This window comes from Tachysurus fulvidraco, chromosome 23 (genome assembly GCF_022655615.1).
Source record: "Tachysurus fulvidraco isolate hzauxx_2018 chromosome 23, HZAU_PFXX_2.0, whole genome shotgun sequence".
In the NCBI taxonomy this organism is placed as follows: domain Eukaryota; kingdom Metazoa; phylum Chordata; class Actinopteri; order Siluriformes; family Bagridae; genus Tachysurus; species Tachysurus fulvidraco.
In genome coordinates this window covers 11,881,799-11,999,892 of record NC_062540.1, presented here as the reverse complement: position 1 = coordinate 11,999,892, position 118,094 = coordinate 11,881,799, and the positions used below count along the sequence as shown (strand labels likewise).

Below are 118,094 nucleotides of genomic sequence, written 5' to 3'. Positions count from 1 at the left end.
TTTTTTAGATATCTCTGTTGAACCATGCAATGCTAAGATCTTACTCTTCAATAGCAAGATGTAATCATTAAACAGAAAAAATAAACACCTTTTGGAACCTTGGGTGTAAAATAAGTCAACTTACACACCAAAAGGCTTCTCACCTGTACTATTCCTCCAGTTTTATGTAAAGATTTAAGGGCAGTCAAAATGTGCTAAAAACACAGGTATGGCAAAACTGTTGCAAAAAAATGTCTACAAAGACACTCACTGATTACAGTATATGATACCAAAGAAACAGCCATTGACCTTGCATTTTGAATTGATCATTGGAGACATGCATCACACACACACACACACACACACATACACCAACACACAAAAAGCTACATATAGAATTTTGTACTTTGGAGTAGTTTATCCACCCAAGAAGAATGATTTAAGGCTAGTTAAAATCAGTTTCAGGCGAATATCCAGAATCTGCAAGCGTGTCTTCTTGGGAAGAAATTTGTATGGAGCTGTCTTACACTTTGTAACATGCTATTTAGTATTCACTCATTCACAAATTCCATTTAGGTTTAATTATTACACTCAGCATTTTAGAGGTTCCAGCAATAATATATTGAGCACATTGATATGAATCACATTTTTTCTCATTAAACAAGTGATAATAAACAAGGAAAAAAGCACAGAAGATGGTGTACTGAATATATATTACATAAAATATTACTTTGCAGTAAGTATCTTTATTGCATATGATGTCAGGGTAGCAGAAGGCAGACTGAATTTGTCAAGTGTTATGTGTCCCGTGTTATGTCAAATACAAGCACACAACACAAAACATTCATCTTTATTTCCATTAATATTTGTTTAATTGTTCCAGCAAGCGCATTCAAACATCTGTACAAGTAACAAATTAATTGCTTTACGTGTCTCTTGGAGACAAATTAGTGCCCTTACCTTTAATTATAGTGCTCAGATTGTTAAACCCTTAATACTTAAAAAGCAATAGAATATCAACACAGTGCATAGACTTTTTTTGTAACTTTAAATTAAAGATCAAGGTCAAAACTACAAAAACACCACTTCAGTGCAACAACAAAAAACCTATCAGAACAGAACCATTTTCATACTGTGCATGTGACTATGTGTGTCAAATGTAGTATTGTGTTCATGACAGTGAATTATTAAAATAATTATTTAAAGCTGATGATTTTTTGATGTCATTAAATCTCATCATGAATTCAGTAAGGCAAATACAAACATTTGGCAAAAAATAACTATTTTGCAAGAATAAAACTAACATTTAGACACATTAAAGTCTAAAAGTCTCTGCCTTTATCGAAACACTGCAGCTGCTTGGGGCTTGGATCTGATACCCTGTATAATTAAACTAAGGCCTTCAGCATTCAATATTACAGTTACAAGTTGCACTAATTCTTATGTAAAGCCCTCTTTTGTGGTTGGAAATGTGCGTTTTTCTTTAGTGGTTCGTGGTGCCAGATACTCAGGTTGAAGTCTTTGTGAGCACATAGGCTGTGACAACAACTGTTACTGCGGCGATGGGTATCCACCTGATCCATCGTTCCTGAAACAGCAGACACATAACATGCCAGTCAGCATTATCTCTTCTGTCAGAGAGCATTAACCCACAGGAAGCATTCCACACACAGAAATGGGAAAGAGACACAGAGCCAAACACAAATAAGCAGACTGAAAGCGAGCATGTTAGGAACCATAACAGTAGCAGCCTACAAGTAAAGACAGAGAACTTTGTTACCATGAAAAGGAGATAATGACTCATGTCTGTTAATTCATATGCAGACCTGGATTAATAAAAACAAAACACATTTTTACAACAAACTGTCAAATGTGTGCTGGACAGAGGTGTTAAGTTTGCACAGGCTGAGCATGGGGGACCCAAAAGCGAATAAAGAAGAAGCGAGGGGACGGACTGTGTACCTTTCTACCACAATGGGCCGAAGCACCAATACAGCAAAGCCAGGACAAGGCCGATGACTACGGCTAGGATGGACGGCAATAAAGACAGCTAAAGGAGGCAAGGGACATTACAAAAATCAACTGGATGTGCTGTGGAGTTTCAATGGAAAAAGAGAGAGAGCTACTCCCTAAGACAAAAGACATTAAGAATCATGGAATCAAGTGAAATTAAAATAGAAGCTTGCATGATAATTACACGACGTCATAGAATCAGTGATTTTTGGTGCATGCTGCAACACGGTCTCACCTCTTCAACTGTCCCTATTGTCAGACACCTGTACTGACATAGAAGAAGATTGTGAAACTCACTAGGTTGCTTTTCTCCTGCAGAGACTTCAGGTTAGCTTGGCACTGCTGCAGTTCCAGGCTGAGAGACTCCTTCTCCTGCTCAATCTGCTCACACCTCGTTTTCAGGCCTGACAACTCTGCTTGTGTCTCTTCATACTGGAAGGAAAAAAAAAAAAAAACACACACACAAAAGCAATTAAAAAATAAAATATAGCTGCAAGCGATGATGGCGGGCCCTCGCACGTTTTTTTAATCGCTATACAGTGCCTCCCAGAAAACAATGCACAGTGGGCAAGTGCATCAAGTGGGTAAATATCAGTAAATATCAATGAGATCTACATGCGTACCAACTCTCGTACATGTGCGTACATATTTGCCCGATCTGTGCCCAAATGTTTGTTTTTGCATTACAGAGCCTAGTGTTGCACGACTCTGATGTGTGTGCCAGATTTCAAGAGTTTTCGAGCATGTTAAGGGACCCCAATTGGCCAATGTGGGCAAATAAATAAATAAATAAACCGAGCAAAAACAATAGGGCTTTGCACCATTCAGTGCTCGGGCCCTAATTAGAGGGTGAATATTAAAAGAGTACATACTAAAAGAGAAAAAAATAAACTGGCTAACATCAACTGAAAAACTTTCCAGATACTTTGTGCTCATTAATAGCACTGCATAATGTGTGTTAAGAAAACGTAAAAGAAGCATCACTATGCCTTGTATTCAACCTAGCAATCCTTCCTGTATTAAAAACCCTGTGTCTTGACACTTTGGCAGAACATTTGTGCATATATGTTAAACAAAAACAACACAAAAAGACCTACCTCACCAAGTGGAGAACATCATAGCCATTTAATAACAGGATGCTGAACTAATATACGTCAGCGGTTTCAGTAAAAATGACCATAATGCTTTCTGTGTACGTGTAAAAGGATCTCTGATTTATAGAGGAGTGCTGTTTTCACCTCCTTCTGCAGCTCTTTGGTCCTGGCTTTGCTCTGCTCCAGCTGGACGTGAAGCTGGCTGCTGTTTTTCTGGTGCTCCTCCTGTGAGGCACTCAGGCATTTCTCTAGGTCAGCCCGTGTCTTCTTCAGAGCCACTGCTGTGCTGCTCAGATCTGTATTCTGCTTCTTACAGCTGCAGGAAGCAAAAAAAAAAACATCACACACCGATTTTATGCACTGAGCTACCTTTCTGAAAGACCAACACAAAGTGTACTTTTAGAATAGTAGGGTTTACTGCTAATGGTGTGATATGGACCTGTCTAGCTCTTTTTCCAGTTGCTGCAGTTTCTTTAGAAGCTGGTCCTTGTCAGAGCGCAGGGATGTACATTCACTCTGCAGACTGCTCTTCTCCTTCTGCTGCTGCACAGCCAATTGCTCCCGCTCTGACCTGAGAGACGCACACTCCCTCTGCAGGCTCTCACAGTCCCGCTTCAGCTTTTCCAGTTCACTGGCTGCATCACATACACATTAGCAAAAAAGTCAGGTAAACAACCCAGACACTCAGAATAATAGGGGGAAACACACTTCGTGCATCTATCCAATTACATATCCAGTCCAGTCATAGGGAGAAAATCGAAATAATCACTCATTAGTATTACATAAAAATTAACATTTGAAGCTTACTAAAATAAATATTTAGGACACACGGGGCTGAACCCAAAATCCAGGCACACACCCCTGCAGTTTGATAGCCATAACTGTTGATGTAATGAGCAAGACACAGCTAGTGCACTAAAAATGCAATTGGCTAGTGTTCAATTTGAGATGACATTCCAACCAAAATTCAAGTACAAGACAGTAAAGTACATGGGTCAAAAGATGTGACTCACTCGGAATGACTAACATAGGTGGAAATCCTTGATAAGCAGGTGATTTTATAACTTGTATAAATTGTGTGACTGCAACTGAATTGTCAGATACATATTTGCACCCTCAGTCTGAATATCTTCTGCCCACACAAAGAGCTTATATTTTATTAGAACATTTTAAAAAGAGTATATTTTTAGCTGATAAGCTATTTTACTCCAGATGATTAATGGCCATAGTTTTTGTGCATCCCTAATTATCATTGCACATACCTTACACCTCTCTGATTTCAAATACTCATGTGACGAAAAAAAAATATATCACACAAAACCTTCCATATAATAAGTATTATTTTCCCAGGGAGGTGTTATGGGTGTAACACAAACACACACACTCTGCCTGCTATAAAAGTTTCTGAAACTTTAGGCTTCATGATTTATAATACAAGTATTTTTAAGTTTATCTTTTTTAAAACAATCTTCTCAGTTTAGATTGTTTAACAGTTACAATAACCTCTGACAACCAAACTTATGGTGCAATGCTAATAATGGTAATTAATGAAAAATAAATAATAAGGTTAAGCCAAACTTGTGTGTATAATGTGAGTGAGTGAGGTACCTTGCTGTTTAGCAACCTTGTCTCTTTGCTGGTTCTGTTGCTGGTGGTTTGCCTGCAGGCTGTCAATCTCACGCTCATACTTATTTGCAGACACCTGCCATTTCTCCAGTTCACCGGTCAGTGTTGCCAGGTTGCTCTTTAGAGCACTGACCTCATGCTCCCTCTCAGCTGCAGCCTTCTCCATGCTTCGGCGAAATACCTGCATTTCCTCTTGAGCTACATGTGCGTCCTGTCGCATACTCAGAATAGTACTGTCCTTCTGGTCCCTAAGATTTTCCATCTCATCCTGCAACTTCTGAAGCTGAGCTTTAGACACAGTAGAAATCCAAATAACATACATTCTTGCATGCGCACACACATAGGACAATCTGCCAGAGGAGATCTATAATATGCTATATATAAACAGAGTCACTCCTCCTCACACTTACTCTGAAGAATCTTCATCTGCTTTGCAGATTCCTCTGTTTGATGCTTGCTGGCTCGCTTTTCCTCCTCTAGAAGTCCTGCAATGGGTTGCATACCATTAGGGACACATTAGGGCTTTACCAGGTTATCGTCATTCTAAACCCTGCCTTTAAGCCCAGGAAAAGGAACGTTTCACAAATGTAATTTTGAAGTGGCTTTAACGTTAGAATGTTTCATCAAGATGCTTAACAAGAGACACGCAATAATACATGAAAGTATCACTGAAAGAAACCATGCATGTCATTTACCTTGCAGCTCCACACACTTCTGCTTGCCAGCATTGGCCTGATCATGTGCCTCCTTCAACTCCTGATTAAGGTGCTGGATCACCTTCTCTGACTCGCTAGCTTCCATAGAGCTCCGAGTCAGCTCATCTGTACAGATATTTACATCAGAACAATGACTTTTTTTCTCAAATAATGCAATTACTGTATATCCGAGTATTATTTCAATGTGCTAGCAAAAGGACAAGAAGAAAGCACCCTGACCTTAATCAAATCTGGCTATCAAATAACTTATCTTGATACATAACCTGGCATTTCCGTCCTCCTGAGTTCACACTCAAACTGGCCACAGGTTAAATTTAGATCAGAATGAAGTGCAAGATAATTTCCCCTGAGGTGGGTAAATGAGCCTATTCCATGAATTAATAAGTTAACTGAAAATAGATTTACCCTAAAAAAAACTAAAGTCATCATTTTATTTCTAAACTAGGGCCCTTGTCTCTATTAAGGATAGTTTGCTGAGTGGATTACTAATAAGTACACAGGAACTTTACATACTTAACATTACTGTAATCAGCATATCTACTTTGTTATATAAACATTTTAAGCTTGTCTTCAAAAATAAGCTATGTTTTTACCTAACGTAGGAATTCTCCTCAAACTGGGTTGCACAGAATCAGGCCATCCTATTGAGAGCTTTAAAAAGAAATGACCTCATCTTGCACACTCCAGACCTTGCACCATAAATGGTGATTTTAGGAAGATATCATCGCAATCAGTGACAGGAATTCAGAAAAACAAGGCTACGAGTATCCTGCATGAGTCAGCTGTAATAGCTCTGCAAACACGACCTCCACACAATGCAGGGAGCGTGATCGAGCGAGGACATTAAGGATTCATGAATTCCTGGGTTGTAGGACTCTCAGTCCTCGCTCATCGGTGCCACTCTGGATCAGGCACATAAGCTATCTGCGGAGTGAGGACACAGAGGAACACTCTGGCCTATATTAGCTTTGAAACTGAAAATATCGTTGCTTAAGTTGCATGCCCAGCATTGTATTCAGTACAATTCATCTCACTACACTAAATGTCAGCATTAAATACATAAACAGCAATGTTTACGATGTACTCCAAGACACTTTCAAGAAATATGCAGTCAAACTTTCATTTTTAAACAACTTAGTGTATTTAGTAAGTAAAATAAAGATGTGTGTGTGTGTGTGTGAGTGTGTGTAAGAGAGAGAGAGAGAGAGAGAGAGAGTGAGTGTGTGTGTGTGTGTGTGTTGTAGCTGCTTGAGGTACCTTTAATTAGCGAAACTTTATTCAGCGGATCCTTCAGTTGCTGACCCTCCATTTTTTCCTCCTTGGACTACGAAGGAAGAAAAACACCATGCAAACTAATTAAAAACTACTGTTAATTAAAACGTAAACATAGTGGCGTCCTTCTTTTTTTTTTTTTTTTTTAAATATTTATTTATTTATTTATTTATTTATTTATTAAGATTGAGCCGAAGCAATTACATTAACAAACTTTAAAGAACCAGTTAAACTCAAAAGTGGAACATGTATAGACCCCTGATGCACAACATTGCTTTAGAAAATGATAGAATACGACAGTCTATGCTTTAATCTAAAAAAATAATATAAAATAAAATTAAGAATTCTTACATTTCTGTCAACCGATAACGAGTGTGAAAAATACCTGATGTTCCACTGCCGATAAACGTCGAAGGCGAAGCTGAGGTTCTCACTCCTGAGCTCTTACAAGCTTCCCCACATTTGCTTTTCTGATGGAGACGCTAGACGATTCCATTTCTGAGGAGAAGGGGGAACAGCAAACATAATACATTGTGATTATAAAGTAAAGCTTATGTTCTAAAGACACTGGCAGAACGAATATTCAGAAGCGTAGAAGTTAAACTACGGAACACTATGAGGATCAATATCTTTCGTATAATGTGAAAGTTTGGGTTTAGTCACGCACTCGTGTTCTACCCTGGAACTGCGTATTCTGCGGTCCCTTGTGACCCACATGGTCACACATCCGAGCCGAGGCATCCGACGCAGGTTGCAGCTGCACTCTAACACACTCAGCTTCATTGTTTCCCGGCGCTTAATTGATGCCCTCGAGTAGGCTACATCATACAAGAGGGTCACTTGTGTGCTTGTGCCCTTTGACCCTCTTATGTCATGGGCATCATCCCCACCAGATGACAGACTTAACACATTAAAAGTGCCAGCTGTATGTTGTTGATATGTTTTTAAATATGAATGCTATCCTGTAGGTTGTCTCGATTTTGTACATTTTTATTTAGATATTTAGACTATTCATTTAGTTGGTTCAAATGACGTAGGGCAAAAATTGCTTTTAAATACCTTTATGGATTTTGCCATTGGTCACAGCTGTGGCCTGGAATAAAACTTATTTTCAGGCTTACAATTACCCAAAATGTATATACTCACAAAGAATATTTGGGATGAAGCATGTTAATATCTATAGTGCCCAAGACTCACCATCAACAAGAACATCCTCAATAAAAGAACATGCCTTTTAAAGGAGACCACTCAAACCATCCCAAGGTGTGAGCAATATTAAAAGCGGTAATGTAATTATGGTTGCTTAGTGGTTAGCATGTTTGCCTTGCATCTCTAGGGATGAGGATTCGTTTCCTGCCTCCACCCTGTGCATTTAATGCTTGCATGTACCTTTAGTGCTAGAGGGTTTCCTCCTGTAGTCAGAAGACATGGGATGTCGGCTGATTTGCATCTCTAACTTAGTGTGTAAATCGGCGCATAGAAATTTAAGTGTTGTTCTTTTCAGCCCTCGAAAAATGATTTCCCAAGGCATTTTATTTACATTTCATTTACATGACAATTCTAAATGTTTCAGATCTTGTAGAACTGTGTGTGACAGTCGAGAATATCCAGAGTCATATTATAAATCATATGCTGAGGCCCTCTTTCTGCCAATTATTGTCCATCTGTATTAAATAGTGAAAGAGACATTACTTATGACCTTATGTGGCCATGGATGAGGAACAAAGAACGCTATACACTGAAGACCACTGGCCTGGAATGACTTTGTCCTTTTATCATTAATATGTACTTGAAAGGGATGAGTCATTTGTCCATAAATCTTCCTAAATGAGCTGGCTAACTGTGTGAGACTGAGATGAAGTCAGAATACTGTTAAAGAAGAGCAAAAACACAGATGATTCAACTGCTATGTAGCCCCTGTCTGTACTGTCAACACTTTTTTATCTGACTATGTATATCTTAGAGCTTCATCTTGGCACCTTTTAGTCAAAATGGTCCTGCAAACAACACAGAAAATCTTTGCTGCAACAAAAACCATCCTCATCAATCTTCTAAACAGAGATGCCATAATTACTGATACCCAAATGATGTCTAACCATTTCCAGTTAAATTACATCAGTGGATAAAATGACAACATAATCCTGTCTGTAATAGCAAAAAAAAATCTAAATATATATAACAGATAAGCCATTTTCACAATTTTGTTGATTCTATTGCAAAGACATCAACAATGTACAAATGCAATGTAATTGTATTTACTGCTCTGTCTGCCTACTGTAATCTCACTATTTTATTTTTACAATGGCCATCACTTAATCTGTAAATAAAATCTGATTAGTTTAATATTTATATTTACTTAAACTGCGTTTGAAAACATATTTGGAAAACACAGGGCACCAGACTGGAGGAAACCCATGATACACTAGAAATATAAATGTATAGTTTGTTTCTATCGGTACAATATTAATGACCAAGACAGGTTGAATAGTAATAATAATAAAAAAGTAGTAAAATAGCTTGGAAGAAATACTGGGTGTGTGGTCAGTGACCAGGATGGCCCTGTGTTTACCATATTAACAGCAGCAGGTTTTTTATTTATTTTGGCGACAGACAGACACGTTTCTGGTACTGAGCCGACAGGTAAACTGTCCCAGTGAGGGGTTAGCTATACTTCTGCTGGGAGGTGAGAGGGGAGAACAGATGGCAGAAAGGACAGAGAGGAAAAACACAGGCAGGAGGATGGGGTTGCATTCACTCGACTCCAGTATTAGGAACTCTGAACCAGATGACTGCATCCAGTGAGCTGATGTGATCTGCAAATTTAACCACTGATGCAGCCATTGCTGTGCCACATTTCTGACTACCTGGTTATTACTTTGAATAACTGTAGGATGCACTACACCGATATAAACAAATATTGAAAGACTGAAAGTTGATTCACACACCATTTTCATATGATCATTGTTTATTTTTCAAACTACATTGACTGGAAACCTTAATGTGTATGTAGGTTTCCATTTGGGGAAAAAAAAGAACAAGTTGCACATGAGTGTCAGAGCCGCCCTGAAAAGTTTAATCATTAGCTGTTTTCATGCTGTGGGTTATTGCAATAATGAGTTACTGATGTTACTTGTACATATTTAAAGGCTTACTGAATATGATACTGAGGGTATACACCTACATGAGTTATCATACAGCATTCGTTCCCTATAGTTACACAGCGTTCGCTGTAAATTAATGTACATATTATTAGACCTAATACATTCCACCTAGTATCCAGGAAAGAGTTTAAATAGGCCTAATACATAAGCTCATATAAAAATTTGTTGCATTGACATTTTCTTTATGATTTCGAAAATAAAACATGATTTTGATGCATGTTTGGTATAGGTTTTGTAACTGAAGACTGTTAAATACTAAAGTCAGTAGCCATGATTTATACTACACTATACTACTACATCATTAAATGCATATTTTGAGTTTGAGGACGGAATTAAATTTATTGTACATGTGGTGTTTGGTTTACTTAAAAAACTACATTAAAGTTTGTAATTTATAGTTTGTTCTTCTTTCTTTTATATTTTTCATAGTCACATTTTTTACTGTCAGTGATTTGTCAAGGCTGACAAATTTGTGCCAAACTTTGTGGCAGTCGTAAAATGTTTTTTTCCCCCGTTGTTATTCACATCAGTAACTTCAAATGTTTGCTGACCATAGGGTCACAGGCACACTTTGTCACGTATTCATTCATTTCTCTTTCTTCCTCTTCACTCAAAAATCTCTTGAATATTCATACTGTAGATTTCTGCACTAATTGTTCTGGGTGCTCTAAAATCTACCCATTTTTGATCCATTTTAATACTCCATTGTTATAGGCTTCCCAGTCTTGGTCATGGAGAAGCATGATATGCCCAGATTTTGCGTCCAGCAGGGATTAAACACACTATTCAGCATATTATCTCAATTCTTGACTCTCAAAACTTAACAACAACCAAACAAGTTTATTTCCAGGGCAGGACAAAGACTGAGAGCACAGTGCATTGATCCCAAATCAGAAGAGGCAAGATTAAGAAGAGGTCCTGTCTGTTTTTTTGCAGAGTTGTAACTGGTCCTTTGCAGAGTTGCAACTGGTCCATAGGTGTCGCCCTGGTGGCTACAATGCCCTTAAACACTGTTCTTGTCAGGGAGCTCAGCCTCAGGCATACGTGGGAAGTAGACAGTGGTCTTGTGCTCTTCATATCGGTCAATGTGCTTGAGGTGGACTACCATGTGCAGGGCATAGGCCAACACCAGCAGCAGAATCAGAGATGTGATGAGTCCCATCAGGATGGCTGGGGTAAAGAAGGTTGCGCAGTCACTGGCCGAGGCAAATTTGTTGGATTGCACATTGAAGGCTTGGATCTGAGGATGTGAAATGAATAAGAATATCAGTAGTACCATGTGGTAAAAGAATAGGAGCTTGTAGGTAATGCTGTCTCTGTCTAAAACATTCAGTTTTGTCTGTCAGAGGTTAATTAGTCTCATCATTTCACTTTACAGAGACATGTTAATATTTCCATGAGTTATATGCAGTTAAACTTGCCGAACAGTACTGCATCTTTTAAAGGTAACTTCCTTCAATTTTAGAAATTAGAATACAAATGCTTTGATTTTGACATCAAGAAGCATTAGTAAGCAATGTGTGCACCTACTTGGAAGTCTGTAAAAGTGATGTGCCAGTTCGCAGAGCTATCTGTGTGGGAACTGGGCACCAGTAAGGTGTCATATTTCTGTAGGCTGCTGACATGCTGGCAGTGGTATGAGTAGGTAGCGGGAGCGTAGACCTCAGTGGCATTGAAAGTAGCCTCATGGGTCCAGTTGTAGTGGATATGAACACTGTCCAAAGTGAACCAGTTCTGGCCTACTGACTCATAAAATGTGTTGGACATTTGGAGCCTGTGGTAGAGTTATAAGATCACAAGTGGTCTTGTAACAGTGGTCATTCTGTGAGATTCTATGTTTAGCTTTATCAGTTGGGATGATAAGGTGTGAAGAAAAAAAGAACACTCACCTAATGACAAGTGCTTTAATGTCCTCCACATCTCCCAGGCGAAGAGAAAGGCTGTTGACAGATAACACATATGACTCCATAACCATCATATAAATCTTTTGAATCAGTGTTGAGAATGTTAAACATTAATTATACTTTCTGATAAGTGTATCTATCTATAACAACAAAGCTGAAAAATTTGGTTTTCTAGTGACATACGTAGCTTTTTCTTTGGTGCATACAGAGCCTTTGGTGTCTACAGAGGCATTGGGTCCAAATACCCTTTCTGTTAAGTCCAGAAAAGTGTTGTTTCTGTAGCGAATAGCCAGCCTCTTGGCCTTGAACAGGATGCATATCTTGCCATTATAAGCTACACTCAGAGGAGAGTATGGCCCCGAGCTAGTAGACTGAAGTAACTTCCTTTTAGTTCTGGGCTGAGTGTGCAAATGCCATCCATAGGGCTGTTGGAAGGAAAGAACAGGTTGCTACTATTTAAACATTAAACACAGAGTGCAGAATAGAACATTGAAACACACTTCTTCTAAGTTATTAATCTTGTCACTGTTTTGCATGAATGTCTTTCAGGTTATTTTAGATGGACTTAGACATTAATAATATTCTTGTTGCCCAAGGTCACACAGTCAATGTGAAAATGTAATACCTGCAACATTTTTCGGAGTGGGTTTTCAGCTGCAGGCGAGAAAGTTTCCTCATGTGAAGCACTTGAACTTTCAATGCCTACTCCATCTGCATCACAAAATGTGGACACAGGACAAAGAGGGACAGAATGACAGTGATGTCATACGGCCTCATTTAAAGTGAGAGACTCTAAACTGCAATATATGCTGTACACATATATGTTGAAAAAAACCTGCAATATACTGTATATACTGTACATTTATGTGTACATTATACAAGAGCACTAAAAAGGAAAACTGGACAGTTGAAGATTGGACAAACGTCATCTGGTCTTTTTCTGAGATTCACCTGCATCATATTTTTGCTGTTAACAAATTCTCCTTTATAGATTTTAATTATGATGATACAGCAATAAAACACTTATAGCACAATATTTTATACAATTAAAAATATTGTGTAAAAATCATGCCATGTGTTTGTTAATTTGTCACTAACCTGGTCTGATTCTGATGCTTTGAAATGGTGGGACCTCCAAGCTTAGAAAAAAAGGAAAGGAAAGAAAGGCATAATAAAACAAAGGCTCTCATTTTACTTGTAAGTAAAACCTTAAGAGGTAACATGACAATCCTGAATGCAATTTCAGTGACAGAAATCCAATTGATCCACTAACACAGATCCAACCATTTCACTAACAAATCTGTTGTCTTGATTAGACATAGATCTCTAATAAAGTTTTAAATAAAGGGAATCTTTTCTTCTTTTACTATCTACAAAATTTAATCCTGATGATTTTTCAACACAATTTGAACTTGATTGCATTCTGATCTTCACATCAATTGCAATATTGACATTTACATCTTTTCAAACTCATACCAGATTTAGCTCTAATCATCTCCACAACACTGTCCAACATTAATCCAAACTTAATTTGAAACACTGATACTTTTTGACCATTCCTAAAGCACTGCAACCTGCAGGATTATCCTGAGATGAACAATATACACTTCCAATCATGATAATGAGCTTGGTGAAGGATCTTAAACCTTATTAAGACTCTTCTGTATTTGCTCTCCTCCACATAGGTCAGGCCAGGATTTAGTCAGGTACTGGGTGACCTGAGTTTGGAAGTGTTAAATGACAATTTGGTGAAAATAAACATGTATGACACACCTAATCTCTTAAGTGTTGAATTGACAACAGCATAACATCTTGACTCAGTAAACCTAGAACTGAACTGAATGCAGGCTTTCTATGTGTAATTGCATGTACTGTAATGAATGCATTCTTTAAAAGTTCTTTAACTAGTGCTGTAAAGAAAAACACAGAATGCACCTAGTTATAGAACATCTTTCAAAATTCTATATAAATAGATTTTTAGAACCCTGGTTGCATTTGTGTTGTCTGTGGTATGTATAAGGAGGCTCTTGCCTTACCTCTAAAGCTAGTTTACCAAGGGCTAATTGCTGAACTGGACATTTATGTAATGAAAAGCAATGTTCCCAACATGTCTCCACCTTCATGTTCTCAAAGTGTCAATCTGTTCTCTCTCTCTCTCTCTCTCTCTCTCTCTCTCTCTCTCTCTCTCTCTCTCTCTCTCTCTCTCTCTCTCTCTCTCTCTCTCTCTTTCTGTCTGTGTGTGAGTCCAAGGATGTAGAAAAGCCCAACACCATGTTATCTAAGAATAGATTACTTCATTAGACAGGATTATGATTAAAGATTTCTGTTGCTGCCATTCTGGTGCATTTTGACATTGTTGGTTTAGCCAAAAAACACTGAACCAGTTGTAGTCCAAGTTAGATTGCTGACCAAATAAATCACAGATGTATTGATTACAGGGCCATGTGACAATATTCTGTCCCTAAACATGTACTGTATGGTGTGGTTAAACAAGATAAGTTTTAAAGACATGTTTTATGCTGTTTTGTTTTGTACATTTCAAGGTGAAAGGTGAGATGTGAGGATTTTAAGATACTGGTGGAAGTCAGTAGATTGGATTTAAATGTTTCCTCCAAAAACTTAAATAATTTATTTTTTGTTCATCTGAAGGAACCCTTAAAGTTCTATGTTTAAGTCTACGTTCTATCCTTAAAAGCATTGACTACCCAAAGAAGAGTGTTATAGGTGTATGTAAGTTAAACATATGGATACAGCAAGGACTGTAAGATAGTAACATAGCAATATCTTAAAATATACTGTTCTACAGATTTAATGTCAGGACATGTGGTAGGCACGGTGCCATATTTCTCTCGATATCAGATGGTAATTCTTTCAGTCACATCACTAAGAGTCTTAAGGCAGGAGCTCAGTCACATCAAAACACCACCTCTATCCTTATCCCCCAAGGCCATATGCTCTCTCAAAAATAACATCAACTGTCATACAATGCGTAGAAACAGAAATAGAAACTGCATGAGTTTGCTCATATTTACCTGGAACTTACTGTACAGTCATTAATGGAGCTAAGATGAATTGGAGCATTAATGCAGCTAAAATGAAGTTCATATCTATAAGTTCATGAGTCCATTGTTTTTTTTTTTGCCCCTATTTTAAAGGGACTATCCTGAGAAATTTGGCAAGGTACATATGCTGTAGACTGAAAGAAATTCCAGGTAAAGTAAAGGAATGCTAGCCAAACATGTAAACAACACTGCAGTAAGTCTAGGGAGTGTTCACAGCTTTCTGGGGTGGTTCACTCTGAGCTTCTTCTTTCCTAGCACACAATAGAGTAGCATCTGTAAACTGATTCCTTCTGACAAAACACTGGGTTTGAGAGGTCCACCTCATGTCCATTGTCATAGCCATGTTTAAATAAATTGCAGTGACAAATAGATGAAGAAAACTGCACCACAATAAGCACATCCTTCGTAGAGTTTTTTGTTGTTACGCAGATATAAAGCATGAGCTCAGCCTAACCAAGTAGTGCTGCTTCAACAATATTTTCCTATTACATCCCTGGTCCCTGGTGTGCACTGGCCACAGTGGAGGACTACACAGCATCACTCCCTCTCCTTCTCCCTCTCCACCCTCCTCCTCATGCTGTAGTTGAAAGAACTCCCCTTACCTCCTGTCCAGGATTGCAGGCACTTGATCAAAGGGCCATGCTGGCTGCATGCACACAAAGAGCCACAGCAAGAGAAGCATGGAGAGCCTGTGTTCAGCCATTTAGACAAGTGGAGGAGAGCACCAGAGACGAGATCTGCTTCATAATCTGCCCTGATGGCATAGCCCTGAACCTGAGCTCACTGACGGGCAGACCCAGCAGCCAATGAGTCGGCAGAGGGAAGATAATCGTGCGTCACAGCCTTCATTCTTCCAGCTTTCTATCTCTCTCTTGCTTGCGCATGCCTGCATGCTCCTCTGCACCCCTCCCCTTTCTTCTCTCTCTCTCTCTCTCTCTCTCTCTCTCTCTCTCTCTCTCTCTCTCTCTCTCTCTCTCTCTCTCTCTCTCTCTCTCTCTTTCTCAAGCTGCTGCCAAGTATGAAGCACATGTTTTCCCTAATTTAAACAGTCTCCATAAGAATACAGTTTGATCATCTAAGCACATTTAAAATATGCAATAGATTGCTATTTGTTGAGGAAATTTACAGGGCATTTGTCAAAATAATGTATAGTAGCAATGTATAGTATAAGAACCCGACCAATATTTTCATTCTCTTGCTTAGTTGTACACACACTTGAATGTATCCTGAGAAAATATTTACTTATATGTCCATCAAAACTCATGGCAACAGAATGAATAGATTAAGCTACATTTATTATAAATACATAAAATAATAAATGTAATTAAGGTCAGGTAAATGCCTATTATTTATTTATCTATTTATCTATCTATTTATTTATTTATTTTTACAGTTTATCCAAATCAGTGACTGCCAATCACTTATAAACTATATGTTGCATATATAATTAGATTTTTGTAAAGAACTCTGGATTAAAACTAAATAGATCAGTCTTTTTTCCCCACATGTTTTGTCTAATAATAAATACCTGCAAAAATGTTGTAAATGGTTACAATGGTTTTTAAATTGTAATTAAAATTGTAAACACCCAGAATTATGACAGTTATTATATTCATTGTTGAATTCCTATAGTTATTAGTAATTCAAATAGTTAATTGAATAGAATAAACAATAGAGAATTAAACAACCATAGATTTAAACAAACCCCCAATAATGTAAAAACAAATTAACCTATACAAATACTATCAGCTTATTATAATGTGTTTGAATAGGGGGAAAGTTAAGGAATAATAAATCCATAGTAATGAGTTTAATATATAAATAGTTTGCTGATGTATGATTTTAAATTAATGCTGATTTTGAATGCATTTTTATTATAAATAGTTTGTGGTAAAAAGGTTTGAGAGCCACAAACATTAAAATACACTTTTAAGCACCACAGACTCAGTTTTGAATCAGATTCAGAATCAAATCAAGACTAATATTAGTTTCATCACTTTTTTAGGTATAAAATAATTAATATTGAATAAAAACATGTAAAGCATTTTGTGTCTTAATTAATTGGATTGGTTTATGTAGCGCTGTATGGTTTAATGCCATTTCTTCATAAAGGAATGTTTCCCCCTTGTGGCTATTCTGAAATAATGTTTAAATAGTTTAATGAATTTCAAATACAATTTAAACAATATTTTAGAATAGCCACAAGGGGGAGACATTCCTTTATGAAGAAATGGCATTAAACCATCCAAACCATACGTCATTCCCGCATGACGCTTCCGCTTGTTCCCATGGCAACATTCGGCTCTGCCTCCAAACTTCAGCCAGTTCGGAACTAAAACGCTGGCTGTCAACAGGTAATAAGATTTTTTTATTGCATAACTCAAAGAAAAATTTAAAGTGCTCGTTTGTCTAAAAGATCTGTGCACTTTCAAGCTAATTAGTATTCGAGAAATGTTTACACAAGCTGAATCGTTTAAAGAAAGCTATCTGAGATGCTACGTGTTTGTCATTGACAAGTTAATTGTCTTCCCTTGTCGTGTTTTAGTTTTATTTATTCTAAATAAATTGTATCATAAAAATGTAAACAAAAATATTTAAGGGTTATATGACTGTGATCTGTGACTGTGAACGATTTTTGTAAATTCCTTATTTTCATTTACGCTAAGATCGACATGAAAACAGTCATTTATAAATAATTGTTTATGTAGCAAAGGGGGAACAAGTCAGTAATACTCTCTATGATTTTTGAATGGGATATGTAATGGTCAGATGTCCTCGTACTTTTGATCACATAAACTTCTGTAATACGGCACGTTGTAGCCTAGTGGTTAAGGTGTTGTGCTGGCACAACAATCAGAAGGTTGTGAGTTCGAATCCCAGGTTCAGCAGGCTGCCACTGATGTGCCCCTGAGCACGACCCTCAATTGCTCAGCTGTATAAAATTGAGATAATGTAAGTTGCTCTGGATAAGGGTTTCTGCCAAATGTTGGAAATGTAATCACTAGATTGGTAATTCTCTTTGTTAGTAGAAAATTTGTTGTGTGTTAGTCACACCAAATTTTGATGTTGGCTTGACGAAGCAAGTATTCGCAAAGACTGGTGCTTTTTGTATAGATAGGGATTCTACTTAATATTATACAATAGAAAGTAGTAATAGTAAATTCTTAATGTTGAATAATATATATATATTTATTGACTGTGTGCCAATACTTTTGGACTCATTGGATTGATAGACAGGGTGGAGTGGCTAGTTACATCTACTGAGAGTCTCTTTTACATCTACAGTGACTAGGAGAGCAAGAGAGAAGCAGTGCCTGGGCTCTGGGCACGCTGCGTGTGAGAGAACTTAGAGGGATTTTAAGAATTTCAAATTCAAGACTTTTGGAGTTTTGGGAATATTTGATCACCCGCTACAGGAAAACCGAAAGGCCCATTGGTACACCAAATTAAAACTTCATCCACAGTTAGATCCTAAAGAAGCTGGCTGAGATTGGGATAAGTAGCTCAAAAGCTTGCTGAGTTATAAACCTCCAAATTTTTGAATGGGATTCTATGGGGAAAAAAGGACAATTTGTGATTCCGTACCAGGAATTCCAGAATCACTTAGTAATAACAATAAACATCAGACCAGAATCTACGACATATCTGATTTTGGTGCATGTGGCTTGAAAGCTTTGGGAGAAGTTACTCTTGATAAATTTAATTAAATTATAATAATAAGCTTATAGAGCAATACAGTATGTTGGCTCTTACAGTACAAGCCAACAATATGATAGAGGAGGTGGTAGTGTTTGTATTAGAACCAGAATGAGCCTTATTGAAACAAAGCTTGCACAAATAAGGAATCAGCTGTGCATTGGAGAATTTCTTAATATTAACATTATCATTTATTTCAGGAGAAGTTTGAAATGGCGGAAGCATCTAAGGATTGCTTAGTGGATGGGGTGAGAAAGTCTCACCTCATTCCTCCCATCCTAAGCCCTCCAGAAAGGGAAAACACACAGCTTTCTGAGGACAGACTGGAAGTAAGGAGAAAACTCCTTCGCTACGACAGGCTAAAACAACAGCAATATGAAATTCATCAAATTATGTGAGTGTTCTTTCTTCAAAAAGGAAGGGGGGCTGCACGTGACATCACTCGACGTCATCACAATACTCACAAGGAAGTTCCCCTCATTGTTATGAGTGTTTTGATATGTCAATGAAAGTTTTTTAATTTTGCATATATTGGGGGCAGGGCTGCAGGAAAACCAAAAGGCCAGTCAGTACACCAATTTAAAACTAGCGTATCACACAAAAGAAGCTGGCCGAGTTTGGTGTAGATAAAAGCTTGCCAAGTTATAAACGTCTAAAGTTTATGATGGGTGTCTATGCTAAAAAGGCCACTTTGAGACCCTTTACCGTGAGTACTGGTACTCGGACCACTTAGAAAATAGCAACAAACTTTAGAACAGAGCCTACGACATATCCGATTTTGGTGCATGTGGCTCGAAAGCCCTAGGAGGAGTTAGTTACTATTAAGCCTTCTCATTGACCTCAACTGATCCACTCTGCCGGAGCTGTGTATGATCTTTTCTTATAATAAAATAATATTTTTGTTTGAACTGATGAGAGGTTAGTTCCAGGATGGACAAAGTTAAACAGAAGCCTGAAATAAAATAAAAATATTATAGTCATATCCAGTGGATGGCAATGTTGCAAAGGAAATTTTTGAGGGTATGTTTATTAGAATTATATAATTGTTCTAGTTCTAGAATCATTAGACGTTCTTAAATTAAAAGGAATGTCATTACTTTTACTTCTGTCAATTACCTGATTTGTGAACTGTATCAAAAAATAAGTGCCAGGCAATGAGTAAAAAAGCATGTGTGGCATGGATATAATCATCTACACTATTGTAAACACTAATGTTACAGTAGATAGTTCAGTCTTAGTTATTCTAATTCTCTGTGGTTTACTTCTTTTCAGAGTTGCGAGAGCGGCAAAAGCATACAAAAAGGCCAAGGAAACAACCCCAGTGCACGCTCCTTGGAGTGAACCTGAGTTTCCCCCAACAGTATTAAATTTTTTAATACATTCACATTATACCGTCTTACAGTCATGGCCAAAAGTGTTGGCACCCCTGAAAATGAAATATTTCTCACAGAAAAGTATTGCAATTACACATGTTTTGCTATACACATGTTTATTTCCTTTGTGTGTATTGAAAAAAAAAAAAAAACAGAGGAAAAAGCAAATTTGACAATTTCACACAAAACTCCAAAAATGGGCCGGACAAATTATTGGCAACCTTTACTTAATATTTGGTTGCACACCCTTTGGAAAAAATAACTGAAAACAATTGCTTCCTATAACCATCAATAAGCTTCTTACACCTCTCACCCAGAATTTTGGACCACTCTTACTTTGCAAACTGTCCCAGGTCTCTCATATTGGAAGGGCGCCTTTTCCCAACAGCAATTTTAAGATCTCTCTACTGGTGTTCAATGGGATTTAGATCTGGACTCATTGCTGGCCACTTTAGAATTCTCCAGCGCTTTGTTGCCATCCATTTCTTGGGTGCGTTTTGAAGTATGTTTGGGGTCATTGTCATACCATTGATCTCGCTTTGTGGCACTGAACCCAGCTTTCTGACACTGGGACCTACATTGTGACTCAAAATCCTTCGGTAATCTTCAGATTTAATGATGCCCTGCACACAGTCAAGGCACCTAGTGCCAGAGGCACCAAAACAACCCCAAAACATCTTTGAACCTCCAGCATATTTTACTGTAGGTACTGTGTTTTTGTTTTTAGGCCTCATTCCGTTTTCGGTAAACAGTAGAATGATGTGCTTTACCAAAAAGCTCTATCTTGGTCTTATCTGTCCACAAGACTTTTTCCCAGAAGTGTCTTGCTTTTTTATGTCTCTGTCAGCAGTGGGGCCCTCCTGGGTCTCCTGCCATAGCGTTTAATTTCATTCAAATGTTGACAGCTAGCTCGCACTGACACTGATGCACCCTGAGCCGGCAGGACAGCTTGAATTTCTTTGGAACTTGTTTGGGGCTGCTTATCCACCATCCGGACTATCCTGGGTTGCAACCTTTCATCAATTTTTCTCTTCCGTCCATGTCCAGGGAGATTAGCTACAGTTGCAAACTTCTTGATCATTTTGCACATTGTGGACAAAGGAACATCAAGATCTCTGGAGATGGACTTGTAACCTTGAGATTGTTGATATTTTTCCACAATTTTGGTTCTCAAGTTCCTGAGACAGTTCTCTTCTCCTCTTTCTGTTTTACATGCTTAGTGTGGTACACAAAGACACACAATGCAAAGTCAACTTCTTTCCTTTTTATCTGCTTTCAGGTGTGAATTTTATATTGGCCACACCTGTAACTTGCCCCAGGTGAGATTAAAGGTGCATCACATGCTTGAAACAAACTTATTTATCCACAATTTTGATAGGGTACTGATAATATTGTCCGGCCCATTTTTGGAGTTTTGTGTGAAAGCTTTTTGCAAAGTTTTTTGTGTTGTTTCAATACACACAAAGGAAATAAACATGTGTATAGCAGCAAATCCTGTGTAATTGCAATAGTTTTCTGTGAGAAATACTTCATTTTCTGGAAAAGTTTCAGGGGTGGCAACATTTTTGGACATGACTGTATATCATATATATATATATATATATATATATATATATATATATATATATATATATATATATATATATATATATATATATATTCCTTGATTTTTATTGCTAATACAAAACATTTTTCACAGATGATGAGTGAAGCAAGGAAACAACGTGTATGTACCATTTTTTCTGTTTAATACAGTACACCTTAGATTTTTGGCTAAGATTTTTACAATTATTCTCTCACCCTGGCAACATCTATCCATGCTACATGTCTGCAGATGAATTACATGTTCCTAAAGCAATGTGTCAAAAGTAGACCGACTGTACCAATTCAGCAGCAGTGGTTGGACAACATTGTAAGCCTTATACCACCTAAGCTCCAGCTGGGACCAGGCAGAGTGGAGCTGTTGGAGGAACTGTGCAAGGAGATCAGCGAGAATTACCATAAAACAATGCTCCATTTCACAGGTGAGCCTTAAAAAATTTCAGTCTATCATTTACATTTATTTTGTGGTATTATGGTCATTAGCCCTGTCAATTGAATGGAGTTTAATCTAAATCTCTAATAAGTATAAAACAAAGAGACCTACAAATAATGTTATCTGGACAATAATGTGTTCTTTTCACTGTAGGACTTGAATAGCTAGAATATTTGAATAACACATTTGAATAATTATCCTTATATTTAATTTGATAAAACAAATATGTACTGAAAGTGTCCATTTTTAAAATACAGAATTGTGTTTGTTGATGTTGTATATTTTAATTTTGTTAATAATACCTTTTCTTTAGTTGATAATGTTCTACGGAGGCCACAAATGGACATTGAAGAAAAGCCACCTGCACCCAAGTGAGTGCTGTGGAGACTAATAATGCATCCTTTTAAGCCCAAACAGAGGCATTCTCAGATTTGCATCAATGACTATAAATTGTTTTTTTTAGGATTCTTGATTTCAGCACGCCATGGCATAAAGACTTTATAAGGAATCGAAAGAAGATCAAAGAGAATTTGCACATCTTACAGCCAGTAATGAAAGTCCTTTTGGAGATCTGTTACATAACATTTTCTCAGCTGCTCCTGTTTGATATCTCAGACTGCAGGTACTGCTTTTTCAGAGTGCAGCTCACTTTTTAAATGTTACTATAATTACTGCTTTATACTTGTCACAGTTGCACTGAAGCCTATAAATATATATTAGGCCAACATAGTAGGCCATAGAAGTTTTTATTATTTTAAATTTGTTTTTTTGCTTTAATACCTGAGGTTTTTCTCCTTGTCCCATGGTTTGTCTTGATACTGAAGTAGAATGGAATCACTATTGCCTCTTTGGGAACTATAAATGCTTGTGTGTTGAGAAATTTAACAAGGCAACACTTTTCTATGAGACATTTGACCAGTCTGCTGATCATTTTTTGTAATTTTTTGTGTTATGTCAAAACTAGTATTAAACAGTTTAAACTCTTTAAACATTTTATCAGGATTTACTGGAGAATTCTACTGGTCAGTTTCCTTACATTTGAACTGTATTTGTGATATAAAGGTCTACAGGGCCTGTGGACTGTGAGAACCTAAAGAACAAAGCGTCTGTTGAGTGTGAAAAAAACGAGGAGAAGCTCATGAACACCTGGTTCCCAACGGTTATTCACTTGCTCACCTTTAATAAAACAGTGCAAACAATCAGATTAGAGAAGATGGATGCCTTTTATAACTGTGTATCATCACTTCTCTCCAATCAGGTATGTCTAGGAAGCCATCAATAATGTTGCTGATTACTCAGTACTGATGAGCTTTGGATGAGATATACTGTAACAGTGTAAGGTATTCTCTATTTGTAGCTGAAGGCTTTGATTGAGAGAAATGTGAAGGCATTTGTCAGTCTATTTGAACCCTTCAACAAACAGAAGCTTCCCCTCTTCAAGATGGATCTGACCTTTGATGATGAGAAGATGGACTTATATCCCAGCTTTCAGGATCTCGAAGAGGCTGTGTTAGACATTCTCAATTCAATTCTCAATACATTGCAGGTATGAAAAGGTTATGATTTAATTATATTCACCCCACCTTGCATAGTTTCAACAATGTATTTTCAATGGTGTGGTTAGTTTTTTTTTTATTTTGCATTGTTTACTGAAAATAAATGTTCATTATTTTTCTACATAATCCCCATTTTGTTCAGAGTAAGTGTTCTAGTGCTTAATGAATGTCCAGATTCCTGTAGAAAAAGTTTAATTTAATTCTAGTGCATCATGCTTTATTTTGGTATTTATTTGACTCATCTTCAGATGTATAATATCAAGAAAAAATATATTAGTTGAGCAAATTTACAAATGGACAAATAGGGCATGGAATTTTTTCAAAAGAAATGTTTCTATTTTGCTATTGAAGAGCCATGTAAGAATGGTTGTATTTAACAGATATTACCATTCCACAGAAAGTCCAGACTATTCAGTCATGGCTAGATGAGGCCAATACTTCAGTGGTTGATGCTAAACTGGCAGACCATATTGTCACATGGGCACAGACTACGCTGAGGAACTCAATCCGTGAAAACCTAAAGGAACCAGCGAAACACTTTCAGTATTATTGTGAGCTTCTCAATTTTTTTCTTAATAGTCCAGACTTAAAAACCTACACATTAGCAGAGTGGTTCATTACGACCTGCCCGTTGATTTAGTTTAACTTGTTTTTTTTTTAGTTGACAACTACGATTGGCTAGTCAATGGGAATGCACAGAATCTGGTAGAGACATTTATGGAGGAGGAGCACAGTATAGATGAGTATTCTGAGGTAAAATGAAACATTTAACATAGCTTCAGTTACAGCATGTTATTCTCTTATGTTGTATATCTGACTGTAACGATTTATCTCAGAAAGTGGAGCGGTTCCGTGCTTTGTCCAAAGAGATCTCCAGCCTCCCCTCAGTGGCTCATTTTGACATGATCCGCTTGGACTGTGAGGAACTCAAACAAGGGCTGGCAAACAAAGCACAGTCTTTTGCTCAGATCCTTCTGGCACAACTGATTAGCACACACCATGAGCAATGCCTTCAGTAAGAATTTCTTTGTATTTTCTAATCAGTATTAAATAGTTCAGTTTTTATATTCAGTTTATGTGAAAGTCTTCAATATCGATTTTTTTGTATTGATTTTTTAAGAATCTGTAAAGAGTTTGAGACCATTAGGGACAAGGCTTTAAAAAAACCAGAGACAACAAAAGACATGACAGAGCTGGTCGATTATATTGATCATGTCAAAACCAAGGGAATAGAAGAGCTCAACATGAAGATAATGGTGAGCTTTTAACATTTATTTTTTATCTACACAGTGGACATCTTCAAAAATAAGATGAGGAATAACCAATATTTTTTCTAGGAAGCACTTGAGAGATTAAATTACCTACTGGATGTACACATCTTTGATGCACAAGATTTGGAGCTTCATTCAACAGTACTGCTGTGGCCACGAAATATTAATCCAGTTTTTGAGCAAAGTGCTGAGGTAATGTTTGTCCATTAGTGATGATTCAAAATTGGCCACGGATATCTAAATTTATTGCGAGTTGAATGTATTTAAGCTGTATGATTATATAACCCTTAGGTTTTGGAAAATGCCAGGGAGAAAGGACAACAGGAGCTTCTGGTTAGAAAGGAGAAGCTGATGCTGGAGCTGGAGAAACTTGGTCGAAGGACTCTGGAGTTTGCAGAATGCTCAGTACTGGAAATGATGCAAGATGTAAAAAAAAAAACCCACAACAGCCCATTATCCCAAACAAATATCTCATACAAAACACATTATTACATAAATTATTATTAGAGCTAATTTCTCTGTTTTTTCTCTGTTCTTTTTGTTCAGTACTTGAAAGATGTCAGAACAGAGCAGAAGAGGCTTGAAGAAATCGAGGAGTCAATTGTCTTCATCAACGAAGAGGAAGCTCTGTACAACTTTGACCTAACTGATTATCCAGAGGTTGCTATGATCAAGGAGAACATTGAGCCATATCAGAAGCTGTTTGGGCTTGTACTAAAATGGCAACGCACTGAGAAAAGGTTTGGGTGATCATCAGTGTATGGTTTGCATTCTTAATGTTCTTAATTATGAAGATTCAGTTCTGTGTATAAGTTTCTTATAATCTTTTGAGTTTTAGGCTGTTATGAGATGAATTGCCTTGTCAAATTTATTGCAGACATATGAACATTTTTTCTTCTATCTCTAATCATGTTTAGATGGATGGATGGTTCGTTCTTAGATTTGAATGGAGAAAGCATGGAGGTGGAGGCTGATGAGTTTTACAGAGAAATCTACAAAAGCCTAAAGTTTTTCCAGCAGAAACAGAAGAAGGCTGAGCAAGAGAGAGAACAATTGGCTCTAGAAAAGAAGCCTGGAGAAGAAGATGAAGACAAACAGGGAAGTCCTACTGTTGCAATCTGCAGCAGAGTTATAGAGCAACTGAAAGAATTCAAGGTACAACAAAAGTAACCAATTCTGTGGTGTAATTGTTCTATATATTGTAATTGTTATCCTCTTTGGTTGATCCTGCTTCATTCTTGTCTTAAACAATTGTCCCTCCTCTTTAAAGATATAATTTTTCTAGCATGGCATGTGTTGGCACTCTTAAAATGTTTGATTATTTTCTGTATACAGGAGCACATCCCAACAGTTTCAATACTGTGTAATCCTGGAATTAGGGTTCGACATTGGGAACAGATGTCACAGATTGTGAACTATGATATGATGCCCAACTCAGGCACCACACTACGTAAAGTCCTTAAACAGAACTTCACGCCTTACTTGGAAAAGTTTGAGACCATAAGTGCAGCTGCCAGCAAAGTGAGATACTTATTTCATTGGGAGTTCATAATCTGGCATTGTCATATAAAATGTTTCACGATTATAACGTCATTCCTCTCTATTGCAAGTGTATTTTCAATATGTTATATTATTTAAAAGAATCTATTTAAAGTACTGATCTCTCTTAGCTTATATAAATGATTGATAAATGTTTTTTTGGTATGTACAGGAATTCTCTCTGGAGAAGGCCATGCAGTCTATGGTAGAGGCATGGGATGTCATATCATTCCATCATCATGCATATAGGGAGACTGATGTGTCTATCCTTTCTTCAGTGGATGAAATTCAGACCATGCTGGATGACCAGATAGTGAAAACTCAGACCATGAGGGGTTCCCCTTTTATCAAGCCTTTTGAGGCTGAGATCAAGGTCATTTGACTCTGCCAGTAGTCTGCAGTCTTTTGCATTGTCTATATCTGGATCCTTTGCACTATAAATAGAAATTATCGATCTCCATTGTTGCTTAGGCCTGGGAGGAAACTTTGCTCCATATCCAGGACACCATAGAAGAGTGGTTGAAGGTACAGGTCCAGTGGCTGTACTTGGAGCCCATCTTCAGCTCACAGGACATCATGCAGCAGATGCCTGAGGAGGGACGTCTATTTCAAATAGTGGACAGAAACTGGAAGGAAGTAATGAGACACTGTGTGAAAGACCCAAGGGTAAGGATAACATATTGGTATCATCCCAAAATATTTTACTTTGACGTTTTATCTCCAGTAAATTTTAGTATTGCTCACTTATTTCTTAAGCTCCTGTGAACTTGTGTGTTGCAGGTTTTACAAGCAACTTCACTATCTGGCTTACTTGAGAAGCTTCAGGACTCAAATAACCTTTTAGACAAAATTATGAAGGGACTGAATGATTACCTTGAGAAGAAAAGACTATTCTTTCCACGGTAGCAGGCTTGTTATGTGATGCTGACTTTAATTTTCAGCAAAAAAATAAAAATAAAAAATGTAAATAATTTTTAAATTCTACTTCTGTCCAACAGTTTTTTCTTCCTGTCAAATGATGAAATGCTGGAGATCCTCTCTGAAACCAAAGACCCTCTGCGTGTACAGCCTCACCTGAAGAAATGCTTTGAAGGCATTGCCAAGCTGGATTTCCTGCCCAACTTGGACATTCAAGCCATGTACAGTAGTGAGGGTGAGCGTGTGGGCCTTGTTCAGCTGATCTCCACTTCAGAGGCACGAGGAGCAGTAGAGAAGTGGCTCGTGCAGGTGGAGGATGTGATGGTGCAGAGTGTGAGGGACATAATTAACCGTGCCAGACTGGTGAGATTTTGAAATGTAGTACAAATGTATTCTGTTATAACTCTCAAACTTATTCTGTTATCACTCTCTTATTCAAGCACTTTCAAAAGACAGTCTCTCTATAGTTTTCTCTTTCTTGGAGGTTGTGATGGCACTGTGACTGACATCAGGTCTCCTCTGAAAGTATTAGAACTCAAGGCAGAGTCTTATTGTTTTTGTGTTATACACAATAAATTCATTTAGGTACAAGAGAAGACAGAATGTCAGCTTTCATTTACTGATATTTACACCTGTGTGTTAAACAATGAGCACCTTTTGTGGCAGACTAACCAATCTTTTTGTTTAGTATTTAAGTGTTAAGTAAATAATACTTAATATTGGCTTTAATATTCCTTGCTTGTGTTCTGGAAAATCTCTTTAATCAAAAATACTTTCAAAGACTTTATGGAATCACTACAGTTGTTCTAAAGACCACCTATATATATATATATATCTATATATCTATATATCTATATATATATATATATATATATATATATATATATATATATATATATATATATATATATATATATATATATATATATAGATAGATAGATAGATAGATAGATAGATAGATAGATAGATAGATAGATAGATAAGCTACTGTTTCCTCATGAAGTAGCTCTTCTATCTTCTACATCTGCAAGTATTTTTGTGATATTTCTTAAGGGACTGTTAAGTTTTAACTTTTCATATATATTTCTACATACATATATATTTAAGCTACATTCCTTAACCAATTTAAATTGCATCACAGGCTTACCCAAAGTCCAAGAGGAGTCAGTGGGTTTGTGATTGGCCAGGCCAGGTGGTGCTCTGTACCTCTCAAATATACTGGACCCTAGAAGTACAAGAATCTATCAGGAGTGGAGCTAATGTAAGGAAAGGCTCAATGTGTCACTCACTGTAGTTACTACAAAATTATTAGTTTTTAAGAAAACTTGTTTAAATAGTGTTTTTTGTTTTTGATGGCAGGGCCTCAAGAACTACTATGATCAGCTGCAGGGACAGTTGAATGACATTGTGGGGCTGGTTAGAGGAAAGCTCCCCAAACAGACACGTACTACCCTAGGAGCACTGGTCACTTTAGATGTGCATGCCCGTGATGTTGTAATGGAAATGATCCAAACAGGTCCTTTATATTAATTTAATTTATATTAATTAATTTAAGTTGATTCTCATAGGTACTGTAGTGTACATTGTGCTGTTAAAAATGCTCTATGGTTTTTGTTTGTGACAGTGTACACTGACATTACACTTTAAACTGTACACTGACATTACTTCTGATGATTCTTATGTATTATATTTGTTTCTGTCAGGTGTTTCTTGTGACACAGATTTCCAGTGGTTAGCACAGTTGCGTTACTACTGGATGAATGAGAACGTCCGTGTCCAAATAATAAACTGTGATGTCAAGTATGCTTATGAGTATTTAGGAAATTCCCCTCGTTTGGTCATTACACCTTTAACAGATCGATGCTACCGAACTTTGGTAATTCCGAACACCAAAACCAACCACTCTTTGCAATCATCTAGTTATTTTATTAAATTATTATAAAAGCAACTGACAAACCTGTGAAATCGGCATTTGATTTATGTGGGTTTCATGTCTCCATTGCAGATCGGTGCATTTTACCTGAATTTAGGTGGTGCTCCTGAAGGCCCTGCCGGTACAGGAAAGACAGAGACCACCAAAGACTTGGCCAAAGCCCTTGCTGTACAGTGTGTAGTGTTCAACTGCTCTGATGGACTTGACTACCTAGCCATGGGGAAGGTAAGTAGAGCTGCTCTCAGGTTGAATGGTGGATCTAAACATGTTGGTATTACTTTTACACTGACTAGTGTTTTATCTACTTTTAATTGTCTCACTGGTTCCTTTACTTTTCACAGTTCTTTAAGGGACTGGCATCCTCAGGTGCATGGGCATGCTTTGATGAGTTTAACCGCATTGAGCTAGAGGTACTTAGTGTGGTGGCACAGCAGATCTTGTGCATTCAGCAAGCCATTGAGAAAAACGTGGAGTTTTTTGATTTTGAGGGTACAGAACTTCGCCTCAATCCCAACTGCTTTGTAGCCATCACCATGAACCCTGGATATGCAGGAAGATCAGAGCTTCCTGATAATCTTAAAGTAAGTACTCAGCTGGCTTAGTTTTTGTGTGACTGCTTAATTGATTTTTGCTGTATTACTATATTCTGTGCACTATTCTGGATAAATGCTATTTCTCTTGTGTTTTCTAGGTTTTGTTTCGAACAGTGGCAATGATGGTACCCAACTATGCTCTTATTGCAGAGATCTCCCTGTATTCTTATGGTTTCTTAAATGCCAAACCACTTTCAGTGAAGATAGTAATGACCTACAGGTTGTGCTCTGAGCAGTTATCCTCTCAGTTTCACTATGATTATGGAATGAGAGCTGTTAAAGCAGTACTTGTGGCAGCAGGAAACCTAAAACTCAAATTTCCAGATGAAAATGAAGATATTCTTGTAAGGGAAAAGAAGTATAATCTTTCTTAGTATATTTAATACATTATACTGTGCTATTTGGTTTCAAGACTCACATTCTCAAACATGCTATTTTTACTGGTTAGCTTCTACGGTCCATCAAGGATGTGAATGAGCCCAAGTTTCTCGCCCATGATATCCCGCTATTTAATGGAATTACCAATGATCTCTTCCCTGGAGTCTCTCTGCCCATAGCTGATTATCAGGTGAGTACTTCCTAGATCCTATGATGTTTGTTTAGATTTAGATAATATTATTCTTGTTTTTATTTGTAACAATCCTTTCTGTTTCATTAGCTCCTCCTCGGTTGTGCTCATGAATGCTGTTTAAAACACAATGTCCAGCCTGTGAAAATTTTCCTGGATAAAATTATCCAGACTTATGAGATGATGATTGTACGCCATGGGTAGGTGCACTGTACAGTTTTATCAAATGCTTTAACAACTTTAAGACTGTAAAGAAGGGTGAAAACAAATAAAGATAGAATACTCACTGACAATGTACATTGACAATATTCTGCTTTTTTAGGTTCATGCTTGTTGGTGAACCTTTTTCTGGTAAAACCAAAGTGCTACATGTTTTAGCTGACACCCTCACACTTATGAATGAGAGGGGCTACAATGAAGAGGAGAAAGTCCAATATATCACAATCAACCCTAAATCCATTACAATGGGCCAGCTTTTTGGTCAGTTTGACCCAGTGTCACATGAGGTGGGTAATCTGGCTAATCAGTATGCCAAATGGGTTAATTTCTTGGATGTTTCTTGTAGAAATGTACTTTATTTTTCAGTGGACTGATGGAATTGTGGCAAATGCATTTCGGGACTTTGCCTCAGCTGAGACTCCAGACAGGAAGTGGGTGGTGTTTGATGGACCAATTGACACACTATGGATTGAGAGCATGAACACTGTGCTGGATGACAACAAAAAGGCAAGCCTTTGATCTAGAATTAATTTTATATTATGTATAAATATTGTATTGCAATTGGTTTTATTGTATAGAAAACCTTCATGTATTATCAAATCTGTTGTATAGTAAACAGTATCATCAGGTAACAAATTGATATCTCTTGTGCAGCTGTGCCTCATGAGTGGAGAAATTATCCAGATGTCCAATCAAATGAGTTTGATTTTCGAGGCGATGGACCTATCACAGGCCTCAGTAAGATAATTGGAATACTAATCTCTTGACTGTGATTGGAACTGTATTGTCTCATATACTACATGAAAATAAATCTTAGTTGTAAAAGTTCATTAACAAGATTTGTTGAAGATTTGCTGACCAGTATACTGTTACACAAGTTAGAGCAGTATTGACCTTCTGTTCCAGCCAGCCACAGTGAGTCGTTGTGGAATGATCTACATGGAGCCGTCTCAGCTGGGATGGCTTCCTTTGGTGTTATCTTGGTTGAAAAATCTACCCCAGCCTCTTCAGACTGAGGAAAATACCACACTCCTGCTGGAGCTGTTTAATTGGCTGATCCCCCCAACACAGAGGATATTAAAAAAAAACTGCAAGGTATGTGAATTATTACTGACCTGCACTGACTTGAAGTTTGAAGATTAATTTAAGAGTTGGAGTTAAGAGAAGAGTTTCACTATAGAATCATCATATTAAAAAAAAAAAATTTTAAATTATTGCTCAGCCCAGGCCATATGTTTCTGTTATAGGAGGTTGTCTCTAACAGTAACAGCAATACAGTTGTGTCTCTTACACGACTCTTTGAAATGCTTCTTACGAAACCTGTAAATGGAGAAACTGGAAACAAGAATATTCGTACGTGGATCATGGTAAGTATTAATTTGTATATCTTCTGAGAAATACAGAATTGTAAAATAGTGCCACAACACCCACTACCACAGTTGAACTTTTACACAATTGCACCATTTGAACTACATGTGTATGTATATATGATGTGTCCACATTTGCATGCATCACTGTACCATATTCAGTAATTCAGTTACTACCTTTATTTTTGATATATTTTTGATAGATTTATTTCTTCTTTAAATTATATCTACTTTATGTCTTATTTTTATTCCTTACTTTATTTTATTATTGAAAAAAGCATTTCACTACATGTTGTATGTGATAAATAAAAGTTAGAATTTAGATTAGATTTGAATATGTGAAAAAAAAATGTTTATTTGAATTTGATTATAAAAATAAGATAGCAATTTATCACCTGCTTCAATTTGTTCAATATTTTTTGTTTAAACCTTGTTTCTGAAACCATCTGAAATTTGATTAGTATTTTATCAGACATTAGTGTTTTGTCTTTATATGACTTCATGCATAATGATTTGTTTAATGCATTTTGCTCCATGTAAACTGTTTACATAGGCTGCCTTTGCCTTTTCTTTGGTGTGGTCTGTTGGTGGAGGCATTGATGGTGACAGTCGTGAAACATTTGATACGTTTCTGAGGGAAATCCTACTGGGAAAATCAGACAAGCACCCCATCCCTGCTGCTGTCTCAAATTGGGAATGTCCTTTTGATGAAAAAGGTCTTGTTTATGACTATTATTATGAGGTTTGTATTATCTTTAATGTGTCTATAATATTATCCAGAGACAGCTCAGTGGCTTTTGAAAAGGTGCATCACCCTGACTCATGCCATTTTATTGTTCCAATTTCTAGTTCAAAGGGAAAGGCCACTGGATTCACTGGAATGAATCAATAAAGAATGTCAAAATAGGGGACAAGAACACCAAAGTGCAGGACATCATTGTCCCTACAATCGACACAGTGCGCTACACCTACCTAATGGACCTCTGCATTAATTATGGAATGTAAGTTGGTGGTTCTGTTATTATAAATTTGTAAGTATTTTATTAATAAACACAAACTTTTTTACATTTCTTTGATAACCTGTTGTAGGCCTCTTCTGTTTGTTGGTCCCACTGGCACTGGAAAGTCTGTTTATGTGAAGGAGAAACTGATGAACAATCTAGACAAGGACCGTTACCTTCCATTCTTTATTAACTTTTCAGCTCGCACTACTGCTAACCAGACTCAGGTAACTGTCAGGATCAACTTCTCTAAGGAGAGTCTTATCAGTTCTCCAGCCATGTTGGTTGCCATGTCGAAAAAAATGGAGCACTATTTTGTCATCTCCTTTCTAGAACATAATTATGTCCAGGCTGGATAAGAGAAGAAAGGGTGTTTTTGGACCTCCAATGGGAAAGAAATGCATAATTTTTGTGGATGATATGAACATGCCAGCAATGGAAGTGTTTGGTGCACAGCCTCCTATTGAACTCCTTCGACAGTATTTTGACCATGGGAACTGGTATGTTTTAGATAAGAAATGATCTATTTAGGTCTATCTATTCTTTTCTAAAAGAAAGGTTTAATGTAATAAAAGTGTGTTTATCTTTCAGGTATGACCTAAAAGACACCTCAAATATCACTTTGGTTGATCTGCAACTGATTGCAGCTATGGGTCCTCCTGGTGGTGGGAGGAATGCGGTGACGACTCGTTTTCTGCGTCACTTTATCATTTGTAGTATCAATGCATTCAGTGATGAAACCATGTCACGAATTTTCTCTAATGTGGTTAACTTTTACTTCCGTAACCATGCATTCCCACCTGAATGCTTCACCATAGGCAACCAGATAGTGTCTGCTACCTTGGAGGTAAACCATACAGCCATACAGTCATTGAGTACATTGCAGTCTTAGTCTAAAGTGCAAATAGGCCAATTTAGTTTATATAACATTGTAAGACTCTGTGTTTTGTTTCTGTCATATGAACAGGTTTATAAAAAAGCAATGCAAAACCTACTTCCCACACCTGCTAAATCTCATTACACGTTCAACTTGAGAGATTTCTCACGTGTAATACAGGGCTGCCTGCTGCTAAGGAAGGAATCGCTGCAGAGCAAGCATACCTTAATTCGCCTGTTTGTTCATGAGGTGTTCAGAGTCTTCTACGATCGCCTGGTAGATGACCAGGACCAAGCCTGGCTCTACAAACTAATGAATGTCATTGTAAAGGAACACTTTAAGGAAAACTTTGATACAGTCTTTGAGCACCTTAAATCTAAAAAAAAATCTGTAAGTACCAAATAGGTAATTTGGGAGCAGGCTATCATAATTAATATCGTAATTGTTAACTGGGAGCATGTTGTAAATGTTAAACCTATACTCTAGCTGTGTGAGGAGGACATGAGGAGCTTGTTATTTGGAGACTACATGACACCTGATGTGGATCCCGATGAGAGACTATACGCTGAGGTTTCCAACATACAGAGCTTCAGTGAAGTGGTGGATTCCTGGCTGGCAGAGTATAACCAAACACACAAGACCCGTATGAACTTGGTCATTTTTCGGTAACTACTATTTAAATATTTATGAAAATATTTACACTAAACATGTAGGATTTTCCTGTTGGCAGTGATGCAGGTCATATTTTCATTTTTCTGAACTGATCATGGAATCACTTGAAGTGATCATGGAATTAGTTAGATAGCATTCTTTTTAGTAAAAAAACATAAAAATACTGTAGTGCTTTTAGACTAATATCTGTCCATGGCATCAGTATATTACTATTACGTAGTAAAAACAAAGGTTTGTACATATTTTCCGGACTGATTATAGAACTGAAAACTCACTACTAAAGACTTTCTTTTATTGGATGACAAAGACAGTTAAATCCTAAAATACACAAATGTATGACTCATATTTAAATCTACAACCATCTGTCTTAAAATGAGAGAGACAAGAGTGTCTTACCTGTGTACCTGAGGTATTCTTATGTAGTTATATTCAAATTTTAATTCTGATGCAAAACATTAATAATGTAAGCCATTGGGCTTCCAATGTGTCAATTTTAAGTAAACAGGTTTTCTATTCTTCTTACTCACAGGGTATCACAGTCATGCATAGCCTAATACACTAATAAATATATAGGTGATATGTTACATTGTTGAGGATTAAAGAACTGTATTGTGTGTGGCAGCTATGTCCTAGAACACCTGTCAAGGATCAGCCGTGTGCTGAAGCAGCCTGGAGGAAATGCTCTGCTGGTGGGAGTTGGTGGAAGTGGTCGTCAGTCCATCACAAAGTTGGCTGCCTTCATAGCAGGAATGACTCTGTTCCAGCCTGAGATTTCCAAGAACTATGGCATGAATGAGTGGAGAGATGACCTTAAGGTAATATTTGATTTCTGACAAGTAAGACATCCATGTATAGCAATGAAAATATTTGGTGCACTTTTCAGAAAGATGATTTTGTCCCCTTTTCAGCTTTTGATGAAAAATGCAGGTGTGAAAGGCCAGAAGACTGTATTCCTCCTTACAGATGCTCAGATAAAAGAGGAGGCCTTTTTAGAAGATGTGGACAGTGTGTTAAACACCGGCGAGGTCCCAAACATATTTGCTGTGGATGAGAAGCAAGAGATTATGGAGGTGTTTTATAAGAATATTAAGTAGTGAAATTCCATGACTGTAATGGAAGATTTATATTTTTGAATAACTGGGATATTAAGTTATGTAATGGACTCCTGCCCTCTTTTGTGTGTATCTTAGGCAGTGCGGCCGATAGCCCAGGGTGGTAATAAGAATTTAGAGTTTAGCCCTCTGGCTCTGTTTGCCTACTTTGTAAACCGCTGCAGAGAGAACTTGCACATAGTGGTGGCATTCAGCCCTATTGGAGATGCATTTAGAAACCGCCTGAGGCAGTTCCCATCGCTTATTAACTGCTGTACAATCAATTGGTTCCAGGTAAGTAAATCTGGATGAAATAGTAAATAAATAAATAAATAAATAAATAAATAAAATGTAGCTGTAAAGGTAGTAAATGGCACTGATGAACAGTTTTGATACTGTATATTGTAATTTGGCAGTTTCTTGTGCTACTTTTGATGTGCAAGTCTGTTCCTTATAGCCATGGCCAGAAGAAGCATTGGAGCGAGTTGCCAACAAGCTGTTAGAGACTGTAGAAATGAGTGACCACGAAAGGCTAGAAGTTATGTTAATCTGCAAGACTTTCCATACTTCTGCTACTGATCTGTCCAAAACGTATGCAAAACCTAATATCATATTTAACTAGGTCATCATTCTTTAGCTGAATCTAGTACTACATGTGTTTAATCAATTTATGATATTTCAAGGTTTCTATCTGAGCTTGGGCGCCATAATTATGTGACACCCACTTCCTACTTGGAGCTGATAGCTGCATTTAGGATGCTCCTTACTCAGAAAAGGGACTCAGTAATGAACGCAAAGAAGAGGTATACTAATGGGCTGGACAAACTGGCTTTTGCTGAATCCCAGGTATTTCTGACTAATCTTTTAAAGATTTAATCATTATTTTTAACACATTTTATTTACTGTATTATTTATATGACTTTGCTATAAACAAAATTAATGCCAATTTGCATTTAATTAGGTGGGTGAAATGAAGAAGGAGCTTGTAGATCTTCAGCCCAAACTGGAACAGGCCAAGATTGAAAACAACAATATAATGAAGGTGAAAATAGTAGATGGGTCAAGATGTTTTCTGTTTTTAAGAGGATACTTTATTTGCTAAATGTGCTTACATGTTAAAATGTTGCTGGGTCACAGATTATAGAGGTAGAGTCAGTAGAAGTGGAGGCTAAGAGTAAAGTTGTGCGTGTGGATGAGGAGGCAGCTACTCAAAAAGCAAGTGAAGCACAGGCTTTGAAGAATGAGTGTGAGAGTGACCTTGCTGAGGCTATCCCTGCTCTGGAGGCTGCTCTTTCTGCTCTTGATACTCTGAAGGTATCAGAGACAGTCACAAGACCCCCAATACACTATCAATTTTAAAACACAATTCAAAATTTAGAAAATCATAAAGATTGTTCTTATATAACGGTTAACCTTATTTTTTTAGCCCTCTGACATCAGCATTGTAAAAGCTATGAAAAACCCTCCATCTGGAGTGAAGCTTGTAATGGCAGCAGTGTGTGTAATGAAGGAAATCAAGCCTGACAAAATTAATGACCCTGCAGGGAAAAAAAAGGTAAACAAATTGATTCAGCAAGGTCAACTGGTAACCATTTCTTTTACTTTGCTAACAATGTTTCTTGAATCCTTATCTATAGATAGAAGACTTCTGGGGCCCCAGCAAGAAATTACTAGGTGACATGAATTTCCTCAGGGACCTGAGGGAATATGACAAAGACAACATTCCTGTGAGCATATATTAATTTTAGGATAAAGACCTTTTTATACCATGATTGTCATTCTTTGGTGATTATAATATCACTTTGTGACAGGTACCAGTCATGCACAAAATTCGTAGTGAATATATGACAAACCCTGACTTTGACCCCACCAAAGTGGTCAAGGCTTCCTCTGCAGCTGAGGGTCTGTGCAAATGGATCACTGCCATGGAGGTATATGACAGAGTGGCAAAGGTGTGTATTAGTGAATCACGTCATTTATTACATAATTTTTCACTGCACTCTTTCATCATTCATTTGACCAAACTGATGCATGTATCCATCTTTGGTTTTTAGTATTTGCTTTTAATCTGTTAAACCGCTCTTACATGTTGACTCATTCATTAATTTTTTCATTCATTTATTTAATTTCCTAACCAGGTAAGATTTATTGTCTTTTGGAGTAAGATGCTTAATCCCAGAGTAAACTAAGTAATGTTTTTATTTTAGGTTGTGGCTCCTAAGAAAGCTAATCTGGCATTGGCCGAGCAGTCACTGGCTGATACTATGGCCCTGCTGAATCAAAAGAGAGGAGAACTGAAAGAAGTCGAGGACCGATTGGCTGCCCTGCAGAAGACATTTGAGGAGAAGACTCAGGAGAAGGCTCAGCTAGAATACCAGGTGGACCTTTGTGCCCGTAAGCTGGAGAGAGCTGAAAAGCTCATTGGGGGCTTAGGAGGAGAAAAGACTAGGTCAGGATAATACTTAAGAAAATATTTTTTTCTTTGAAGTCACTTCATTCTGAACTTGCCATTTTATTTCAAATAACAATCTGAATATTATCTGATGTTATTTAGGTGGTCTAAAGCTGCAGATGAGCTTCAGAACACATATGATAATTTAACAGGGGATGTGCTGATATCTGCTGGTGTAATTGCTTACCTTGGAGCCTTCACTGCTGGCTTCCGCCAGGATTGCTCTACAAACTGGACTAATCTCTGTAAGGTACTGTATCCACTGACAATATTCAGATCAGTGCTATGTGGTAACTAGCGGCATCAGGTGAATAACACAAAAAAGTCAACTAAATATCTGTCCAATTTTATTTCATACAGTTTTCTCATTTTATATTAATATGTATGTTCCTAGCATAATTAGGAACAGAAAAGTAGTAGTAATATGCATTACTATCCAATCAGATAATACTGGTTCTAAAAGTTTGATTGGGAAGTTTGTGTAAAATAGCTGCAGTAATGTATATGGTCCTATTCAGTCCAAGAAGATCCCATCCTCAGAGGACTTCTCTCTAAGTAAAATCCTTGGTGACCCTATCAAGATCAGGGCCTGGAACATATCTGGACTACCCACTGATACTTTCTCCATTGACAATGCAGTCATAGTGAGCAACTCCAGAAGATGGTACTTTGTACTCATACGATTTCAAACACATAGCAAAACATTTATTATTTAATGATTTCTTTCAAGGATCTGATCCTGATGGTTTGGACTGAGTAAGTATTAAAATATCTTTGCAGGCCTTTGATGATTGACCCCCAGGGTCAGGCCAACAAATGGGTTAAAAACTCTGAGAAAGAGAACAATCTCAACGTGATCAAACTCACTGATGCAGACTATATGAGGACCATGGAGAACTGTATCCAGTTTGGAACTCCACTGCTGTTAGAGAATGTGGGAGAAGAACTGGACCCCTCTTTAGAGCCCTTACTGCTCAAACAGATATTTAAACAAGGTACAGGGTGGAAATGTAACCAATTTACTTATTACGATTTAAATCAAACCAAGATTTGCAGTTTAAGAAAATCAGTGTCAAGAAAATCAGTGTCAAGAAAATTATCATTTTATTATCATATACATTGTGTTTTCATTAGATCATTACGTCACTTCAAGAAGTTTTTTATGTTCAGTATAGGGTTAAATGCTAATGACTGAACATGGTTATGTAATCTATTGTCTAAATGTAGGAGGTGTGGACTGCATTAGGCTGGGGGAGAGCGTGATTGAGTACTCCAGTGAATTCCGCTTTTATATCACTACTAAGCTTAGAAACCCTCATTATCTCCCTGAACTGGCAACGAAAGTGTCCCTGCTCAACTTCATGATAACTCCAGAGGGCCTGGAGGACCAGCTTTTGGGGATCGTAGTGGCTAAAGAGAGGTGATGAAACACACAATATGTGTATGAGGTTGTATGAATAACCTTTACTTTTCTGCATTACATACATACTTGTGGCAATACAGAGCACACAGCTGATTAATAACTATTATTATTTTTCAAGGGATAATGTGAGAAGTGTAGTTATTCAATGTTAAAATGATTATTTTAAGAAGTCAAGCCTTGTATGCTATCACAACTCTTCTTCTCTATATTCTTGTTTATTATTGTGCCTACTTTTGTATGAAACATTTGTTTCATAGGCCAGAGCTGGAAGAGGAGAGGAATGCTCTTATTCTTCAATCCGCTGCCAATAAGAAGCAGCTGAAGGAGACTGAGGACAAAATCCTGGAGACATTACAGTCCTCCGAGGGGAATATTTTGGAGGACGAGAGTGCTATTCAGATCCTAGACTCTGCTAAGATAATGTCAAATGAGATCTTCAAGAAACAGCAGGTATGGTGCTAAGAAACAGCGCTTTCAAACACAATGCAGTGTTGTGACAGTGACTGATTTCATTTTTGTGAACTTTCAGATTGCAGAGAAGACTGAAATTAAAATAGCAGAGTCTAGGGAAGGCTACAGATCCATTGCCAAGCATTCATCCATCCTGTTTTTCAGCATTGCAGACCTGGCCAATATTGACCCCATGTATCAGTACTCACTTAGTTGGTTTATCAACCTCTATATAAACTCCATACAGGATAGGTACGCAGATATATGTGGATAATATATGCAGATATATGCTGTGTCTCAGAGTTTAAGTATCTTTTTGCTCTTTGTATGGCTCATGTTAATTAACCTGCATTGCATGTTTTAGTAACAAGTCAAAGATTCTAGAGAAGAGACTGAGAAATCTTACTGACCACTTTACCTACAACCTATACTGCAACGTGTGTCGCTCTCTTTTTGAGAAGGACAAACTGCTCTTCTCCTTCCTCCTTTGCTGTAATCTGCTCTTGTAAGTTAGAGCAAGACACAACTTTAAATATATATTTTTTGTCAATGTTATTAGAATATTTAGACAACAAATCTTTTATACTGGACTTTTGACTGTCTCTCTGTCTCAACAGGGCTAAAAAAGAGATTATATACTCGGAGTTCATGTTCCTGCTAACAGGTGGAGTCGGTCTGCAGAATGATGTGCCCAATCCTGATCCCAGCTGGCTCCAAGAGAAGAGCTGGGATGAGATTTGTCGAGCCAGTGAACTGCCTGGCCTGCAGGGTCTCAGGTATGTATCTCTTTGTCTTTGTAGGCTTAACTTGCTTTAAGAATATCTAATGAATCCTAGAAGGTTTGTTGCTACTTTCATCGGTTTGTACATGTCTCTGCCTCCTATACAGGGAGAGTGTAATAAACGCACCTGAGAGTTTCCTGCCTATTTATGATAGTAAAGAGCCTTATAACACTTCGTTACCAAGCCCATGGTGTGACAAACTTAATGACTTTCAGAAAATTATCATCTACCGCTGCCTCAGGCCAGATAAGGTAAGTTGTCATTTTCATTTTCGCATACTTTATTTTTACTTAATTTTTATTGAATTAACATTTTTAATCAAATATCGCTCAATAACTCTATTTTTTCTCTCTTATAATAACAGATTGAGCCAGCCCTTGCTAATTATGTGACTGACAAACTGGGCAAAAAGTTTGTTGAACCACCTCCATTTGATCTAAGTAAGAGTTACAATGATTCTAATTCTACGATTCCACTGGTGTTTGTGCTCTCTCCTGGAGCAGACCCTATGGCTAGTAAGTGTTGTTTATTTCTGTAAGCACTATTGTCCTTGTCATAATGAAGAAGATGCAATCGTATGCACCCCTTAGTGACTGTTGAAGCATTTTTTTCATAGGTTTACTGAAGTTTGCAAATGACAAGGACATGGGTGGTACGAAGTTCAAGTCAATTTCCCTTGGACAGGGTCAGGGTCCTATAGCTGTAAATATGATTCAATCAGCCATGAATGAAGGTACATGGGTGTGCCTACAGAACTGCCACTTGGCTGTTTCTTGGATGACCACTCTTGAGAAGATCTGTGAAGACTTCAGCCCAGACACATGCCATCCAGACTTCCGTCTCTGGCTCACTAGCTACCCTTCTCCAATGGTGTTTATACATTTCATTCTTGTGTTAAAAATTATACAGTATCTCACAGAAGTGAGTACACCTCTCACATTTTTATAAATATTTTATTACATCTTTTAATGTAACAGTGACTTTTTCAGAGTGTATAGCTTGTATAAATTTGCTGTCCCCTCAAAATAACTCAACACACAGCCATCAATGTCTAAACTGCTGGCCACAAAAGTGAGAACACCTCTAAGTGAAAATGTCCATATTGAGCCCATTTAGCCATTTTCTCTCCCTGGTGTCATGTGACTTGTTAGTGTTACAAGGTCTCAGGTGTGAATGGGATAGGCTATAAGAACCCTGAAACTGAACTGCAGAACGGTGGCCAGGACCATACATTGGTTTAACAGGACAGGTTCCACTCAGAACAGGGAAATAGACATATGAATGCTGCTAAAGGTTGAAAGGGTGGGGGGTCAGCCTGTCAGTGTTCAGACCATAAGCCGCACACCGCATCAAGTATCATGGTCTGGGGCTGCATGAGTGCTGCCAGCACTGTGGAGCTACAGTTCACTGAGGGAACCATGAATGCCAGCTGTATGTGACATACTGAAGCAGAGCATGATCCCCTTCCTTTGGAGACTGGGCCACAGGGCAGTATTCCAACATGACAATGACCCGAAACACACCTCCAATATGACCACTGCCTTGCTAAAGAAGCAAAGGAGGGCAAAGGTGATGGACTGGCCAAGCATCTCTCCAGACCTAAACCCAAATGAACATCTGTCGGGCATCCTCAAACTTAAGGTGGAGGAGTGCAAGATCTCTAATATCCACCAGCTCCATGATGTTATCATGGAGGAGTGGAAGAGGATTCCAGTGGCAACCTGTGATCCTCTGGTGAACTCCATGCTCAAGAGTGTTAAGGCAGTGCTGGAAATTAATGGTGGCCACACAAAATATTGACGCTTTGGGCCCAATTTGGACATTTTCACTTAGGGGTATACTCACTTTTGTGTCCAGTGGTTTAGACATTAATGGCTGTGTGTTATTTTGAGGGGACAGCAAATTTACACTGTTATACAATGTTGTTCAGTCACTATATTACATTGTAGTAAAGTGTTATTTCTTCAGTGTTGTCACATGAAAAGATATAATAAAATATTTACAAAAATCTGAGGGGTGTACTCACTTCTGTGAGATACTGTACATTTTCAGATGATACTGCCATGCATTGCAGTTGCTCTAATATCTGTTAGTATATTAGTTAGGTATTCTCTTAATAAATTAAAACCTGGCCTATTTGCTATGACAGTTCCCAGTGACCATCCTGCAGAATGGGGTAAAGATGACAAATGAGCCACCCACAGGCCTTAGGCTGAATCTGCTACAGTCCTACCAATCAGACCCTATCTCAGACCCGGTGTTCTTCTCAGGATGTCCAAAGAAAGAATTTGTGAGTTTAGACTCTCAGTGACTATTAAGATTGTCATGTTGAATACATAGATGTGACAATAAACCCCCCTTTTATTTTTATAGGTTTGGGAAAAGCTTTTGTATGGGGTTTGCTTCTTCCATGCCCTTGTCCAGGAAAGGAAGAAATTTGGACCACTGGGTTGGAACATTCCATACGGATTTAATGAATCAGATCTTCGTATTAGCATCAGGCAGTTGCAGGTAAACACTTTATGATGTATATACTGTAGCTGTAAATAATAGAGATTGCACCAACATTTGTTCTTGATCCAGTATCCATTTTTTTTAGCTCTTTGTGAATGAGTATGAGGAGGTTCCTTTTGATGCTATCACATATCTGACTGGAGAATGTAACTATGGTGGTCGGGTAACAGATGACTGGGACCGCCGCCTACTCCTGACCATTTTGGCTGACTTCTACAATAAGGACATCATCAAGAACCAACGCTACAGCTTCTCTCCTAGCGGAAAATACTACGCACCTCCAAAGTGTATTCATAGTGAATATGTGGAGTTTATCAGGGTGAAGATAATTAGGAATAACAACATATACACAGATCAACCAATTCATACATCATTTTTTTCTAAACCGCAACAGATATGTTAAGTTAAAGGATTTTGTATATTTGCAGAATCTGCCAATTACCCAGTATCCAGAGGTGTTTGGTATGCATGAGAATGTAGACATCTCTAAAGACCTGCAGCAAACCAAACTCCTGTTTGACTCCCTGATCCTGACTCAGGGAGGTGGTTCAAAGGGAGGAGGAAGTTCTGGGGGTGACAACAACCTGCTGGATATTGCCAGTGACATCCTGTCTAAAGTACCTACCTACTATCACCTATACTATGGAATAGTAATACTGTGTACTATGTAAAACAGAGCATTTTATTTAAATATTTTGCTATTTATATATTTAGCTTCCAGAAAACTTTAACATCGAGGCCGCCCTTTCCAAATTCCCAGTGCAGTACGAAGAGAGCATGAACACAGTGCTTGTTCAGGAAATGGAACGATATAATAAGTAAGTGCTCAAATGTTGTCTTCAAATGTGTAATTTTAATTGTAATCTAAATGTTTACAAGTTTGTTTTTGATTTTGACTATTTTGTAAATCATGTTAATTATATTGTACATCCCTTTTTTCCTCAGCTTGTGCAAAACAATTATTGTGAGCCTGCAGAACTTGCTCAAGGCCATTAAGGGGCTCGTTGTAATGGATGCCGAGCTGGAGGCTATAGCAAGCAGCCTGCTTGTAGGAAAAGTGCCAGAGAAATGGGCAAAGCGCTCCTATCCCAGCCTGAAGCCCCTGGGCAGCTACGTCACAGACTTACTTGCTAGGCTTAAATTTCTGCAGGTTAGTGCATATGTATTTTCAGAAAATGTTCATGAAACTAATTTATACAACTAATTCAACTAATATACTCATGTGATACAAATTGCCGAGCTTGTCTGTCAAAATATTTTCATAATGTATTGACTGATTTACTGTCTCTAATGATTGGATTGATATGCATTTTTTAGGACTGGTATGAAACAACCAAGCCAAATGTTTTCTGGCTTTCTGGTTTCTTCTTTACTCAAGCTTTCCTGACAGGAGCCATGCAGAACTATGCCAGAAAATATTCTATCCCCATTGACCTACTTGTTTTCGATTATGAGGTATCTACTGCAAGATAGCTCATACACGTTTATACTCTGTCATCAAAAAGTTTTGGATGACATTTTACAAAGCATTTTAGTTTATTTTGATCTTCCCCTGACTGTTTTATGCAGGTTATGCCATTTGATACCTCAGACACCTGCCCTGAAGATGGAGTTTACACTCATGGCCTTTTCCTCGATGGAGCCCGATGGGACAGAAAAAGGTTGGTTTATTTGAGAACAAATTATACATCAAACATATATTTTACTTTTAAATGAAATATATTTTGAGGCTTATCTTCTTCACATGCAGTGGTGTCTTAGCTGAACAGTACCCCAAAATCCTGTTTGACTCAATGCCCATTATATGGATAAAGCCAAGTGAGTGAACACCAGAATGTTCTAACAAGAATATAGCTGATACAGGTGATGTTACAGTATTTTGATATGACAGCTCATAAATTTATTTATTGTCTTCTAATTTTCATATTCTAGCGGATAAGAGAGATATGGTGCATCAAGAGAACATTTATGTGTGTCCTCTCTATAAAACGAGTGAGCGTAAGGGAACTTTGTCCACCACAGGCCACTCTACTAACTTTGTCATCTCCATGACGCTGCTCACAATCCTGCGCCCACAGCACTGGATTAAGAGAGGGGTGGCTATGCTCTGCCAGCTTGACAATTAATGACATACATTTTGAACTGACTATGCAGTTACTGATTTAATAAAAAAATAAACATCATTAACTTTTTGTAATAATTGTATTAAATGATTTCCTGAATGCAGTAATCAGATCTTTGTTCTCGACTGATTTTTTGTTCTTAAAATATTAATTTATAATAAAATGTATATTAAAGATTAAAGTGCCACATCAAGCAAAACTACATCCTTTGTTTGGCAAACTACATATACAGTAGTACACATAGAACATAGTATGCAAATGTTTACTGGCTTTCTGGTTGCCAGCCTTGATATCTTATACCTCGGCTGGATGGCCAAGCTGAGGGTCGGGTGTGATCCATGTCAGAGAGGGGTTGGCTGGACTAGTCCCATGATTTTATATTTTTAACTGTGTCAGGATATAAATAGCTGTGTGTGCAGCGAGCCTGAAACACTCTGAGGTTATAAGTGCAACACATAACAGCAGTGTCCATTGCCGAAAGGTAAAGGAAACATTTGCATCTGAATCTGTATATGTAAAAACATTATTCTTCCAGGAAGGTTTTCAGAGATCAGTGGAGTACTGCATGAGCATGGAGTGTTGCATGTTTATAAGCTACTACAGTTCAAAATTCAAAAGCCAGTAACCAACATTTCTTCCTGAGTTGAAGATAAACAGGTTCTACTTTACAGAGGAACTTAGAGCTTTTGCTTGTTTGCCAGTAATTCTTATACCGCATATACTGTATTTGAGTTAATTGTATAAAGCTTGTTGCATGACCCCTAATGATTATTACAGCTATTATTACACAATACCACACTTATGAATTGTTTTGCTATGATCTAATTACTATGACTACTGTAGCTGTACAGACAATACTTGTAGTGAAACCGAACCTAACCATATCCCATTTATAACAAACAACAGTTTATGACGCACACCTTGCCACTTCTTGAGGTTCCAATAAGTTCCATTTGGCTTTTGTGGTTTCATTGAATTAAGTGTGTAATATGGAAGGCCTTTATGGTGAAGAAGAGTGGGATGAAGATGAAGCAATGCAATACATGATTGAGCAGAGTCTGTTGGAATATGGCAAGTGCAAAGATAAAACTAACAGGTAAGACTCCACATAACATCCTCCAAGACATAATCTACTTGCATACTTGAGTAAAGAAATATAATCACTTGTGGTTTTTAATAGTGATCCTAAATTAGAATACATTGACCATGAAGAAATCTTTACAGCCATATGTGCAGGTAAGGTCTGATTTACTTGTGTTGGGCTTCATGCACCATTTCTTTTTGCAATGTTGTGAGTAAGAGCTTGTGTAAGTCATGTTTTGTGGAACTGCTGATTTTCTTTATATTAATGTGTGTATACTGTATTGCATATAAGCAATTACCTGTAGGCATGGGCATGACAGTGCTGACTTAGCTTTCATAACGGACACAAAGCTCACAGAGTGGAAAGCACTAAATGACTAGTAAGACGCTTGACTCTCTCTATGAGAATAAAATGCCACATTATTTTGCAGCATGACCAACAGAGTCATAGCACCAGAAATGGCCAAAATATTGAGAGGGATAAAAAAGCATCATGGATATTGTCTTGTAAAAGCAGAAGGCTATGTTTAGATCTGTGAAGCACAAGTTAGATCTGTGAAGCATAATTTAACCTTGACAACCCAAAATGTATACTAAAATGCAGTAAATATTTTGCATATTATATGATTTGAATCTGAAGAAGGTTTACCTTAATTAGCTTTCTTATGCATATATATACACACACTCAGGAGCATGAGAAGGATAATAGCATTTTTCGAAATATAGAGGTTTTTCAGGATTTGTGTAATTGCTTGTACAAACAAATTACAACTGTTTTTTTCCAGCTTGATGATTCTGTGTGATAGTATTGTTACTAGTTCATTAGCACTGATAATACTGATACTGTAAATAATCTAGACTATATGTCCTCCTATGTACTTTTCATGCATATGATCACAGGAAATGAAGATGCCTTGCAGATGCTTGTGCAGCACAAGGCAGCAATGTCCATGGCAGACAACAGGGGATGGCTACCTCTGCATCAAGCAGCAGTCCAGCAAAAAAGGACAATTCTGGAAATCACTTTTTCAGGTCTGTGTGTTTTTGTCCAGAAGCCTCCATTTACAGGACCAAAATGTCTAAAGCTGTTAATTGAATAATTTAATTAAATAATTGCATTATCAGTATCTTCCAAGGGGGCAAGTGAGTCCCGTACACTGAAAGGAGAGACTCCTCTGTTTCTTGCCGTTGTGAATGGTCTCAGAGAGAATGCTACTTTCTTGCTCCAGAATGGCTGCAGCCCTGACTGTCAGAATGAGGATGAGGACACCGCATTAGTTGGGGGTGTGCCATAACTATTCTCTTTAGTAGTAAAGACACTGGAAGCTATTGTATTTAGGTTGGCTATATAGTTTAAAGCAACTTTGTTTTCAGTAGCAGTTCCAGGACATTTGAGTCAAGTTTTTATGTACAGCATAAAAGCATAATCTAGTAATAGTTTAAGATAAATAGCTTTCCAATTGAGTATCAGCAAATGTGCTTTATTATTGAGATGATGTGGGTCATATAAATCAGCATGTGTTTTGTGTCTCTGAACAGCCATAAAGAACAATCATTACGATTTGGCCTCTCTTCTTCTGCGTTACAATGCTACAGTGGACCAAAAAGGCAACCTTCAGAGAACTGCTCTGCATGAAGCATCCCTGTTAGGCCTAGAGGACTGTGTGTACCAGCTTCTTCAGGCTGGTGCTGACCCTGATGCCTATGATGCCACAGAACATACACCTTTAGCACTCGCAATACAGGCTGGGCATTTGAATGTTGTGGAAATCCTACTACAAAAAGGTCATTTAAATTGTGTTTTGAAATATAGTTGTTTAAGGGGTAATTCCTGTCATTTCAGTTAATATTGAATTACATCATATGACACCAGAAGGTCCTTGAGCATAAACAATGGGTATTTCCTCCTTTTTTTTCTGTTGTGGAAGTAATGTGACAACCAATTAAGCAGCTGAGAAGTTGTGTGAGAGAGAAATGAATCATCTCTGAGTGCTCAACTGAGGCATGTAACACAACTGTTTAGCTCAGAGTTTGAAAACATGCCATGCTTAATGTGCTGTGTTGAAATTTTTTTCTATCCCATGGTGATCAGTGGTGTTTATATGCACACTAATTGGGCACAAATTAGTAAAGTATTCATGTACTTTGCAGCATTGTTTATATTGGCTTATTTTGTATGTGAATGATAAGTGAAGGCTCCTCTGTGATACCTGAATTTTTCCTTTTTTTCCCACTCTCATTCTTAGGGGCCAGCATATGGCCAAAGCTTCACCCTGTAGAGTCTGTATCAGTGCTGTTTGAAGCTGCAGCATCTGGAAACCCTGATATAATCGCAGTGCTCTTGGAGTACGGAGCTGACCCCAACACTCCCACACACACAGGCCATCTGCCCATTCATCGTGCTGCTTATCGTGGCCATCTGCTGTGAGTGAAAAATGGTCTCTTATATGATTCAATTCAATTCAATTCAATTCAAGTTTATTTGTATAGCGCTTTTTACAATAGACATTGTCTCAAAGCAGCTTTACAGAACATAAACATAGAGCAGAAGGTAAACATAATTAATGATAAAGGAAATAACGAATAATAAAAGATAAGAATTAACAGAATAAAAATTCTAGATTATTATTAGATGTATATAGTTCACAGTGTGTATGTATTTATTCCCCTATGAGCAAGTCTGAGATGACTCAGGCAGCAGTGGCAAGGAAAAACTCCCTTAAATTGGTAAAGGAAGAAACCTTGAGAGGAACCGGACTCAAGGGGGAACCCATCCTCATATGGGTGACACTGGGGGTGTGATTGTAATATACAGTCAAACAAATGTTGTATTGGTGTGAGGTTCAAGGACTTCTGATCTTCTGAGCACCACAGAGTCTAACTGGAGATGTCTCAGGATTCTTAGAGTCGGCCTCGGCTCAGTGGATGTCCAAAGGCTTCGTCCCACAAAGGACGATGGGAGCTGGTACAGTGTCTAGATGCCTCGGGATGGGTACAAAGAGAAAAGCAGTGGAAAGGGATCAACATATCTGCCGTTCATAAAAATGTGCTGGTCTGATGTACTGGTGCATGATATTATGGGATGTATTATGTGTACGCCTGACTGAAGAGATGAGTTTTTAATCTACATTTAAACTGGGAAAGTGTGTCTGAGCCCCGAACACTATCAGGAAGAGCATATGAATGCTCATAATTGTCCTGACCCATAGTGTAGCCTTCTTACAGTTAATAGGTAATAAGAACAAGAATTTAAACAATTTAAATATCATGAATGGTCATATAATATTCCAATATCATTCCCTATTACAGTACATGCACCTATCCACTCTGAAGGTACACTATGTGTACAGACACTTTACCAACCTTTCCCAATAATGTGCTTATTGAACATCCCATTACAGATTTAGTCCTGATAATTACCTCCACTCTTCAGGCTTTCTATTCATTGTGCTCCTTTGTGTATTCCACTTGAGTTCTTATATAACACCCTTACCTAATCATGGCTTTATTGAGCTCGCTTTGTGCACAGGGTCAAAGTCGTGCTGGAACATGATTGGGCCTCTTAATTCCAGTAAAGAAAAATTTAAATGGCATACAAAAATCAGAGACATTCTAGACAACTGTATGCTTCTTACTTTGTGGCAACAGCTTGAGAAAGTCTCAAATTTGGGTGTGATGGTCAGGTGTTTACATACTTTTGGCTATATAGTGTATTAATAAATGTCTGTTTAAGATGCTTTGCTCTCGATCCTCTCCCATCATTACAGAGCATTAGAACAGCTGGTCCCAGTGACTAAAAAAGAGGCTATTAAAGAGAGTGGTATGAGCCCACTACATTCAGCTGCTGCAGGTGGACATGCTCAATGCCTTGAGCTTCTCTTGAACTCTGGGTTTGACCCCAACTTTATGCTCCATCCACGAGTGCGGAGGAACTACGAGGATGAGCGCAGATCAGCACTTTATTTTGCTGTGTCAAACAGTGACGTGCAGTCAGCAAGGTTGCTACTGAAGGCTGGTGCTATGCCAAACCAGGACCCTGTCAACTGTCTGCAAGTAGCCATGCGCCTGGGCAACTATGAACTGATCAACACTCTGCTGCGCTATGGAGCAAATGTGAACTACTACTCACGTGTAAATACAACACACTTTCCCTCTGCCCTGCAATATGCTCTGAAGGATGAGGTGATGCTCCGGATGCTGCTAAACCATGGCTATGATGTACAGCGCTGTTTTGACTGTCCATATGGCCAGGGATCTCACGTCCCTGTCGGCTACGAGGGCTGGAGTGTTTCTGTGATACGAGATGTAGTGGTAAGACACCAGTTTTTAGATTGATGTCAAATTCAGTGCCTTTTCTTCTGAATTTAACTATGAAGTATAGGGACAGAGTGGTCTTAAAGTGTGGGGGAAAGGGAGGAGGGTTGGGACACACTAACTACCCATTCTCTAAAACGATAGCATATTTGATGGATTTTGATGGGCAAAGAATTTGATCACTTATGGTAGTAGGGTGTGCTTTCTGGTCTTTTTTTTTTTTTTTTTTTGGAGATGCTCTAAACCCAATAATCTAGCTGTTACAATTTAGACTTTGTCAGAGTCGATTTCTCAAATTCTTACAACTTGCATTTTTCCTGCATACTACTGTTTTATTTCTGCCTAATATATCCCATTCCCTTGACAAGTGCTGCTGTAGCAAGATAATCAATGTAATTCATCTATCCGTGGTTTTAATGTTATGCCCGATCAGTGTATTTGTCTTGTCACATCAAAGTCACGTGTTTAACTCTTTACTGACAATGATCAAGTTAGGATATTTAATAGCATTTTTAATTACGACTGAATGCAATTTCATTGTTGAATTCTGCACCAAAAACAAACTTGCTATTCCATGTAAATAGCAGACACAGTCCTTAATTTGCTATGTTGTCATTCACACACTGTTTGTGTTAAGTTCTGTAACATATTTGTGTGCATAGCTTACCTTAACCTTTACACCCATATTCCAATCACACCTCTGTTGAGACTACACTATGCAATTAAAAGCAAACTTATATAAAATAATTATATCTGCTTTAAATATTAGGAATTACATTGCAGAACGTCCGTGAAGGTAGCATGGTCATATGACTATGTCTTGGGAACCAAGAAACACATTCATGACAAATGTTCTATAAATGTGGCTTTGTCCTATACATAATTTAGTAGTGCTATTTCTTAGTGGTGTTTCTTTTGCCCCTTTGTCATTATATATATAAAAACCTGCACACACCAATGAGCAACTACTAACACAATATTTCTCTCTGCAGTTCTGTGAAGTGATAACGGTGTCGTGGCTCAAACACTTTACAGGCCAGGTGGTAAGAATCTTGCTGGATTATGTTGACCATGTCACTTTCTGCTCCAAACTCAAGAGTGTCCTGGCAGAGCAGAAACAGTGGTCAGAAATATGTAAGATTCAAGGTGTGTGATGAAAAACTTGAATATACCATGCATAATATTATACATAAAACTATACCTATCAACTAAAATTCTATAATTATTTTTAAATTAATTAAAAAAAGATGTCAAGGAAGTTTTAAGTAAGCTCAATAATGCAGTAATATTTTTGCTTTCTTTACAGAAAACACTCGAAGCCTGAAGCATTTATGCCGTCTTAAGATCCGCGAGTGTCTCGGCCGTCTGCGCCTTAGGGCTCCAATTTTTATCAGCTTTTTGCCTCTGCCAAACACTCTAAAGGACTATATTCAGTTCAAAGAGTATGATATATACAACAAAGGAACTATGGCACAGCTGGAATAAGACAGATTTTCACTGTCTTTATTATTTTTTTGTCATGCCACGTGTTGCCATATCCCACAATGTATTGCTTATTCGATATCATTTGGTTGTTTTTAATATAGGTTCTGGATTATTTCTTCATCATGGTAAAATTTTGCAAAATGTAATATATTTTTAACAGCAGTCTACAGACAGCCCAAGTTTATTCCATTTTTCATTCAAACACCAATGTTACTTATTTATTCAAGGCAATATTAAAAGAGCACTAGGAATGTTTGTGTTGGATTGGTTTCTTGTCTACAAATCTTGTCTAGATTCCTTACTTTTATATAAATCATTCAAATCTTATTTAGCTTCACCAAGTGAAACCTTTGAGACCTTTCTACAACTCTTTCATAGGCTAAAGTTTAATATTACATATAAATATTTACAGATCAAGCCACATTTAACTGGAAAGTATGTTTAATTATTTACTCTCTTGACACACAGCACTATTTTCTTAATACAGTTAGTGTTGTCATTTTAAAAGTTTTTTTATGTAGCCTTCAAACCTAAGGAGCATAGCTGTTTTGCATACTGATCAACTCAATGTTTTAGTTTAGTAAAGACCTTTTAATGTAAGGTCAGGCTTTTCAGTTTGAGAAGTTGCTCATGACATGGCAGAAAACACAGTCATGAAGACAGTGGAAAGTTTTGATGAGAAACAGCTTATTTCACTATTCTCATTTTTATATGATTAAAAGTCACACTCAAACAACTGGGAGTGAAAATGTGAAGACATTCCTCATATAGTGGGATGTCACAGTAGGGGCATATCATACAGACTGCAGACCAGTGATGACCATTATCCCATCGGTTTACATAACAGATTAACAGCTGGTTTGATGTGAAGATGGCTGCGATTAAACAAAGTAGAAGGTTCACTGGAAGTAAACTCAAAGAGCAGGTTCATAGGAAATCAATCAGTTTACAAAATTGTTAAATATATACTTGTGGAGAAACCTCAAGTTTAACCACTCTGGCTACCAATATATGCATGCTAAGCTTACAACCAAAGCACGTTGTTCTAATACTCTTTGTCTTGAATTGTCCAAAAAGGCAGAGTTTAGAGTCATCCAGTTCAGTTCAGTTCAGCATCTTGGACAAGCTCACAGAAAAGGAAGACAGTGGACAGCTTCTTCCTGTGTTCATCCAGTGAACCCACTGCTGCCAGGATAAAGTTCCTGATAAAACAACAGGTTTAAATTTGGTGTAAATATTGCATAGACGTGTTCTCTAACGTTTTATATCCAGACATCCCTTTAATTGTAAAAGAACAGATTTATTTTTCCTATCTATTAGAGCCATACAGTTTTTATTCCTGAGATTTATGTAGTTGTTTTTATTAAAACCACTCAAATTTAAAAAGCTAAAAACTATTGAAACTCAGTTATAAACAAACAAACAAATAAATAAATAAATAATTGTAATTATTAGTTGTAATTTTCATCATCTGTAACTTTATCTATTTTTTGTTTATTTTTAATGACTTTTATTTACGGATGCTTGCCTGGAGTTCCCCTTACCACACTTTAAGCATCATGGTTACATACTGTGTGATTGGTTTTTGGCCTTTAGGTGGCGCTGGGCTACTTGTAAACAGAGTGACGCCAGAGTTTCGCAGCGCAGGGAAGCCGCACGTCAGAGGCATAATGGCGGAGGCTGGTTGAGAAGGAGAATTACTCCGTGAAGCGGCGCTGAAACAAACTTCATCGCCAGTCGACGAAGTGATCTGTGGCCAAAATGGCCTGTAATCTGAACGAAGACAGAAAATACGACCGGGATGGCATCAAAACCAGCGACCTGTGTCTGGACGGCAGCGAGAGCCAGGAACAATTGTCAGCCTCTACCACGACTACATCCAAGCAAAATGGCGATCAAGCTGGATGCGAAGACGAGCAAATGTCTGAACAAGATGCTTGTGAGCGGCGGAGGAGTGGGCTGTCAGATTTGAAGAACTGCAACACTTCACCGTCGGCGCTGCACAGGTCATCCGAGGAGTGGTCGAGGAAGACTTTCCAAATCCCACGGAAGATCAAGGAGCGCAAAGGTTGTGTCCTCTTCACTGGCTTCATAGTCTGTTGTGTATGTCTGCTAACCGTAGTAAAACTGACGGGTTTGTTTAGTTGGCCTAGTTAGTGTCTCTCTGCTTTACTACACGTGCACAAGTGCTTGTTTGTTTTGCATCGATGTAATTAGCCGTTAATTTCAGCCATGAATCCAGCACAGGCAGATGTAACTTAGCAGACGTTTTGCTAGCTAACTAGCAAATACTTCAATACAAGACGGGAAGCATCAGAGAAACTGCTTCGCACTTGTGTGCAGTTTTTGTTTGTCCTACATTGTGTTGCTTCTCTGTCGTAATTTAAGCCTGGCCGTGCTAAGTTGCTAAATGGGTGCTAGCCAAACAGCTCCATCGGTAGTTAAGACAACATCGGTGTCACCACAGAGTTCACTTCTGACACTCGTCATTCAGCACTGGCATTGCTCACAGTGCAATACGGATAGATATCATTCACACAAGAACTAGTCAAGTTCTATTGCAATAAAAACTAATCCCAAGCCAGTTTTCAGACAGGAACTATAATTGTCATGTCACGTCAGTTACCTTTTGAGTTGCTAATGTTGATGTTAGCCTTAAGTTGGCATGACTGAGATGTGCTGGTTGTTTTTACAGGCATTAGCGGTTTCTAGCTTCATAAACATTACGTTTTTACTGTACAAATACGTGTTGGTGTTTCACAAAATCTTTTTTTTAACATTTTACTTACACCAATTATAAGACTCTTACATCTACGGGTTGGAATGTTTTATGTTGTCAACTTTTTCATCTTAATGTAATCGGTGTTCTTGTACTCTCTGTCCTGAAGGCAGATAGCGTCACATTGTTATATGACGTACTCTTGTGTTATTTTTCTCCTTTCTGTAACTACAGGACTACTTCAGCATTTGGTGCCAGAATCGTGGGAGTTTGAGGAACTTTTCAAACTACTGTCTTCCTCATACCTGGATGCATCATCTCGAGGAGCTTTCACCTACACTAAAGCGTGTCTCGTTCACAATGAGCTCCTGGAGAAAGAGGTAAGCTTAGTATTAGGAATAGCTTTCTTTTTTCTTCACTTACACTGGCACACTGTCAAATTTTTATTAGTGATCATAAATAATCAGCTGTGCATTTTTTTTTATTATGAAGATATTTAAAGGTCTGTGTTGATTGTCGTACAGTGATTAAAAATAACAGCTTGATTGTTGCTGGATTTCTCATTGGGGCATTTTGTAATGTAATATGTTTGTGAGCAGACCTCTTATACTCCTGCCAGTTTCAGTTCATGATGTCACAGGCTAAATTAAGTACAGTTTAAGAGAGGCCAAGTTGTGACTTCTGTTCCAGTTATGGTCGACGTTACCGATTATCTTTTAGCTGAACTCGTTTCTAATACCTTTTTAATCAATTCATTTAAATCCATTTAATTTGTCCAGTATGTAGAAAAGAAAAGGGAACTTAAGCAAGCTGGGCGGACAGACACTGAGCTTACTGACTCCTATGCTTTTCTGCTGCCTGATGCAAAAAAGGTGAGACAAGCAGTTAATGTATCTCTCAAGTCATGCATTTTTTACACTTAAACTGAGGTAACTATATTTTAATCAAGCTGTCATTACTCCTTCTTGAATATGTCTCTAAGATTAGTTTTAAGAGAAAGAGCTGTGTTTCAAGCATTTAACACCACTGAATGAGCTAAAAGTGTGGAATTAATTGTTAGATTTGGTAAATAACTGTGTTGGGATTTTGAGCCTGTATTCAGTGGTGTGAAAAAATGAGTAACAGTTGTGCTTCTTGTTGCAGACTCGCTGGGTGTGTGAAAAGGGCCTTTCAGTGGGACATGCACGTATTAACAATTTGGGAAATCCCAATAAAGGTAACGTTAGATCTTACACACAGTTGTGTTTATTTGCTTCATGCTACCTTGTTTGCAAATAATAAATCATACCCATGTTGTAAGTTGTTATAAGGCTTTCCCTCTACTTAAAGTATAAACTTTCTTTGATTGTATGTGCTGGTCAAGGGTATTATGGCTGTAGTTTGTTAGCATACTACATGCAAGTAAACAAATTGTGAGTGCTTCTAACTGTGATCCCTTGGTCTGGTCTCACCAAAGTATTTTAGCATGAAAAATGCAGAAGAATTAATAAATCTAGGCCCATTTAATTTTTTTTCCTGCTATGGAAATTCAGACAGAGGTCACATGGAAAATAGTATTTAAATAATTATTTAATATTTGTCTAAGTACATGTAGAGTACTGCAAATATGCCATATGTTTTAGTACTAAAATTATTGTTTTCTCTTTTCTGTCTTAGGGGTTTACCTTTCAAAATACTCAGATTTGCTGCAAATGAATCCGTTTGAAGCAGGTGCTTCTGGGGACATAATCATATTTAAAGTTATGAAGGTAATATTTCATTGATTTATATTCCATTTATAGAATTTAATGTAAATGTTTTTTGTTGGTTTGTTTTCATCTGGTTCATGATCAGTTGTTTTGTTTTGCAGGGTAGATTAAAAAGCTTATTTGAAAATACACCCAAGAGTAATCTGGAACCTACACCTAAATTTGATTGTCACGTGCACAAAAATGCCAGCAAAGTCACCTCATTATTGTCATACAGGGCTTTTGAGCTCACTCAGGTATTGTGCATGGGTTATTTATGTAACTATATCATAACTCAGGATTTATGTGAATTATTGCTGCATATGTTATAGCTGGGCTTAATTTAGTTTTTTCTCCCCATGACATCTGCAGCAATACTTTTATGAGTTTGCGTTTGAAGAGCTGAGGTCACGGCCCAGACACGTGTGTCCCTATGCTGTGGTGTCCTTTAAGTATAAAGGCAAAGAGTCGGCTACGGCTGCTCACAGGTACAGAATCTTTTTTGTGTTTGTACTAAAATCTACAAATTAGTGTGCCGATTTCCAGGACATTTCCCCTTTATGGGGATTAGCTATTTCGTATTGTTTTAGTTTCATATAAAAATGACAGTTGTGGCTCTAGCTATTTTAATTAATTCATGCTGTGTTCATCAATTTCTAGGATTTTTTTGTAATTGAATAATTAAAATTTTAAATAATTGAAATTATTTTAAATAATTTAATTTACTCTTTTGTAGATTAAGCAGTGTTGTGTCTGAAGGACATAGAGGTAAGCAGTCAAACTGAATTGTCTGTGATTTCTTTCTTCATAGAAATTTTTTCTTACTTTTAAGAAAAGTTGTTTATGACTGCATCCACCTTCTTTATTCAATATTTTAGCAATGTTAGACATGCTGACTGGTATCTTGTGTTTGCAGGATGGCGCAGATATACAGTGTGGAGTGGCTCATTAGTAAACAGGGGAGAAGAGCTGTATCACGTGTGCATCCGGTCGCCCAAACTCCCCCTTTTACCCCTCAAACTGTAAGTGATACCCTATGTGAATAACATATGGTACATTTTTATTTTCTGTAAGTGGAGAGACAAATGAAACTCATAACATCATATAATACAGTTCAATTAGTTGATGTTAATTTCTCTGTTATATATTTGAACAGACCTTGTGTTATGCTTTTGCCTCCTTTTCAGTCCTGACAAAATTGACATAAATATGGCAATGCACCTTGATCAAGTGAAGCGGAAAATTCCTTCTACACTGCTGTCATGGGATGCATATAGTGGAACACAAGAGGGTAAATGAATAATATAACTGTTGTGAAGGTAGATAAGTAAATAAATAAATTCATATAATTGTTATTCCTATAATCATAATGGAATATTTTGAGAAACAGTATTACAAGCTGATTTTGTTCTCATGCAATATGTATGGTTTGTGTGTCATTGTTATGTAATGACTTCTATTATTTATTTCTGTTTTTTATGGAAGTAATGAAATGTGGGATGTACTGCAGCCTGTTTGATGTCATAGCTAAGAGCAAGCAGGGAAACTGTCTGTCTGGCCTGTTACACAAAATGGAGAAAGAGAAAATGGTGAGTTTATTTTTTTTTTTAATATTCATGTACTTACTTTTGTATTTAATTACTACAAAAAATATCCTGAAGTAGTAGTATTATTGGTATTGATAGTAGCAGAAATATTAGTAGTATTAATAGCATTATATATGTTTGTTTTAGTGTTTCTTATAGTTCAAACAACACTCATGCAATGTTTCATGTTCTGTAGCTGGATTCAAATAGATGGAGGAAAGTCCTTGCTTCCTTTTCTACCTTCCATATTTTCCTTCATTGTAATAATGGCTTTACTGGTGAAAAATTGGTTAACTCTGGCTGAGTTTGTAATTCTTCTTCTGTGTTTTCATTCAGGTTCTTGTGAAGCCACTGGCAGAAAGAGGCTTTCTTTTCCTCTTGTCATCATCTCATCTGCAAAGTTCTAACGGTACACTCATGGTGCATATTCCTGTTGACACACCTAATTTTGTTGTTGTTGTTGTTTATTATACCATGCAACGTCATTCTCCTTTTCTTTCTCTGAAATGTAGAAAAGCGAGGGAGAAGCGATAGAGGTCTACAGGCACTTTTTGTTTTTCAAGAGTCCAGAATTACAGGCAGGTTAAGTGAGTATGATCCTCCACAGATATCATTTAGAGATGTTTTACGTATTTGATTGGCCCATATTATTGTTGACTACTCTTGTGTTCTCTTGCATGCCTTCTATAGTGGCCAAGCATGCTGGCCTACGCGTGGACTCTCTGGTTCCATTAGAGCCCAAAGACCCAAACACTGATCACCTACAGACCTTTGCTCCTGCCTTGCACCACGCTTTCTTTAAACTGCGCTCCAGTCCACCTAAAGATCTGGCGAGTGCAGTGAAAAGCCAAGTTCTGGACTATTTGAGTTTGAGGGAGCATGGTTCAGGACGGTCATACTCTGTACCCGAGTACCGGTCAAGCTCGGATGAACGACCTGGGCAATACCCACCTCAACGGCCCAAGAGCATGGACTCATTGCTAAATACATATGTCCATGCACCTGCAAACTTTCAACTGGCCATAACATGCCTGCAGCAGGATATAGAGGACACTGGACCTGCCATGGTTGACGAATATAGTCCTGTGTCTGACTGGAGTGGCTCAGGCAGCACAAGGACCGGACTGGCTCAGTCTAATGGTGGTAGTGTTCAGAAGCCCCAGGGCGAGTATGACAAAGAGAAAATGGAGAAGCTGCTGAAACTGATCCAACTGCACAAGCGTTCATTGGGCAAGGAGGATGGAGGCGTGCAGGAGCGCACTGAGGACTGGGAACCTGCTGGGCACAAGCGGAGGCCTGAGGGTGACCTCTCAGCTGGTGTCAGCAAGTACCTAAAGACCGAAGTCTTGAGCAATGGAGAGCAAGGGAGAGGTGAGATTTCATATCTTGACTAAGAGAGAGAGTAACTGTGCTTTGACATACTTTGACATACTTAGTGTTTTAGTTGTTTTAGCTGTCTTGCTACATTTTGCATGTGTAGCTTATAAAAGAAAATCACAAAGACCCATCCATAAACTCGTTTTTGGTTTCCTTGTAGCTAATGTTAAGCTAGTATTGTTATTTGTATGGTATGTAAAAAAAAAAATTATAAAAAAAAATGATTTTTCTTAATTTAAGCCTCTTTCAACAGCTCTAACAACATAGAGTGTAACTAATGCTGGATATTAGAAATGAAGTCACAAGAAGATTGTAGGTTTACTGTTAAAAGAACTATTTTAATGCATACACCTCTGTTACTCCCTGTGATTCAGGAAGGGCAGAAGCACAAAGGAGTGGAGCTACTGATCAAAATGGCATGTTGCACAGCTTGTGGAGCACCTGCTTGTCCTAGATACGCAATTTAAACTTGTGTTTTCTTTCTTTCTCTTGCATCTTGCAGTTCCTCAGGGTGAAACATCCATGTCTTTGTCAGACATGATGGACGGCATGGGGATGTGTGACACAGACCTGCGTGAGCATGTTAGCCACACCACACCCATACAGGATACGCAGACTCTGCTTAAATTCTTTATCACTGCTCTGAAGAAGGTGTCTCACAGCACTGCTGCTGCTGCTGCTGCTTCTGCCACTGCTGCACATCTTATGCTGCCCACGCAACTCCAGGAGAGCCTGGTACCTGAGCAGACATGTGAGCCAGCAGAACCCGCTGCCCACTATGAGCGCAACTTGCGAACCAGACACACAGAGGATGAGCAGGTCTCACTCGATTATCTGGAGGTTTGAATTCATTTTGCATAGCACTCTACCATGATTTTTATTTTTTGCTGTTTGTAAATTGTGATAAACATTTAAGCCCATTACTGTAATTCTGTGAAAATCAGTCATCTAAAACTGTTCAGTTTTAAATAGACACTTTTGTAATACATGTCTTATGCTAATAATTATTTTATTAAAAATTATTTACTAATTTTCTCTCTCTCTCTCTCTCTCTATATATATATATATATATATATATATATATATATATATATATATATATATATATATACGTACATGTATACACGTGTGTGTGTGTGTGTGTGTGTATATATATATATATATATATATATATATATATATATATATATATATATATATATATATAAAAAAAAAAAAAAAAAAATATGTGTGTGTATATAATATATATATATATATAAAACATGCCTAACATGGCTGCATGTTTGTCACCACTTCAACCCTAAAGTGTTGACAGAAAATTAATAATGAATCAATGTTTGTGTTGCAGTGTATCTTCTATTCAACATTCAGCACGTCCTGTATATGCAATGTTTTGTTTTTCTTCGTGAACAATCATCGTAATCAATAAGACCATTGACTGTATTTGTGTTGTGTAGGATCAGATGACTTGCACTACTGGCAGTATGGACTTGTGCAGTCCGTCCTCCGGCTTTGAGCAACAGGTGCAGCTACCTGCTGAAGCTAGTCATAATCGCTTACAGTGGAGAACATCCTCAACTGGTACATATTCCCCTTCTACTTTATTATACCATGATTACTGTGAAGGTGAAGTACTGCAACACTTGCACAAACGTATAAACAGTCTCTCAAACATTAAGGCTAGTCATTATAAACTATTTTTGACATACATATGGCAATTCTATTTATATTTGTTGAATATTTACATTCTGACTTGAAAGTATAATTACAAGAGTTTGAATAGCATAACATGTCTTTGTGCGTAAAATTGTTTGAAAAATTGGTTGCAGTTATACTGTCTTTGTGTTTTATTCCACATATTTTCCAATCTTGTGTTACAGATAGACTGACTGACTTTCTTTTATTTATAGAACATTTTGCACATTTTTGCAGATCAAAATGTTTGTGAAAGGTTTATCTTTTGTTAAAGGTGTTAGTAACACAAAATATATATATATATATATATATATATATATATATATATATATATATATATATATATATATATATATATATATTACATTTCTCATAGCATGTCAAGGGTTTTGTGTCATTTATATTTGAATCATTTTAATTAATGGATTAATTTATTTTTTGTGGTCCAGATAGTCTGCTTGAAAGCAGACTCTGATTTTCTAGTGTGCTGATTTCTTTTTGGATTTCTTTTTGTATTTGCTTTAGTTAATCAGTTTTTTCTTTCTGGCCACAGTCCCAGTTACTGCGGTTGATCCAGGGCCATCAGGTACGTCAGTGAAGGACAGAACAATACCAGCAACAGGGCAAACACTAGACTCCATCCTAGACCAGGAGTTTCAGTCTCTCTGTACAGGCATCCAGGAGCTAATGGAAAGGCAGCAAATATTTTATGTTTCCCAGCCCACACTGCCTTGGCATAAGGAAACTTCCAGCAGTTTGGAGACCACCTTCTCTCCATATGTTTCGAAATACATCTCACCTCTGCCGGTACAGGGTTACATCAGCACGCTATGTGAAAAGATGAACCACATGATCAGTTCACCTGCTGCTTCTTTATACCCTGTTGCTCAAAACGATACAGTTCAACTTGCTCTTGCTCCTCTTCCTCCTCCACCTGTTGCTGATCTTTCAGCTGCACTTACTGTGCCTCCTACAGTTACTACTGCTACAGTTATCCCTTCCAAACAGTCAGCTAAACCACAGGAGTCTTTACACAAGGCAGCCAGCAAGCCACAAACATCTGTTTTAACCCCGACACCAACTCCTACCCTTACTTCACCTCCTCCTGCTCCCAAGAAACATGCGTCCCCTACCAGAAAATCTCACCCAGGGAAAAAGATAGATACAAAGGTTCCCAGTGTTGCAGACAGTCCTAAATGTATGCCTGCAGTAAACACTGGTCTCCCACTAATACCCGAAGTACCGCCTGAACCTGCCCAGGCAAGCGCACCAGGAAGTGACATGATGGGCCAGATCAAGCCAGATGTGCTGTGCACACTGATGGAAATCATGCAAATGAATGCAGTTAGATTTTACATTCAGCGTGGGGAAGAAGAGGAAAATGAACTTTACACTGAGATTAAGGTAGGAGTCTTGACACTAACTGTTCTCTGACATTTTAGATTTAATTTGTTGTAGATAGATCCTCAGATATATGTTCTGTCTCAATTCATCACAGAGTTACTTAGAGAACCTTGGAAACATTGAGTGCAATCCTTTGACCTATCTGGAAAACAACTGTCAGCAGAAATTCATGGTCATCATTCAGAATGAAGACATTGCTTCTCATGTTCAAAAGGTATTTTTTTTCTGTATATGATATTATCCCTTTTTTATTCTGGAAGCATTTGTTTCTAAATATTTTTAAATGCTCTTTTAGATTCCTGAATTGGTTTCACTAAAGAAGCTGACTACAGTGTATTTTGCTGGTGTGGACAGCCTCGATGATGTGAAAAATCGCACTTACAATGAACTTTTTATGTCTGGAGGCTTAATCGTATCAGACGAGCTCATCCTGAACCCAGACTTCATTAGTTTAGGTAAGTACTTAACACTGGATAAAGAGGGCTATAAAGACCTTCAATGGATTGGAAAGGGTCAAAGCCTAAGTAAACTTAAAGGTTTCTACTACTTCCATTTCAATTGAATATTGATAATGGGTTGTTTTGCTTTGTCTGCTTCTGAACGTCTGCTTTTGTCTAAATTTTTTTATGTACATCATGTTAAAAATTACTTTCAGTTTAACTCTCAAATTTCAGTTTTTGGCCTGTGCCTTAATGGTTGCATGTTGGTGTTGCAGAGAAACTACAGGCATTCCTGCAGTTATTGGAGGGACAGAACATGCCATGGAAGTGGAAGGTGCACTGTAAAACTCAGAAGAAGCTGAAGGAGCTTAGCAGGTCAGTGCCTTCAGCACAGCAGACGAACACCTTGCATTACTACACTAATATTATTATGGAGGTATCATTTACCTCTATGTGAATTATGCGATTTTGTTGCTTGTTTGGTTATACATCTTTTTAATGACCCGTTTTATTAATATGACCTGAAAATACTTAGAGTGCAACCTCTCATTTGTAGAAGTTCACAGATGATTTCTGACTAATTCTCTTTCTATGCTCACAGGTCAAACAGTGAAGCTATGGATCTGCTAAATCTGCTGACAGCTTATCAAAAGAAGCACCTGGTGGAGTTCTTGCCTTACCATGAGTGTGACGCTCCATCACGACAAGCTCCAGATCTGGACTGTCTAGTGAAGTTACAGGCTCAGCATACACAGCTCCGACACATCATCTTCCTCACAGGTACATGCATGAACACTCGCAGTGATGGAATCTTATTTATTTACCCCATGTCTGTTTATTACTCTAAGTTTTACTTATTAACTTTATTAAATTGATTAGTATCTGACGACTTCTTTAGTAACATAATTTAGGTTTTGATTAATTCGAACTATTTGTTCCTTTTTTTTTTTCTAACAGATAGGTCCATTGACATGTCCAAATACAACAGTAATGGGATCATCATTGCTAGCTTGAATGAGATAATGACAGACTTTGAGAGCCTGATAAGCAGGACTCGAGCTGAAGACTCCACCCAGCCCATTGTCCCGGCTTCAGGTAACAACCACGGAATGTTGTTTGTGACATATGTGGCACTTCGTTCAGCAGTGTTGAATGGTTTAATGGCTTTATTATTTTCTGAAGCAGATCTAGCGTGCTTACTCGATGTCTTATGTCTTTCCTTTATTTTTTCTTTTGTCCCGCTAGAGTATCATAGGGGCTTTTTACACCTGGTCACTTCATTAGTTCTATGATCGGATAGCTATCCGATCATAAAAAGACCAGGTCTAAATGCATGTATATAAATACGATCATTCAGACCACTTCAGGAGGTGGTCTGGGATGCATTTCAGATGAAACTGGACAGGTGTAAATGAACGTGGTTGTTCAAGCCACATACGTCAGCGCTATACTCCTCCAAAAAGGAAGTACGTCACTCACAAGTTATTTTCACCCAGGTGTCTCGTTGGGTCTTAAAATGCACTTTGCCGACAGCGAAAATGCAGCAAACAGTAAATGCTGTTTTTTGTAGCATAACCGTCGTAACAAGTTTTTCCGTCTTCTTTTTGATTGCATTCTGAAAACCGCACACACCAAAATGTGTTCCATTTCAATTACCCCGGAAATGAGGTAAAATGCATGATTTGCATTTTGGGCGGGAATAGAAAGATCGGATTGATATCCGATTCGCCAAGACGCATTTATGTGGCCTAATGTAACAGTTTTAACAAATCAGATATCTATCGGATCAGAGAAAACACATGAAGTGACCAGATGTAAAAAGACCCATAATATCTCAGTCAGTTGCACTTCAGATTTGATAAAGGCTGAAATAATCACAGCTTTTCTGATCTATGCTGAAATAAGTTACAAGTTAAACTCCTCTAAGGTTTATCTTTCTTCAAGCCTATAATTGGCCTTGATTGTAATCTCAGTCCTCTGAAACTAATGTGTTTATTATGTTCACATTTAATTGCTATGTAACTAAGATTGCAATTGTTCTTCAGCAGAGCCAGATGCGTGCATGGATGAGGAGGACATGTCCCTAGACTCAGATGAGGATGCAACCTTGCAATCAGAGAACAGGGCAGCGGAGAAGCAGAACACACTACCTCTTCAACCCATGAGTGAGGACATTCTGCCCCCTCTCTCTGACCCACATAGCACAGAACCTCTGTCCTCTTGTCCTGTGGATTACAGCATTCTCAAGGCAGCCATAACACAGTACAAAGCTTCTAAGCAGGCTGCAACCTCCATGGTTGAGGGGGAAGACAACTTGGTTGGGTTTGGTGTGAACCCTCATCAGAGCTACTTGTATCCCAACTCAGCACAATGGAGCAACTATTCCAGTTCTTCTGGCTATCACATGAGCTCTGCGTATTCTTCACCTGCATGCTCGACCTCTCAAGGACAGGACTACAGCCAAGTGAGCAGCATGATTGTGACCCTTGCCAACACTGTCCCCCTCTCCCTGCCTGCTAATCAGGCTAACCCTAACTCCTCATGTGTAAATCCATCTGTTAACACTGCTCCCCCGGGCATGTCCCAAACCCCCTGCAGCAAAGTGGACATGGATCCGGATGTGCTGTCCTGCCCTCAGCCCTTGCCTCAGGCTCAAACTCATTCTTTTATCAATGACAGTCAGACGTTTTTGCCTGTCTCTCAAGATACACAGACTACAGCCATGGAACCTACTGTCTTGTCTTTATCTTCCTCCTCCTCTGTACCTTGCACTTTGCCCAGCTACCCAGATGCTCCTGTATTCCCTGGTCCCATACCCACACCCCCTGTGCCACCTGTGTATAACTGGGCAGCCCCAACAGGGGCACAGAACAACTATGTACTGGGGGGGAGCCCGGCATCTTTCGCAAAGAATGATGGTGCAGCTTCAAATGAAGGATTATGTATAGGGCCTGTTGAAGATTTGACTCTTAACATTAAAGTTGATGGAAGCATATCTGGCACACCGCCTTCCTCTGTGCAATTCCAGGACGGAGGGATTGAGACAAGTAGCATGCCGGGCAGTATGATGCCCAGCAGTCAGGGTATTAGGACATCAGTAAACTCTTGTACAGAGAGCCTCAGAGGTGGCATGGCACCCTCTCGTGGCATGACTGGAGGGGGCATGCATAGCAACCCCAGAGGGCTCCTTCCTCGTCCTGGAGCCACAATGCGCCCTGTGTGCAGAGGAGGGCCACATGGGCCAGTCTCACACAGCGGGAACCGCATGTTTGGCCCCCGGGGGCCCATGCCAGGGCCTATGGACATAAGGCGAGGAGGATTCAGAGGGAGAGGAATGCCCCCCATGCCCATGAGATCCAGACCAGGCAGGGGGTCAATGTGGGGAGGAACGCACTGTAACCGGGGCTATGGGCCTCCAAAGGATTACTACTCCGACTACACTTACTAAATGTTGGCTACACTTAATAAAATGTCGGAAGCAGTCAGTATTAACAGACTACTGCCATACAGAATGTATATATTCAACATGAAGAGCACATTAAATTTAAGGAAAATAAATTGGTTTTGTACAATTAGATCAACAAATCAGATCATGACCAGGATTGTGTCTCCTCTCAAACGCTCTTCTTTAATAAGTTGTTTGAAACCTTGTTCAGACCACTATATTTATATCGCCAAGAAATGTAATTGCCTTTTGATGTTTTTTTTGTTTGTTTTTTCAATGTTTTTTATTTTTTTGTTTGTGTTCTAATTTTCAAAATAGTTTGTGAACAGGGGTCAAAACTCAGACAATATTTTTTTAAAAAAGAAAAAAGTGAATCACTCTTCATTTTAGCTGCTTTTGTTTGCTTTGTTTTTTACATTCTTGGTTGTACAAATGTTCTATTAAACAAGGTTGTATCGAACAAGTTGTGCTGAGTAAATTACCCTTAGATTCCTTTATTTATACTTCTGTTTAATGCATTTCAAAGGAATGCCTGATTACAGATACAGTATGGTATTTTCTTGAGGCTATTGAGCCTCACATACCTTTGCTGTCTGGCCAACAGAGGGCAGCTTTTCCTTTTGGTTGGGACTGTGGCAGCAGTAGAATTTTCACCCTGCAGAGATAACTTGTTTTGCCTTTTTTTTTTTTTTTTTTTTTTTTTTGTAGTCTTACAATTTTGTAGGTTTGGAGTATATACTGTTCTGTTTCATAAATTTATCTTAAGCAGGGAGACCGCATGTGTTTTCATTTTATGAATAATATTGCCTTTTGTATGGGATCAACTAATTCTGAGTAATCAGAAAAAATGTTTCTTGAAAAGAATGTTGTTTTTGTCTGTATGAGAGTGATTCAAGGCAGCATTACACATTTTATTTGTTGGTTACTTGAGAGCTCAAACAGCTGCAAATGTCAATTGAAAAAACTTATAGAAGATGAATCATTCAGGGCTTATTTACTTTACTGCTATCAGTGCCTAAACTTTATCTCACCTAAAAAGTGGGTGATCTGACCCCAGCAGTGCCATGTTCCAAGTTGATTACTTGATCTATATAAAAATATCAGGAAATGAAAGTTGAAAATCTGATTGATCGTCTCATCTTTTGATACAAGTATTTGAATTCCAATATTTTCTGATAGGACATTTTTGAAAAAGGATTGAAAATATCAGATTTTTTTGGAGGATGGGTTGAGAAAAAAAAATCTTTTTTTAAGATTTGGAATTACTGCTCAGTTTCAAGACTAATCACCCTTTAAAATCGTTTAGTCACACAAAATCAAAGTTTCATTAAAACCCAGTCCATGTGAAACCAGTAATTTATCTGACAAATTTTGCAAAGTAAACCCTACAAACTACAAATTAGCTACAAAAACACAGTGCCAATTTGAAATTCAACAAACAAAGCCGTAGCAGTAATTTACATATATATATATATATATATATATATATATATATATATATCTATATATATATATATATATATATATATACATATACACACACTATATATATATATATATATATATATATATATATATATATATATATATATATATATATATATATATATATATAATGTATGTGTGTGTGTGTGTGTATATATGTATGTATATAATGTTTCCAAATATATTCACTGACTGGGAAGGTACTGAAAAATACTGCACTGGTTGTCATGTTGATAAAACCAGTTTGAGATTTTTTTTTTTTTGCATTATCATGCTGGAAGTAGCCATTAGAAGATGGTAAATTGTGGAAGGGATGAAGGGTCAGCAACAATACTCAAATAGGCCGTAGCACTTAAGTGATGATTGATATTAATCAATGTGTCAATAACACATTCCCCACACCATTACACCACCTTCAGGAGCCTGGACTGTTGACACAAGGCAGGTTGGGGCCATGGATTCACGACAAATTCTGTTGTACCTCGGCAGATATTGAGATGCATTAGACCAGGCTACATTTTTCCAGTCTTTAACAGTTTGGTGAGTCTGTGCCCACTGCAGCCTCAGCTTTTTGTTCTTTACTGACAGAAGTGCTGACATTCAACATACTACTGCACATCATATTACAATTTATTGCATTTTATGACCATATATTGCTTTTGTATGTTTTTCTCACTGGGAACATTTTGCATACTTCATTGCATGTTTATGACTTGTAAGAATCTTGTAAGAGTCTTATAAGAATCATGCAAGAATTTTTAAATATTTGTGCAGGTTTTAAGAATTCCTGCAGGCAGAATCTTGTAGGTACACCTAGACTGTATCCTGTGACTTGTATAACCTGCATTTGCAGTTCTTTCACAAGAGCTACATTACCTGAATGGGACATTTTGTAAGAGTTCACAATTATGCAAATTGTCTTTGATTACTAAAAACTAAATAGAAGAAAGTACGCTAGAAATACTAGATCATGAAACTGGGTTCATCAAAACATGTCATTCATCAAAAATATATAATTATTTTAATAAAACCAGTAATAAAATATAGCTGCAAGCAGCGATTCCGGGGTCAAGCCAATCAGATGTGCTCAGAACATGTCGCTGATGAACCATACCATGTTTTGTAGCGATATGGCATTGCATTCGTAAAATACTGGACTTAACGTGAAAATCTCGAAACGTTGCAAGATGTCTGTGTGTGTGTCACTGTGGTGCTGATTCTGATTCTGGTTCTGTTATTAACACCCAAGACATATTGTGTGCCAAGCTGCCCCCAAATTGTTTGGACTGGTGGAGCTAGAGGGTTTGAGCTAGACACACCAAAGTTGCTATAGTAACTTATAAGACTGGCCCCTACGTGTGTGTGTGTGTGTGTTTGTGTGTGTGTGTGTGTGTGTGTGTGTGTGTGTGTGTGTGTGTGTGTGTGTGTGTGTGTGTGACTGCGGTTTGAGCTAGATGCACCAAAGTTGCTATAATAACTTCTAAGACTGGCCTCTACATGTGTGCCAAATTTCATAACTTTCCTATGTACGGTTCTATGGTTCCATTGACTTCAATAGGAATAAGAAGAAGAAGAACACGAACGATAACAATAGGTGTCTACGCCCCTTTGGGGCTTGACCCCTGATAACATAATGACACAGTTCATGCAATAGCTACACATACAATAATGGCAATTGCAGGGCTTAAGCAAAAGATGGAATTTAAAAGAAGAGCTATTTGCTGAATTGGAGCAGCAAAGAGAATGACACTAAAAGATCAAAAATCTATTTATTCATAATTTTATGTTTTATATGTCTGTAAGCAGAACATTCAGAACAGTAAGTTTTCTTTAAAAGCAAGTATAGTATATCATGAAGAGTAACCTTATTATAAAACTGCCATGGAAAAACTGGCATGGAAAAAACGTAAAGTCGGTTATAGAATTTGGACAAGGTTTTATTTGTCTCTCACATTGTGACAATGGACCTTATTGAAAGGCTGCTGACATAATACAATGTAAAAGCGGCTATGAAACCACAACTTTTGCATGCTACAACTTTTCAGCTGCATTTTCATGACTGACATGAGTGAATGTCACTTTTATCTGCACTTTCATTTTTTTGACATTTGAGATAAAAGAAAGAGGATAGAGCAAAGCTTGAAAATGGACAAACACCTGCCTTATCCTGAGAGTAATTTGGTAAATCCTGTCCTGTTCGTGTCCCTGTACAGATACTGTGTGTGTTGGGGGGGGAGGGGGGGGGGGTGTTTATGAGCAAGACTGTTATGTAACTAAGTACAGCTTAGTCTCTTCAAAGACTTTGAATCCATGGTGACTTTCATGTATAGAAATCACAACATAAGCCAGCAGCACATGATGCTAAACACTTGACAGACCTAAACAAGAAACTGATTAAAACCTACAAACTTAAACAACAAAGGCACTCAAACGATTTTGTCAAGGGTCACAACTAAATCAAGGAAACAATCTTTATAGGAATAGATGAAACATGACTAATCTGACTATCATAGTGACTCAAAAACACTTTTCTTTTCTGTATGGTGTCTTTATGCAGCAGACCATAAGAACTAATAAAGCATAAGAATGTTTCATAAATTCAGAGTAACTTGACTAAATGAAGGTGAAAAAATTGGATTACTACACTACAAGGATTGGTGTGTAGGCTTCTTATTTATTTTGCTTTTCATGCATGTTGTCATATGAGCTGTAGGAGGGACAGGAATCGTTTAATCCCTTGTTATAGCATATTCACTTTATAAAACAGCAGTTGGATGTATTGGATCAATTCACTGATCATTCATCTCCAGTTGAAAAAAAAGCATTAAACTCATTTTTATGTCCAGTTCTACAATTTTTTTTAATTTGACCACAAACATGATTTTTGCTCTAAGGTTCTCATCTGAATCACCATTAAATGACAAGCTACCACCATGAACAGCTTTATCCCACGCCTGTCCCCAATTAAATGCCACTGCTGGTGTGATTCTCTAGTCAGTACTAAACTGGTGCCAAAATGTTCAAAGCATATGATTAAGAGCATTTTTCTTGGTGATTAGTTTGGGTCCCATATATTCACTCCTACACTACCATGTGCCAGTCAAAAGCTATTTCATCAAAAACAGGTTTATATATAGTTGCGTAATCGAATGTCATACAAGGAAACATGTTTTTGGAGTTAGAGAAAAAACAGCAAATAATAATATTAATACATTCCAATTACCTTTTCCACATTCATAGACACGCTCAACAGTCATAGTTGTTTGATCTCATGCTGAACTGGTTTATTAGAATATATAAATACAGAAAAAAAAACAGAAACTATTTTACTTTTCTAATATTTGTGCACCTGATTATAAAATTAACAGACCTTTCTACATGTCTGTGGTGCAAAATGAAGCATGTGATGTCTATATTCTTTTAGTCAGCTTTAAATTCTGCTCTAAGACTGCCATTAGTTTCTTCCATGGGCAGCTCAAGAAATACCATATGTTTGTCAGTGTTGCACTTGTCCATGAGCTTCAGCCTTGAAGCTGGTGAAACCTCAGAGATGAATGCCAGAGACTTGTGGTCCTCCCCAAAGCTAGAGATTGCTGGTGAGGTTGGTGGGGCTCTGTAGCAGCCACAGTGACAAGGGGTTAAAAATAGATACACGAGTATGAGAAAGAGGGTGATGGCACAGCTCAGCAGGGTAGTGTGTCCTGTACTGAATGGCTCTTTTCGCAAATGCCAAGTATCTACAGTTAAGTTCACCTCACGGGTTTCGTTAATCATCCTGACCATGTCCACAGCTAGGCAGCGGTAGATTCCAGAGTCCCTTGGCTGGACAGATAGGATCTCCAGACTGCCGTCTTTGTTCAGCCGCAGGGTACCATTTTGAATCAAATCAGTCATGTTGTCTTGGTGAGGAATAACCCAAGAGTAAGAGAGAACCACATTGCTAAGTGTACCAGTACAATCTACTCTGACCTGATCCCCCTCATAGACTCTTATGTCAGCTTTTGGCGAGATCAAAGAAATCATTTTCTCAATGGTACAGTTATCAAAGAAGCGAGGTCTGTGGAGGAAATTGATAGAGATGAGTGGTTCTCCAAAAATATGGCATGAATATTCATCCTTGAACTCTCTGACAGCTTCATAACCCTCCTTTGCCCAGTGCCAAAACATGCGATATGTGGAACAGTCGCAAACAAAACTGTTATTATGGATGAACAAGCCTCTCTGTAGAGTCACAGGCAACAGAACAATATCATCCAGAGGCAGTCGTGATATGCGGTTAGAGGAGAGGTCCAGAGTGACCAGATTAGGATGGCTGTGCTTGCGGATAGAGAAAAATGGGAATTCTGTAATCAGGTTTAGGCTCAGGTAAACCTTCCTGAGGTTGTTCAGTCCCATAAGAGCACTGCTCTCTACTTGGGTGATGCGGTTGTTGTAGAGCAGCAGTTCTTCCAACCCCAGCATGTCTTGGAAAGGGTATCTCCCCACCGTCTGCAGTCTGTTGGAAGAAAGGTCAAGATGGTGTAGATTGCTGCCATTGTAGAAGGCTGCAGGGCTGAGCAAAGAAATTTGGTTATGAGAAATGCACAGAACATTCAGCCTGGCCAGTCCATGGATGGTGCCTGGTGCCAACCATGTGAGCCGATTATGGCTGAGGTCTAAGGTATACGTGGTGGAGGGTACAGAGGGAAATTTCTCCATACCCACAGAACCACAGTTTACAATGTCCGAGGTACACAGACACCCTGGAGGACAGTCAGCATCTGACAAGTAGAGCCAGAAAGCAATCAGAGCTAAGCAAGCTGTAGAGGTCATTCTGCTTCCCATTTCAGTTGGTCCACGGACCAATAACAGAACAGAGAATCTTGAATCTTGGATGGACAATTTTTTTTTTTTTTTAATTCACGTATGTACCAGATTGTGATATTTCTAAATAGAAATCCCAATATGCACATCAAAGATATGTAAAATGCATTTTTAGACCAGAATAATTTTTGTTAATTTTTTGCAGTACTTACAAAATACGAGGTTCAAACAGTTATGGTTGCTCCACTGATCATTTCTTGTTAATAAAAAAAAAAACAACTCTAATCCATATCAGTCACTGTCCACAGTGTAGTCCTCCTTCATATTTTATTCCATACGAGACACACATCCATCTTCTAAATGAATACACAGAGCAGTAAAACATGTACTAATCTGTAAACCCAGCTTTGTCCCCTTCCTGCTGAATCCAAATCTCTCTCTCTCTCTCTCTCTCTCTCTCTCTCTCTCTCTCTCTCTCTCTCTCTCTCTCTCTCTCTCTCTCTCTCTCTCTCTCTCTTTCAATTCCTTATGGCATTGTTTCTCTTCATATCTATTTCACTTAGACTCACACACTTTTACACTTTCCCTCACTGTCTTTTTTTTCCTGTGGTTGCTTACATCATCATACATTTTTTATACCTAAACAATCCTGACATCTTTTGGTACATGACAATGGGAAAATCTGTCTGTATGACATACAACGAACTGCCAGCTTCATCTCTCACCCATTTCCTTCTGTTCCTGAGCAGCTGCCAGCAGTTGTAAAAGTGTTGGTCATGTTTGCCTGAAGTTTTTTTATTGTTGTCACAGCACATCAGTTTCACAACTGATTACACTTCACCATACGCCACTGGCACAGCATGACAATAAAGTCAGAGCTGGATGGTATGGGATGATATTTTTGAGACCCTTTTACAACTTCATGAATTCCTAATCATAGATTCTGAGAAAGTACAGCAATTATTTTAAACTTAATCTAAATCTGATTTTGCCATAGGTAGTTATTCAGAATATTTGTTTTTATTAATGGAATTAAATGGGATTGCAATGCCGGTTTTGATAATGATAGCCATTTTTGAGGGTTGAAGAGATAACTGAGTGGAAGAAAAACTAATATTAAAACATAATTTATGTCCCCATCTACCAATATCATATGTTATTGTCTGTGACATGTTTGTGGTGGTTTTGAATTGTGGAAACAACACTACTTTCTGCACTACCACTATTATTGTATAGGTTTTACAAACAATTTTCACAAAGAATGCATTATTAAAATGACAGATACATGTAGAAAGCTTCACTTCACTATTGCATATGCCCCAAAATAATGCAGTGCTAGTGCTAAGAGATTTATTATAACAAAAAACAAAATTTTTTAGGACATTCAAGAAGCGGGGGGGGGGGGGTGTGGTTGTATATTAATATATACAACGAAATGTGTCAAAATTCCTGAAATAGATGGGTTAAAAAAGTTGAATATTGTTAATGAAGTCATTTAATAACAAAAACTAATAACCATTAAAAGCATTATGCTGTGGACTGCATGTATGCCTGTTTTATATAAGATCGTATTTGTCTGAACATATTAATTATATTGCAATTATGTTAGAATTTTTATACCTACTGTAGTTCTTTATTGTTGTGTTGATGTAAAGACTGCCCTCTAGTGGCCATCGCTGTAGTGCAGTGAGAGCAGATGGTTTGTAACGATAAGGTGTTGGAGAAAGAAATCAGTATGAACAAAAACTGGTGAATCTCAGTTGTTACTGAAGACATAAATAAAAAACTGTATAGTGAAATGTTTGATATTGGTAAAGCTTGACTAAATCAAAATAAAATGAATTGTAAAAGTGAAAACTTTAACTTTGAATGAAATCATTTGGGTGGAAAAGAAGGAAAGTCTCAGGATTGATGTCTTTGAATAAAATAATTGTTTAATGGTGGATAATACCAATAAATAATCCAGAATAAAATAAGTGCAGAATAAAGACTAACTGAGAAGCTAATTTTGAGACTAGCTAATTTTAAATTCATCCAAAATTATTTTTAAGAATAAAAGAAAGTCACCAAGGACCATGTAATTCTGTATAAATTATATTATGCTTAATGAGCCCAAAAATTGCACTGCCTGCCCCAAAAACCGATGCATGTTTTAATTTCCAGAGTTGCTCAATTGAACAAAGTGAATATTTATTTCTCTTGTTGATCTTAATCTCCCATGAGTGTGCATTTAAGAAAAATCCAGTGCAGCTTTATATATACTCACAGATCACTTTGTTTGAAACTCTATACTGATGTCGTAGGGTCTGCATTTGCTCTCATAACAGTCACATTCTTTCCTGCTGTGAATCCGACCAATATCCAGAAACCAGGTGTGGAAAAAAATAAGCACACAGCTTTTCTGCTTGGACAGAAATTGAGGCCCAAAATCAGTCGTTTTCTTTTCAATATTTCCACCATTAAAAATGACCTGTGACAGTACGGACATAATGAAAATTATGAAAAATGTAATTTGTTTCACCCGAGACATGTAGTTAAATTTGTAATCCGATATAATCTCATCTTTTTCTAACAGTACATTTTTATTGCTCTCTCTCTCTCTCTCTCTCTCTCTCTCTCTCTCTCTCTCTCTCTCTCTCTCGCTAAATTTCATTTAGCTATGTCGAATTCCTTTCTCCCAAAGCCTGTGTGCTTTTCCTGATGATGGCCTGCTGCAGCAATTTGAGCTTTCTCATTACAGCCTAAATGAGGTACTGTGGCATAATTAGCTTGCAGTTGGAGCTCCGTCAGTCTTGCTTACAGCATAGAGAAATGTGTTGTGCCTCTGTTTCTGCTTAATGACTTGAGGACAAATAAGAAGGTTTATGTTCATGCTCAATTTCCAGGAATAGTGATTGCCATTCTTCTAACCCTTATTAGCATGTCTGCAAATCTGATTATTTCACTAAGTTGTTCTTATTGCTTGATATTGTTTAACCTTGTGAATTTGGGTCTCAAAGCACTGAGGTTAGAGTAAGGTTAGAACGAAGTAAAAAGTAAAGTCTTGATCCTTCTTGGAATATGTTTTAATGGGACAAGAAATCTGCACACATTTGGTCATACTGCACTACTTTTGAACTGACTGAGTGTTTGCAGCCTTGTAGCTACACTGAGACAGTTAATCTTGATGTGTCCCAGTCCCTGTGGCAGTTCTGCATTAAAACCCTGCTTTGAAAATCAGAGATGTCAATATATATCTGAATCATCTTAAAACTGAATTGGTCTCTATGGATTTTTCTTTTTTTTCCACAGTCACCTATACTATATCAAATGAGCCTGGAGCTGTTCCGTTTCCATTTCTATTGAATAGGGGAACATTTTTTAAAGGTACCAAGGTATAGGGTTAGGTTTTTGGCGACACTTGGCCCCTGACATAGGATATGTGGTTCTGAAAATGAATGGTTGTATGGATGGATAATATAGAATGACCCCATCTCCACCACCATCATCAAAACGCCAATGGGTGAGGGTATATATATCATTTGCAGGAATGATTCATTCATTTTGGATGACTGATGTGAATTGATGCCAGGGTGCATTGAAGATGTTCTGACTGTTCTTGATGCTTTCCACTAATTTTGCTCTTGTCTGTTTATCCATTTATTTGCAGTCAGGAAAACTAGAAGAACATATGTCTTTTAGCAACTTTAAAAATCTACAATTCTTTTGATAAGTTTATTAAGATGGCTTTTTTGCTTACTTTATCCCACAGGTCCTTCAAAAGCATGAATGCTTTACTACTAAAGTGGTTATGCTGATAGTACTGGCTTTGTCAGTTGTTATGTTGTCAGTTAACATAAGTAAGCTTCAGGGACAGAAATTGTGAAATCTGTACTCTGTACAGTTTCTTCAGTTCATTCGTGTTTTCACATTCAGAACCCAGACTTGTCTATGTGCAACCAAAGATGTGTTTGCATTTTATTAGTTGCATATTATTACTCTGCGTATGACCTCATGCTGCCATCATTTACAGTATAATGCAACTAGGAATGCCTTTGTAGTGCATTAATGCTATTAAAGCTCACAATTGTCCAGTATGTCCTTGTATGCTGTAGCTCAAAGATTTCCATGACTGGAACTAAGGGGCCCAAACCTGTTTCAGCATAACAATGTGCCTATGCACAAGGAAAAGTCATTAGATACAAGGTTTGTCAAGGTTGATGTGGAAGGACTTGACTGTCCTGCACAGAGCCATGACCTCATCCCCGCACATTTAGGATGAACTGGAATGCTGACTGTGTGCCAGGCCTCTTCAACCAACATCACAGCTTGATTGCAATAATTCTCTTGTGGCTGAATGAGCACAAATCCTCACAGCCACGCTCCAAACTCTAGTGAAAAGCATTCCAAAAAAGTGATGGTTATTATAGCAGTAAAATGGGACTACGCACATGATGGTGTGATGGTCTGGTGACACAAACTTTTGGTCATACAAAGGACCAGCTGAAATAGAAAGACTGGTTTGAGGTGCACTGGCAAATTTAATATTTTATCACCAAGATGAAAGCTTGCATTTAATTATTCAATTATCAGTTTCATTAGTCTTTCACTTCATAAGTGCAGTGCACATGTTCTGAATAAGAACAGAAGGTGAGACATCTGGCTGCTAGTCCTGCTAACAAATCTTTTCACGTAAACTTGTAAAGAAATTGTTGCTATCTTACGGCTATGAGGTTGCTGAGATTACAGACCTGCAATGAAAATGGCTTTATAAATGAATCCATCTCCAAAATAGGCAAGAATTTACACTTAACAGAAATTCTTCAGTCCAGAGTACATAAATGTACATAACTGTTAGAGAGAGAGAGAGAGAGAGCGAGAGAGAGAGAGAGAGAGAGAGAGAGAGAGAGAGAGAGAGAGAGAGAGAGAGAGAGAGAGAGAGATTATACATTATATATGAGTTATATATAGAGAGAAGAAGGGATGCCAATTTCACAAGATACACCTTTAACAGGAATGGTCAAATGTAGAGATTAACGTGTGCAGGATAGCGAGCTGGACACCCTGCTTTTTCAAAAATAAATAAAACATTTGTACATATAATTAGTGTACAACATGTATCACATATGTCTTTTACTAAATCACTGTAAGTACATAGGGTAAATCACAACTGTGACGATATTCAATAGTAATCAATTTACTAAATTGATTACTATTATTCATCACTAAAAAAGTGGAGGGAAATACATTTGATTTTAACTGTTATAAAAATTTATAATTTATAAGGTTATTGTAATATTTCTAATACAACAGTCTTAACATCACTCCACAGGTTGGCACTTTAATTTAGAGTCGATTCCAAAACCTTTCATTTATTTATTTGTTTGTTTGTTTGTTTGTTTGTTTAAAGCTGTTAATGACTTGGCATCCTGATACATTTCTGAATTGCTCTTTTTCCAAATTGAGTTTTAACATCAATTGATTAAGAACCGTCAAGCATAAGATAAATTACTTTTTTCACCTCAAAGGCCTGGACAGACCAAAAATAATTTTAATTTTAATTTTAGTTTTAATTTTAAATTTCATTTTTCGTCTACTATGGCTACTACTACAGGTATTAAACACCGCAAGGGGGCAGTAAGGGAACTGGTTGTATTTTTGAGGAAGCAGATCTGCCCCTATAGGCTGTGTAATTTGTCATAAGCGGTCCCAGGGGGTGAACGTGGAAACAGAGCAATTGTCATTCCGTGCGTTCAATTCATTGTTTCAGGAGCATAAAAAGAGGTTTGCATTATGCATTCCATTATACTTCCCAGCGTGAACCCTAGCAATCAGAGAAGGCAAATATCGATTAATCTTGAAGCCTGTGGGTGATAGTCCACACCTTTTTCAATTACTGAACCCCTCCTCCTGGGAAATAACAGCTCCAGATTTAATGCACGTGTTTCCTGCGATTGCCCATTGGATCTATTTGCCTGTAAACCAATGATCGATAATTCATTGCTGTTGACTTAAAAATAGCATATGAGACTGGATAGTGGGGGTTTTTTTTTTATGTTATTAAGATGTTATTTAGCATCATCAGTGCATGTTCAGTGATCCGAACAAGAGAACAGTGTATGGGTTTATGTTTCACGATCAAAATAATAGACACATTCTGAAGGCACATTATAAAACAGTAGGCAGGGCAAGTGGGCAAGCGTTTCCTTGCCTCGGGATGAACGGATGTAATGTGCGCATCCATGCAGCGCAGCACAGGAGAGGGAGGGTGAGAGGACGCAGCGCAAACATTCTCACGCACAGCGTTTATCCAGGACCATAAACCAAAAAATAAAAAAAACAAAAGCACGCAACGGCCACACGACTTGGAGACAGAAACAGCACGAGCGGAAAAAAGAGACAAACCGTTGCTTGAACTTTCCTGGAGATTACGCATGTGGACTCGTGCACTGGGGACACTTGCTCGACAGACACACAATAAAGGTAAATTTTAACAGTTAATGCAGGCAGATTTCAAGTTTATATCACACTTAACACCATCAGCTAATGTGTTGTTAGTGTTGAAGACGGACAGTAACTGGGTTTAGGTTTTTGCGGTACAGGCAATTTGTATGAGCAAGAAAAATGTCCATTTTTTCTCAAGTGTGCGTTATGAAGTTTACTGTAGACTATTCAGATTGTTTAAAACACAGGGCACTATTCGAAGCTTTAAAAGACACCCGGCTTAAACTGGACACCTCGATTCACGGAAACTTCATCTGCTATGAGCCAGAGGAAGATGGACGCAGGTCTCCGTGCTGTTTTGAGCTGTGCGTGTGGACTGCAGAGTGAGAGCGCGTTAAGGCGCGGGACTCGGTTTTGTTGTTGTGATCGCCAGCTGCTTTCACGCGCACACCACGCATTAACGCACTTTGCGCCCGGTCTCGCATTAAAGACCACTTTCCATCTTCACCGTTTTCTTTTTCTTTTAGCGAAAGTGCTGTTGTGTCTGTATATGTAGTGGTAGTGCTATTTAATGTGCATGGAGCAGGTCCGGTTCTTCCCGTTCATACTCAAGCCATCAGGTTAGCGCAATTTCTAACTTAATATGTTAGTATTTCATTCGGTAACTTGTTGCTTTGTGTAAACACCCCCCCCCCCCCCAAAAGAACACTTTTTAGACGGTTCCTTTCCAAATACGCACCATCAACCATTATCTCAATGTTTTGGTCACCTTTTCGTCTCTGCATTAACCCACTCACTCAGTCCACAACTTGCATATTAAAAATACGCTACCAGTCTGATTATGGATGCTAGCCAACTCCTCACTAAGAGCCCGTGGGAAGAAGCTTGACATGAGCTCTTGCTGCATAGCCAATGATGGATCTTCAAAGCCAGTTTTCTTTTAAGTAGGTCTCTTACTGTATCAAACGTTTTGCTCTCTGTCTTCACTACTACCCTCCTGCAGCAGTAATTACTGCTTCATGTGTACATGCAAGTACCTGTGTATTTTGGCAGTTATTTGCATAAAAGTATAAAAATGCTGATATCTTTCCTACATAATTGCTCTGACACCTGCAATCAATGAGCTCTTATGGGTAATATTACTGTAAATGCTGCTCTTTGTTTTTCCTCTTAATTTGAATTCACTTCTCCCTTCTATCACCTTCTGTCAACTTTACTAGACAATAAAAGGGTGTCCATGCTGCTTTAAAAAGTAATTTAAAGCATTGCAGTAAAATAACAAGCAGAGGAAAACATTTCAAACACTTGCCTCACAGAATATCAATTTCCAGCCATAGATCATGGTCCATGTCAACACCTAGAAACCGTGTGGAACAGTGATGACACTTTACATTGAGTCATGAAAGCCACGTTGCGACAAATGTGAAGGAATTCCAGTTTCTTATTTATTTATTTATTTATTTATTTATTTATTTATTTATTTATTTATTTACTTTTTATTCCTCCCAGCCTATGCCCCGATCAATTAACACTATGAGCAAATACACAACTGAATGTAAATTAGATAAGCTCCATCAGACCGGCACGGACAATTTTCTTTGTTATTTTGTCAAACATGATTCAGTATCTGGGCACTTGCCAATTAATTGCTTTATCCAGTCACTGCATTTAATTAATTTCAACTGAGTGGCTGGAAGATTCTTGAAAGCAGATACGAGCCAAGGAGCACACTCTGTATTTAGCAGAGGCTTTGTCTTTCCTCTGCTCAGAGAGGGTTCAGGGATGTTTAAAAAAGACAGTCTTGTACAAATTACTGGATTTTATTTTTAATGAAACACATTTTCCCCATAATTGTGGGAGCAGTTTACTATATAACGCAATATTAGCCATTATACTTGTGTGGCTATTATATTAATTAGGAAAGATAAAAGTGTGGGACTAATGTTTTCTTTGATCACCATAAATTAATATGTAAGCAGGGAGACGTGTGAATGCAGTCTGAACAGGCTCTAGTGAGTCACTGCTTATTTGATTTCATCTTTTAAGTGAGGTCTTCCTGTTTGGTGCGTTCTTTTCCTGCAAGCCATAAATTCCATGGAAATGTTGTGTTGTTGTGGACGATGAACTTCCTACAAGCTACTTCGTAAACCATGTAGCCCATATAGATGGCATCACTTTATTAGTAGTGTAATATTAAATAAAACACTGTTTTTTATATAATATTAACTAAAACATTGGTATTAGAGATCAAAAAAGTTGAATGTTGCCTGTAATTATAGAGACCTATAGGAAATATGGACTTTACTTTATGATGACTATGTAAATGTTTTGGCCTTTGTGCCTCAGAACAATAAAGATGTGAGGTGTTTATCTTCTGTATGACACCTCCCTTCTACCTCTCTTTTAGCAGAACAGAATATTATACAGTGTAGATTCAAGTAGTGAATCGCAGTCAGGAGCAATTTGTTCCCTATGTGTAGGAATGTGTGTGTGTGTCTGTGTATGTGTATCTCTGTGTGTTGGTGTGTCAGAATAAAATGAGACGATAATGTAAGAGCTGTTTCACACCAAAGCTCGGTTAAATGCCATGTCACAAGCAATGATGCTCATTTCCATTGAGCCACGATTATTAGAATGATAATCCTTTCTTCATTATTTTTCCTCCTTGCTGCTGTTTTCCCAATTCTTTTATAGTAGGCATGTTAAAGCAGAGCTAGGGCTGCAGAACCCTCTCACTTACTCATACACACATTCCCTCATTCACTGCAGTCATTGTTTTTCATAGAGAAAAGTATGGAATCATGTATTCTGTCTAAGTGCAGGATGAACTTAACAGAATAATTTAATGTAACATGTAACATGGGTCAGGAGTGAAGCATTTCAGTACCTGGGGTTTCTAGCTTATTTTCCATCCACGGCCACCCAAACCAGATATACAGTTACCTGAGTATCGCAAGTGTTGTATGTTCTTGGAACTATTATTGTGGATGACTCTCATGTCACTGTTGTAACACACACATACACACACACGCATACACACAGTGAATTCTAAAGCTGCATTCACACATGCAGCAATTTTATTAATGTAAGTCACCAGTTGCTGCACCATGACATCACAGTAAGCATTCCTACTACTGGTTGCCATAGTAATAAATCTCTGAAATAAATAGCATTCCACTTTTAACTATAAATCAGTTTTCTTACCGCTAAAATAAAACATTTTGGAGCATTTGTATATATTTTGTGTATTTTTTTTATTTGGATCACCTGCACTCTATTGTCTTCATTTCCAATGGAAGTCACTTTCTCTAATTTTCCATGCCGCTGTACACGGCCACGTCTATGTTCATACATCGGCGTATGTGTGAACATACTGTAGCATAACAAAGTACTGACGCATGATGTATGGTTTTTATCACTTCTTTTTTTACCATGCAGAGAAAAATGAAAATGTATTACAGCATGTTGGATATTTAGACCCCATTGTTCTATCAAAATCCTCTGCTTTTCATTTGTGATGTTGTCTTGATGTTTGTTCTCTCAACATAATAGGGAATCTTACACAAACTCTACAAACTTTATAAACCAACAGTTTGCAATTGAGAAACCTACAACTACAGTAAAGAGTGTTTTCTGATGTTAACTAGTTAAATAGTTGAGGTTGGAGTGTTACTGTAAAAGGTTTGTTGTCTGGAAAAACAAATATATGGAGACAGATGAAACCCCTCAATTAATTAGTGGAACCGAATAATATGCAGGTTGTAGACATGGCCAGAGATATCTCAAGACATGATTACAGAAATGTGACTTTTGTAGATTAATAAAAATTATAGTTCAGCTGGAACATGAGTGCATGGTTAAAAGTGTTCAGTCACTGAGATATTTGATACACTGTCCTTCTTATCGGAGACTGAGAGGAGTGTCACCATGTCTGGTTCCAGTGAAGGAGCTGACAGAATTATAAAGCTGAAGTACCAAAGCAGGTCGTCAGTATGCACAATGTGAGCATGCACAAGACTCAGAAAGAAAAATGTGCTCTGGCTTTCTACGAGTGGCTCAGGGGCTTAGAAATGAAGTTTAGCAGAAACGACTATGCTGATGTGACACTTTGTTTCCGCCCCCTGGCTTCCTCTCTGCATTTCTGAGCCCTTGCTCAGATTCTTCCACCTGAACCTCTGACAATGAGGAAAAGCAGAGAAGCAGTTGATGATACAATGTGCATGAGGCTGATAGCATTTTTCACAACAGATCTGATGGAATCATGTGTGAGTAGGCACATGCCTAAAATTAACCAAGATTGTAGCTCTGATATCAAAAGGGTCTTTCTTTCTCTCTCTCTCTCTCTCTCTCTCTCTCTCTCTCTCTCTCTCTCTCTCTCTCTCTCTCTCTCTCTCTCTCTCTTTCTTTCTTTCTTTCTTTCTTTCTTTCTTTGTTATTTTTTAATATATTACTCCTATTGATTGGGTTTTGGACCTAATGATTAATATTTCGATCATTGGGATCACATTAGTAACATAATGACATAAAATAAAGACTCTTTAAGCATTTATATTAAAAAAAAAACTAGCTAACTTCTATAAATTAGTGACGAATAAAGTAATTAAACATTCATGAGATTCAACACTAAAATCCAACACTCATTTCTTTGGGCTGTATTGTAACAAATAGGTTTTAAAGGGAATGCAAGTAAATAACTTAATATTTAGTTGCATATCGCTTGCTTGATATCATCATGCAAGTGACCCACTCACATCGCCTACGTGTTGCTTTCTTCTTCTGTGGTGTGTTTCCAGGCTTGTAATGAAGTTTTGGAAGGTTTTCACCCTTTCGGGAGCTGGGATACCTGCTCAGTTGGGTTAGGGTATTGTTTCATTTTAACAAACTACATATTTGTCTCAGTTACTTTACAAGAGAAGAAAAATAGATAAAACCTATTATATGTTGTTTATTAATCATTTTTAAGTTTTTTTCACATTTTGTCCTGAATTGTTGTATTCCTTACACAGTAAACAGTTTATCATTCTGCACAAAGGATTTTAAATGACAAGCCCAACTTTATTGGAAGAGGCTAAGGTTGAATACAACGTGGAGACATTTTCAAAGCAATATCTCTGCTCACTGACGTATACTGGCTCACCTACACTTATCTTATGTGTGCATGCTGCAGAGATTTGAGTTTAGGCTTTGTCTTATGAGTGTCTCCATCCACTTCCATTACTACACCCTACACTCCGACAACAGATATGACCTCTAGCAGACTGTCATAAGCAAATATTTCCCTAGAGTGATTTGCCACTTTAGTTTTGTTCCCATGGCTAAAATTGTTTCTGTGTTTAGTCCTGAGTTCCCATCCCTGAAGGGACAGAGGGGAGGAGTGAGTGCAGATGCACTTGGTATTGTGGTTCTGCAGTTGGACAGTATTATGAATTGGTGAAGCTGAACATTAAAATAGAAAGTAAAAGTTTGTATCTCCTAAGGCTCTTTACAAAGAGGCTGTTCCCACTGGATCTCTAATGTTTACTCATCCCTTTCTTTCTGTAGCGCATAAAGTACAGAAAAGGCCGACTCAAGTATTATATATCAACTCAAGGACTATATATTAAATGAAGAAGTAGTTGTATAAGCAAAAGTATGACTTAATAGTGGTTTCTTTTTTTAATTAGAATTTTTTAAATGAATAACTGGTAGTTAATGTAATATATGTTCAGTAAAAAAACTTTGGTCTCTATTGAGACACTAATATCACAAAATATCAGAAGTGGTGGAAGAGTACAAACACTGACTTAAGCACTGATATTGTGGTCAAAGTTAGAATAGAATTTATATGAATAATATTTTTTAATAAATATGAAATAATATTTACTGTCTACAATTATGCTAACTAACAAATGAGTGCAGGTTGCTGAGTTGTGAAATGCTGATATCTCCAAGGGTTTTGGCTCACATCACATAATTTGCTCCTTTGTCTCATGTTTCCTTTGAACCATTTTTGGCTGATGATTGTTGAAAAATTAGGCCAAGGATGTTAAGCTTTCTTCATTATCTCAGACAGCATATACTTATGGCAGCACATGGATTTAATTTAATTTAATTTGATCTTGACATTTAATAATTTGAATTTGCATACTATATTTTTTGTCTTAGAGTCTATATTTTTTGTCTTAGAGTTTTCTTCTTATAAATGTATTGTTATTCTTTTAATCTCTTATGATTATAAATAAAATATAATTTTTTTGAACTGCAGGAACAGTAATACTGTTAACTATGTTCTTAAGTCCTGTAATGATGGTAAATGTAGTTTTTTATTTTCCACACCTTGCTAGTCAGTTCTGTTGCCAGAAATGGACGCTCTAGCTCTGGCAATAATCAGTTCAAACAACATTAAAAGTATAAATAAGTAATTATTAAAAATTACAGTCATTTACCAAATTATTAGGAACCCCTGTACATTGTTCACTTTTGGAAATATCTAATCAGAGTGTGAGGCAGCAGTTCAGTCCAAAAATGCATGCAGGCATGAAACAAGATGGGCATTTAATATTGAGATAAACATTAGATTGTGGGGGAAGTAAATCTTAGTGATCTTGAACGGACAGGCTGGTTTGAGAATTTCATAAACTGCTGATCTCCTGGAAATTTCACAGATAACTGTCTCTGGACTTCATAATAGAAAATGTTGGGGGAGGAAAAAACATACAAAAATACCACCCGGAAAGCAGTAATTCTGTGTATGGACAAAATTGAGATTGGTCAAATCTGCATGATTTAGAGCATTTTCGAGTGTTACACAGTGTTACCTACAGTACATTTAGGATGGGATTACTAATAATTTGGTTGTTGAGTGTAAACTCTCTTATTTTTGACCGACAAATCATGTAGTTGTAGTTGATTCACTTGTTTATGATAAATTAGGATCATTAAACATTCTATAAAACTGGACATCCCGCATAAACAGATTCTAAAAGTACAGCCAATTTGATTTTAATCATCAGGAAAGATGGAATCAATGATGTGTAAATGTAGTCAAGGTAGGTAATGTACTGTAGTGAAGTGCAACACTGAGTGTTTTATTCAAAGTGTACTTAGCTAAATGTATGAAAAAGTGCAGGATTAAAACAAAAAGTCAAAAGCGCAATATCTACAATCCATCAGGCACCATTGCTAGATTTTAATGTGATGTGACTAAAGTAGGCTTTTAAAGGCTGTAGTAAGTGCTGCCTCATACTGCAGTTCTTGTAGAATATTATATTTATCACAAGTTTATAGTGCAGTGGGTGGTGTGTGCGTTTTGTGTGTGTGTGTGTGTGTGTGCGCGCGCATATTTGTTCCAGCTCCTTGTGTTGCTACAGTAGTTGGGATAAGGAGCAATGAAGCATCTGATTTTGCAATGCATTTGAATGATAAGGCAAGATATCATCACTGCAGTAAATGAACAAACACACTCAGCTTTTATAACCAGCTAATAATGTAAGATACCCTGCATTATTATATTTTTTCCTTCTTGTTTTGTCGTAATAACAAATTTTTGTGACTATCACGACTTAATTTTCTCATGATCTCTGAGTGTACCCCATTGTTAATGTGTAATGGATAATTAAAACGTTAAGCATTTATTCTCATAAATACTGTCAATTGCATTGTATTTGTTTTGTTACACATTTATTATTTATTTATTTATTATTATTTTGTATTAATTTATTGTTCTGTGATGTAGGACACTTGCTACAATATATGTGCAGCTAGATCAACCTTGCTTTCAGAAACAGTGGGTGGATTAACCGCCGTAGGGTCTCTGTATTGTCTTCGATGATAAAGATGCAGACATCACAGTCTCTTTCTTAAGTGTCGGACGCTTATGCGGACGTATTTAGTCATGAGTCCCCGATCAAAGTAAAAGCGCATGCGATCATCCATGATGCTGCGTTACTGTGCTTTTGCTGCCTCTAGAACATATTCTAATACAGAAATCATGGGAAAATTAAGTCGTTATCCTGACAAAACAAGAAAGAAAAAATATAATAATGCATGGCTTATTAGGCCTTCCGTACAACTCTGATAGTGTTATGTATTCAGCCTAAATTGTACCTTTTTTGCTCCATCCACTTCCCTGCCCCTGTTTTATTCACTTGTCTGATTGTTTTTTTTTGTTTGTTTTTTTGTCAGGAATATCATTTTCAGCAATAGAATATAGTTTTTTCTCCCTTACTTAATACTTAATACTTACTACTCTTGGTTGTAAGAGGGACCAAATATATATTTTTATCTCTTGATATACTGTATAATCTGTATGTGTGGAGCAGAATAAAATCTTTCAGAAGTGATTTAACTTTAAGTTCTTGCTTTTGCAATTCTGATTGCTAAGTATTGTTTTGATTGTGTGTCTTGTCATTATGCTACATTTTTTTAAATATTGTACATAAGTATTATGCCAGTCTAGTTAAATAATAGGATGAGACTGAATATCAGTTGTACAGGTCCACTCTAAGTGTTTTTTTATCATACGATAACATGCTTTGGTTATACAGTACATGAGCTCCGGACCAGCAGAGAGGTACAGCAGAAGTTAGTGGTGATGAGTTATAGATGACAGCAAGCATCACAATTTCAGACTGAATTTTTTGAGCAGAAGAGGATGTATACAAGTACCTCAAATCTGCATTTGTGTAAATTAACCAGGGTTGGCCAAAGGATAAAGATTTAGTGCCCTGTCTGGTGCAGAGCCCAGAGGGAATCATAGAAGAACAAGATAATGATGGCTTGAAGATGGAGGTCTTCTTATTGTTCTAGCTCATCTCATTGTACTTACACTATAGGGAGAAAGAGGGTGGCAGAATGAGAGTCTCTGCCAAGCTGATATGGAGAAGTTAGAAATAAGAAACAGTAATCGCTTTCTTTTTAGAAAACTTAATGTGTATGGAAGACACTATCTTCTGCCCCCTTTTGAGTTTTTTCTGCATTCAGTCAGCTTCACTTAGTAGCAATCAGTACTGACTGCTTTGTATCTGAAGTTTTAATTCATTTTTTGTCATTGAATATCAGGTTTTTCATGGATCATGATAATTACAATGTCAGTTGTTTAAAAAAATAAATAAATAAAAAAAAGGGACTGCTTTGAAATTCTAATTTATAACATTGATTAAGTGTCTTATAAACTTGCGAGTTCTAGTTGGTTACTCTATAGGTATGTGCTCTATTGTAATCAGTGCCCTTGAGTAAAAACAAAACTGTCAATCAAATCTCATCTCCTTTCTGTGTTCAGCTCAATTTTGCCTGAAGTTTGTTTCCTATCCTAAACATCACTTTTAGAAACTGCCTAATGTTTCTGTTTTGTAGAATGCTTTGAAACAATGCAATAGGAGCGTAGCAATTTAGGTGGCTACCTGCCATTCTCCTTTTCTCTCTCACTCTTACACACACTCCAGTGGCCTTTAGCATTTTTCTCGGGGCCTTATGTATGCGTGCGCCAAACCTGTCATATGGAGGAAATCACTGTTGATTAAGGTGACACTCTGTAAAGCTCTACAGGGAGCCTAAGCTTTAGAAATTCTGTTCGGAAAGAAACAATTTTTTCCCTTTGATTTAATTTCTATTTATACACATTGGGGAGACAGGCAGCTGTGAAAGGAAAGAAGACAAGAATAAGAGGAAGAATAAGACAGGTGGAACATACAGACAAAATTATGAATAAATCCAAACAAGAAATGTTTATGTTCTCTTATTGTTATTTCAGATTCCCTGCCACATTTATCTGTATTCCTTCACTAAGAAATGTATCAAAAAATTTTTTTAGTCATTGTGAAACTAAATATATGACAGAACAGTGAAAAAGATTTTTGGAAGGCATTGTGTCTCTTTGGCTGAATCGATAAAAAAGAAAATGAAGATTCTATAACTATAGTTGGGAAGACAGAAAAGCATTATTTCAAGACACAATGCTCTTATTTGCTTTATATATAACATGGTGAGCCAGTGATGGGAAATAAAGATATAAATTTCAGTCCACATTATCAAGCGTAAAAAGTCAAATCCTACAATTTTATGTTCTGCTTTGATGCTCTGGGCTAAAGAAAGCAGGATATAAAATCTGGAAGAGTCAAGCCAGTGAAAGTTTGGGTTTGGGGAGTGTTACTGGGTGGCAAATATTAAAACTAAGAGTATTGAAAAACTGTTCAGATGATATGAAAGACATATGGAAGGGACTACATTTCATTTAATAAGGTTTTTATATACTCTGTTTGATCATTTTGGTACTTGTGATAATAAAAATGAAGTGATAAAAGAATACAAACCTCTCCACTTTAATACTGTACATTACTGTACATCTCTCCACTTTATTATACTGTACATTTAATACTGTACATTATTAGATTTTTCTCAGAGCAAACAATATCACTCCAATGTGTTCTTACCTCAAAATTGTGGACTAAATTTTTTTTTCAAAAAGACACTGTCATCTATGGTGTTATACATCATATCTCAAGGAAATCAGCTCCAGAACAAGTACAAACTGTATTATGGTGACTCAACCGGTTAATCTTTTATGGTATTTGTTGTAGTATTTCATTGTGAATGGGGTATGTTATCCAAATTGGCTTCTTCTTACAGTAACCAAGTCTTCTAATTAGTGGATGATACATCTCCCAGAGGGACTATCTCTCTCTCTCTCTCTCTCTCTCTCTCTCTCTCTCTCTCTCTCTCTCTCTCTCTCTCTCTCTCTCTCTCTCTCGGTTTTAAGTGTCTAGTGTTTATTTTTGTTTCTTTCTGGTTTCTAGGAAATCATATGAAAGCTGACTACAGACCACTGTCTGTATCTATCAAGCCCACTGGACTCCTATCTGATGAAAATACATCGGCTGGAAAATATTTTCTACAAATTATGCGGGACAAAGTCTTACAACCTTTAGAGCACAAGCAGATTGACATCTGAAGATAAAGTAAAAGGCAGCATTTTCTCTGGTAATTGTTCATTTACATTATGTATTTGTTCCTGCTAAAACTTTACACCCTTGTATATGGTTAATATTTGTTATGTGTTTGTAAATGATGTATGATAAATGCACTTCAGAATCCACATTCTTTATTAATAATTCTAAACAAATATTTCTTTTTGTAGACTTTGCTTCTTCATTATTAGCATGTGCCTGTTTGTAGGGCACTGTCATTGCTGACATATTAATTAACACACACACACACACACACACACACACATGCGCACACACACACACATGCGCGCACACACACACACACACACACACACACACACACACACACACACACACACACACACACACACACAACAGATCTGACTCAGCATCCTTAGACCTTACTCCATCTCTACTTCATCAGTGCTGTAGTCTCCAAGGGGGACAGCATCCATCTGTTCACCACACAGATAGACCTCACACACACACACACACACACACACACACACACACACACACACACACACACACACTCACACACAGACACACATATACACATCCTTTTTTTCTCACTGCTATGCTACAGCAAGCCTCTTAGGATTCCCCTGTGACTCTGTCTCTAGCTCCCTCACCCACACATGTCCCGTTCGTGCTCTCACAGTCTCTTTTGCACTTCTGCCCCCTCTCTCTTTGCTTTTTTTCTCTTCTTCTTAGTTCCAGACAGATGTTCCCATCATACACCTCATCCTAATACGATTACTAATTAGAAATGCACAGGTTCCAATTAGGCTACTGCAGTGCCTGCTCTGAGCAGTGATTCCCTGTAGAAGGGTTGACCTATGGAGATGGCTGGACTACTGAGGTTTGCCACTTTCCACTTAGTCTATCACAGAGGCACAAACACACACATACACATTGCCAAAAGTCTTATTATCCAAGTCAATATAGTAAATGGTAAATGTCAGTGCTTTGGCCATCAAATCATGTGGGTGACTGGGTTTGTTTGACACAGGGCTGGGGATCGCTGTCTTACGGGAAGGCTAGCCCTAGAGGGACCTGCGGCTTTCACTATGCTCAGCAGAACGAGCCAGCATAGGGCATGGGGCATTGGGCAAAATATTCTCAAATTAGTGACATTCTCTCTCTCTCTCTCTCTCTCTCTCTCTCTCTCTCTCTCTCTCTCTCTCTCTCTCTCTCTCTCTGTTATTCATTTTTTATTCTGTCTCCCTTTCTTGTTGCCAGCCTCTAGTTTGGTAGTCTGATTACCCAGAGACTGCCTGCTTCCAAAGGAATTTCTGCTATTCTTTGGCTGTGGAGGAGAGGAATTGAGTACTGCATGAGAAATCTCTGTTACGGATTACTGAGGATCAAGCCAGACCAACACCCCGTGATCAGTAATGGCATCTGTTAATTGGAATTATACCTGAAACGTGATCAAATTACAGAAAGTCAAAAAGTTGCTTTTATCCTGTTGGATTATCACTTCTGACGTGTATGTCAGTTTTCCAGTGTTTTGTTTCAACTGATTCACTGATCCACCAATGTAGCGAAACAAAGAAGTGTATATATAAATCTGGTGGGCAAAGGGACAAAAATGTATAAAAAATTAGGCAAAATATTTTGTTCCATTTATTGCAGCTGAATTCCTGCTTCTGCTTCTGTGGAGGTTTAAAAAAGCAGTAAACCTCTGCTCCTCTGGTAAACTGACAATAGCTGCTGCACCAGAGACAGCATTTGTCCTGTTAGTTTATCAGCTCTTACTTTATTTGCCTTGTTTCTCTTCTGCCTGGCCCCTGTAATGTTCCATTGCCTCCGTGCCAACATAAAGCCATGCCAGTGCCTGAGATGGCTGTAAGTCCTTTGAAATCTTTACAATGGGAGGTCTTCCCCCCAATGGCTACATGCCGGGTTTACTGCACACCTGTTCTCTGGGGTGACCGTCTTTATGTGATCGGGGGCTGCAGCGAGAGTGGAATGCCTCTAGACTCTGTAGAGGTCCTGGACTTAGAGAGCCAAAGCTGGTGTCAGCTCCCCCCATTGCCCACTGCCAGGGCAGGGGCTTCGGCTGTGGCACTGGGGGACCAACTGGTGGTGATGGGAGGCATGGATGCTCAGCAGAGCCCTCTGGCATCAGTGGAGGTCTACCACCCTGACGAGGGCAAGTGGGAGAGGAAAACTGGATTGGGACAGGCATCAATGGGCATAACTGCCTTGGAGATAGGTAAGAGCTATGGGCTTTCTTTTTTCACCTCTCTCTGTCAAAAAAGCCTTGGTGAGTAGTAGTGAGTCAGTGTGTGTGTTATAGTAAATCGAAAGTCTTAGCGACAAATCTCAGTTTATCATAAACATAATTACAACATGTATATTTTTTCAAATCAAGATTTATGGAGTATTTATGAGTATATGTTAAAAATGTAATATGCAATATTATTTTGAGGGACTGGAGACAAAATACTTTTTCACTATACATCCGGTGATGTCTTGTCTTAGCTTAATATGAAAACAATGAAGCCATGAATTGTGTGTAGTTTCACTGGTATGTGCTTGACAAGCAACTGTAAACTGAAAGAAACCATGAACTAAATGAACTAAATTTATTTATTCAGTTAATCAAAGCCCATTAGTCATTCTCTTACACAATGCATTTGATCTCTCTGAGTCCCTGTTGGAGTTAATATGTAGGAGTTTTTTTAATGAAAGTCTAAAGAGTGATGGATGGCTGTATAGTTTATGGTGATTTCTTTTCCTGTCTCTTTATATCAATCCTCAATTTGGAATAATGCACAGACACCTCTCAAACAGGAAACCAGCAAAATACTGCAGTCACTTCATGGCTTCTAAAAGGGTCCTGTTCCTACCTCTGTCTGTTTTGTTTACCAGTATTTTGGCATGGCTTTCTGGCTCCAGCGTCAAGGATGAAAAAAGAGAGCAGAGAGAATGGAAGTGTGAATGTGAACAGCAGGTTTTCTTTACAGAGCAGGCAGCTAGCAGTTACCTGACAAGCTCATATACTGTATGCTCCTATTGCATTTATAGCAGTATGAATTATCATCTGCTGCCATCAGCAGGGGGGTGTAAATGTTATTAGCACCAGGTATTCCATGGTTTTTGTAATAAAGATTTTGCTGATATGACAGGTTTGACTTTTAGACTGATTTTAGGCAAGTTATGAAAACTGAGGGAAACTAAGGAAAATAGAATTAGCACTACTAAGTAGCATTTGAAAATGTGTGTCCAATTACCTCCCTATTACACATTTGTAAAAGCAAATCTGAGCTTTCCTAGATAGCAACTGACTGATAGCCATGGTTGCCCACACTGCCAAGTTGAATGATGGTGACGAATTATCAGAACCTTTTTTTCAGGCTATAGCCACAATCAATTCATTATGAGACCAAATCGTTGCGATTACCTTTGGACTAGCTTACAGATGTATTATATTTACTATAATATATAAATACTGCATATGTATTAGATTTAGTTGGATATATTTAGGCATATTTAGCTTAGATTCTAAATGCTAGAAAGAAAACAGTGAATGTGGCTGTTTGACCTCCCAACTAGCATTACGGTCTAATTGTTTTTCTTTATGTTGGGAAATAACAAATTTGGAAATAGTACTTGCTGTTCTCTGAGTGAGAAGAATGGTGTTTCTCTCTTTACTGTCAAAGAAATGTATGCTAAAAGGCTTCTTTTACTTCACTAGTGTTCTCTGTTTTAATTTAAAAAAGACTGTTGATTACTTTTTTCATGTCCAAACCCATTACAATATCTCCACCATCTTCTTCAGAGGACTATTGGAATTGTGTTAGTGCTATTACATACTGCAGAACAGTAATGAGGTCCTATTAAGAGGTGGGATACAAACATAAAGATTAATGCAACATTGACTGACTCCTGGGACATTGGATCTGATTGAATCTGCTGTAATTGTGAGCAAACCTGGCTTGTGGGAGGGAAGGCATACTCTCTCTCCAGTGTCTATCATAGTGACACTAACTAGTCATGGGCATCTCTGAGCTTATGCATGAGAAGAGAGCTGATAGTGCTTTTCTTCATGTGTGTGTTTATGCTGCGTGAGTAGTAGCTCAAAAAAATGCAGTGATCTGGACTGCTGTTCTATCGAGGCAGCATTGCCCAAAGAGATCCTCTGTGACCTGTGATGTTTTCTCAAACTCTTGTTGCTGTCTTTTTTCCTCTGTCCCCAGACACACACCCCTCCCTCCTTTTGTATCACTCATAAATTTCATCATCACAGGGAGTGTCAAGCTTTGAAGATATAATCATATTTGCATTTCTTTGAAATGTATTGAACTTTCCTCTTTAGTGTATCTATAAGACCTGTTTCTATAATAAGATAGTGTTGCTCTGATCTGTGTACCAGGCAGGCAGAAAAGGGCTTTATTTTTATTCTTGTTTCCTAAATTAGAATTTTAGAAAATCATATTCAGAAGAGTTTTGAAGCCAAAAAAAGAAGAAGAAAATTACAAGTTGCCACTGGTCATCCAGGCAGGGCAAGGCAGCTAAACAAAGCTAAAATTATGTATTGTGGTTAGTGCAAGGATTCTGAATATTTAGTCCAGAAACAAATGCACAGGATGTTGGAGGTATTGTCTGAAATCAGGATAATGATGATGAGTTGTAGAGCTAGTGTATCATTTAGAATATTGTGAGTATTTATGGATTGTTTCTGATGGACAGACCCACATATACCCTGACAGGTGAAGAGGCTGTGATTGGCACACCCGTTCAGAATGCCTGGTGCTCGTGACTCAGGTCTCAACATCCAATTTACTCTCTCTTCATTACTCTGCCCATCTCACTGTATAATCTCATCCTTTCTTTTTTTTCACTCTGTTCCACATCTCTATCTCTCTCACTTCTTGAACAAGAGAGCATTGCTGTTGCCTAGCAACAGGTGTGTGTGTGTGTGTGTGTGTGTGTGTGTGTGTGTGTGTGTGTGTGTGTGTGTGTGTGTGTGTGTGTGTGTGTGTGTGTGTGTGTGTGTTTGTGCATGAGTGTCTGTTTGACCCAAAGACATTTTTAGAACGAAGCAGGCTGAGTCGCTGTGCCAACCCATGACTCCCTCCACTCTTGTTGTTGCTGTTGTCAGTTCTTGGCGTGTGTAAGGGAGAGATAGAGTGCTTATTACTTGGTCTCCATCAGCTCCACTACCATTAGCTAGCCTTTCCAAGTGATCACACTTACTTTTCTTATGAGTAGTCTGTCTTGCTTTTGCTTTACCAGAGTGACCCCCTCTTATTCATTGTATTAAAGCATTCTGCTTCTTCTGATGTTTACATTGTAGTATTTACAACATTCTTATTAATATCAAGTTAAAGAAGGCCTGTGCAATATGCAATAAAATTACTTTAGCATAACAAATTACAAAGCATAACATTTGTAATAAGTATTAATTTGTAATAACTATTATATATTTAGATTAACTGTATATGTGACAAAAAATAAAGGCTTCTTCTTCAATTTCCAGAACAGTGTGTGTGTGTGTGTGTGTGTGTGTGTGTGTGTGTGTGTGTGTGTGTGTGTGTGTGTGTGTGTGTGTGTGTGTGTGTGTGTGTCTGTGTGTCTGTGTGTGTGTGTTTTCTTAATGATATCATGCCTGCAGTGTTCCTGAAAATGGAAGTTTCTCTTGGCAGCATTATCAAATGCCATCATTCTGGCCGTCTGAATTTTAAAATGCTGCTGCATATTCCTAACGTAGCACTGCAGGTAAACCCTATTGTGTGTCAATGATTTAAAGCCAGAGCCAGGAAATATAAAATATTTAGAAATTACTTCTGAATGTAGTTTTAAATATATACTAGAGATGTAAACCTTCATAGTTAATAGCTGGACACAATGTGTTGATAAATGAACAGATAAATTCAGAGTCAGATAAATTGCCACATGTGGCATGTGTTTCAATCAGAAGGTAATGAGTTGTTTGTATTTATTAAATTGTTAATTAAATCCATAATTAGAAAGAATAACCTTATAATAATCGATCTGATACACATCATTAATCAGTTGTAGTGTGTTTTATGTGTATTTCTAAAGACCTTCAGTGTCAATTTTTAAGGATCACAGAATATGTACAAGGGCAAAAAAACTAGTACATATTATGGACATTATCAATAATTATATTCTTCGTCTCTGAAAATTCCTCTTTCGTGTATCTGCTACTGCATAATCCCAATTTCTCCAGTTTAGTTCATATCTGTGTCTCTGTGAACCCTGGACAATGGTTAGATGTAGTGAGGTATGCTGAGACACATCCTGTAATAGTAAACTTGCTGTTTTTCTAGTTATAAACTAGGCACTCTAAATGCCATGCATGTTTGCTCTATTGTATATAGGACTATTACAGATGAAAGTGAAAGATATGATACAAAAGCATGTCAAGTAAAAATGTAGCTGATCAAAATGCAAGTGAACTTAAAAAAAGCCAGAAACAGCCATTTGACTATTTTATATAGTTCTTCTAATCCATCAGCATTAATTATTTAGACCACAGAACTATAACATTATTATTATTGCAGGGTGGTCACATAGGAGGATTGATGCAAACAAAAAGAGATTCCAAGGAGATCTGACTGAAAATTTGACCCTGTGCTGCCCTAATGTATATCAGACTGTCACAACATTGTCTAAGAAAACAAAGAGGGGGGCAGAACCATAAGAATTGGCCAGATTGCGTGAAAGTGTGTCCTCTTCCAGCTAAATGATGTGTTCTAATCTTACACATGTGGCTACATGTCCTCTGCTATCACCACTGCACCAATTAGCTTTCCAGCCTGAAAAGGAAAGCTCTGCATTGACTATCACTCTCCCTTTAGGCACTGTGCCCAAGCCCATTCTTTTTGTTTATATAAGATGGGTATCTCCAGGAAGATATAGCCTGGGCCCATCTTGCTGAGACAAGGACACATAGCATTTGGGGTCAAGCTTTGAATTCTGAAAGCTTGTATCTCTGTGAAAGCAAGAAGATTTTTTTTTCTGTGTTTAAGTGACTGTTAGCAAGGATAAAATGGCCAGAGATGTGCTTTGCATGTAAAAAAGTTAGGAGAGAGAGTCACGTGCATGCACATATGCAAAATTTATTAGTTGAAAAGCAAAGGAAAAATAGTTGAAGAGTAGTCCCATGCATGTCTCCCATCTCCTTATTCCTGATCCAACCCTGGAAAGTGTCATACAGATGTTACTGAAGTTAGAGTTGAACACAGTGGTAATTTTTTACTGCACTATCATCCTTGGAGAATCTCTCAGACATCGCTGTAGATACAACATTCTCACACTGATAAATGCATAAAATGAAGGATGACTAGGAGGTATGCTATGGAGGTCTCTGCTGAAAAACATAATATAGTTAACTGAATCATTGATTTTATATGAGCTGATGTGGGTGTTGGTGTTTTGGCAACAGGCGAGCTGTTAAAGCTATGTTACTTGAGTAAAATCTGACCCCAAATCAAGTTTTAAATGTTCATCAGCATAACCACAGAGCTCAAGGCATGCCTAAGTCAGACACTACCAGAGACAGAGACAGAGACAGAGGCTGTTCCAATAGAGATTTAGAGGGAAGCAATGTGAGTATAGAGGGTATCCAAGTGATTCTCAGTGCTCTTTAGAAAAGGTGAAATGGAAAAAAAAGATTTGTCTTTCATGCTCTGACACTGTCTTCACCCCATGAGACTGGAGCGTTTGATTTTATCATCACATTTAACATAATGTTCCAGACTCAAGGTCAGAACAAGGAAGGTCCCTCATAAGTGCAATTTTCTGATTGAATCACTCATGAAGTCTGGCTGTGTGGATTTAAAATATGTCACCCTAGAGAAAAAATGTGCTTGTAAAGAAATTCTTCCTGAATCCTGTGAAAGGTGCTTTCTACAAGTGCTCTGAGTAGTGATTTTATGATGTGTAGTATTGATTAATAATTTGCCATTTAGTTTTGCTGTCCCTTATTTATACAGCATACAAAATCACACCAGAAACCAAAGTAAAGCAATATCTGGGCTTTCTCCTGGTGAGATGGGGAATGGTGTCCTGAAGGATCTCTTCCCAGGCCTTGATCAGCACATTCGGCTCTTGGATAGTCTGTGCTGCTACTTGGCTACATAACATGTCAGAGGTTCTCAATTGGATTCAGGTCTGGGAAACATGAGGGCATCACTGCCTTCAATATACAGAATCTTGACATACATAGAACCTTGAGATAGATGAGCTACAACAGCAGAGGTCCATGTCGTGAGATTATCATTCGTTAAGGTGTTGGACTACGAATTGGATGGTTGTGATTTTGAATCCCAGGTCCACCAAGCTGCCACTTTAGTGTCCTTTAGTGGCTCTCCAGTCATCAGATCTGAGTGCATCAGACCACCTTTTGGATGTGGAAGAACAGAAGAGTCACAGCATGACAGTGCTGTGAACAATCTGCAGGAACTGTGTGATGTTGTGATGTGTACTTGGACCAAATTCTCAATGGAATGTTTCCAACATCTTTTAGAATACATGCTAAGAAGATCTGAGGCTGTTTTGAGAGCAAAAGGAGGCCCTATTCTCATAACTGAGACTGAAAGACAGGCTTGACCCTCTTGCTGCAGTACACACTTACTAAAACCTACACCTTCAGTTCAATTTATGCATTCATTTTCTGTTCTCCAGTGATTTCTAAAATGCTATGAAGTTTCAGTGGCATGGTTCTTACGCTGTGGTGATTGTTACTGTACCTTCCCACTGTTTCCATAGAACCACAACTGGAAAGTTTGCGAATGTGTTTGCTTATATGCAAATTTATCTTGATATGTGACACTTACACCTTCTTTGCCCATGCACGAGTTTTAATAGTTTGACATGAAAAAGCTTGTTAAAAACTTTAACTTTTTATTCATGATGTTATGTAAGGACTGTGATGTTACTCTGTGACCCATCACTTGATCACATTTGATCAGTATGTGTAGCTGGCTTAATGGATGCACAAGAATGGGAAATATATGAATACTCATTTCCTATCTTGTATTTTTCTTAGTCCTGCTCACTCTTTCAGCCATGTGCAAACATTTTCTATATTGTGCATTTCATGCTTTTTTAATTAAATGGGGTTTCTTCACCAATTAAGAGGACCTGTGTGTGTGTGTGTGTGTGTGTGTTTGTGACCTGTGTGTGTGTGTGTGTGTGTGTGTGTGTGTGTGTGTGTGTGTGTGTGTGTGTGTGTGTGTGTGTGTGTGTGTGTGTGTGTGTGTGTGTGTGCAAGTCTGTAGTATTGCTGTACATGAGCTAATTAGTAAATCTTATCTTTTAATATCTTGACTTAATGTTTTGCTTTGTGTCTAGACACGTGGCTCCATAATCCTTCTCTGCTGTTAATGGAGATGTTTAATTTTCAGCCAGCTTCACCTCTCCATTCACACATATTGAAGTCATTCTGTCATTTCATCTAAGGTTGGAAGCTCCAAGTAAGATTATTAACACTATTAACACACATTAACATTGACACTTTTATTTTGTTTATTTTTTTTTAAGAATTTAAATTTTATTTAAAAAATACTTAAACTTATTTTCAGATAGTGCATATGCTTTTTGAGATGTGGATCAAATCAAATCAAATTAAAATTTTATTAGTCACATACACAATCGTTCACAGTATGAAAGAAAATGTCCTTGTTGAACAATAGCTTTTATAAAAAATAGTCAGTTTATAAAAAAAAAGAAAAAAAAAGAGACCTAAAATAAAATAGAATATATAAGGAAATATAAGGAATAACGTGACAATTGCAATATAGTGATAAGAAACTTAACAGGGAAAATAAATAGTTAAATAAATAATAGACATCTGACCATAATTGAAGTGCTCAGTAGACTCCACTTCATTCCACTTCTCTTCTGCATATCAGTTTGAGCCACAGCAATATTTCATTACAGTAATACTTTGCTTTTACTGCATAATTTAAAACAAGTTCTCCAAAAAGTTTTTGCAGTTAGCAATATGTGGGCTGCATTGCCATTGAGCTCAATCCAAACATTATTATGTGCCTATTTTTCTGAGGTAAATAGTCAAAAATCAAAAGTGTAAAAAGTCCCTGAATTCCACTTGCTGAGTTTAAAACTAAATTCTTTGTTGCTCTTGTTGCCGTCTGACTGTTTCTTTGGCTTGTGGCACCCATGCATGCTAGAGAGCATGTGTAGCTCTGTCATTCCTCATACTCTGTTACACTACATTGAAAATCCAAGAGGCCACTGTTTACAGTTGTCCAACACATGTCACCTGGAGAAGCAGTTTATTTCATGAAGGAAGTCTTCTTAATTCCAAGACTGCTGAGAGGTAAAATTATATTTGGTACTGTAATCTTAAAGGTGTCAGATTTGTAAAGCACTAGTTTTGCAGAGGGTGCTCTAAGGATGTGTAAGTTCTAATACACAAGCTGTGTATTCATACATGATGTCCCAGGAGATCTGGACCACACATAAGATAATGTTGGAGTGGAGGTAATGGAACAGTATAGTTTACACCTATCAACCATAACATTAAAACCATCTGCCTGATATTGTATAGGTTTCTCTTGTGCTGCCAAATCAATTTTCTATGCATTGCATGTGTGAGCATGGTGCAGTGAATTATACTGCTGCTTCACAGCTCTAGTGTTCCTGGTTACTCTGCGTGCTGGCATGTTACCTGCATGTAGTCTGGTTTCTTTCACTATCCAAAAATGCATGTAGGTGGACTGGCCATGATAAAATTGTCTGTTGAAGGAATGATTGAGTGAGTCATGAATTATGAATTCATAAGCTTGGATTACTAGTTTGTGCAACTCCTAAAAACTTGATGGTATGTAAATTAGAAAAATAAAATTTAATTTGCCTTATGTTTGAATAGTCTCTGGATGCACCATGACTACCACTGATTATGAAAATGAATAAAAGAATGAATGAATGAATGAATGAATGAATGAATGAATGATAATTATCTGTTGGATAAATGCAAAATACTTTGTCATCTCTTTCTTCAGTTTTCTGCTTGGTCTCAGCATGGTAGCCTGTTAGTCATATTCATCTTTTGATTTCAAAAAGCATTCTGTGTATATTACAAAAACAAATGAATTGGTCTTGTTTTGTTACAATAGTTTTGGACCAGACTGTAAATCTTTGTTTTTGTTCCAAAATACAAAAGTTTTACCTAGCTGAGACACTGTGGCCTCATTCACTTAGCATGATTCATCTGCTTTTGAATTTTGATTTTGTCCAGTTTTAAAAGTGTGAAGCATCAGCATTGTCTTATAATTTATTTTTAAAACACTGCCTGGAGTTTGTCATTTTTTCAAAAGATCAGTGGTTTGGAAAACATACATACACACTATTTTGAAGTCATTTATCTTACCCTGGCTCATCTGTATCCTGTATTTTATATTACTGTACCATTTTGCGGCACCTGCCTAATTATATTATTGCATTACCAGCCCTGTTAACCTGTTTTCATTACCACACCCTCTGTTTTCTCACTCTTCTCTGTCTTTGAACTGGAGACAACAACAGGCTGTTTAATAGAGAGCTTTATTAATGATTCACTTAATGCTTTCACTGGCACTGCACACACATGCTCAAAGTGGCTGTTAAGTGGTTGAGGGTGGAAGAAGGACTACAATGACACCTTTACTACCTCTGATTTTTTTTTGTTGTTGTTGTTTTCATGCCGGTTTGTATGCCCTCTACTTTCTGGCATTATCTCCATGTCACTATCTCCTTCTCCACATGACCTGCAGCTCTTTCTAGGACATTTAGTAGCTTCAGCTTTATAGCTCTGTAACTGTGGTCTGCACTGCCAATCTGACAGGTTAGGATTTGCAGCTTACACTAAACAAACTGGAGGCAAGCCAAGCTTTAGCTGTGAATCTCAGTCCAACGGGCATGCTGCGGGCAGCCAACACACACGCACATACTGATTCACTCACGCCTCTCTTATTCCTCTTCCCTCCTGTGCGGCATCTCGTTCTGAAAGAAAGTAACACACACATGCTCCATTTGCACTTCTGACAGTGCCATCTCCCAGTCATTCAACATCAAAACACTGGCGGTTGCTGTTATTTTTCTCATTTCTGTTACTATGGCAATGTGTGTTTCCATGGTAAAGGCTTGCTACTTGCAGGTAATTAACACCTCTGTGTTCTAGTGTCGTACTAAACAGACAACATAGTCCTATTACAATGCATGATTACACACAGTGTCAGATAGTGTAGCCTGCACAAATGTTGTTCATTTTCTCTTCATTTCAGTTCATTTTCCATTTTTCACCCAAGGGATCTTACAATTTACATTGAAGCAATTCTTACATAATAGTTCATTTTGGTGGGAAATATTAGTCACATAAGACTAAGACTTTTCAGAGTGTTGGTGTACAGTACCTTTCTGCACTGATGGCAGGGCTAAGCTCTGTTAAGTCAGTGTGTTAATGTTTTCCAATGTAGATCAAAGGGCATTTAAAGAAATTTCCATTTATCATCTGCTGAGTAATTGAACAAACAGCCAGTTCTCAATGTTCCATATTTATTAGATGTTGAATATATTCTACAAGATTAATAAATTATCATCTGGAAGGTTGATTTGCAGTCACAAAATGATGGAGTGCAGCTTGATGAACATTCATAATTTAACCTAAGAGCTTTTTAGGCTGTGTTGACATGCTTATGTTAGTAATAGGTTTAGTAGAATAATGTTATTTTTTGGTAATTTTCTATTTTGGTTTTATGACAAAATAATCCAATTTCATTCCAGTAGCCTTCACATAAACAAAGATTACGAGACTGAAGTTTCTTTCTGGTTTGCTTTGGATGGCAGGTATTATAAAATTATTCAAATATATGTTCATATTATATCCCCTTCCAAGAAAAACATGACAAGGCTGATTATATTGTTTTTGCTCAGACCTATGGTTTTGGGGTCAAAAGATGAATATGAGATGATAAAAGAGAATTGTAGCTTTCCTTTGTTGTGTTTACTGTGTATTTTGGGTCATTGTCTTGCTGGATAATAAAATTTCTCCCAATTAGATTTGTTGCATTTCTGTGTAAATGGGCAGAATGTAATCTTTCTGTAGACTTCTGAATTCATTCAGCTGCGACCATCATGAGTTATATCATCAATAAAGATTAGTGATCCTGTTCCAGAGGCAGTCATGCAAGCCACAGCCATGACACTACCTCCACCATGCTTGACTGATGAGATCATATATTTTGGATTGTTAGGAGCAGACGCTTTTTTCCACACTTTGGCCTTTCCTTCACACAGATAGAGGTTAATCTTGCATCAAGAACTTTTGAAACTTATCTCTGTAATTCTTTACAAATTCCAATCTGGTTTTCTTATTGTTACTGCTGATGAGCGATTTATATCGTGTGGTATGGCTTCTAAAAATCTGCTCTAAGTCTTTTTCAAAAAGATTGTGATAGCTTCACAATTGCCCTGCCTTTTGGAGGTTGTTGCTGATCTTATTGTGACTCCTTTTATTTTTTGAGTTTTTTCTTCGCTGGCCTGTTCATGTACACCCTGTACACCCATGATTTCTTGCTTTTTCAGGACACTCCAAATCGTTGTATTGGCTATGCCCAATGGTAGTGCAGAGACTGAGAATTCCCTCTTTTCTCAGCTTCAAAATGGCTTGCTTTTCTCCCCGAGGGCTGTCTAGGGGAAAAAGCAAGTCATTTTGAAGCTGAGAAAAGACAGAAAATCAGTCCAGAAAATTGGTCAGTGTTCATGTTGGTTTACCATTTATAAGAACAAATGCATTCTTCACAGGCAAAACCCAGGGCTCAAAAAAAGAATAGACATTCGGTCAAAATCCAATAAGGCACAGTTGGGCAACAAGAAACACCTGGCAGACACTGTTCCAATATTTCTGATCACTCAAAAAATGGATGTGGATGAGGATGTACAACATCTGTAATGCACATAATTTAAGAGGCATTGGGTTTTAAAGAAATGTATGGATAATGATGAATTTCCTTTATTTGAAATTATTATTTCTTTATTAATGTTCAGGTAAACTCACCGTCTCACTGGTTGCCTGATAGTGTCAATCAATATTTCTTTTAGACTAATGATGCTGGTAGGTTATGTCGTGAAGTGATATTTTTGCTGTCTATGAGTGTTGTTGTTACTAATAAATACACTATCTTGTGGCCCTGTTTATATGCATGTAAAATTTATTGGCATGTTGAGGAACATTTATGGTTACTCAAGTAAGGAAACATAGTGGTCATGATCAGCAGTTGATGAGCAGTCAATCAGTGAAGATAGGAGTAGGGGATTGTAGAAACTCTGGAAGTTTTCTGGAAGATACCATGACCACATAGTCCTACATACAGTAAATTGTAGTTCTCCAGACAGGAGAAAGGACATTGTATTCCAGTTATTCTTGAGTCCTTTGGAAAGATGCAGTTGTTTGTTAACAGGATCAGGGGCTTATAGTCCTCTGGACAAGAGCAGTAATTTTGTAGGCCGCTGGAGAAACTTGAAGTCTGTCGGATGAAAGACGAATGCTCCCCCCACTCTGATAATTTGTTCTAGCTTTAGCTCTGGCAAATGTCTATGCTAATGCAGTTTACATGGATATTACACAGTGATATAGGTGAACATGCATCATTCTAATTCACCCTGCAGAGCAAAAGCTAATGAATTATTTATGAGAGTGTGTGAGAGAATCCCTGAGAGATACTGTAAAGCCTTTGCTGCTGTATATCTAATGCATGATATGCAATACAGTAGGATTGATACACAGTACCTAGTACCATTATGTTCTGCTTTACAGAAGGCAATTATGCAACTTTAGTGGTCTTTACTTTGCCTATTTAAATTTTCAATTAAAAAAGAACTTAGTAAAATGACATTGTCTATTACCAGTCATAGCACAATTGGGTACACTATGCAAGCTAGTGTAAGGTTCCCTACATGAAATGTTAAATCATGGAGCTCTGAGCTAGTGTATTAATCTCCACCATCTACCACAGTTTTTAAAAGCGTGACTAAGAAATAAACTTGTGCAAAGTCATACAAGCTAGTTACCTGTACATGGGGGGCATATTTAAGGTGGTTAATGGTATTGCATTGTACATTACCTTTTAGAAGATTTGTGGGAGTTTTTATAGAGGCAGTGACAGTCCTGTAGCTACAGTATGCTTCTGCATACACCACTGCCATAGTCTTTAGCACAGAATCATTCATTACAGTTTGTCTGCCTCCATTATGTGCCTCCATCTGCCTCCATTATTTGCCTCTTTTTTTTTTAATCTGAACAATGTGTCTAAAGAGACTTACACTTGTTCAGTGCTAGGTTTTGTCTTGTGTGATGAACACACCAGAGAACACTCAGCCAAAGCTGAATTCACATTTTTTATTCTCACGGCTTGCCAGGCTCTACAACTCGATGAAAACCAAAGAGCTACAGATCAGCGCCTTCCTTTTTTATAGGCATTACAAATCCTGAATAATATTCATACTTTTAACCCATCCACACCATATTTGAACATTATAGCAGTTAGTCATAGACATCGTACATCAATAGTATCACTTCGATAGGATCTTGGTCTGAATATACTTATACAGTGATCATCCTTTTGTGTCTATATGCAGATTGACTACTATAGTAACAGAGTGGAGATGGAGCTTATCGTTTCTCAGTAATGCATTTGTGATATGGCTGGTCAAAAATGTTCAGAGATGGATATGTGGGCTGCTGGTACATGTCTCAGAAAACTTCTGCTCAAACACTTTTACAGTCATATTACTGTGTGTGTGTGTGTGTGTGTGTGTGTGTGTGTGTGTGTGTGTGTGTGTGTGTGTGTGTGTGAGTGTGAGCATATGTGTGATATTTTGTATCTGTGTGTTTAAGAGAGAGTGAGGGGCATTTTTTGAGTGTGATGTCGTGGTCTTTTAAACCCTATTCAGTGAAGCACCCTTACACCTCCATAACTGAGCCAAAGACTCCTTGATTACCACGAGAGCCTGCTCTCAGCCCAGAAATCCACACACAAACACACAACCTAAACCTGGCAGAAGACTGCTTATTGTGATACAATAGTAGAGCTCCATTGCCAGGAGAGGCAGAAGCACAAACACAGCATCCATTCGTGATCCTTTTTCTCATCAGACCTTGTTTTCTGCCACCACCCAGACACTCTGCTTTAAGCTGATTAATATAAGAAAAGAGTCTATGTTGAGGCTGAGATTTTGCTCATTATGGTTATAATTGCATGTATAATATGAGCTGAGTTTTGTGTTTTGAGTTCTGCTATATATAGCATAGATGGTTCTGTGTCCCTGAATGTGCATGTTTATGCATGAGGGGGTTTTGATTTGTTTGTGTGGAAGAGAGTTTGTGAAAGCGGGCAAGATAGTGAGTAAGAAAATCCACACTTAGTCCCTTTCCCAGTTTAACCAAAATCATAGCTAAAAGATGGATTGCTTCTGTTTTTATCTCAGAGATTAGCCTCATTCATGCATCATTGCCAATTTAACGTAAATGTGTGGGTGTGTGCATGTGTGCATCTCCCTTCATGTCAGGTCCCAGATTTCTCACTCTCTCTCTAGCTGTCATTGTTTCTGTCCATCTTTTTCTCTTTTTTTCTCTTTCTTTGGTTGCTCTGTGACATGTCATTAGTGAGGCTGACGATGCAGCAGCTCTTATTCCTTCTGAGTCCATCTCCCATTGTGCCAATTTACATGCTGCTGTCTGACCGGGGCCATGTTCAGTGTCACCTCAATCATGCCCCCTCAGTGGCTACCAAGGCTGTCAGTTTGTCTCAGATAGAGACATATAAATCTCTATTAGTGTTTTCACACTCAAAACACAAAGACAGTTTTCACACTCAAACCCCAAGACATTACTGGCATATATTTGCTGGGAATGATCAGGATTTGTGTAATTTGTATTTTGTATTTGTTTGTGTGAGTCACATCTTAAGTATCGTAAATTTGATTATCGTTACAACCAAAAATGCTCGACTTTGTTGCACTTTTTCAAAGTTTGCGGTGCACCTTTGGATTATTTTTGCTTCTTTTGTGAAAATCTACATGAATTGGTAAACTGCAACTGTAGAATACTTCTAAATTTCTACTAGTACTCGTTAGTAATTACCTTTTGATAGCTATACTAATGTGAATTGAAGAGGGCTTTGGCTGAATGTGTGTTGTGATGATGTCACACAGCCCATCTTGGCCCAAGTCTGTAAATAATCTGGTTATTTTGAAAAATTGCAATCTTCTCCAAATATTGCAGATTTTGCATAATTTTTTTGTTAATTTCTGTAATCAGCAAATGCTGGACGGACTGAGATATGATGTGTAGTGACCCTTTAATACCCAAAATCACACATTAAGGTGTATAGGCTTCAGATATACAGTTACTGTATATATATTAACCTAAGTGTTATTTGGATGTTAGATGCAGTATGTCAAATAAACTCTGACTTTCTGACTGATTCTGACATTGGACTTAAGCCTGTTTTTTTCTTCTACAATAATAACAATAATACAATACAATAGAAACAATATTGATGTGAATATAATATATCACACAGAAATGTATGTTTTATTAAATTTACTAAAAACTACAGAATGCAATCTGTGGCCAATATCAAACAGGCAAATATGATAATGTATGGTAATATTTGCTTATTAATAATAGCATCCCTTTAAATTGAATGAAATAGATTTTTTTCAAATGAAGGGCATTGGGAGAGACGGTGCATTAATCTGAGACATTTGAGACATTGCCCTCAAATTGATCTCATGAAATACATTTTTTAAAACTGTAATTATGAAGTAATGTGAGCTGTAAGTATAGCAGATGACTACTTGGTCAGATTATCCTTTACACTGTGTGTATGTTTTCTTAATATTTAAGAACAGTGTAGTAATGGATATGGATAGTTCAGAAAATTGAGGTAATCTAAATGCCAGTACTTTAACTGAATAAATGTAATTTTGAAATAAAGTTGCCATCTGATATTTGTAACCTGCTGATGCTTTTCTCATCTTGTACTGACTGCACTATTTGTTTGATGTATTTTAGCCACAGTTTAAATGTCCAACAGATTCTTTAATTTGGATTAATGTCAGTTTCCAAGCACGTCTCTTGTTCTTCTTCACTGACTTCAGGATGTATTTTATTGCATTACTGTACTAATGTTTCACATTAACCGTCTCACCAAAAAATGTAATTGCATCATATGCTGAAAAGGTTTCCTGGTTTCCGGAAAAGGTCATCCTCTTTCCTGGTACTGTATTAGCTTCTCTTGAAACATTTTCATCCAGTTATTTTCCCAGAAACTAAACAAGGAATGTATTTTTTGCATTTTTGGCATGCATTTACATTTAACCACTTCTTTTTCCTCATCTTTTGATGAGCTTGCATTTAGCACAAAAATGGCCTCTCATTCCCCTACCAAAGGCAGATTCCCTACTCACAGGTGCAACATGTCCTCAGTGGGAGAGAGTAAAAATAGAGTCCCATGTGTACCCCCAAAGGAAAAATGGATAAAAGCCACAAACCATTTTTCCATTTGTCATTTTGTAATTTGCCAGTCTGTGAAAAAAAAGCTTTTCAAAGAATCAATGATGAGTGCAGCAAGATAAGATCTGGAACAAAAAATTCAAACAAACAAAAGAAAAACCAAAACAATACAAATGCACACACACAAAAATTCAAGCTACATATAATGAATCAGTGCAAGTAGAGTACAAGTGAATCTGTACACATACACTGATCATTACACATTACACAAGCCAAACTGTGTGTGATCAGCCTAACAAAGGAAAAATGAGCACACACATAAACACACTCGTACACCTACTCATACGCACACAAACACAAATACTGAATAAACCATTTGATCAGAGCATGCTGTGCAGTGTTGCCTGAGTGTTTCCAAATATACCCACTGGCTGTGCGTAACGCAGTGTACTGCCAGAGATGGGCTCTGCCGTACCGTGACTGTGACGTTTGTATATAAAAAACATCTCGCGGTGTGTGGCTATTCAATTCATAAACCTGCCAGCTTTTCTCACACACATATGCAGAAATATTGCAGCTGATCTCAGTACAAAAGATATTATCATTGTTCTTTATCTGCAGGCAGTTGATGTAGCCGCTGCTCCTCTTACTATTGAAACTGCCTTTTTTGGGCTGAATATTTGAGTCTCTTTTTTTGCAGTATGACCAAAAAATAACCCCTCAAACATTTAGTTTATCCAGTTTGTCAGTTCAAATCAGCATTAAAACAATGACTCCACCATGGTCCACATGTTAACAGCAGGACAACAGAACTGCTGCTTTTTGCCAGTGAAAGTGTAGAATAATTCTTTTCCACACTGCTGCTGCTTTCACACTTAAGCTTATAAAAATAAGCTATGAAAATCCTGAATCGGACCATCCTTTAATCAGCCATGCACCAAGGGTCCATGATATATAGCTAGAAATGTTTTCATTATGTATTAACTCTCTTCACCAGGGGCCAAAAATAGAATTTCTGCTTATTTTGAGGTGCTCATGTTCAGCAGAGAATTTCTTAAACATCTCCGCAGTGGTGATTAATAGCTAGATAGACCATCAGGACTCTTCAATGAATTAACCTACTTGAAGCAATATAATTATAGAAGACTTCCAAAACAGCCCTTACATTTACAGTTAATTTTTTCCCCACACAAATATTTATATCTTAAAAGTGTATATCATTTCTAAGATGCCCAAGGGTGTTATTTTTAACCACTAACATTCTCTGTAAGGTTATCTGCACAGAGGTATAAAAAAACATATTACACTGACAGCCAACATGGTCCTGATCAATTTTATATCAGATTTAAAATAATTCATTTGTTTATACTGATTGAAAATGTCCGATAAGTGAAAATGTCCGATAATCCAATGTACTGGTAAAAAGTGTTACATTGCAGGATTAACATATATGCAAGTTATTTTATTTTATTTATTTTAATTAACTTTTAATTCTTCACTGAATTGACTTGAACTTAAATATGATGGGTTTAATTAAAGAATAAAGCACAAATGTGTGCATGCTGTTGATTACTTGTTAGTTGATTACTTTCCTATAATAGTGCATATTAACATTTATTATTCTCCTTCGACCTTAATGAAGAAACTTATTAATATAAACTTTTTGAATTTCAGACTAAACTACTGTCAGAGTTGCTGTTATAGAAACAATAGTCACCATCTGACCAATCAGATTTGAGAATTTAACAAAATCTAAGCTAAAAACAACGTACAGATAAGTAATGTCAACATAATTTTTATATAGAATCTTTCAAATAAAAATAAATCTCTTAAATTCTATTTTAAAATATATTAGATTTAGGTTCTGAGGGTCGAAATTTCAAGAATAAAATGTTTAATATATATATATATTATATATATACTATGTACCTAATTTCCCTATAGTTAAAAGATTACAATATGATTATTTGCAGTCATCAGAGGGGGTGAATTTGTGAAAATAAAAGTTGGTGTTTAAGAGAGTCTACTCAAATCTGTAAAATAAGTGGGTCAGAAGTCACAAAAGGTTTAGAAACGCTGGATTAGGAAACTGGTGGCTGTCAGTTTACTTTATTTTTACTTTAACTTTATATATTTGACAGAGGGTGGGGCAGGGTCATGTTCCTTTGCTGCTTTTTTCCTCATCGACTGCAGTGAAACATAACACAGAGCATAGTCTTTTATCCTGCTTTCACCAGGGAAAATTGTCAAAGATTGGAAAACAACAAGGACCTATTTCAAATTGCCTTTCAAGCTGTGGCAGTAATGAAACACTAGTAATGAAACATGTGCTGCTTAACTTGGTAATGTCTTATTGCTTGTGTCTTTTTGTCACTCTCTCTCTCTCTCTCTCTCTCTCTCTCTCTCTCTCTCTCTCTCTCTCTCTCTCTCTCTCTCTCTCTCTCTCCCTCTCTCAACTCACTCCTTCTCCCTCATCCTCCACACAGAAGCACATCCAACTATCCAACTACTATGAATATATTGTGTCTCTTTGATACTGTATAGTCTTTCTCAAAATGACATTTCACCTCGTAATACCGTCTATTTTTATTGTCACTCTGTTTTATGCTGTTTAAATGGCTCATCAGTTGCCTTTCAAGTGAACACAAAACAGAGCAAAGGCACAATGATCAACTAAGTTTTATACTTTATTGTTTATGGGAATTAGAGATGAGGGAAAGAGTCATTTGTCCTAATACCAACCAGACTTGTAAGAAACTTGATTAAATTAAGGTTTACTGCAAGCACTGAAATCACATTTGGCTGAGAAATATAATATTTTTATGTAAACTAAATGGAATTTTTTTTCTTAAATCTGATTGACCACATATTCATTTTTTTCAGTGTAGGGTCCCAAGGTTGGTCCGAATGTACACATGTGCTGGGATAATTCTACTGCCACGTAACTACTTACAAGTATTCAATTGTCAAAAAGTTGATTATTGAGGGTTTAAAACATCAGTCAGGATTGTATAATATTTCATAATCATAACTTATTAGTTAATAATTAAAAAAAGTATATATATTTGTTCTTTGTTCTACAAGATGTGCAGCGTTGCCTCTACAGCATGTGTAGTGCAGAAGAGAAATATCTGTGCAGAGTTCAGAGCTAATGTATATTTCATGTATTGCTTCATCCTGAAAGACCTTCAGCATTCCATATATAATTGTGGCAGTCAAAATACTTTTTGGAGCTATATTCTGGAAAAGATAAATAAATGATAAAAAAAATTGTTTTCAATTTTGAATTTTTCTGTAAGTAATATATCTTGATACTCTACACATTAAAAACAATTAAATATACAGTATTTTATCGAAATGATGTTGAAAAAGGATATTATTTACAATACTCGCTTTAGGTTACTTTAGTTAGTTTATAAAAGCCTTTAAACAGCCTGTATTTAGGTTAGATTTTAAACAACCTTGCCTTAACTGTCTGCCTGCAAAGATCATGTTGAGTAAGCAGCCAGTGTAAAAATTCAGCAGTAAACCTCTGCCTAACAACGTCTACAACCTTACTAGCTCAGTGTGTCTTGCTCAAAAATTGCTGTAGTTTCTGTATAGTTATTGTACCATAGTAATAGGACATAAACTAATACACACAACTAGCTGTCAGATTCTCCTCCGTGCTTCCAGACTGTCAAGTCATAACAGGGAACATTGTTTCAAAATGTTTAAATGAGCTGCATGCAAAATAAAAGCATTCAGCTTAGGAAATCCTGTAATATTCAGAATATTTTTTAACATTTTTCTTTAGACTGCTGCTACAACACAAAAACAGATGCTATACGGACCACCTACATCCTTTTTCCTGCTTGTTGTGTTTTCATCTACAACATATTTTTATATAAAATTACTCTCATGCACTTTATTTGTTACAGAATTTGTCACATCACGTAACAGCACAGAATCTCATCACAGCCAGCAAATATGGCCACTATGCAGAAACCAACTGCACTTCCAAATTCATAGTGCCTGGGCTTTTCATTGTTTTCACCTGTGTTCAGTTATGTACTGTAGGCTTGGTTTACATGCTTTATATGCACTTTGGTTTCAGTTCCTTGTTTTTCAGGTATATGCTCTGTTCATTAGGTCTGGATTTTGGATTTGTCTGCTGTGCCTATTTTTGTGATTTGTTTTGTAACTAAAGTCACTGCACTTGCAGCCAATTCTGTGCGTTTGATTCGGGACAAGTGTGTGCTGGTTTGTACACACTTACAGTACATGCAGTTTATATAGTACTATGCAGATCTTTGTAGTGTACTTCCGGTCCTCAGGAACGTTGTTTCATTTTACTATGTACTGCACCACATGTATATGGTTGGAATGACAATAAAAGCTTCTTGATTTGACTTCACAACATTGAGCATATAATGTGCCTCTGTAAAGGATATTTTTTAGGCAGCAACACATACAGCAAGCATAAACTCTCAGTTTAATAACTGAAAAGGAATGCATAAATATCCATAGAAACCCAGCTGTTGTAGTTAGAGAACTCATCCTCTGCCTGTTATGTCAGTTCCTATATTTAGAATGGCTCTTAATTGATGTTCAAACCTTCTATACAAACAGCCTGCAGGGTAAAAATGGAGGGCCTGGTTGCTCAAACAAGCAAAGTGATAAACCTTGATGATTTTAAGAGTAGATTCCCAACTTCTTATTAACATTGACCCTTTCCCTAATTGTATGCTGGATCTGCCAGACCTTCAAGCCACATAAAAGGTGTGTGTAATGGCTTATTGAGTGGCTGGTGGATCTTTGCTACAATTCCTTAAGCCTAGTGCATGCTCCACGATTTTAACCCCAATTTCCCAGTGACTGACTAATTCTGGAGCTAAATGACTACCTGTCCAAGCTCAGAGACTACTTGCTGTGCACTCCCCTGGTTGCTGGTCATGAAGTGTGAATGGTTCAGCGATGAGACTTTCTCAGTATGTAAGGGATAATCAAGGCTCTGATATTTTCAAGCATATTTGATTTTGTCTGTGATGAATCATTTAGTGTGAACCCCTCTGTGAGCAGGGATTGAGAAAGCTTTCAGACATTAAGCCACAGATGCTGATCGCTTTTTGGGCCCAGTGTTTTTGTGATTGTGTTGGAGTGTGTAAGCAGTCTGAATTTAGTTGCAGGATCATTTTTATCCCCATCAGCTTGCAAATAACACAGATGAGTCCGGGCTGCTTTAGATTTTTTGTGTAACTGAACATCAGGCAGAATAAGATGTTAGGCTTGAAGAGAAGGGCTCTTGAAATGTTCTGTAAAACAGTGCAGCGGCCCTCCTTGGGACAAGACTATTATGTGTGGATGAAGTGAACTGTTAGCTATGATATGATACAATGGAGAAACAGCTGTTTTAATCCAGAAAGAAAAATAACAAAACAGATGCTTGATTTTCACCATCAGTAAGCATGTGGGACTCAACTAGAAGCAATGTTTCTGAAGGTCACTGTTTGACCTTGTCACCTAAATCTTGTGTTAATATGTACTGTATATTGCATTGAAATTGGATGCAGTAAATGCAGACAAGCCTAAAGAAACAGACAAGCCTAAAGGCTGCCAAGTGTTATTGAAAGTTGGAACTTAATATAGGACTTACTGTACAGACAACTCAAAAATCTCACAGTTTGATTTTTCAGGAAAAGATCACTGAAGTGTTGTTTTTGTGTTTTATTTGTCTAGCTCTGAGAATGACATAAAATCCAATACAAGCTTTGCTTGATAATAATTCATTTTTTAAATCCACTATTTCCTTTTTCTTTTTTCTCTTAGTTTTACAAACTTGCAGAAAAAATATATAAGAAACAGCTAACATTTTCTTTTGAACAAAGGGACCAATTTAACCCCCTCTTGTATCAGCTTTTAAAAACATTTTTTTTATAGTGCTTTTAACAATGGACAACTCAAAGCAGTTTTACCGAACATAAAAAATATAGTAGAAATAAATAAATATAGTACATTGTAAAGTAAATCTACATATTACATTGTTAATATATCCACAGGAAACAATCTAAACCTACTTTACTGAGAAGATAAATAAAACCTGTTTTATTTTTATTTACTCAAATATCACATATCATAGAGGTCTAAGGAAAGGTGTTGGGAATTTATAAAAAATGTATGCAACACAGAAACTTTTTAGTATATTTTCATGACTAATTAATTCATTTAAGTATTTGTAAATGAATCTCTACACCTGTTCAGTTCAATATTTTATAGTGATGGGAAAAATCTTTCCAATGCGTTTCCATCACAGACTTCTAAAAATGTAAATGCTTTTAGTTTTGACATAAACGTAAATGCATTCAGCAGAACTATCAAGATAGCCGAAGTAATCCATTGCTCTAAAAATGTTTAGGTATTTAATGAGTTTTTGACAGATTTCATTAACTACACTTAGGCTCTTAGCCTGCTGTGTAGCACTAGAACGCCTGGTAAACATTCACATATGGTACAAAACAGAATTTAAAGCAGTGTATGACTTTGCAGCTGCTAGATCAGTATGCAGTGTGCTAAAGAGTCAAAGGAAGAAGTTAGAAGATAGTGGTGTGAATTTATTTTTATTTTATTTTTTGAGCAAGTTAAAATCAGTTTTTAAGTAAGTGGACATATTGCTTTTTGGGATGCAGTGTGTGTTGTGTGGGACTATCTAGGCCACACAGGTGATGGAATGTTGTGTAATTTTCCTCCGATGGTTGTAATTTTGTTTTTGCAAACACTTTTTCACCAGTGGGGGCACGGTGGCTTAGTGGGTAGCACGTTCACCTCACACCTCCAGGGTCGGGGTTCGATTCCCGCCTCCGCCTTGTGTGTGCGGAGTTTGCATGTTCTCCCCGTGCCTCGGGGGTTTCCTCCGGGTATTCCGGTTTACTCCGGTTTACTCCCCCGGTCCAAAGACATGCATGGTAGGTTAATTGGCATCTCTGGAAAATTGCCCATAGTGTGTGAGTGAATGAGAGTGTGTGTGTGTGTGTGCCCTGCGATGGGTTGGCACTCCGTCCAGGGTGTATCCTGCCTTGATGCCCGATGACGCCTGAGATAGGCACAGGCTCCCCGTGACCCGAAGTAGTTCAGATAAAGCGGTAGAAAATGAGTGAGAGTGAGTGTTTTCACCAGTTGAAAGCAATGCAAAAGAGTTGTAAGGGGTGGTGTGTAAAAGCTCTAAGGAATTCAGGCTGTCTTTGTGATTGACAAGCTTCTTCATTGCTGTTTTTTGCTCACATGCAGTTTCTTTTTTTTGCTTGCATGCCTCCAAGGAGGTTTTATTTGGTTTGAGACAAGCTTGGCTTTTACTAAAGCAATAGTATTGATCCATTGTGTGAGTATAGAGTTAGCACTAGACTAAGAAGATGTGTGGCTTGGTAGTACATCACTTATCACTTTTTGTCTGAACTATTTCAAAGAAGACACAGTGGTGGTCAGATACTGAATATTGAGTAGATGTTTATCTGTCTCTATGTCTAAGCAAGGCACACTGATAAAGTGTAATGGTGTTAATGAGTGGAAGCTCCCATATACAGTACAGTGTTACTGATCAGAGCAATTCATTTGATAGCTTAGTAAAGTCACTTAGTATAGATTTTTCCTCCTAGTTCCCTTATTCATGAGTGACTAATCTACATTGTTTACATCAAAGTCTAAAGAGAAAATGTGGGTTTGACTATTGATTTATTTTATATCATTAAAATCTCCAACATCCCCTGCATAATTCACTTACACACCATAAAAACTGCGTAATCAACCTTAAGCAGAATTGCAACTATATCACAAGAAAAGAATGTAATTGCTGAAATTGCTAGAATGTAATTGCTGAAATGCACAACAGTTCCCTTTACATACAGAATAACAATCCTGTCATGCTTCTAGTTCCAAGTTAAATCACTTGCTGCATTAGACAATAAGAAAAGGATCCTACAAAATCATACCGAAGCTAATAAACATTTACAAAATTTATATTTATCACCGTTTATATTAGGTGCTGCCTCCAGCCATGTTATTTAAAATCTTTAGGCCTTTTAAATAATTTAATATACTTAGGGCATTAGTAGGTTAGATTAGTGTTGGTTATTGTCATGTTGGTGTTAACCTTATTTTTTCTTTTAATTTAGTCGATTCCCACCCATCAGGTCTCTCCCCTATCACATGACAGAAACCAAGAGATGGCAAAAGTCTTCACTGGACATCAGGGAGGTGGTATAACACAGTGCTATCCGCTCATGTCTGAGTTGTTGTGATTGATATGGGTAGAGAGAATGCTCCCTGAGAGCATGGACAATTTACTTGGAAATCTCAGGAATCAAACTGTCTAATTCAAAGAGTTTAAGGCCCACATATGGGTGGGAAACTTTTAACCATATTGTGTATTATTACGCTATTTAGATTTTCTTGAGAAAACATGTACTGTTTTCTAACCGAAGAATTTATTCAATTCTATGACATTACTTGTAATAAACCACATTTAATGATTGCATTCAGTATCATTTACCCTCCACTTAACATTTTAAATAATGAAAAGTATTGACCTTAATGAAACATGTAAGAGAATCTATACCCTAGGAAATCTGCTTAGAACTGCTTATGTTTTAATAATCATTCCGGAGAGATTCAATGTTTTTTAGCCATTTCACTTTAGCCATTAATCTTTTTTGCACAGGCACACACAATATTCCATCGCACAACTTGCGTTCACCTCCAAACTGTCCAGACTGCCACTGGAACCAAAATGACGTACTGTAATCATTCATAATATCACACTTGTCAGGCTAAAAACTAGGCTAATAAATAACAAAACCCAAAATAAAACGATAGCTCCTCTATGATCATGACTATCCATACAGTTGACTATATGCTAGTGATGTATTTACCATCATACGTTCTTCAATGCTACCCATCATATTTGCCCACAAGTGGTGATTGCTGAATAGTATGGCTTATTTTAGTTATTACTTAAATTTTTTTATTAAATTGCTTTCTTGACTTTTGGCTATAGTTAGTCTATAATCTATAGTTAGTGTATAGTTAGGCTGTAGTCTATAGTTAAGCTACTTATATTTGGCAGATCTGAATCCAAATATAACATATAAACAGAAAAATTATTTGCTTCTGTACTGCTTGACATGCAACAGCTGATCACAATTAGTATTAATTTTGAACTAGGTCATCTATCTGTGATTATTGGGCTTTTGTATATGGCAAATTTTGGACAGTGTATGTGGTGTCTAGATGCTTCTCTTTAGGGATCTGAGAAAGGTTTCCATTTAACCTTTGGATCACCTTAGGAAGTATCTAACGACGCTATTTGTCCTAAATAAATCACATTTAGTGTTGGATTTCCATAATTGGTTGTGAAGAAACTGAATAGGTCTGCTGTA

At 37.5% G+C, this 118,094-nt stretch overlaps 7 protein-coding genes and 1 long non-coding RNA gene across 14 annotated transcripts in view; 4 read left to right on the top strand and 4 right to left on the bottom strand.

The window, feature by feature from the left end:
* Nucleotides 1–822: 822 nt before the first annotated feature.
* On the bottom strand, nucleotides 823–7,516 carry slmapb (sarcolemma associated protein b). 4 transcript variants are annotated; one of them, XM_047807492.1, is made up of 11 exons: nucleotides 7,368–7,516; nucleotides 7,052–7,198; nucleotides 6,686–6,752; nucleotides 5,408–5,533; nucleotides 5,123–5,197; nucleotides 4,695–5,000; nucleotides 3,526–3,721; nucleotides 3,231–3,402; nucleotides 2,290–2,424; nucleotides 1,942–2,029; nucleotides 823–1,567 (listed from the first exon to the last, which is right to left on the bottom strand). In XM_047807492.1, the coding sequence occupies exons 3-10, from the start codon at nucleotides 6,735–6,737 to the stop codon at nucleotides 1,946–1,948; spliced, it is 1,146 nt and encodes a 381-aa protein (XP_047663448.1). In that variant the 5' UTR covers nucleotides 6,738–6,752; nucleotides 7,052–7,198; nucleotides 7,368–7,516; the 3' UTR covers nucleotides 823–1,567; nucleotides 1,942–1,945. The 4 variants fall into 4 exon arrangements, with proteins under 4 accessions (XP_047663448.1, XP_047663446.1, XP_027026567.2 ...); XM_047807490.1 differs by having other exon boundaries at nucleotides 7,086–7,198; XM_027170766.2 differs by lacking the exon at nucleotides 1,942–2,029 and having other exon boundaries at nucleotides 7,086–7,198; nucleotides 7,368–7,515.
* A 2,170-nt stretch (nucleotides 7,517–9,686) lies between these two features.
* On the bottom strand, nucleotides 9,687–15,699 carry atp6ap1lb (ATPase H+ transporting accessory protein 1 like b). The gene is made up of 7 exons (XM_027170345.2): nucleotides 15,430–15,699; nucleotides 12,864–12,904; nucleotides 12,391–12,476; nucleotides 11,949–12,190; nucleotides 11,751–11,801; nucleotides 11,392–11,635; nucleotides 9,687–11,101 (listed from the first exon to the last, which is right to left on the bottom strand). Exons 1-7 carry the CDS (start codon nucleotides 15,528–15,530, stop codon nucleotides 10,865–10,867), a joined length of 1,002 nt encoding a protein of 333 aa, XP_027026146.1. The 5' UTR covers nucleotides 15,531–15,699; the 3' UTR covers nucleotides 9,687–10,864.
* A 1,373-nt stretch (nucleotides 15,700–17,072) lies between these two features.
* dnah12 (dynein, axonemal, heavy chain 12) lies at nucleotides 17,073–45,390 on the top strand. Its single transcript, XM_027170570.2, has 74 exons — nucleotides 17,073–17,181; nucleotides 18,724–18,917; nucleotides 19,796–19,883; nucleotides 21,596–21,622; nucleotides 21,731–21,920; nucleotides 22,245–22,302; nucleotides 22,395–22,553; nucleotides 22,994–23,189; nucleotides 23,289–23,477; nucleotides 23,885–24,038; nucleotides 24,149–24,240; nucleotides 24,324–24,502; nucleotides 24,608–24,743; nucleotides 24,825–24,950; nucleotides 25,050–25,184; nucleotides 25,305–25,498; nucleotides 25,676–25,913; nucleotides 26,094–26,279; nucleotides 26,470–26,670; nucleotides 26,769–26,963; nucleotides 27,078–27,199; nucleotides 27,296–27,578; nucleotides 28,357–28,476; nucleotides 28,575–28,731; nucleotides 28,919–29,091; nucleotides 29,221–29,373; nucleotides 29,490–29,729; nucleotides 29,840–30,085; nucleotides 30,190–30,309; nucleotides 30,400–30,509; nucleotides 30,632–30,815; nucleotides 30,895–31,035; nucleotides 31,183–31,266; nucleotides 31,435–31,623; nucleotides 31,776–31,895; nucleotides 32,449–32,637; nucleotides 32,745–32,896; nucleotides 32,985–33,123; nucleotides 33,230–33,396; nucleotides 33,488–33,743; nucleotides 33,864–34,163; nucleotides 34,260–34,438; nucleotides 35,068–35,260; nucleotides 35,354–35,515; nucleotides 35,636–35,830; nucleotides 35,994–36,127; nucleotides 36,220–36,382; nucleotides 36,498–36,578; nucleotides 36,674–36,850; nucleotides 36,963–37,091; nucleotides 37,174–37,263; nucleotides 37,348–37,488; nucleotides 37,744–37,985; nucleotides 38,091–38,238; nucleotides 38,507–38,652; nucleotides 38,769–38,983; nucleotides 39,216–39,408; nucleotides 39,669–39,861; nucleotides 39,941–40,113; nucleotides 40,226–40,366; nucleotides 40,479–40,637; nucleotides 40,750–40,894; nucleotides 41,008–41,158; nucleotides 41,260–41,513; nucleotides 42,793–42,933; nucleotides 43,017–43,154; nucleotides 43,243–43,476; nucleotides 43,586–43,774; nucleotides 43,872–43,975; nucleotides 44,103–44,307; nucleotides 44,475–44,612; nucleotides 44,727–44,818; nucleotides 44,908–44,975; nucleotides 45,090–45,390. The coding sequence occupies exons 2-74, from the start codon at nucleotides 18,736–18,738 to the stop codon at nucleotides 45,281–45,283; spliced, it is 11,877 nt and encodes a 3,958-aa protein (XP_027026371.2). The 5' UTR covers nucleotides 17,073–17,181; nucleotides 18,724–18,735; the 3' UTR covers nucleotides 45,284–45,390.
* Nucleotides 45,391–45,557: 167 nt separating this feature from the next.
* asb14b (ankyrin repeat and SOCS box containing 14b) lies at nucleotides 45,558–52,421 on the top strand. The gene is made up of 10 exons (XM_047806892.1): nucleotides 45,558–45,761; nucleotides 46,262–46,376; nucleotides 46,461–46,516; nucleotides 47,264–47,395; nucleotides 47,489–47,647; nucleotides 47,903–48,148; nucleotides 48,610–48,787; nucleotides 50,131–50,674; nucleotides 51,670–51,823; nucleotides 51,984–52,421. The coding sequence occupies exons 2-10, from the start codon at nucleotides 46,270–46,272 to the stop codon at nucleotides 52,160–52,162; spliced, it is 1,755 nt and encodes a 584-aa protein (XP_047662848.1). The 5' UTR covers nucleotides 45,558–45,761; nucleotides 46,262–46,269; the 3' UTR covers nucleotides 52,163–52,421.
* Nucleotides 52,422–52,827: 406 nt separating this feature from the next.
* On the bottom strand, nucleotides 52,828–53,875 carry LOC113658194. Its single transcript, XR_003444335.2, has 2 exons — nucleotides 53,734–53,875; nucleotides 52,828–53,364 (listed from the first exon to the last, which is right to left on the bottom strand). It is a non-coding gene; the product is annotated as an uncharacterized LOC113658194 (long non-coding RNA).
* Nucleotides 53,785–67,015, top strand: tasorb (transcription activation suppressor b). 3 transcript variants are annotated; one of them, XM_047806890.1, is made up of 23 exons: nucleotides 53,785–54,230; nucleotides 55,116–55,261; nucleotides 55,661–55,753; nucleotides 56,025–56,097; nucleotides 56,538–56,629; nucleotides 56,731–56,865; nucleotides 56,981–57,096; nucleotides 57,345–57,376; nucleotides 57,525–57,630; nucleotides 57,796–57,899; nucleotides 58,094–58,197; nucleotides 58,531–58,603; nucleotides 58,707–58,781; nucleotides 58,885–59,565; nucleotides 60,074–60,411; nucleotides 61,029–61,152; nucleotides 61,820–62,670; nucleotides 62,765–62,884; nucleotides 62,966–63,125; nucleotides 63,386–63,485; nucleotides 63,712–63,890; nucleotides 64,068–64,205; nucleotides 65,159–67,015. In XM_047806890.1, exons 1-23 carry the CDS (start codon nucleotides 53,924–53,926, stop codon nucleotides 66,556–66,558), a joined length of 5,547 nt encoding a protein of 1,848 aa, XP_047662846.1. In that variant the 5' UTR covers nucleotides 53,785–53,923; the 3' UTR covers nucleotides 66,559–67,015. The 3 variants fall into 3 exon arrangements, with proteins under 3 accessions (XP_047662846.1, XP_027026249.2, XP_047662847.1); XM_027170448.2 differs by having other exon boundaries at nucleotides 65,156–67,015; XM_047806891.1 differs by lacking the exon at nucleotides 53,785–54,230 and having other exon boundaries at nucleotides 55,122–55,261; nucleotides 55,661–55,752; nucleotides 56,023–56,097; nucleotides 65,156–67,015.
* A 4,445-nt stretch (nucleotides 67,016–71,460) lies between these two features.
* Nucleotides 71,461–73,280, bottom strand: LOC113658292 (amphoterin-induced protein 3). The gene has a single exon (XM_027170639.2). It carries the CDS (start codon nucleotides 72,862–72,864, stop codon nucleotides 71,461–71,463), a length of 1,404 nt encoding a protein of 467 aa, XP_027026440.2. The 5' UTR covers nucleotides 72,865–73,280.
* A 5,524-nt stretch (nucleotides 73,281–78,804) lies between these two features.
* The window catches only part of LOC113658304 (kelch domain-containing protein 8B), a 92,922-nt gene continuing 53,632 nt past the window's right edge, over nucleotides 78,805–118,094 (top strand). Inside the window, exons 1-3 of one of the 2 annotated variants that reach the window (XM_047806989.1) lie at nucleotides 78,805–79,305; nucleotides 90,039–90,222; nucleotides 91,431–92,409. In XM_047806989.1, the coding sequence (XP_047662945.1) occupies nucleotides 92,019–92,409 (391 nt within the window). In that variant the 5' untranslated portion in view covers nucleotides 78,805–79,305; nucleotides 90,039–90,222; nucleotides 91,431–92,018. The remainder of the gene's footprint in view (nucleotides 79,306–90,038; nucleotides 90,223–91,430; nucleotides 92,410–118,094) is intronic. The other variant, XM_027170660.2, reaches the window with a different exon arrangement.

Bases quoted from the DNA above. Each gene is read 5' to 3' on its own strand.
- atp6ap1lb (XM_027170345.2), bottom strand. From the start codon at position 15,530: ATGGCTGAACACAGGCTCTCCATGCTTCTCTTGCTGTGGCTCTTTGTG. The intron at 11,636-11,750 runs GTGAGTGTTCTT...ACTCTACCACAG, and splicing joins ATTAAAGCACTTGTCATTAG to GCTCCAAATGTCCAACACAT. The intron at 11,102-11,391 runs GTAGGTGCACAC...TCACATCCTCAG, and splicing joins TCACTTTTACAGACTTCCAA to ATCCAAGCCTTCAATGTGCA.
- LOC113658292 (XM_027170639.2), bottom strand. From the start codon at position 72,864: ATGGGAAGCAGAATGACCTCTACAGCTTGCTTAGCTCTGATTGCTTTC.
- slmapb (XM_047807492.1), bottom strand. From the start codon at position 6,737: ATGGAGGGTCAGCAACTGAAGGATCCGCTGAATAAAGTTTCGCTAATT. The intron at 5,534-6,685 runs GTACCTCAAGCA...ATATCTGTACAG, and splicing joins TAAAGTTTCGCTAATTAAAG to ATGAGCTGACTCGGAGCTCT. The intron at 5,198-5,407 runs GTAAATGACATG...AACCCATTGCAG, and splicing joins GAAGTGTGTGGAGCTGCAAG to GACTTCTAGAGGAGGAAAAG.
- tasorb (XM_027170448.2), top strand. From the start codon at position 53,924: ATGGCCTGTAATCTGAACGAAGACAGAAAATACGACCGGGATGGCATC. The intron at 58,604-58,706 runs GTACACTCATGG...TCTGAAATGTAG, and splicing joins TCATCTGCAAAGTTCTAACG to AAAAGCGAGGGAGAAGCGAT. The intron at 63,126-63,385 runs GTAAGTACTTAA...TTGGTGTTGCAG, and splicing joins CCCAGACTTCATTAGTTTAG to AGAAACTACAGGCATTCCTG.
- dnah12 (XM_027170570.2), top strand. From the start codon at position 18,736: ATGGCGGAAGCATCTAAGGATTGCTTAGTGGATGGGGTGAGAAAGTCT. The intron at 27,200-27,295 runs GTAGCAGGCTTG...TCTGTCCAACAG, and splicing joins AAAAGACTATTCTTTCCACG to TTTTTTCTTCCTGTCAAATG. The intron at 37,264-37,347 runs GTGAGCATATAT...ACTTTGTGACAG, and splicing joins ATGACAAAGACAACATTCCT to GTACCAGTCATGCACAAAAT.
- asb14b (XM_047806892.1), top strand. From the start codon at position 46,270: ATGGAAGGCCTTTATGGTGAAGAAGAGTGGGATGAAGATGAAGCAATG. The intron at 47,396-47,488 runs GTCTGTGTGTTT...TTGCATTATCAG, and splicing joins TCTGGAAATCACTTTTTCAG to TATCTTCCAAGGGGGCAAGT. The intron at 50,675-51,669 runs GTAAGACACCAG...TTCTCTCTGCAG, and splicing joins CTGTGATACGAGATGTAGTG to TTCTGTGAAGTGATAACGGT.